General features: G+C 40.0%; 1 protein-coding gene across 6 annotated transcripts; it reads right to left on the bottom strand.

The window, feature by feature from the left end:
• Nucleotides 1–69,889: 69,889 nt before the first annotated feature.
• HECTD2 (HECT domain E3 ubiquitin protein ligase 2) lies at nucleotides 69,890–143,377 on the bottom strand. Of its 6 annotated transcripts, none has more exons than XR_014309263.1 (21): nucleotides 143,104–143,362; nucleotides 122,777–122,906; nucleotides 106,402–106,540; nucleotides 105,463–105,565; nucleotides 104,893–104,982; nucleotides 103,021–103,085; nucleotides 98,704–98,749; nucleotides 96,897–97,006; nucleotides 95,315–95,463; nucleotides 94,225–94,348; nucleotides 91,700–91,796; nucleotides 88,462–88,569; nucleotides 87,487–87,619; nucleotides 86,512–86,600; nucleotides 82,544–82,711; nucleotides 79,259–79,333; nucleotides 78,500–78,587; nucleotides 78,160–78,266; nucleotides 76,760–76,875; nucleotides 75,516–75,659; nucleotides 69,890–72,394 (listed from the first exon to the last, which is right to left on the bottom strand). XR_014309263.1 is itself a non-coding variant. In XM_082721940.1 (21 exons), exons 1-21 carry the CDS (start codon nucleotides 143,239–143,241, stop codon nucleotides 72,274–72,276), a joined length of 2,331 nt encoding a protein of 776 aa, XP_082578066.1. In that variant the 5' UTR covers nucleotides 143,242–143,377; the 3' UTR covers nucleotides 69,890–72,273. The 6 variants fall into 6 exon arrangements, 4 of the variants coding, with proteins under 4 accessions (XP_082578066.1, XP_082578067.1, XP_082578068.1 ...); XM_082721940.1 differs by having other exon boundaries at nucleotides 82,544–82,702; nucleotides 143,104–143,377; XM_082721941.1 differs by having other exon boundaries at nucleotides 82,544–82,702; nucleotides 88,483–88,569.
• Nucleotides 143,378–144,179: the final 802 nt, after the last annotated feature.

Raw genomic sequence — 144,179 nt, 5'->3', positions numbered from 1 at the left:
TGAGTACATTGAAGGCAGCCCACATCAGTATCACAGGGGTGCATGTTAACATACAAATCACTGAATCTCTTTCTAATTCAGGATGTCTAGAATGAGGCTTGGGAAGCTGTAATTTCAACAAGTACCAGACGGTTCTGATCATTAGACATGATGGATACTACCCTCAAGGGCTTGTTGATGTCAGCCTAAGAGTCTTTGAAAAGGTCCTGCAGCAAACACCACAAATGAAAACTTCTGTAGTCTAATCTCTCACCATCATATATAGATGTTGTGGTTGAATTATGCTCCTCCCAAATTCATGTTGAAGTTCTAACCCCTAGGACCTTACAGTGTGACCTCACTTGGAAATAGGATTGTTGTAGATGTAATTAGTTAAGATGAGGTCATAGCAGAGTAGGGCAGGCCCTTAATCCAATATGACTGGTGTCCTTACTAAGAGGTGAAACATTGACACAGACACATAGAGAAGGAAGATGATGTGAAGACATAAAGGGAGAAAGCCATGTTATGAGCCAAAGAACATCTGGGGCTACCAGAAGCTGGAAGAGACAGAGAAAGATCCTTTTTCTACTGGCTTAAGAGGGAGCATGGCCCTGACGCCACCTTGGTTTCAGACTTCCAGCCCCTAGAACTGTGTAATAATAGATTTCCATGGTTCTAAGCCTCGACCCCAGTTTGTGGTATATTATTATGGTAGCCCTTAGAAATTAATACATAATGCTTTTAACTTTTTGGTTTTTAATGTCAGTTACTCTCCATTCCTCTGAGTTGTTCCATCTGCTATCTCGGGTGTGAAATGAAGATTCAATAAGGCCAGGGTGTAGCCTCTGCGGCTAGGGTGGGGTGAGGTGTCTAGAGGGCAGGAAATCTTCATTCCTGTGAGGAATGTGATAGTGCCCCATGAAGTCAGAGAGAAGCATTAATGTAGTAGTGAAGGCAGGTTGTTTCTCTTTTTTCATTCCCCTGGCGAATCTGACCAGACATTTCAGCAGCCAAGCAGCTATTCACGATTGCCAATTCTGTGAATGTGGAGTTTGTGACTGTGGGTAGGAGAGGCGTGCTGACATTAGGATCCTACTGGCTGTGTGGGTTTAAGTAAGTTGTCCAGTCCAGGAGTCCTCCCATATTACAGTGCACCAGAATCACCTGCAGTTGAAATTCACTGCTGGTCTTGCACCCAGTTTCTGATTCAGCAGGTCACGCACGGATGGACCCCGAGAATGCTCATTTCTAACAAGTTCCCAGGTAATGGCAAAGCTGCTGATCCAGGGGCCACCCTGAGAACTGCTAACCTAGTTTCTCTAAGCCTTTGTTTTCCCATCAGTAAAATGGGATTCGTGATGTTCCTAAATTATAGAGTTCTTATGAAGATTGGGTGAGGTAATTGCTGTAAAGTGCTTAGCACTATTTGTTGCTGTGTGCAGAGCTCAGTACATGTTAGTGATCATCTGCTGTTACTAACACAAACTGAAGCCCTCTTCTGTGCTGCTTAGCTTGCTAAGTGACTCCAAGACGTTTCAGAGACAGGAAACACCCAAAGGCAATTCTGGATGGGATGCAGAGAAACATCACCTGTCGGAGTTTTCAGAGAAGGAAATTATCCTCTTGAAATTAAGGGACACTTACTGCTACACTGAGGTTGTATCTTCTCCTGTGCCAGCAGCTAAGCCCTAGATGAGGCCTTTGGTAGAGATAGGATTAGTAAAGGAGAGAAGAGTTGGGTCTCACCTTCAGGCTCATCAAGCACAGAGCCCTGTGCTTAGAAGGTGTTGGGAGTGTTACCCCACCCAGGCCTGTAGCTGGCAGCCTCTGCTACTCTATTGCAGGGCGCTGCCCAGCCATCCGGAAAACATTCCATGGTTTATGCCCTTTCCCACACTCCCAGCTAGGCAGCGATTGTCCTGGTGTTCAAGCATCAAGTGTTGGGACCTTTCAGAAACCACGGTATATGTTTGCCCTCTGTCTCCTCCAGTCTGGGCTGAGCACAGAGAAATGGACCGTTAATGGGCTGGCCTTCCTAACTCAATATGACATCCTGGCACTGAGTCTTCTCATTAGCTTAGTTCTTGGGATTCTAGCTTTAGAAGCAAGACAGTTTATGTAGATATAAATAATGCTTTGTCTCTGGGATTCTGGCCCCACCAGAGGCTCTTGTTGGAAGCTGCTGGCTTGTTGCTAAGGTACTTGGAGCTTATCCAAATTCACATTTCCTAGGATGGTGGAGAATAGTTAATGATTACAAAGTTCTGAAAATGTATATGCTGGTTCATTCCAACACCATTTAAAAACACTTCATTACCAAAAAGGGTTATTTCCGGTTTTGTTTGACTTTTGCAGTAGGCAAACTTTGAGGATAAAATTGGAATCTTTTTCTCATGTGTATATTGGTGAAAACTTCCCCTTTCAATATAGTAGTGACTTTTCTTGAGTACCTACAATGTGCAAAGTAGCAATGTGAGGAACATTAGGAAAAGGGAAGGCTCTTCTAGCTTGCCTGGAGAGGACATACCAGGTGAAGAGGTTACCAGGTGTAATGGCACAGAAAAAGGTGGCTGACATTGCGGTAGTATTTCTTTGAAGCTAAACTTTGAATTACTGACCACTGTCCCCCCGCAAATCCTAGTTTGGCTGCACATGCAGATTCACCAAGTATGTTAATGGAAAAACTCATTTCTTGTCAACATATATGTGGTCTTTTCCTATCCAATACTTCCACCTAAGCAGGTTTTAACTGAATATTTATTTATTGTCTCTTTCACTAGAATGTTTAACTCTAGTAGGTAGGGATCTTCTTGAACTAGTCTGTCTTGGCAGCCAAATTGAAAAGGCCAAAATGAAGTCATGAGGGCAATTCTATAGAATATTATTCACCAAATTCAAGCATACTAGGACTTACGTATACACTTTGAAGCTAAACAGTTGGTTTAGTATACATAAAAGCAGGGCCATTTTATAGTTCTATACTGTGATGTCAACTCATAACTTACCACCCCCTTCCCTGTTTTATAAGATAATGCTAGCTAGAAATAGTTTTGGAAAAGCCAGGCTTAATAAAGCTAAACATGGTCTTTACCAAGCAGTCCAACAACCGTGCTTCTAGGAACTTACCCAAATGACCTGAAAACTTATGTCCAAACAAAAAGCTGCACACAAATGTTTACAGCAGCTTTATTCATTAGATCCTCCCAAATTGGAAGCAACCATGATGTCCTTCAATAAATGAATAGATAAACTGTAGTGCATCCATACAATGGAAAAATTATTCAGGATTAAATAGAATTACACTATCAAGGCATAAAAAGACATAAAAAGAAACTTAAATACATATTACTAGTGAAAGAAGCCATGTGAAGAAGGCTACACAGTGTATAACTTCAACTATATGACATTCTAGAAAAGGCAAAACAATAGAGACAGTAAAAGATCAGTGGCTGCCAAGAGTTATCAGAGAAGGAAAGAGGGGTGAAAAGTTAGAGCACAGGAGCTTTTTAGGGTAGTGTAACTATTTTGTATAACACTGTAATAATGGATACAAAACATGCTATTTGTCAAAACCCACAGAACTATATAACATACACTCAACTATGGACTTCAATTAGTGGCTAATAATCATGCATTAATATTGTATGACCAATTGTAGCAGATGTGCCACACAGTGCAAGATGTTAGTAACAGGGGAATTGTGTATGTGGTAGGTGAGGGGAGGGAGTCTACAGGAACTCTGTATTTCTATTCAGTTTTTCTGTAAACCCAAAACTGCTCTATGAAAGTCTATTAATTAAAAAAAATCCAGCTAATCAAATTAATCAAATAATTTATTCACTTACTTTTTATTTTGACATTTATTGAGCATCTAGTATGTGTCAGTTACCTTGGTCATCACATAGCCACACGTTTGAGGTCATCTAGTGGTACTTGTCAGAGAAGGAGTTCCAATATTATTTAAAGAAACTCAGTTCTCTAAAAGGCCGAGATAGATAATGTCAAGTGTCAGTAGAGCACTGAAGGGTGTTATGAAAGAGGTCCCTACTTTTGAGGATGAAATCAAAGACCATAAGTCCTTTTTATAATCCACACACGAAAGCATAATAATATCCAGAGTTCAGGAACTTTTACATGTGAAAGTGTAAGTGGAAAAACCCTCTGCGATGTTAAGTATTATTATTTAATATATTAATAATGATATTCAGGAATAAATTATGGAGTGGAACTCAGGCTTAAACAATACATTCATTCATTTTTTAAATTAAAAATAAGACAGCTTGAGCACCCTCTCTCCCACTCCTCAGGCAGAGGAGAAATTCAACATCAGTCATTAGTGGGGCTTCACCTCTCCCCTCCATTGGGTTGTATATTATCCCTGGTTCCAGGAAAATGTGGGAGGCTCTGGGCTGTAGCTCCTGGTAGGGGCCATTGTTGTAGGGCCCCTTTTGCTTCCTTGTGCTGGAGTTTGGTTCTATGATCTTCTGCTATCTGCCCAAGACACCTCTTGAAAGGCTTCCAGCTGTCCTGGCCTTGCAAACTTTAAGTCTTCCATTGACCACAGGCTTGGCCTTAGGGACCCATTGCACAACTCAAGGCCACTGTGCTTAATGTCCAGCTTCCAAGAGTATTAGGCAGTCATCCCCCATCTGAGGTCAAGCCTCCCACTACATGGGAGCAGGGTCCATGTCCCTGCCTCGCAGATACTTCTCACCCCTCTGCCCAAAGTTGTCTCCCTCCAGGAACTCTACCTGCCTTTGCATCCTGAATGAGCCTTTTCTATACCTCAGTGGGGCTACCAAGCTTTCAAAAACAAAGACTGTTAAACTCTCTCTTGTTGCAACAGAGCCTCAGATCTCCTGGAGTACAGGGATGTGACCAGGGATGCAGGCGTGATGAGTGGGGGGAACAACAGGAAAAAAAAAAGCTTTTTTTTCCTTTCCTGAAGAGCCTCCATCATACACGTCCCAGTAGGGCTTTTCTGTCATGCTCTAATTGCTAGTGGTAATTAGCACTGAATTCTACTCCTAAAACCAATATTGTACTGTATATTAACAAACTAAAATTTAAATTAAAAAAATTAAAAACAAAACAAAGCAAAACCAAAAAAACACTTTTCATGAACCAAAAATCAGGTCACGTCAGAACTTGGGCTCTGGGCCCTGGGCCTTCAGAAGATGCATCACCACATCAGGCATCCATCAACAGTTAAGTCTCATTGACTTGGGAATAATTCCACAGTCAGCACAAAAAGTTAAAAGCTTATCCAGTCAAAATTCACCATGACTCTGCATTAGGGAAATAACCCTTTGTAGAATTTTCACTTAGTCTGTCACAGAGCTCTTATTCTCCAGTATCTGGACATATAACTCATTCTTTGAACCAACACCAGAAGAATTAGCTGAAGTAAAGCTAGAGGTCAGAATGTATAAAAAATAGTTACCTTTACACAACAATCACCTTAGTGTCATTTGATGCTCTTGGTAAGAGAGGCTTGAGGGGATCTACTCTTCTGTGGGACAGCGGATCTCCTACCACATATTCACTCAGGGATATGTGTTCACAGAGTACAATGACTGGTGTAGACTGCACTGTTTTGATTGCTCTCTTTCTAATTCCCCCTTCTCTCCTCTCTCTCTCCATCTCCACTCTCCCAAGTGCATTTAGTTGGCTTGGGATGTGAAGGGACTCCACTGTGCTATAAATACCTGCTGGCTCTGTGCCAGGCCCTGGGCAGTTAAACAATCCCCACTCTGTCAGTCTGCTTCCTGGTCTCTCTGAACTTTCCATTGGCACTCTTTGTAGCCTGCCATCTTGGATTGTTCCTTGGTGGCGCTTGCTGGTTTTTTGATCCCTAAACTTGACTATATATCTTTTACTCAATCTAGACTGGGTCTGGTGATCAGTTATGCCTTTGGGTAACCTAACTTTGGCCCAAGCCCTGTTTGGAGCCAGACTGTTTCCAGGCTGGTAACGATAGCTGGAAGGGTTCCACTCTGGAGTAATGTAACAGGAGTTCTCTCTGTTCCAGTCTCTGGGGCCCATTCTCACTGGTCCTTCTAGAGGCTGAAACTTCCCTGAAGTTCCTGCCTCAGCCCTTTGCTGGTGAGCAGTTTCTGCAGTCCTTTCTCAGTGATCTTCCTGGAGTCACAAATAGTAAACCCTATGGTGTGATCCTCACTGCCTCTTCTAAGCTGGGAGCAGTGAGAAAAACAAAACAACAACAACAACAAAACAACAAAAAAATACTCCAAAACTTCAAATCAAGACACAGAATATTGGCTCTGGCCTCTGTGTGACCTAGCACAAATACTTTAGCCTCTCTAAGCATCCCTTAAGCCCCACTGTAAGATGGAGTTGAATTCTGTACCCTGCTGCTATGGGACTGCATTACTTCGCTGAAGGTTATGGTGAGGAACAAAGTCATGCCAAAGTGCAAGGCACACACAGATGGTTAACAACTGTTAGCTCTTACTATAATCTCATTCACTGGGGGCAGTGAATGGGGCTCTGTGGAAACGTTTCTCCTACTCAAAATGCTGAAGTAATTTCTTCTCTTCCTTTGTATAGCTAATCCTGTTTTGCTTTAGACTGAGATAAAGCACACACCTGGGCTCAGGGTCCCACACTGACACTCACCTGGTATGAGACCTGGTGTCTTTGCTCTCTCCCACCCACAGTTTCCTCACTTCCAAAACGAAGGTAATAATAGCTATCCCTTAGGATTACTGGGAGAGGAAGAAGGGAAGGATATAAGGTGGGCAGTGCAGTGCCTGGCTCACATCTCTTATCTCATACCGGTGTACACCTCTTTCCTCTCAGATCATAAAGGCCTTGTAGGCAGTCCCACATCAGTCACGCCTGGCCCTGTGCTGGCATGAAGAGGGGCCTCATTACCTAGTGATAGAAAAACAAACAATTCTTCTTTCCTTAGCTCTCAGGAGACCTGGTTTGAAAGCTGTACCATTAAGGCCCCCTAGCAATCTAAAAGATAAACAACTCCAGAACAGGTTCCTATAGTACTAAACAGGGCATTTACAAATCAGTCATGATGGAAAAAACCAAAAATCTCAATCAACTGTGTTATATAAAGACAGGTTCATAGAACTTGATTCACATAGGGAAAAAGTCTGGGAAATTGTACCAGGGATTTCAAACTGAAGGCGAATACATTTGTAGTAAAAATGATTTGTTAAAAATGTTTTTTAAACAAAAGGGTTTTATTTTATTTAAAAGATTTATTTATTTTAGAGAGGGAGAGCAAGCGCAGGGAGACGGAGGGGCAGAGAGAAAAAGGAGTTTAAGCAGACTCCTCACTGAGCACGGAGCCTAAAGTGGGGCATGATCTCATGACCCCGAGATCGTGACCTGAGCCAAAAACCAAGAGTTGGATGCTTCAGCAACTGCGCCACCCAGGCGCCCCTAAACAAAAGTTTTTAAATAAAAACACAGTGATCACGGCATCCCTATAAATGTCACTCTGGGTCTCAGTTTCCCTTTTCCAGTGTCTGAGGCCTGGATTAGATTCATGGGGCCTCCCAGCTTTTTTAAAATCTTTTTTTTTCTCATGGTTGCTTGAATCTGACTTTTTTTTTTTTTTTTAAAGATTTGATTTATTTATTTGACAGGGATCAGAAGTAGGTGTAGAGGCAGGCAGAGAGAGAGGAAGGGAAGCAGGCTCCCTGCTGAGTAGAGAGCCCCATGGAGGGGCTTGATCCCAGGACCTTGAGATTGTGACCACCTGAGCCAAAGGCAGAGGCTTTAACTCACTAAGCCTCACAGGCGCCCCCAGCCTCCCACCTTTTGATAAGACATTTAGATTTTTCCCAAAATACAGGAAGAAGCTGTTGGTATTTTAAGTAGGAGTAGGCCATGATCTGACCATACCACCCTGAACGCGCCTGATCTCGTCTGGTTTACACTTTTTTAAAGCCCAGACTTTTTCTCCTTTTTCCAGTTACCCTCTGGCCATTTCCCATCTTGCCTTTAGTACTTTATCTCCCATCAACTTCTCTCTCTAAAGTATCCCTCCCTCTGCTCCACCCCACAGCAATCACTCCTTCTGAGATCATGGCCTTTGCTGGGATCACAATCATACTCTGCCCCATTACAAGGCATGCTATTATTACCTTCTGCATGTTAATTAATTAAACAAGCATGTACTGAACAGCTCCTGCATGTCAGGCACTGTGTAAGTCTTAGAGACACAGAGATGATTAGAACAGGTTCTCTGCTTCCAAGTAGCCTGGAGTCTGGGGGTGAGGAGCGGGACAGCTATATAAACAAATCACTAGAGGCCTTCTGGTAAGCCCAGTGATAAGCACGCGGGGGGGGGGGGGGGGGGGCGCGGTGAGGAGGGGGTTATGAGATCCAAGATAAGGGGTCCCTAAGCAATGGGGAGGGGAGACAGGCTGGGGTTAGGGGAGACATCCTGGATGGACAGAGTTTGGATCAGACTCTCCAAGGTGACTGAGAGTGAGGGGTGAAGGGGTGGGGTGCAGAGGGGTCAGGGTCAGTAAAGGCATGGCGACAGAAACAGAATGGTAAGAGATTGCAAGCAGTTCATTCTTAATGACATTTAGAGGGAGGCTGAGAAGAACAGGAGATGAGGCTAGAAAAAATAGGAGCAAAATACAACACAAAACAATGGAACACCCAGGATGCCTATCTTCCACTGGAAGGGATTCTCAGAGCTGAAGGAGCTGAATTAGGAAACAGTCCCAGAGTGGGACATAGGAAGCCAGAGGTGTTCTTCATTTCCTTCCTCACTAAAATACCACACTGGCGATACCACAGTGAGCAAAACTGACAAGGTCTCCGCTGTCAAAGAGCCTGTGGAAGACTGGCTGGTGGCGAGCTCAACAAGACAGGTGATAAATACTGGGTGCTGTGGGAGCCCTTAGGAAAGAGCTGTGACCTAGCCTCATGGCCCAGGGAAGGCCTCCCAGAGGCAGTGCCTCCTGGTGCGTTGGGCTTCAAGGGGTTGAAGGAGTACGGTGTGAGACAGGTATGTGCAGAAGGGATCACCGTGGCCCACCTTCCTGAATCCCCAGCCTTCTAGGCTCAAGACACCACAGCACAGGCCAAGACCCGAGCAAGGGGATGGAAAGTGAGCTGAAGAAACCTGCAGAGAAATCCTGGCTGTTCTGTGGTCTTCCGGCCGTCTCCTGGTACATAGGCCTATTTTGCAAACACAGCAAGCTAGGCCAAATATGTGGGGTTTAGCCCTGGCTCGGCCAAGCTAGCTCATTACGCAAATAGCAAGAGATTTTTTTTCTTTTCTTTCTGAACGAAATCTTTTCTGGGTGCATTATTTATACAACTCCAGTGAACTGAAGTTTGGCTTTCTTCCCAAGAAAGAAAAACATCTCCTCAGATTTTCCATACACCCTCCCCATCTTGAACACATGCCAAGACTTCCCAGCAAGGCTGGGGCAGGCTGCTGCTGCTCTGGAGAAGGGCAGGGATGCACCACCAGTGGCTGGGCCATGGGGGCAGCACTTTCAGGGGGAGCTGCAGTTGTGGGGCCAAGGGGTGTTCTGTACAGGAGTGGGATGGCGGGGATTAGGTGTGTGGTCAGGGGTGGGCAGGAAGCTGCGCAGACAGCAGCCCCACTAGGAACTACACTGGGACCAGCAGACCTAGAAATAGCTTGTCCTGTGTTTACAAAGCACCTTCTCATCTCATTTGGGTCTCCCAACATGTACACAAGGGGAGTAGGACACATGTAATTACTATTCCCATGTAACTGATGAATTGCTAAAAGAATGGAGCAGGCAGCTTAAAATTAGCCTGACCCAAGTTAGAATCCCACCTCTGCCACTGAGTGTCCTCAGGCAGGTTGCAAAACTTCTTGCAGCTTTGTCTACTAGGGATAATGTTAGCACTTTCCACAAGGGGTTGTGCGGTAGGTTAAATAAGATCCCATACGTGAGAAGCCCACTCCATGCCTGGCCCCTAGCAGATGCTCCTTCGTTTCCATATTAATGGCTAGAGAGATTTCCTGACTCATGTGGGCACTGCTGGGCCTGGACTCAGGTGCTCTGACTCTCAGCATCTGGGGTGTGTAGCCTCAGTCACTCATGTGCCCACAGGCCAGTCTGTCCCCACGTAGAGGCCAGCTGCACGCTCTGTGAGGCTGCCTACACACCCCTGGCTCTGAGATCTTGGCTGATACCTGTGTGGTCTTTTAGTCCAAATGCCTGCCATGCTCTGTGGGAGCAAGCGGCTCTAGAAACTGCATAGCTGGTGAAACTGAAGCTTCGGAACATGAACCCTAGCCCACAATCTGCCTGTTTCCTCTTACAGTCAAGGGCGACCATCCAAACTCCCTGTCATTTATCACTGTCACTGCTGCTCAGAAAGGTCAGTGTGCACTCTTCTTGGTTGCATCTAGCTCCTTGGCTTGGAACAGTGATTGCGACTTGGAGGCACTGAGCCTCGCATGCAGTAGGTACTTAAGAATGTATGCAGAGGAGTTGTCGGGTCCCCTGTGTAGACTGGTTGGAGGTCCATGCCATCACAGACTATGTGGAAAGAGCATTTCCTTGTCTGGACTAGCTCAGGGCCCCTGTGTTATACACCCAGATTGCTTCCTCAGTGAAGACCTCACAACTGTTGTAACTATTCTTCTGCTTGGCACTCTCTTCCTCCATGGCTGGTTCCTTTTCACTCAATTCTTAGCCCAACTGCGGCTTCCTCAGGGGCCTTGTTTGATGATCTCAACGCAAGTAGTCCCCTCTTCCCCACCCAAGGCACTGTCTATCTCATCATTGTTCATTATTTTTTTCATGGTGCTCTTCATTGTCTGAAGTTAATATTTATCGATTGTCTTTGTGACTAGAACAGAAGGTCCATGAGAGCAGGACTTAGTCTGTCGTGGTCTTGTGGTATCCCAACTTGGCATGTAGCTGGAGCTCAATAGTTACTTGTTTTGTTTTGTTTTGTTTTTAAAGATTTTATTTGAGAGAGAGCACACAGCCAGGGGGGCAGTGCACAGAGGGAGAGGAAGAAACAGACTCCCCATTGAGCAGGGAGCCTGATGCCACAGGGCTCAATCCCAAGACCCTGAGATCATGACTTGAGCTGAAGGTATCACTTTATCACTTTATCACTTTATCGACTGAGCCACCCAGGCTCTCCTCAAGAGTTACTTAATGGGTAAATGAAGCAAGCTTAAGATCATGGGGTCCAATGTCTTCATGTTGCAGAAGAGAAAACAGGCCCAGAAGGGTTAAGATGCCCAATGTCAGTTTGCTTGTGTCAGACACCCCTGCCACAAGCTTTTTCTCCAGTAGCTGCTTCCTCAGTTCTTAAGGGTCTTTGGAACTAACATATGTTAATGGTCTGTTTTTCTATTTAGGAAGGACTATTTCCTGTCTCTGAAGAGTTATAGCACCAAAAATATCTGATGTGCACTCTCATGAGCTAAAGGACAGTATGCTCACTTGGGCTGAAAATGGAAAACACACAGATGCACATATAAACACCCTGAAAATAAATTAAAATGGGCTAACACGTGGGTAAGGAATGATCATATAAAATGATGTCATCCCCTATTGGGTGTTAGCTATCCAGGGAAACACCATAACTGGGTCATATCTATTGATGTCAAGGGGGAAAATTTCCCCTTTAGATTCTGAAGGAAGAATATGGGGGCCCAATAAGAGTCAGTGTGAAGTTGTGGGCTGGATATCCTCCTCACAGAATAATCTGAGGGTTCAGCCTGAAGAGGCGTGTGAAGAATACTGCAGAATACCTGCTCAGTCAGGGGTAGTTCTGGCACCATGCCCAAAGATGGATCATTCTAGCTAAGGACTCACTCACTTCCGTGTTTCACTGACTCCCACTGGTTTTCTCATATTTATCCCATGGGAGATGACAGGAGATGACTCACACAAGGAGCAAAATGAACCAGTGTGCTAGCTCTGGTAAAAGGTGATGTAGAGCGATAAGAAGCTAATAATAATTGTTTTAACAGCCACTGCCTCACTTATTTTATATGTTCTATGTCCTGGGCCATGTGCTAAGGGCTGAGATGTATTACCTCACTCAATTGTATAAGGTTGGAACTATTTTTGTCCTGCTTAACACACAGGGAAGCAACTACTCGATCCTATGAGGAAGAACTATTTTTATTCCTATTTTACAAATGACAAAATGAAATTTGCAGAGGTCAAGCAGCTTGACCAAGGTTGCTGAGCTGGTAAAGGAACACAGGCAGAATTTCAGCTGTGATATGGTCTGAATGCAAATGTGATATAAAGTAAAGCGCCAAGAGTGATAGAATGATCCAGGAAGCTGGGACTGTTGGCTAAAGTAAATTAGAGTGGGGAGGTTTGTGGTGGCTGGCAGTTGCCCACATTGTCTCTAGCTCTTTGCTTTTGGTAACTGACCATAACAAATATGTGCTCATAATTAACAAGGTGTATTGGTATAAATTAAAGGTAGTGGGCTTTAAGAGAAGACACTTAGGAAAGAACAAATTACTGCCAGGGCCATGATGATCCTATGAAGTGAAGTTCTAAGCGCTGAGCCTTCTGTGCTCTCGGCACACTGCCTTGCATCTAAAAGACAGGGACTGCATATTTATTTGTCATTAAATGAAAAAGTCTATATAAAAGATCCTGGTTTAGACCCTGCCTAGGGCCTGGCACAAAGCCTTCTGTAACTTTATTTCCCAATACCTCCCATAATGCTTGGCATATGGTAGATGCTAAACGCATATTAGCTGTTTGTTATTTTTTGACTAGTAAGCACTTATTACTTAATAAAAGCCAATATTTATTGGGGCTCCATGCTAAGCATTTCCAGGCAATATCACTTCTGCCCATTATACCGACCTAGTGGAGTATAGTTAACATTTCTGTTTAACAATGGGAATTCCTTTAACTGAAGAAAAAACAGACTTCCAGAGATTAAAATACTTCCCCCAACGACACTAAGCTATCAAGCAGTTAAGTGGTAGAGCCAGGGGTTTGAGTAAATGGGTTCTCAGAATCTCTTTCCCAGGTTCCTATCCAACCAAGGAGGATGGTGTCTATCACACTCTAAGTGATATGTGGGCCATGGCATGAAGCTTGACACTTCTTAGAAAACTTACTTCTTAAAAAAAAATTCATACTATCTGCTTTCTAGCAAGTCCATGGTTAATTCAATCTAAGAGGATGTTTTAAACCACTGACCAATTTCATTACCTAACTTGCCCTCTCCCCCAGTCTTCACATTACCTGTTACTTCCAAAAGAGCATCATAATTTGTTTTGTGACTTCTCCTTCTCTTGGCAGACCACAGCCTGCCTCTGGGAGTATACATGCTCCAGGCTGAGCAGAAAGCTACAGGAATCTGGTAGGCTTCCTGGGAGGTGTTATGAACTAGAATTTAACTGACTGGCAGAGGGAAAACTGGGACCTGGGATTTACAGCTCTTCTTCCATCTGTCCCCAACCCTTTACCCCTAAATCCTTTCTCATTTTATCCCCTAGTATCTCCACAGAGTGGGGATCAAACACAGAGTTAAGAATATAGCAGATCCTCAGTGGCAAAGAAATGAATGAATGGGCGGATGGGTGAGGTCTGGTTAGTGATGGGCATCAGCATCCCCTTGGAAAGGGCGATGGCCTGAGAGAGACTCAGGAGGGCTTTTATAAGATAAAGAGGCTCCCTAGAGAAGGAGGCTACAGCAAAGGACCCCCCAGCCTTAATACTTCCATGAGTCCTTTCTAGACCTTCTTAGGCTATTACTGACCCTGCTGTGATTCCTAAATGTCAGTCATTTTGGAAGCATCTTCTACCACCAGCAATGGGCACTCATAATCAACTGGGAAGATTAACTGGGAGGCCCTTGAGATCTTCTAGTCATTCTTCCCATTTTATAGATAAGGAAACTGAGGCACAGAGAGGGTAAATGAATGACAGTCACATGGTTTGATAGAACTGGTGTTCACTGCGTATTTAACATATCCGTTTCCTGCTCCTTATTCCTTTAAAGCAGAACTCCAGTTTTGATACTGGGCAGCCATGCTGGCAGGGAAGACCTCATCTATCCCTCTCTGTTTCCAGAGAATGGGTTTTGATTAGTTTGAGCCAATCACATCAATTCTACCCTTTCTGCCAGTGTCTGCTTTGGAGATGAATTCTGATACAACATTAACCAATACAACATGAAGGAAACTTGTTGGTAGGGGCTTTTGGGAAAGTTTTCCTTCATCTTAAGGAGCCATGATAGTGAAGGCTACAGTCTTAGTCTCTATGGCTTTGGAGTTTGTTGGATGAGGACAAAATGCTTGGAGAAATTGCAGCCAAGAAGAGTCACACTGAACACAAATGCCAATTCACTGTGGATGGCAAAGTGGGTGGTGTAAGGAGCCCAAGTCCATGATGGCACTGGTGAGTCCATGGATTAGCTAGCCCTGAAACTCTCCTACCTCTGAACTTCTCATTAACTGAGGAAACAAAATGTCCTTATTGTTTAAAATAGTTGACTTGGGTTTTCTATTATCTGTCTCCCAAAGCATCCACACAGCCAGATAAGATCAGATTCCCAATGCAGTGTTTAGGTGGCTTCCTGAAATGGTTGGAATTATCCCTGTGACTAACAGGAGGTAACAGGGGATTAAAGAAGTGTTTGGGATTGTCAATGGAGTAGCAGCTGGATTGAGCTCCTATAGAAAACTGGGGGCTCCAAGGAAGATTTCACAGGAAGCCCTGAGATTTGGATGTGAACCCTGTAAGCAGTAGGATTAACGTTGGCTTCATAAAACCAAATAATAGTTTCCACCCCCAAGGTGTTATTCTCTCCATAATACTTGTAGTAATTCCCTGAAGTCATCAGGGACTCAAACTCCCTCCACATCTCTGATGCACTCTTAGGGTATAGCTCTCACCTGTATGTCAAAGATGGGTGTTAGAGATTCCCTATCATATCAAAATCGCAGGCAGACAAATAGAGCAGGAAAAAGTGTTATTCTCCTCCTTTTAAAGGATGAAGCAGAATTTTATTGTTCTTTGTACTGCTCCTCATAATCTCTTCCCCCTTCTTCTCTCTCTCTTTTCAAATACCAACACACAGGCTCAAAGTAGATTTTAGGCCTGACTATATTTCAAAGTTAGTCTTCTGATATACAAATGCTCAAAAAATATTTGTTTCTGATGATAATGGTAACATATGATCCCCCTTTGAGCTTAGCTTTTAGGGAAGGGGTCACTACCCCTAATGAACTACAGGACCAGGAAGAAAATAATGGGAATGGATAAAGTACTTTGGTATAAAGAAAATGAATGGTAACAATTGTCATAAACTGGAGAACACAACCCCCTTCAAAGGAGGCATTGTGATCCAGTTCCAGCAAATTGCTGTCAGGTAGGAATATAAGTTTCATGTTGCCAACTCTTTCATTATTCAATAGAGCTGGAAAAAATTTCTGTATTTTAATCTTAAATAAGATTTGAAAATATCAGGTCAATATTGTGTCTTTGTTGGGTTTGAGAGCTCCTTGAGGTCAAATTTTGTAGACATTAATTCAGTAGAATATGGAATATAATGGGAACTTGTTGAATGGATCAGTTCAAAATTTTCCAATACTTCCTCCTAGAAGATTGAATAGAACATCTAGTCAACTGGTTAAAGACAAAGGCATGTATATATTTGTCATGTATATGTTAATTGTTCCAGTGTTTCATTTCTCTCTCTCAAAATAGAGTCTAATCATTTCTTAGGCAGAGACTGTCTCCATCACATCAGCCTCTTCCTCTTAAAGGAGAGCTCCTCCAAATTCTACATAACACTTCCACTTATATCTCATTGGATAGAACATAATTACCTTGCTGGAAATGTAGGAAATTAAGTGTTTTAGCTAAGTGAAATTGCTTGGTTAAAAACTGGAGTTCTTTCTTTTTTAAAAATATTGTATTTATTTATTTGACAGACAAAGAGATCACAAGCAGGCAGAGAGAGATGGTAGGAAGCAGGCTCCCCACTGAGCAGAGAGCTCAATGTAGGACTTGATCCCGGGACCCTGAAATCATGACCTGAGCCAAAGGTAGAGGCTTAGTCCACTGAGCCACCCAGGTGCCCCCAAAACTGGAGTTCTTTTACTAATGAAGAAAGGGTAAGGATATTGGGAAGTTACTAGTAGTAGTTCCTTCCATGCAATCTTGAAGAGAAAACTAAGGGGGCAACACAATTAACTGAATTCCATAAATAAATGCTATTTATTATAGGATTACAGGATGTATTATATGTATTATAGGATGTCTAAGCTGGAAGTGGTCACAAAGGGTTCTTGTCCAACTCACTCATTTTATAGTTAGGATATTTGAGGACCAGACTAGGGAAGGAATATACCTGGCGTCATATGATAAAAGATGCAGTCCTGGTACTGTCCTACACCCAAGGTCTCTACCAACTCTTATTAATGTCCAAATCCCAGTATTCAGCCCCCATTGATTCCTCTGCCATACTAAAGCACCCAGGCTCCTTCACCTTACCACTACCCTTGAACTTGGTCTAACCTCACCATCTTCCCTAGTCAAGTTTCTTCTACTGTCTTTCTCAGTACCTTCAGCCCAGGATGACTTGTAGTTTTCATCATAGGGAGGAACAGTATTAGTTGGTAGAGGTTTCAGAGGTAGTCTTCTAGGGATAATTTTGAGGGCTCAGTGAGAAAGACTACTGGGATTGACTAATGAGGTCACTGCGGTTGCTGTGACCTCAAGAAATGGAGAATCTTGGGGCTCTTGACTGGCTCAGTGGGTTAAGCCATTGCCTTCGGCTCAGGTCACGATCTCAGGGTCCTGGGACCGAGCCCCACATCGGGCTCTCTGCTCAGCAGGGAGCCTGCTTCCTCCTCTCTCTCTCTCTGCCTACTTGTGATTTCTCTGTCAAATACATAAATAAAATCTTTAAAAGAAAAAAAAAAAGAAATGGAGACTCTTGGGGCAAAAGTTTGTTATGAGGCCTGGTTTCTTTTCCTTCAGGGATGAGGAAAAAAGCCTTCTTTATGAGCCTGTTAATAAAGTGTCTGGCACTCACAGGTGACAGCCATGTTCCTACAAGCTGGGTGAACCTTCTACCACATTGTAACCATCTGGGAGAAGAGTGGGCAGTGGTGTGACTTCTCACATATCAGTAGCTCAAGGCCATCCATCACACCATTCAGACTACAACAGGATACCAGTCTTGCATCAGAAAGATAACTCTTATCATCACTTCACAAAGTGAGCAGGTAAAATTAGACAGGATTAGGTTGTAACCAGTGCCCTGGAGTTACCAAGGCAGTGAGGTTCTAGCGACAGTTCTGTCACAGGTCAGACACTAAATATATCTTCCCCACAGTGACAAGGAATGTCAGGGAGCACACCAGCTGCATGATCTTTCCCAATCACAAGGGAGAAACCCCAGCCACTCTCCTCTCAGAGTCTATTCCTGAACCCGTCCCTGGCCCAGACTAAAAATAGATTCCCCGTGTCGTGGCCAACTGTCCTACTTGTGGTCTCCAGATAGGACATCACGTGTCAAGCATGTGAGCAGCCGTGGAACAAGTGGCAGGACTCCTGGGTATTCCTGTAAGAATTCTTCGGGTCAGGGAGGGAACACATCTTCTGTCTCATGGAGTGGGGATGAAGTCCAAGGCTGGAGGGGAAAAGGGTGGGAGTGCTCCCTCTAACCCCTGCAAATCCACCAACGGTGCCAATCTAATTCACTCCTAAGCAAATTCATGCCTAATGACTTTTATTTGGTCAGATGTGCCCATTCTTCCCCTAACACTTAATTTCTCTGAATAGTGTACATCTATTAGCCAGCTCAGTTAAAATTTTAATTATGCAAATATTACATTAATATACTTCTGTTGTAAAAACCTTCCAACAATACTGAAGTTGGTTGAGAAAAAAATGAAATTTTTCCTTTCCCTTATCTCTATCTCTGTCCCCAGAAGTAGCTGTGATCAACAATTTGATTGTATCTTCCATACCTTTTTTATGCACACACCACACATCACATGAAAACTCCTGCAACATGCATGCACTTGTGCACACACACACACACACACGCGCGGTATAGTATAAGAAGTATAGTATAAGAGGTTACAAGTAATCACTCTAAGATTGTCTGGGTTCCAAATAGCTGTATGTCCCTGGGCAAATTACTTTGCTTCTCTGTCCCTTGGTTTCTAACTCCATAAAATAAGGATAATATTGGTCTCTACTTCATAGGGTTATTGTGAATAATGTTGGTACTTATAAAACAATCACTAACGTAGAGTAAGAGCTTGAATGTTATTACATATGCAAATAAGGAGGTCATATTAGTCATCCATTGTTGCATAACAACTCACACCAAAATTTAGTGGCTTATAGGGCAAACATTTATTATCTGTGGGTCAGGAATTCAGGAGCAGCTTCGGTGAGTGGTTCTAACTGAGGGTCTCTCCTGTGGCTGGAGGTTGGCAGGGGCTGCAACCATCCAAAGACTTGACTGGATGTGTAGAACCTTATTCCAAGATGGCTCACTCATAAGGCTTAGCCTCTTGCCACATGGATACTGCCACAGGCTGCTTAAGTGTCCTTGAGACACAGCAACTAACTTCCAGAGTGAGCAATCTAAGAGAGAGTGAGGGAGGAGGAAATCACAGCATTTTTATGACTTTGTTCTGAAATTGCATACTACTACTTCCACTTCATTCTATTTATTAGAAGTGAATCACTACATGTAGCCCATTCCAGGGGAGAGGGATTGAAGGCAGTTGTAACAGAATTTATAGACATATTCTGCAACTACTACAAAGCTTATCCTAGACGTATATGGTGTCATGCTGTATGTGTTGTCTTTCAATTTACTTTTTATCCTTTAGCAAACACCTTAGAGATCTTTCCCTATCAGCACATGCAGAATTACATCAATCTCTCTAATTGCCAAATGGTATTTCATACTTTCTTTAGCCATTATAATTTTGGTGGGCATTTAGGTGTACTTTTCTTTCTTTGCAGAAAGCAAGAGCCTAAGCAAGAAAGGGACAATACTAAGAGATCCATAGTCCGAAGAAAAGTTTAGGGGTACCTGGGTGGCCATTCATTTAAGTGGCCAACTCAATTTCCGCTCAGGTCATGATCTCAGGGTTGTGAGATAAGACCCTGCCTTAGGCTTTGAGCTGCGCATGGAGCCTGCCTGGGATTCTCTCTCCCTCTGTGCTCACTGCCACCCCCCGCCAAAAGAAAAGTCCCTAAGTATCTAATTCTAAGAAATTAGTAGTGGTAGAGGCAGCAATGAGACCTCTAGATTCCAAGTGACCAGAAAGATTATAATCTCAGGACATATCAACAACTGTTCACATAAAACCACTAACATTCAACACTGTCATCACTGATTCCAGATGCTGGTTCTACATTCCCTCCTTAGGGAGGCATGCCTGGAATCATAAGGTATGTCTTCAGCCTGATGTATACCTGGGATGGCTGAGTTCATAGCATTAGACATTAAACTCCGATGGGGTCTCCTCATTCTGGTTTGAATCTTATTCACTGTGACAGACTATTTTAGCCAGTCATCTGCCATCCCTCCCTTCTCCCCACAATACCATGATTTTGTTTACCTCTTCTGATTACCCTGTTTTTTTAGAATGGCAACAGCCTAGTTTCAGAGGTTGAATCTGATTAGTCAAAGTCATTCACTGTAATTCCATTCACCAGGTACTTATATTTCCAGCCTCCCTCACAGTAAGGGCTGGTTCATGTAACCATTTTGGGCAATGGAATCTAAGTTAAAAAAAAAAATCAGCTGAGGAACTTCTCATAAAGACTTCTCATTTTGAATGAAATCATTGGACATGGCTAGCAATACTCTCTACTCTCTCTTTTTGCCTTAAACATAGATATAATATCTGGAGCTGTGGCTGCCCTTTTGAGACATGTGACAGACAAAATTAAAATGCTACTATGTTGAAGATCTGAGGTAGAAAATAGGAAACAGAGAATTTGATGATTTTGTTGAGCTGCTGAAACAACTATGTATTATCTACCCACAGACTTTTTGTTATGGAGAAAAATATCTCTACTTTTTAAAAAGGTACTCCTTATTGGTTTTCTGTTACTTACAGCTGAAAATATTCCTGATGCATTTCGGGCTTCTCTCTAATCTTTAAGTACAGGGCCTCTGTCTAATATGCTTCCATTGACTCACCATTGCCTTTGGGAGACACCTCTTTCCTGATACCCAGACAATCCCCACATTTCTGGCTTAGCAGAAGGCAGTGGGGGGTGTTCCCCCAGGTAAGCAGATGGGTTCATGACAGGTAGGCGACTGCAGAAATGCCCCTCTGGGGCTACCTCGGTGGCTCAGTCGTTATGCAACTGCCTTAGGCTCAGGTCATGATCCCAGGGTCCTGGCATTGAACCCTGCATCTAGCCCTACAATGGGCTCCCTGCTTGGCAGGAAGCCTGCTTCTCCCTTCCCACTCCCTGTGCTTGTGTTTCCTCTCCCCCTGTGTCTCTCTTTGTCAAATAATAAATAAAACCTTTAATTAAAAAAAAAAAAAAAAGAAATGTCCCTCTGCTATATAATGTCCTTCAATTCAGTTTCGTCACTGGCAAAAATAAGACACCAAATCACTCTGTAAAATCTGAGAGATAAAATTTTTTCTGACTTCTTGGGTAGGGTCAGAGTGCACCAGTCTTTAATTCTTTTCATCAGCAAACAGTGCTCTAGCGGGGGAGAGACTAGGGAAAGCCTCCCACTAGTGATAGCCAAATCAGGGAATGTTGCTTGGTACATTATCCAGGCAGAAGAGTACTATCTCCTGAAAGTGAAGTGGTTCTTTAGTAGAGAGGAAAGTATTTTAAGGGTCTCATAACTGCTGACATAAGAAGAGACTGAGCTTCAAAAAAAAAAAAAGGGCATTTTGAGTTTGTTGAATGTAATCTGACTCCTGCAGACAATTCTAGAACCAATTTCAGGCCATGTATGGGGAAAACAAGGGCTGAATTAGCCTATAAACATCAGCCTTTTGATAAATATAACTGGGACTCGGAGCATCTTAATTTTCTAGTGTGTTACTGTAGAAAGAAAGAGTTTCAGAGTTCACAAACCCAATTAGAATCCAGCTTCCAGCTCCTACTCTGTGACTCTGGGCCAGTTACTTTCCTGAGCTTTTGTTTTGTCCTTCATTAATACTCCGAACCTCAAAGGGTTTTTATGAAGATTTTAAATAAAATCATTCGGGGAAACAGCTGGCACATATTAGTACAACTGCTACTTCCTCTATTATTACTACCAGTATTACCACTAACTGCCACCGCAGTCACCATCACCACTACTTCCAATAGAAAAGACAAAGCAGGCTTTGCATCACTCTTAGTTCTGTTCTAGATGGAGGTATTTGTTTTATTTTTTAAAAGATCATACTTATTTGAGAGAGAGATAAAGAGAGAGAAAACACGAGTGGGAGGACCTCCCCCCCAACAGAGGGAGAGGGAGAAGCAGACTCCCCACTGAGCACAGAGCCCTACGCTGGTGGGGGAAGCCCATCCAGGGCCAGATGCAGGGCCCCACCCTGGGGCTTGACCACAAGACCTTGAAATCATGACCTGAGCCAAAGTCAGACACTGAACCGACTGAGCCACCCGGATGCCCCTAGACAGAGGTATTTAAAATGAAGAAGCCAAACCTACCTTTCAATGAATGAAGAGGGAAGATCATAGAATCAAATTCCTCTATCCTGCTGAAACAAAGCACCTTCCTTTGGTGGAGGACTCAGAAGGACTATCTGGCAGGTGATTGTCCTTGCCGCTTTTAGTTAAAGAGACAGGAGAACTGCTGTCTGTATGCCCCTAGTTTGGCTTTGAAGTAGTGTTTTGACAGCCTTTCAGGAAGCATGCCACCTACTTCTGCTGCCTTTTTGTTTGTAGGGCTGTGAGTTTCCATTTCTGTCATCCAGGAAGAATTTATGATTTCCTCCCCAGGACCACCCCTCCTTTGAGCCCCTGAATGCAAAAGATAGCTCTACTCACCCCCTGCAGACAATGCAGAGGTATTATTCAAAGTCTGCTCTCCCCCAGCCAGACAGAGCTTTCTCCACTGATGAATACAGTGATGAAAAAAATAGTGCTTCTATTTTGTTAGGAATCAAAACAAAAACTTTTCCTTGCACTTGAACTACGGAAAATGCAGGTAAGCAAAGCAAGGTACATAAAATTGCCCATAATCAGAGTGTATCAGTAGTCACAAACAACGTGCATTCTTTCAGTCTTTTTCCCATGCATATCTAAACACTTTATTTTCAAATTGGAGTCTAATCACACTCCACACTACAGTCTTCAGTATATTTTCATTAGTCAGTGAGAAATCAACAGCTTTCCACATCTTTCAATACCTGTTTTTAGTATTGTTTGTCTGCATGGAATTCGATTATGTGGGTACCCTCATTTACTATTTATTTTTATTGGTTTATTATTTAATCAATTCCCTATTGTTGGGCATTTAAGTTATCATTTTTCACTATTATTAACAATGCTACAGTTATTAACAGCCTTCTGACTCATTCATAATTTTTTCCTTGGGGTCTATGCCTAGCAGAGGATTTGCTGGGAGGGCTATGCATATTTTAAAGGTTTTAAAAATTCATATTTCCAAATGGCATTCCCAAAAGGCTCTGTCAGTCTGCAGTGGGTGTGGCAGCATGGCATACTTTTCAAGGTGCCTTCTCAGGAGATCCTCATACAGCCCTGTATGATAGGGCAGATGTGACCGCACACATTTTGGAAGCCAAGAGAGCTCAAGGGCAAAGAGGTACAAAAAAGTACCCTCAGGTAAGTGAATGAAGTGAACTGCCACAGAAAGATCTGTGTTTGATAAAACAAATCCTGAAGGACAATTAACAAAACAAAGTGACTATGGTAGCTGCTCTGAAGCGCTTCTTTTTGAAAGTAATTAGATCTTGGGGACAACTGTCTATTAAGTGTTTGGCCATAAAACCATGTCATCAGTATATAGGAGAGCACTTACCTTTCTGTTTTCTGTCCTCAGAGCAGACTTGGAGAGTCAGGAGTTCAGCTCGATCCAAGATTCCAGAATGGTTAAGTGACTTGGCAAAGGCCACTCAGTGAGTTAGTGGCCAAGTCAGGACTGGAAGTCAGGTCTCCCCACTCCTGGATGACTATGTTTTGTGACAAACAATGTCCTTCTCAGAGACAGCTGGGTTGTCACCATGAACAGTATCATTCAGTCTTTTACAGTTTTATAGACTAGAGCAAAGACCTGGGATCTTGTTGAAAAGGGAAATTCTAAATTCTGATCCAGTTGGTCTGAGATAGGGCCTCAGAGTCTGCATTTCTACCAAATTTCCAGCTGATGTCTAGCATTCAGACCACTCTGAGTCACAAGCAGCTAGGGAATGGCTCAGATAAAGACAAGGCAAATGACCTAGATAAAGACAGGGCTTATAGACAAATTATATAGCATCTAAATGTTGGTGACTGGAAAGGGAGTTTCTGGTATTTATGAGTCTTAAAATAAAGGTCTTGTCCATTTTCCATCAGAAACCCTCTGACAGGAGGCAACCTCAATAGGCTGAAGGAAGGCCTGGGGCTGTGTTGGCCAAGTGATGTTCAGACCCACCCATCAAGAGCACAGTAAGTCCCTTTGTTGTGAGGAAGCAGCAGGCGCAAGACAGCCAGAATAAAAGCCACTTTGTTTAACATTCCAAAGGCGTTCCCAGTGTCTAGCACAGTCCTCATTAACTACCTGGAGAATTACCAACTTCTCGAATTCTCCGCTGGGATGAGAGCCGCCTTCCACTGCCTTTCACCAAACCTTATGACACCTGGATGATAGAAAAGCTGCACTTGATGAGAGAAGAGGAACCAGAGCCTGGGCATCGAAACAGAAGAGCATTGGCTTGTGAGATTTCAAAATCACAGGCATGGCTTACCCTCTTGCAAGTAGAGGCAAAAGATGTTAGCGTTATTGGCAGTCCTGGGCACGGAGCTTTGGGATTGCAATAATAACGGTTTTTAAGGCACGGGGAGTAGGCGAGGGGTGCATCGAGGGGTGAGGGGCGGTGTGCAGCCTAGGCCAACCACGGGGCTAGGGAAGCAGCACTGTGAATGTTGGCTGTTTAGTTTTTTCTTCCACATAAACTGCTCCCTTAATAGCATTCGTACTACAACACAACAGTTTCCAGTAAATACGCTGAACTGCATGGATGTGGCAGAACAAGGTGAGGCTCACTCAGATGCGTGAGCAGAGGGTGCTTATTTCGTCTATTTATTCTTGTCACAGTCCCACTTGGCTGAGAATCCCTGACGTCCAACATCCTCTGGGTCGGCTTGGCCACCCTTCAGAGATGTGTGGGAAGGGGCCGTACACACAGCGCTTCTCTGAGATCAGACCCCGAGCGCCGCCCCCAGAAGAACATGGCGGCGCCCACAGCCGGCTTGCACTTGTTCGTGCTCCTGTTCCTGTCAGCAAAGTTCTTGCTGAACTTAATGAGGCACAATTCAACATCTTTAGCCATGGAGAAGCTGCTCCAGGGGTGGTCCTCCTTTCCTTTCAAGGCCATATGGCTGGTGGAGAAAATCTTGACGTAGGCCACATCAGGCAGGGGATAGTGGAGCCAGTCGACACAACTTGGCAGAGCATAGTCTCCACTCTTCACATTTCCACGTGCTCGCATGGAGCACACGGAGGAGGAAACGGCACTCTTGCCAGTGAGGCCAAAAAATCTAGTCACCAACATTCTTGCCGCTACCTTGGGAGCAGCTGCCCAAGCCGCCATCTTCGTCCCCTGTGCGCAGCCGCAATTGGAAGAGCGCTGTCTCTTTAAGACTTGGAACCAGGAAGTGCTGGCATTAAAACGGGATCACAGGGAAGCATCTTAGAGGTTACAGAATCCTAGCATTTAAAGTCATGCTCCGTGGAGTTCTAAAGATTCTATGTGAGCATGTTTCAAGGACTGCTGTTTTCTGTAACGTATTATGGGATGTGGGGCTAGTCCTTCCCCCTCATTTTAGCATCACTTTGTATCTATGTTATACACTGAGATTCTGAATATTATTTATTTTTGTAGAGGGTTGTGTATTTAAAAATTCTTTTTTAACTTCTTGACAGGAAAGGAAGGTGACTCTCTGAGACTTAAAGCGGGTTCATGTCTTCACCCACCGCTCCTCCCCCTCCCAGTGGTGCCATGTTATTGTAAACAAACGGGACTCAGAAAACCTGGCCGGGTTCTTTTCTCTCCGAGAGGTCCATTTATTTTTCTCCAGTTCTCCAGTTCCCAAAACCCAAACTAGTACCCAGATTTATATTTCATGTACACCATGGTCTGGAAATAGGACTGATTTGAGTTGTGATGGATAAGGTTGTCTGTGTGTGTCATACCTGCCCATCTAACTGGAATTCCCACCCTGGGTTGGGCCAGCAGTTTTCAAATGAACTCAGGTGTCAGTGCACCTGTGGAACACCAGAAATTATCGACTTACTTAATTCCATCAGACAAACAAGAAGCCACTGCCAGCAGAAAAGCCAGCGGGTAAAGCACACAGAATAACTTTGTAATCACAAACACTGCATTAGTCATTAGGACTAGTCACACAAATTTTTGTTCACCTGGGCACATGGTGAGCTTGCACTTCCCCCATTTGCTTTCATAGGCATTGCCATATAGCATGATTTGGCCAAAGAAATGTGAATGGAAGCTTTTATTTTTCTTAATTTTATTTATTTATTTGAGAGAGAGAGTGAGCATGAGAGGGGGAAGGTCAGAGGGAGAAGCAGACCCCTTCACTGAGCAGGGAGCCCGATGCGGGACTCCATCCCCAGACTCCAGGATCATAACCTGAGCTGAGCTGAGTCGATAATCGCTCAAACAACTGAGCCACCCAGGCACCTGAATGGAAGCTTTTAAAATCAGTGCATGATGCTCCTCATTCCCTTCCCTATATTATAGTCTTTATGAGTCTTATGTTGAGATGGAGACCTTGTTCACCAGAGTCACAGAGTTGCTACGATAAGTAGAGCTCCTTTGCCAACATAATTCAAACATGATATGAACAAGAAATACATCTTTGTCTGTTTAAGCCATTAATAGTTTTAGAGTTTTGTTACCATAGCAAAACCTAGCCAATTCTAACTGATATAATCATTAAAAATAATGAGCTGTTAAATCTGCTGATTTCCTCCTAAATTGTCTGTTAATTCACTTGTTCATCTCCAACTTTAGAGATCCACTACCTAATAGCCACATGATTGGAAAATTCATATTAAAAAGATTTAGACCTGTATGGGAAAAATTATACTAAATGGATAATAACTCTATGACTTGCTGAAAGCTTCTGAATTATCTTACATTCACTAAAATACACCACAAAGACAGCACAAATAACAAAATCATGATATATGATATTTAATGATATCAAATACCAAAATCAATGATATTTAATGCACCTTAAATTAGTATCAATGGCATCTGAACCATTAATTTCCATTTATCATCCCTTATCCAAGAGGACTTCTTCAGGATTACTCTTCTTAATATGCTAAGAGCTTTTTCTCCTGAGTCTGGATCTCTATTTCAGGCTCCATGCCTTTCTGATTTAATGACAAAAAGTAGTTGCCATTCATTTCCCCTTGTCCTGATATGGTACCAGATAACTAAAATAATTTGGGTTTCTGAGACTGAAATGATTTTGTGCAATCCACATTTAATTTTGCTCTTAAGCTTTCTTGTTGGTATATGCTCCTAAGCGCTGCTCATGCCAGTGTCACACCAGCTTTTATGTGGCTTTCAAGAAATTTGGTACCAACTTTGGTTCCAATTTCACATAACTGTATGTCTCTAAATAACTAACACAGCCTTTAAGTCCTAATTCCTAAATGCTGAAAGAGAGAGGATCTTATTGGCTCAACTTGAGCCAGGTGTTTACTCTTTTTTTTTTTTCTGCACCCCACAAATATTTTATTAAAAAGTGAAGGAGAAATAAAAACTTAGACAAATAAAAATTAAGGGGGTTTCTTGAGAAAAGACCTGCCTTACAAGAAATGTTAAATGAAATTCAACTTCTCATAGTCTTAATTCTTTCAATCCATGAACATGATGTATCTTTATCTTTATTTAGTTTTTATCTAATTTATTCTAGAACATGTAGTTTTTTTAAAATTTCAGTATAGCTAACATATAGTATTTTAGTAGTTTTAGGTGTACAATATAGTGAATTATCATTTTTTAAAAATGTATTTATTTATTTTCAGCGTATTGGTATTCATTGTTTTTGCACCACACCCAGTGCTCTATGCAATCGGTGCCCTCTCCAATACCCGCCACCTGGTTCCCCCAACCTCCCACCCCCCACCCCTTGAAGGTGTTTACTCTTGATGCGATCAGTTGTAGGCAGAAGGGGATCATATGGTACATAGTGCCGCCTTTCCCTAGCTGTAAGGAAGATGGAATCCCAGAGAGGAGAACAAAGGACATTAGGACCTCTTTAGCACAGAGAAAGATGTATACTTAGCAGAAAATGCGCGTGGTTACAACAACAAACATTTATAGAAGCAAATTGCATATTCCAGAATTCCATGTGAGGGATTGGAAAAAAGTTATTGTTTCATTTCTTGCCTGTCTATTTTGTTGACTATTAGCATTCACTAGTGGAAAGCAACAGTGGGTGCCAAAAATATAAGAACAATTTACCAGAAAACTTTAAGTAAAATTTTTATCCACCAATTTTTATTTTTTGTATAAATTAGGAAAATTAAAAAAAATTTTTTTTATTTTAGTGTTCTAACACTTTGAGCTGTCTTTTAGGATATTTTAGAAGCATTGAGTCAGACAATAAAAGCAAGAGCATTATTTTCGTAAGTCTCAAGTGGTCATGAGGGTAGGGAAAAAGCAGAAGTTCTCATTTGGGGACCTTAAAAACAATGTAAGATCCTCACACACAACCCAGAATAACAACCCAAGAAAACTGATGATACCAAGTTTGGGTGAAGATGTGGAATAACTGAAGCTCTCATACAGGTCAGATAGGAAGTATAAATTGGTACAGTCACTTGAAGTAATTGTTTCACAGTGTCTATTAGAGTTGAACACAGGTATACCCAAAGGACCCAGCAATTCCATTCCTAAGTATACACTCAAAAGAAATGCTTGCACATTTTCACTAAAAGTTATATGCTAGAAGATACACGATTTATAATATCCTTAAACTGGAAAAGACCCAAATGTCCAACAGTAGTAGAATGGATCACAAATTGTGGTGTATTCACACAATGAAATAACTGTTCTGCAATGGGAATGAACTATAGCATACCATAGCAAACAATATTGATGAATTTTAAAAGCATAATATGGAGCAAAAGAAGTGAGTCATAAAAGAGGACATTCTACGTATTTCATTTACATAAAATACAAAAACAGGCAAAAGCAACCTATGTTTTGGAAATCAGGATAGCAATTCTCTTTGGTGGAAGTTTTAGGTGCTGGACATCTTCTGATTCTTGGTCTGGGCTGATGGGTGTTAGTGAAAATTCATTAACATCTACATTTACAATTGATTCACTTTTACGAGTATATGTTGCACTTGGATGCAAAAATCTTTTTAAAAAATCAGTGATGCTTGGGATGCCTGGGTGGCTCAGTCCGTTAAGTCGCTGCCTTCAGCTCAGGTCATGATCCCAGTGTCCTGACATCCGAGTCCCACATCAGGCTCCTTGCTCGGCAGGGAGCCTGCTTCTCCCTCTGCCTCAGCCTGCCACTCTTTCTGCCTGTGCTCGCTCTCGCTCTCTCTCTCTCTCTCTCTGACAAATAAATAAATAAAATCTTTAAAAAAAAATCATAGATGCTTGGACCCCACTCTAGACTACTTCTGACTCTCTGGAGGTGGAGACTGAGTGCAGCATTTTACAAAGCCCTCTGGACAATCTTCATTTATAGTCAGGGGTGTGAGCTACTTATTGATCAGTAGATTGAACCCTGGCCTGAGAACTGGGAGACCTGGAACTTGATTCTGGCCTCAGGTAAATCAGTCTCCTGCTCTGGGCCTTGGTTACCAAGTGACTTAGCAGGTGACTATAAGGTCCGTCCCAGACCTGTTGATCCTAAGGAATTAGCATGATTCTGTTAATCCAGTAGATTAGTTGACATAATAAGTTCTGAAGAGGATATAATGGAAAATAGATTTGGTGTGGAGGCATGTGCCAGGATTGTGCTCTAGTTGTTTATTGGCCCAGCACAATAGTACGTCCAAGGAGGGGTGGTGTCCAGATGAAGTATAGAGGCAATGGAAACCTACCTTAGTCTCTTTCACAATTTTACCTGGAGATGGAACCAAGTAGAATTTTTTAAAAAAATTTTAATCCCAGTATAGTTAATATTAGTTATATTAGTGTTATATTAGTTTCAGGTACAATCCCAAGTGGAAATTGAATTAACTTTTTTTCAGTTTGATCTCATCATCACTTTGGGATAGGCTATGAATAGTCCAGGAAATAAAATTGCAAAAAATATCAATACTTGATGGAATCCTATAGGTCATTTGGTTTAGTAGTTTGCAACCATTTAAAAATAAACTGCCCTCCCAATAAATAAGCTCTCCTCCATGGTTTTTCCAATTAAATTTATGCAGAATCTCAAATTATACCCAAATAACAGAAATGAATGGGTCCCTAGGGAGTTTAAAATGTTTGTCGTGGGTTTTTTGTTTTTTTTTTTATAGTGAATAATATTTCATTTCTTGAGGAACAACTTATATGATCCAACTTTCTAATTTTATAATTAGGCGAATGAGATCCAAACAAGAGAAATGAATTGTCCGAAGTCACGCATTAATTAGTGACAGAGCCAGAGTGAATCCTGTCTCCTGATGTGGTGATTTTTTTTTTAAGATTTTATTTATTTATTTGATATCAAGAGACACAGGAAGAGAGGGCGCACAGGCAAGGGGAGTGGGAGAGGGAGAAGCAGGCTTCCTGCTGAGCAGGGAGCCCGAGGCAGGGCTGGATCCCAGGACCCTGGGATCACAACCTGAGCTGAAGGCAGATGCTTAATGACTGAGCCATTCAGGCACCCCTGATGTAGTGATTCTTCTGTACATTCAGTAAGCATCTGCTGAGCATCTACATGTGCCAAGTACTTTGCAAGGCTTGTGAGATCTGATGGTGAACAAGCCATAGTGAGCATGGAATTGCTAGTACTTCATCTGGGCCTTGTCACTGAGGTCTGAGCTGGTGTCCGTCACCTTCATCTCTGATTACTCTAGGAGTAGAGTCTGGCTCTCCACAGTCACCCTTGGGATGGCACTGATGGCACAAGACTCTGAAGAGGCTCTCCTCTCTGAGGATGCTTTGCGGGTGGTTCAAGATGGGCTTGGCTGCAGGTGTTAATGTGGGGGCGGGGTGCCACTCCAGGTTGGCCATAACTAAAGGGAGTCGCACAGACTGGGAATCAATGCCAAGAAATGGCTGTGCCTTGGAACACTGACCATGAGCTACCTGATGATGAGGAAAGCCTAGACTTGTGACTCATTACTTTAGTTGGGCCATGGATTTTGGCTGAAGACAGGACCCTTTTTGTACTAGAAACAGCTGTGGTTTGAGAACCTGTGTTATAAGTAAAGATTCATGAGAAATGAGGGAGTATGACTTAGAGTCTGTGTTGCTAGATAACATCTACCACCATAGTATTTTTTACATGGTACATTACAAAGCCCCTGGTACTCCTATAATCTTTTTTTTTTTTTTTAAGATTTTATTTATTTTTTTGACAGAGAGAGATCACAAGTAGGCAAAGAGGCAGGCAGAAAGAGAGGAGGAAGCAGGCTCCCTGCTGAACAGAAAGCTCGATGTGGGGCTCTAACCCAGGACCTGGAGATCATGACCTGAGCTGAAGGCAGAGGCTTTAACCCACTGAGCCACCCAGGTACCCCCCTGGTACCAGGCCTCCCAGGACCACTTGAGCCAGAGCAGGTGGAATGCATGGAAGGTCTTGATATCATGGCTCAGTGAATCCTTGCTACTTGTTTCCCTCCAAACTGCTCATATCTCTTTAGTTTAATATTGACAGTCTGTATAAGATAGAATTCTAATAAAGATTTGACAACCACTGCCCTACCCAAAAGCTTTCTTGATGACCAGTGAGAATCAGTCTATTATTATTATTATTTTATCTTCATGAATATAATCTCACAACATTTCTAGATTGGGAGAGTCTGCCTTACATAAAAAAATTAAGTCCTTGTGTGGCAGTTGAAGTCTGTTCTAAACATCTCTATGATCTTGGGAAGTGGGAGGTGGGGACTAGCTGATGGCCAGAGCAGCCGTAGACATAGCCATGGTGTGTCTGTCCTGCCCTCAGCCTGCCTTCCCACCCCTTACCCCTATCCTGATGTTGTTCCTTATCTTGGACTCTCAGGTTCCTTCCTCTTCCTGCAACTAACCAGTCACCTGCCTATGGCTGCAGGGTGTTGCTGGGAGGTGTCTTTGCTTATTTCTGGAAACCTATAAACACATCATTAGGTTGAGATATAAATAGGGTCACATTTCAAGCTCTTTTTTTTCTAGTTAATTGCTCTAGCTCCTTTTCTCTTAGGAGCAAAAAGACTGATACCTGCTTTTGAAGCTTATCTCCTTCAGAATTAGCCAAAATTTACAAGTGGCTATCAATAGGGTTTCCAAATCTAGACAGAGAGAGTACAGGAATGCTCTTTCGTTCCAACGGTGTCACTTTTTTCATTACAGCATTCCATCTCTCACTGTGTGCAGACATTTGTCCAATGGTGCAGAGAGCTGTGAGTGATCACGGCAGGTCTGTGACCCAGGGTCATGGTTTTCAGCTCTCTCCTGTGTTCCGTGGATGCTTCCAAATTGTGACACTGGTCAGGGTGGTTGGGGTGTAAGGGACTCTGTGTCCTGTCTTCTCACCCTGTGCCACACCCATTGCCTTAACTTTGTGTTAAACTCAGGACACCAGTCCAGGGCTTTTCCACTTGGGGAAGTCCCTTTTGGGCCATTTGTGTCCTTTCCTGCGAGCTGGGTCATAGTCAGGGCTCATGGCTTCTACCCTTCTGCTCTGGGAAAAGAAGTGTGGTTTTGGTCCCTTCCCTTCCAGAAGGGCTTCTTTGCAAATTGCTTCTCATCTTCTCCTGGCTCCCCTGCTCTGGGGCTCTACAGACAGAGGTGCAGGGAGTGCGGAGCCTTGATGAGACCATAGGAAAGAGTCCCCATTCCTCCCCTTTCCCGGACAAGGGGTCACTCAAGTAATTTCTCCCATTAAGACAAAAATTTGCTCCAAGGTGACTAACTGCCTCTACCTCTGGACACAGAAAAGGCTGGCATTGCATAATTTCCCTCAGCAGTCACCCCTTTACAAATAATGCATTAACAGCAGTGACTGTGGCCAGCGGTGACTCAATATGTCACACCCTGGGGCATTCAGATCCTAGTCAGACAATCTGCTTTTTCTTAAAGGCTCAGACCTTTCCTGTTGTTAGGCCTGTGCTCTACTTCTTTCTCTCATTTCCAGAAATGTTTTCTCTTCAATCTCTCTTTCTTTTTTTAAAAGATTGTATTTATTTATTTTACAGAGAGAGTGAGAGCACAAACCAGGGGGGCAACAGAGGGAGAAGCAGGCTTCCCACTGACCAGGGAGACCAATGCAAGGCTTGATCCCAGAACTCTGGGATCATGACCTGAGCTGAAGGCAGACACTTAATCAGCTGAGCCACCCAGGCGCCCCTCTCCTCAATCTCTACACATAAATGCTGTCCATCCTTCAGACCCACTCAGAAACCCTGTCCAGAACCACTCAGCTTTTCCTGGTACCTAAATTGAAGGCCACAAAACAACCACTTCTCCCTCTTCCTGCCCTTTGGTTCTGTCTCATTGGCTGCACTCCCGTGGCCTCCCTAGCTTTCAAGTCAGGTGGTACAGCAGGGTAGAGCTGCTTGGTCTGAATCCTGGCTCCCCATGTTTTGGCTATGTGGTTTTATGAAATGTACTCAGCCTTTCTAAACCTTATCTGTAAAATGAGGGTGCTGATAGTTCTTCCTTCATGGAGTTATTGTAATAACCATGGATAAACCATGCCTGGTACATAGAAAGTTATTCATTCAATAAGTATTCATGGTGGGACTAGTGTGTCTTTGGTGGACAGACCACATTCCTGCCTTCATGGAGCTTACATGTTAGTGGGAAGGAAACACAAGAAACAATAACAGCAAGAGCTGTCCTATATTAAGCAGTTTCTATATGCTTGTCATTGCTCTAGGTATTCTCATTAATTTTTCTCTTTTGTCCTCACAAAAACACTCTGCACTCCATGCAGTTATTATCTACCCATAGACAGGAAGCTCAAGGAGTCACTAATTTACCCAAAATCACGCAGCTAGGTAGTGGTGAAGCTAGGACTGGAATCCAGACAGTAAGACTTCAAAGCCTGTCCTTAAGTGTCCTTCCCCAGAAGGGAGGGAAGGGAGTGAAGGTGTGTGTATCGGAGGAAAGGGAGATAGGTAAGGGGTCCTTGAGAAAGTGACACTGAGCTGGGGAAGGTTGGAGAGGGAGGGGGAAGGGCAAATACAGAAATTCTGAGGCCGGAATGAGCTAGTCTTGGGCAGACTGGTCGGTCTGGTCAGACCTAGGGACTGAGGCGTAAGTGCACAAGGTGAGGTTGAGGAGCCATTAATACCGGTGATTTTCTCTGCTGTCAGTTTCTAGCCTTTACAATTATAGTTCTTGTGTCTCCTGGTAGCCTATGAGGCAGAGACCGTGAGTCTTGTTCATATTTGTATATGCCCACAGGGCCCAGCTCTGTGCCTTATTAAATAATAGGTATTTAATATTTTGTTGTTATTGAATTAGATTTTCAATCTAATTGGGAAAACAAAGGCTCTGCCAAAAATGAGAGCTGGCTTTGTGTTCTGACGCAGCCACTTCCTAGCATCCATGGGCAGCTCACTCTCTCTTTCGAATCTGTTCTCTCATTTGCCACATGCAGAGAGGTCACATTTCCTTTACGGAATTTTTTTCAGGATTAAGAAATAGAATACAGATAAAGCAGCTGGTGCATGGAGATATTCATTAATTCCTACTTCTTAACCCTTCACCTTCTCCGAATACTCTTGTTCTCTTATCCTTAGAAGCTTCTCCCAATCACCCCCTAAGTAATTTTTTTTTTTAAATTCCTTGAATGCCTCAGTAAACTGGCCTATCATATACCCCAGATGATGTCCATGGGCAAAATGGCCCCTTCCTAATGTCTGAGCTTTGTAGAAGCTTGAGGGATAACTCTGGATCGACTTGTCCTGGCCAGTCCTTGCTCCAAATGTTCCTTGTGGGGTTCACCTTGACTATGAGCTAAGATTTCAGAACTGTGCATTGCCTTGAAGCTCACCCAACCAGGGTCTAACTCTCAGCCCACTGATGCCAGCCAATTGGGGCTCACACAAGGCCACTTAGTCTCCACTAAGACAGGCTGCAGCTGGGACCCGGGCCAAGCGTGCAGTGTGATGGCCTTCTCCTTGCAAGCTAGGCCTTTTAGGAGACCTTGTGGTCCCTCCTGTAGGCGAATGATTCTTAGCTTAGCTTGTGGTCAGAGCTAAATGTGACTCCCCTGCTAGGAATTTCAGTGGGTACGTGATATGTCAGAAAGCAATTTACAGGTGTGCTCCAAAGTCTCGGAGTCCAGTGTCGCCTGGCTATATGGATTCCAGTGATCTCCTGGTCTGTTGAGTGACTTTCTCAGCCCCAGCTTTTAGTACAATCTACTCTTTGCTGGCTGGACCTCAAGTCCAGCTTTTCTTCAGCCACTGTTGCTATTGGTTCCTTCTCTTGGATTCCGCACTCACTCAGAAACCTGTCCTGTTTCCTCCACCTGGGCTCTGGAGACTGGGGAAAGTTTTATTAGCATCCATCATCTCACTCAACTTCAAATGGTTATCTTTTTTGTAGGCAGGTAGGCACTCCATCTCAGGCCTTCCTTTTCCTTTTCCTTCCCCTTCACTCAAAAGAATTTATATTTACAAAACAACTCTATGTACAATAGAATGATTGTTAGTTTCAAAAAAACAAAGAAGGTCCAAAACGTTGATTGTAACTGACTACTCCTCAGGCCGTATGGCAGTTACCATATAAACATTTGTATATTTGCTTTCAAATATATTCAATTCATTCAAATTGAATTAGTTTTTGATTAATATACCAAGTTATAGGCTTTTCAGAAACCCAACTGAATGCTTCGTGTTTATGTCTCAGCTAAGATGCTTTCTGCCTTATCACTTACAAATACTTCTCACTTACAAATACTTCTGTAGGAGGGTAGGAGATCCTTTTCCACCGTCCTTTCAAATGGAGCAGGTGCTGATGGGCTGGGGTAGAAAGAGGTAATAGTCATGATTATGGGAAGGCAGAAGCTGGCCTGCAATTTGATCGAAGCTGCAACCTTATCTATCACACACCAGATTAACTGTAACAGAACGAGTGGGCCTTCTGGCATTACAGCTGTGGGCACATGGATTTGGCAACTGTCACAATGACCAGCACAGCTCAATATAGAAACCATGTGCTTAGTAGGCGCTAGAGGCAGGGGCTGTGGTCCATTTAATTTTGCAGTGCCAGTGCCTGGGCCTGGTACATTGTTGGTACACAATAAATATTTGTTCAACAAATGAATAAATCAAGATATGGACTGTATATAAGCACTATACGAATTTTAGAAGAAAGATATTTTATCCTTTCTCAGGGCCTTGAAGGATGAGACCTGAGATAGTTGTATAATACGTTACAATCTAGAAAAACAACGGAGACTGAGAAACTATCATCATACCTCTGAGAAGATGGACATAGATGTTCATCTTGGGGCATGAAGAGTCACAAATGCTGTTTCTTTGTTAAGCAAATGTAACCAGACACCTATTGCCCTGGGAGGAAGGTGTAACCAGGACCACCTGTTTAGTGGCTTCCCCCTCTGGTTTGTGGCACTTGAAGAAGGTTGGGTCAATTTGCATACAAGCTCCTCCCTCCCCCCCCCCCCCTTTTTAAAGGCCCTTCTGAAGACAAAGGATGGGAGTGGGGTTGGAAGTGAGGGAAATCTGATGAGTGTGGACCAGGGTGGTCAGGACTTTGAACTGACTAGCAGGTCAGGAGAATATTACTCCAGGGAGGGACTTACCCTGAGGAATAGAGGAGTCTGTCTTTATGACTGGGACTTTATTTGTCTTAATGATGGCTATGGAAGTTGCTAGATTAAAGTTCTGAGGGCAGGTCTCAGCAGAGAGCTGCGATTGTAAGAGCTGTAGCTAACAACCTGAATTAGGAGTTGGACCAGGCCCTAACCATGGGGCTGACAGCAAGCAAGAGTCTGTGTGAGGCAGTGAGCAGGTTTCATTTTCTTGTTTTTCTTTTCTCTTTTGCTTTCCCTTTCCCCTTTTCTTTTTCCTTTCTCCATTCCCTCTCCCCTCCCCTCCTCTTAGCTCCTGTCCCTTCCCATCTCTTCCTCTCCCCACCTTTTCTTTTCTTTTTAAAAAGACTTATTTATTTGAGAGGTGGGGAGAGAGCAGAAGCAGAAGGAGGGAGAGAGAGACTCTTAAGCAGACTCTATGCTGAGCCCAGAGCCCAATGCAGGGCACAATCTCACAACCCTGAGATCATCACCTGAACCGAAACCAAAACCAAAAGTTGGAGGGCTAACCAACTATGCACTCCCCAAAGCCCCCAGATTAGATTTTCTAGCTGGTGTTTTATTTGTACTTAAAAAGCCACTAGTATGCTTGTACAAATTTTAGGAGAACATAAAGAGGGAAATGCAATTCTAATAGGAGGTCTAATAAGACCTTCAGGGGATTAACTGGGGAAAAAAAATGACTAGGTTTGTGTTCCAAGCTAATAAACTAGGTCACACCAGTTAAAGGTTGAGAAGCAGAGGATGTGTGTTAGGTGGGAGGCATCAAATGAGCACAAGTGTGGAAATGGAAACAAGGCCCTGAATGTGCACATTATTCCTAGGAGGCCATGGCATGTCGACCCAGGAAGTCATTGTGATGATGCCAGGGGGGATAGGTGGGAGGGGCGGAAGGCTGGATGGAGGGAAGCCTTAGTTGGAGCCTTCCTCCTAGCTGGAGGCTTGCTTCTAGGAGAAGGCTATCTGATGCCTGTGGACAGACTGTGGCTTCTTCATCATGGATCCCTCGCAGAGTGTTTGGCCCATAATAGATGTTCAGTAACGGTTTATTGAACTGAAGCACAGGAATGTTGTCACATGGTGGGAAGAAGCAATCTCTAGGTGTCATGCAAAGTTCCTGACTTCAGAAGTTGGGAGACGCAGATTCCAAGTTCTGGTACTTCTGGGCCAATCACTTCATCTTGTTGGAATTTTAGTTTCCTTAGGTATGAAAATCATTCATTGAGAACCAGCCAAGCACTACATATCATGCTGAGTCTCAGGAGCTCCTGTCCTTGAGGAGTTCATGATTTAATTGGGAAGACAGATGTGGAGGCAAATAACTTATTACTGTGTGGAGTGGGCTTTCATTGAGGCATGAACAAAGTGTGGTTCCAGAATGATCATTAGGGATTCCAGAATGAACCCTAACATTTAAAGAGCACTTACTGCGTGCCAGGCACTGTTCAGAATGCTTTCAGGCATTGGCTTATCTTATTCTAAAAACAACCCTGTGAGATAGATACTTACATGATCCCTATTTTCTGGAAAGGGAATTGAGGCACAGAGTTTAAGCAACTTGCCCAAGTTTCCAATAGTTAGAAAGAAGCAGAGCCAGGACTCTGTCTGATTGCTCTTAAACCAGACTGAGGGGTGGATTGTGAAGATGGAAATTGAGATTCATTTTAGGATGTGATGTTTGGACCGTGGTTGAGAACTAAGTGGGCACTTGATGGATGGGAAAGGGGAAACTAGCAGTGGGACTAGAACCTGCAAATGCTCAAGTGTCCAAAAGAGCACCTTGCTTGCTGGAAGAGGAGAATACTGGGCTCAAATGCTATATGAGAGAATTTGAACTCTCTCCAGGAAAGCTTTCTAGCATTTCCCAAAGCATGGAGGAGCCAAGTTCTGAGGACATTACAGGTGTATATTAATAGGGGCACCTGGGTGGCTCAGTCAGTTAAGCGTCTGCCTTTGGCTCAGGTTATGATCCTGGGTCTATGGGATTCAGCCCTGCATCTAGCCCCACATCCAGCTGTGTCAAGCCCTGTATGGAGCTCCCTGCTCAGTGGGGTGCCTGCTTTTCCCTCTCCCTCTGCACCCTGCTTCTGCTCTCTCTCTCTCTCTTGCTCTCTCAAATAAATAATTAAATAAATACTATTTTTTAAAAAGACAGTGCTTATTAGTTAAGATTCTCCAGAGAAAGAGAACCAATAGGAGATGCATATGTGTATGTATCTATAAAAAGATATTCATTATAAGTAATTGGAGGAGTCCCAAGATGTGTGGTCAGCAAGCTGAAGAACCAGGAGAGTCAGTGGTGTAACTTCCAGGCTGAAAGCCAGCAGGCTGAAGGCTGGAGAAGAGTTGGTATTTTAGTCAGGGTCCAAAGGCTAGGAAAGACCAGTGTCACAGCTCAGGCCCTCTGTCAGGTGTCAGTTCACTTTTACCCAGCTTCTCATGCTACTCAGGTCTTCGATGAATTGGATGAGTTTACCCATGTCAGGTGGGGCAATCTGCCTTACTCAGTCTACCAATTCAGATGTTAATCTCATCTAGAAACACCTTCACAGAAACACCCAGAATAATGCTTAACCATTGGGGGTTGTTTAACCACTGGGGGCCGTGTGGACCAGTTAAGTTGACACATCTAATTAACCATCACTGAGGGTTAGGTGCAAAAGGGTCTGTGGTTGTAGGGAACACTGTCAGATGCCTACCCATTCTCCTCTGCCTTCCCGCTACAGCTCCAGTTTTGTTCAGGAATAGATTTCTGCTCCACACAGCCACGTACTTTAGGGAAGCTGACCCACCTCCAGTTCGAGAAGGATTGCTCAGAAGGAAATGCTATGTCTTCTGTCAGTGATTGATTCAGGAGTTGCTGTGTGACCTGATTCCAGCCAGGGTTCTTGCAGGAAGTTCTTCTCATGAAGAAATGATCTTTCCCCTTCCTCTCCCATGTCCCAGGCCTGAGCATGACACCTAGAACCGCCATCTCAGATGGGTCTGACAAGGAAGCTGTAACTGGAGTGCCAGAATAGAACGACGTGAAGAAAAATCTCCAAAGCCCATTTACCTTGCTGAATGTCTGTTTTGTGAAGTATCAACTTTCTTCTTGTTCATCCTAGTTTTGAGTCAGAATTTCTGTCACTTGCAGCTATATCCTACCTGTTAGAGTCACGAGATGAGACTGGGGGCTTGATTTAAAGTATATGAGGTTTTCTTTATTCTGGAACTTCTCAATGCAACAGCTTTTATTATGTGGGCAGGTATCACAAATATCCAAGAGTAGCCTGAGATGGGCAGCATTTCCCAAACAAGCATGTCTGTGCAAACCTGAGTAGAGAAGGAATCTGCGAGCCTGATCTTCTACAGAAACACTAGCATAGGCCCTGGGGAGACTTGTGGGACTTCATGCAGGCAAATGATAGCATTGTGTGCTCAGTAAACCCCACCTTTCACTCTCCAACCAAGCCAATGATTATGTCTCTTATGCTCACAAAATTTAAGGAAACTCAGAAGTAGCTCTTCAAGAAAAGGTTACAAGCCCTGACTGACTCTGCTAACTCATCTCTTAGTCTCCTCAAATTCTGTGGGGCTTGTAGGATTTGGTATATTCATCTCTGAGCTTTGAACAAAATTTCCCTTATTTTAGTCACTTGCCAACATCTGTGAATGAAATTGAAGTTGGCGAGATATACACATACACACACACACGTCTTTGACCCATCTTTTTCTGGAGTTAGTTATTTTAAAAAGCCAGTTGAATGAATCCTTGCTCAGTGGGTCTCTAACATTCAAGTTTTACTCAGATTCTGACTATAGATGCTATTTCTCTGGTTTTTGTTGTTGTTGTTTTGGTCCATGGGCCTTAGGGAAATGTTAGAATGTTATCCATTAGTGATAGGGTAGACACAAGGGCATCAAATAGAAGAATCTACAGCATCGCAGATGGAAAAAATTGCTTCTGTGGCTTTTCTTGATCTGTGTTAAATTAAACACAGTTTTCAAACTGAAACCACTTTGACCCTAAAAAGCAAAAAGAGCAGAAAGAGGAAGAGGAAAAACTATGTGGCAGAGCTCTACATGAAGTGACTGGACGCCGTACGGTATTGAAGAACCATGTAACTTTTGGCCAGTCAGTTGTCCTCAGTTTCCTTCTCTGTGCCGTGGAGCACTGTCAGTGTGAACTATGGGATGTGGCCAACAGCAGAGTCCCCATGAGGGTAAGGTGAAAGTCCCCCTTACGGGCAGAAAACACAGGGGTAGGTGGTAGGTGGAAAACACGTGGTAGGTGGTGACTTATGAGCTGGGGGCCATGGGAAGAGATATTCCTTCTGTCACATTCTCTCCTTTGTTAGAAGAAAGGCCCATCCCTACCCCAAGCTCAAACCTCAAAGACCTCCACTAGGAATTCCTTTTTCATTCTTGTTCGACCATGCTGCTCAGCCTGGGCCTCTCATTGATCCTGGGTTGCCCAACTCAAAAGTCCCTTACTTCTCTGTTGACTGAGACCGAATCAATATGGGAATTGCTTTAAAAAGCCCAGCGAGGGTCAGGAAGATAGACAAGTGGACTTTCATTGCAGGGTAAGGATCGCGTGTTTCTTCTGACGGGGTCATTCTTGGTTACTGGACCAAGAGGAAGCCTGATTGTCAATCAACCGAGTGAAATTAAAAATTAACATGCTCCCGTTTGCTCAACTATAATCTTTGAATCAGTCAACAGCCAGAGGCTGATTTGAGGGTGGCCACAGATTCTGCTCGGAGCCCAGCCCAGATACATAGTTAAGGCTGAAGCCAGTTGGGCAGAGATGGACACTTCCTGCCAAGGGAGGAGGTGGTGGGGCTTTGCCCAGGCCTAGGAAATTCCGTCTCTTCTGGCCTCCAGGGCAGCTTTTCTCAGCAGGTGCAACCTCTGCCCTGGCCTCCTCAGCAACATCCCCAGGGACTCCCAGTCCTGAAGGTGTAGGAAGCAGAGTCCTAGGGGACGACCATGAAAGAGGCAGCTCCTAGAACAGAAGGAGAAGCTCGACTCACTGGCCAAATCCAATTATTTGTGCTGGAAGGGCCTTAGAAACATCAGTGCTAATACCTCATTGTATGGAAGAGGAAACAGAGGCCCAGAGAGGGTCAAGGCTTGCCTGAGGTCACACAGTGGGGTTAATGGCAGGGCAGGGGTGAGAACACAGTTTCTGATCCATAGGGCTGGGGGTCTGTTGCTGCTTAAGGACACGCTTAGCTTCTTACTGGGCCTGCCAGTTTCTTCTCTCTCTGCCCATCACCATAGCAGCCCCTGGATGTGTTTGCCTGGCCCTGAGCATGGCTCATGTTCCCAGGATAAAGTACTTTTTTTTTTTTTTTTTTTTTTTTTTTTAAATTTTAACCTCTGTAAGTCCTTGTGGGGGTTAGGGGTATGCAAGAGAAACCTGCTTTCTGATGCTCAGACTGGGCCCCCTGGAACTAGAGTCAAGCCAGTGAAGTCTGGAAGGCAGTTGTGAGGGGAAACCACACAGCAGTGACCTCATGTTTGGTTCAGTACCAGCATGAAGGGCCTTGGGGATGGATGTGCATGTGTGTGGGTAATTATACACTTGTGTGCAAACATAAGTAGATGTGGATTAAGTGCGTGTGTGTGCAACTATTACAAAGAGTTAGATCCAGATTGAGTTGAAGGAATGTCCAAAACACAATGTTAAAGATATAAGTTGCTGAAAAACAGGTTTAGTAATGATCCTGTTTTTAGATCTAGAAGTCCCTGATGAGTGCTTATGTGTGTTTGCAACACGTCAGAGAAAGATACAGGAGCACATAGCCCACACTGCTAAACACTGCTAATACCAAAGGGTTGAGATTATTAAAGTATTATCTCTGCAATATCTGGCCTATTGGAATTATAAAATCCTTGTAATTAGGGGCACCTGGGTGGCTCAGTCAGTTAAGCATGTGTTCAGCTCAGGTCATGATCCTGGGGTCCTGGGATCCAGCCCCATGTGGGGCTCCTTGCTCAGTGGAGAGCCTGCTTCTCCCTCTCCCTCTGCCACTCTTCCTCTTTGGGCTCTCTCTCTCTCTTAAATGAATAAAATATTTTTAAAAAATAAATAAAAGCTTTGTAATTATAAAATCTTTTTAGAAAAGATTTTATTTATTTGAGAGAGGGAGAGTGCATGAGGGAGAGGGGGAGAGTGAGAGGGCTAAGCTAAGCTCCTGCTGAGCAGGGAGCCCGAGGTGGGGGCTCGATCCCAGGACCCCCTTGAGATCATGACCTGGGTAGGTAGATGCTTAACCAGCTGAACCATCCAGGTGCCCCATAACCCCTTGAATAAAATAAAAAGAGAGGCATCTGGGTGGCACAGTTGGTTAAGTGTCTAACTCTTGGTTTTGGCTCAGGTGGTGATCTCAGGATGTGAGATAGAGCCCCCAGAGGGACTCCACACTAAGCCCCTCCTCTCTGCTTTCTCTCTCCCTAAAATAATAAATAAATCTTTTAAAAAATTAAAAAGTGTGTAATTATGCATGCATATGAATATATTAATGCGTGTAAATGTGTCCATATATGTCTACGTGTCTACATGAATGTGGGTCTACCCGCATCTATATGGGAGAAGTCTCAGGGGACAGTGACTGCTTTCAGTACAAATCCCAGACACAGGTCACATCCTTCAACCCTTGCACTTTGGAAAGAACCTAAGGGTATGCACCTTACTTGAAACTTTTAATATAAACCTTACCTGCATTGCAGGCATGGGCTGTTCCAGAGGTCCTGCTTACCTGAAGGGCCCAGGATAAATCACAAATGGGAGAGGCTGGAGGAGAGACTCCAGCCTTGCAGCCAAGACCACTGGGGTTTCAAGCCTTCCCGGGAAAATCCACATCCTCTTGCACAGTGTTTGTGGGACGCCTCGAGGGCGCAGAGTGCTTCAAGTCATAGGAAATGGTTTCCTTGGGAGGATGGCTGCCCAAAGGAGAGGGAGCGTTTATAAGGCTCAGTCAAGGGAGGTCAGCAGGACTTCCCAGGCACCAGGATTTAGTAGTTGAGTTGACTAGGCTCAATGAAGCAGTTAAAGCCGATTGCCTGCTGACCTTGGCTTTCAAATTCCCGTCTGGACCAGCAAGAGTCCACTTTTACTGACTAGGGGCCAGAACGCCTTTTTCCTAATGTTGGGAGCGATACTGTGCCTGCGTGGAGGTGCGCGCGCATTCGCGTGTGCTTGTGCGCATGCTCACACTTAAGAAGAGGCAGCCCTGCCCCCTGGAGGACACTTGGTAAGACTGGGGTGTGTGGCTGAACCTGGCCACAGCCCTCGGAGCACACGCAGTCCCTTTGCAATAGAAGCCAGCCTTTGTAGGGAGCTGAGGTCCTTCCTGCTCCAATGTCACTACATCCCCTTTCCCTACAAGCTGATTAGCAGCAGCTTGGGCAGTTTTGAGGGAAGAAGGGGCTTCCTGTGCCATTGGACCTTCTCCTTTGGACAGGTTTCTGGGGATGAGGCAGGTGGAGCCCCGGGGTGGGAGCAATGTGCAGAGGCGTTGTGGCATCTTCCTGATCTTCTGGGTCCAGCAAATGAGGCGTCTTTGTTCCAAAAAATGGGGGCATAGCTGGGGGCAACGTTCCCCACAGAAGCCAGAAAGTTGGAAGAGCAGAGAGAGAAAGAGGAGGGGGTTAGGGAGGAAGGAAAGAGGAAGAGAGAAGGAAAAAGGGAAGGAAGGCGGGGGGAAGAGTCCCTCAGAGGGATTTCCAAAAACCTGGGAGGGACCTTGCCAAGACATTTCCTAACCAACATGGGGTGTCAGTGAGGCTTAAAGCAGATGGGCAGCAGCTGACTGTGTCCTCAAGCTTGTGCAAAGGGAAATTTTGGTCTCCAGTCTCTGCGTCTCTTCTCTGTGCTTACTCCTGCCATTTCGGCCTTCGTTTGTGCTTCTCCAATCTGCCCATCTCCTGAGTTCTGGCTGCCTGTGCCCTCTTGAGATTCCAAGACTTGGGCCTCTGTTTCTGGGAAACTGGGGGAGGGGGGTCTCCTAGTGATCCTCCTTGTCTCCAGTTCCCCCTGCATATCTCTGCTGGATTGCTGCCACACCACTCCCTAAGAGCACATGCCATATAATGAGGTGGTAATGAGGCATTAATGAAGGTAGGACATCTGGTGACTACAAGTTGATGGACACAGGAAAAGAGAATGGAGGCCCCCATGGGAAGGTCCCAGGGAAGGAGGAGAGGCAGAGAGAAGAGAAAGACCATATCCCTGGACTATGGAGAGACCAGGTTCTTTTCTGTGTCACTCGGTCTCAGATCATAGCAAGTTATGGGCTTTCTCCAGAGAAGGGGGCGCTTAGAAGTGAAAGGAGTTACAGCTTGGTGACCTCTCACTTATTACTAGGGAAGGTGGTCAGTTTCATGTGGGATGCCTGGGATATGTCTTTCTGGTCAGACATCATTTGGCCCTCCTCCTCTGAGGTTCTTTGAGGATACCGCATAGCCCAAGATTATAGGCTGAGCTGTGAATGAGTCAAAGTAGCCACAACCCCACTCAGATTAATTTAAGTAAAAAAGAGGAATTTATTGGCTCATGCAATTGGAAGGTTCAGAGCTGCAAGTAATGTTAGGTTCACTGGATTAAGGGGCTAATCAGGGTTGGTTTATCTTTCTCTATCTCTCTGTTCATCTCATCTCTATAAGGCTTCATTCCTCTGACTGGCTCTCCCTACATCACTGTTAAGAAAGTCACTGGTACTCCTGCCAAAAGTGAATTCACTCATGAGAAAACAGTCAGACAAACCCAAATTCAGGAATATTCTACAAAACAATTGGCCTATATATTTTTAAAAATGCCAATGTCATGAAAAACAAAGAGAGGCTAAGGAGTTCTTCAAACTAAATGAGTCTGTAGAGTCTCATTTTCATTCATGAAAACTAAATGCCATGTGCCATCCTGGATCCTTGATTAGGTCTTGGGTGGGAAAAAAGTTGTTATTAAGGAATTTGCTGTGTATTAGATAATAGTATTGATTCAATGTTAAATTTCCCGAGTTTGATCATTGTATTATGGTTATATAGAAGAATATTCTTGTTCTTAAGAGATAAATGTAAAGTACTCAGGGATAGAGGATCATGATGTCTGTCACTTTCTCTCAGATAGTTCAGTAACAATTATAACAACAACCAAAAAACCCTATAATATCACAGAATAAAGTAGAATAGAACAAAAGAAAAGAACAGAAAACAACATGTACAGAAGGGAAAAGAGGAAAAGAAAGATAAAGCAAATATAGCAAAGTATTAATCTTGGTGAAGGGCATACTAAGTTCATTATACTATTCTTGCTATTTTTCTGTAAATTTTTTTTAAATATAAACTAAAGAAAAATTTTAAATGGTGTTGATGGCAGACTTCTATCTCCCAAAGTCCCTGTGTCAATCTCATGGAGGGGTCTAACCGATTAGCCTGGATCACATGCTCATTTCATTGAGATGAGGGTCAGACATTCTGATAGCCTCACTGGGGACCTTATGAAATGGGGAGAGATTCCTCAAAGGAAAGGAAAAAATATGGAAGACTGTGCTGAACACACAGAAATAAAACCTATACCTCCATCCCAACCCTCTCTCCGGGTTCTGGGCTCCCAGATCCTCTGTTGTTCTCCCAATGTCCACATACTCCCTGACCCATCTTCCCAGCCCATCCTTCCCTCCAAAATGGCACCAGAGGCAGATACATCTCAACAAATGGCTCCATGCTTGGGACTTTTGGGGATTTCTCTCTCCTCTTGTGATACCCCTTTGGATCTCTACTTTCTCTTTGTCTGTGGATGAAGGAACCTGTGTTTATGTGAATATGTGACCAAGGGTTATCTGTGTGCTCTTTCCCTCTGCTTATAGGTTCACCTTTTGATGGGCCTTAATCCAGGCAAGAGATGCCAGGGACAGGAACTTCAAGCACAGAAGTCAGTCTAAGGGGAGAAGTACTTTTGGGCGAGTGGGCCTCTGGTTTCTTTTGCACTCCACTGTGTTGGTGGCTTTATCCTTCATCTCAGGCCAGGGTTTCTGACAGGGGGCTGACTGCTATTCCTGTCAGTTCATGGAAGCCAGGGCAGCCAAAAGGAGCCAGGTCAATATCACTTCATTTCTCAAAGGCAATTTTGACAATTGATTTCTTCCCAAGCAGTAAAGCACAGTTAGCAAGGACGTTGCTGGAATCCAACCAGTTAGTCTTGGCATGGATACCTCTGCATTTAGCCTTCATGAGAACAAAGAAAGATTTAGGCGACCCATCTACTGAGGGTGAAACTAGTAAGAAACAAAGAGAACTCATTCATTCATCATGTATTTATTCTCTCATTTACTCATTTATGAAAGGCTGAATAACATAGTGATAGAAGTAGGCATTTCTAAAAAAAAAAAAAAAAAAAAAAAAAAGTCAACATTCTAAAGGTTCTGCTATTGTCTGCTCAACTCCGGGGGGGCTCTTCCTAGGGACCATATATGGTGGCAGCCCTAGGTAGGGGCACTCACACTGGGATTGTGCAGCCTTGTCTCAGATCTGTCTCCACCACCTCCTGGATTCTTCACATGTCTGATGTAGTGACTGTATATGTAAAGATGAGGTGAGGATGCTTTCTTTCTCTCAGGGTCATTAAATGAGAGAACGGGGATTAAACAAGTGAATTTATCTTCAGTCCCCAGAACAGGTGAAATAGCATGGCAATAATGTGTTTCTAAAGGGTTGGTAGAATATTCTTGGGAAATTGTCTGGATGTGGGGCCTGTATGTGTGTGTGTGTGTTCCTGGATATTTAGAAGGCAAATCCCAGAGAGCATATTACTTCACCCATAAATATTGGATGTGCCTGGAACAGAAAAGGACTCAGACAAAAGCGAGGCAAGAACAACCCACCATATATGGTGCCATTCTCTTACCATATTAATAATTCCCAATATCAGTTCACATGAACATTGCTCTGTCTCAATGACTTTTTCCTTCTTGTATCCAAAAGGCATTCATTAGGATGGGTCCCCGCTCATCCTGATGTGGGGTGCTTTTAGTGCTGCTTCTGTTCCAGGGAACCCCTTTCTCGCTCTTCCTCCCGCAGCCTGGTGGAGAGGGAAGCTCTCCTGTTTGTCACTCCATCTCCAGCTCCTGAAGGCGTCTGGCCCAATTACTCAATGAATAATGACAAATTCAGTTGAACATTTAAGAGGATGTTTCTGGTGAAATGGGCATTGGTGATAATGGAAAATTCCCAGAAACTCCGAAGTGGAAACATCATTCTCTTAAGAAAATCAACAATGCTGCATTGCACTCCTATGCAGATGCCAGGTTTTGCCATTTCAAAGGGAAAAAGGAAAAATAAAAGTGCATCCGGAGCTGCCCAGCTGGTGCTTACAGAAACACTGCTCCACGATGTTTCTTTCTTCACCCAGGAGAGAATATTTTTAAAAGCTACGATTCCAGAATTATACGGTTGCATGCAAAATGCCTCAGCTCCTGCTGATGAAGTGATTTCTACAGAGGACTGGCTGCCTTCCAAGAGGAAGGAAGAGCTCCTGAGATGCTTCTGAAAAAGATGAAAGAATTTCCAAAATAGCAGCTTAATGTTGTACCACATATGGGATTTTCAAATTCACAGCTGGGTGGAAAACCATTTCCGGCTTCAAGCCATTTGACTTACTGTCTCCGTGGCTCCAAGCACCCAGAGCTTTATTTATCTCGGTTACCAAGGAGTTTCTCTTTCCTTTTTCCTCCCCCAGTCCCTCCTTCCTGTTGAGGATTTCCAGTTATGTGACGCTAGCATTTGACTAAATGTCCACATAAAATATAAGCTCCATGGAGATGGTATCTCAGCTAGGCTTTGTCCCTTTAATCCTGCAAATAGCTGTATCTTAATATGTATTGTTGAATAAATAAGCCTCCAATCTAAAGTTTGAATGCCAATTAAAAAGACAAACAGTCGAGAATCACTAATCAATATAAAAGAGGTTATTGATGCCAAGCTAAGTTCTCAATTAAATGTGTTTACCCGTGCCGATATTACACATGCTCCCTGCACAACACACTACCCCCAAACTTAGTGGCTTTCAAACAATGACCATTTTTTTTTTAATCCTCACAGATTCTTTGGGTCAAGAATTTAGACAGGGCACAAAGGGGATGGTTTATCTCTGTTCTGTGACATCTGGGACCTTAGCTGAGAAGACTAGAAGGCTAGGGGTGACCCCAAAGGTGGGGGGCACGGTTGCCTGGAGTTTTTTTTCCTGCCATTTCTGGTGCCTTGGCTGCTCCGACTTGAAGACCAGGACTGCTGACCAGAGCACCTACATGTGGCCTCTCCATGTGACTTGGGCTCCATCACAACATGGCAGCCTCGGAGCAGCTGGAAATCTTGCATGGCTGGGTGTATTCCAGTGGGCAAAAGTAGGAGCTGCATCACTTTATATGACTCAGCCCCAGAAGTCAAGCAGTGTGTTATTTCCTACCCTGTTCCAATGGCCAAAGCAGTCACAAGGCTTTGTGATTGAGATTTCAGGGGACATTTGCTCTGCCTCTTAATGGCAGCATGGCAAGGTTGCATTGTAGAAAAGAAAGCAGAACTGGAACGTTTTTGCAGCCATCTTTGAAAAATACAATCTGGCATACTCCTTCCAGCTTCACTGGCTGGTAGGCAGGTAACAAACTTCTAGACACTGGTTGTTGCAGGAAGGACTGGCAGTCAGGATAATCCGGGGCGTCTGCATGGCTCAATGGGTTAAGCCTCTGCCTTCAGCTCAGCTCATGATCTCAGGGTCCTGGGATCCAGCCCCGTATCTGACTCTCTGCTCAGCGGGGAGCCTGCTTCCCCCTCTCTCTCTACCTGCCTCTGCCTACTTGTGATCTCTCTCTCTGTCAAATAAATAAAGTCTTTAAAAAGGAAGATAATCCCATGCTCATACTGAATCTTTGTTGGGCTTTATTTTTTTCATTTCAAGAATAGGCCCTTCTCTGTATCTTCTGAATCATGATTGATTTTTGGCTTAGGAAATGATTTTTTTTTTTTTTAAGATGGAAATAGATAGACAAGATAAGACCAACATTTCCCACCTATGTTAGTTATGAAGATATTAATAAGTGTTTGTTGGGGAAAAAGGACTTCAGTTTTGGAGAAAGTTTCATAAATGATTTTTCTCTTAGAAATTAATCCTCATTGTGGAGAAAGGGGAAATCTATTACACTGTTGGTGGGAATGCAAACTGGGGCAGCCAGTCTGGAAAACAGTATGCAGGTTCCTCAAAAAGTTAAAAGTAGAGCTACCCTCTGACCCAGCAGTTGCACTACTGGGTATTTATCCAAAGGATACGAACGGTGATCTGAAGGGGTACATGAACCCCAATGTTTATAGCAGCAATGTCCACAGTAGACAAAATATGGAAAGAGCTCAGAGGTCCATCGACAGATGAATGGATAAAGAAGAGGTAGTAGATATATATACACCTATATGCGTATATGTACATATATGGAAATAGATAGACAAGATATATGTACATATACGCATATAGGTGTATATATATACATATATATGTACATATATACATGTATGTATACATTATATGTGTATATATGTGTACATATATATGTACTACCTCTTCTTTATCCATTTATACATACATATATATCCATACATATATCTATATACACACAATGGAATATTAACCAGCCATCAGAAAGAATAAAGTCTTGTCATTTGCAATGATGTGAATGGAACTAGAGGGTATTATGCTAAATGCAATAAGTCAGTCAGAGAGATAAATACCATATGATTTCACTCATATGTGGAATTTAAGAAACAGAACAGATGAATATAGGGGAAGGGAAGGAAAAATTAAAATAAGATGAAAATTGAGAGGGAGGGGGCGCCTGGGTGTCTCAGTAGGTTAAAGCCTCTGCCTTTGGCTCAGGTCATGATCCCAGGGTCCTGGGATTGAGCCCTGCATTGGGCTTCCTGCTCGGCAGGGAGCCTGCCTCCTCCTCCCTCTCTGCCTGCCTCTCTGCCTACTTGTGATCTCTGTCTGTCAAATAAATAAAGTCTCAAAGGAAAAAAAAAAGAAAATTGAAAGGGAGGCAAACCAAAAAAGACACTGAACACTAGGAAACAAACCAAGGGTTGCTGGAGAAAAGGTGGGTGAGGGGATGAAGTAACTGGGTCATGAACATTAAGGAGGGCACGTGATATAATGAGCACTGGGTATTGCATGCAACTGATGAATCACTAAATTCTACCTCTGAAACTACTAAAAAAATAAATCAATCCACATTGTTATAATAAAGATTGAGAAGTTTTGTGACAACAACAAACACCTTTTAAATTTTATTTAATTTGGGCACCTACTAGGTGGTTAGCAAAATGTTAATTTCTATCTCGTGTGATCATTGATGAACTGAAGCTTTGCAGGCCTTGATTTCTTCATGTATAAGGTGGTAATTTGCATATCCCTTTTACAATAATGCCAGCATGTAAAAGATGTCCAATAATTGCAACTATTATTTAATATTATTATTAAGCTTCTCTAGCCTCCTTTTCCAGCAAATCACTTGTCCCCTTATTCTTTTCTATATCTGTGAAGACATGAACAGAAAATGGCCATTTCCACCTCAGTATCTTCCCCTCCCCCTGCCTCCCTGCTAGCTCTCCTCCTGTGCCCTTTGACCCAGACATAGGAAACCTAGCCCATCCCTTCTATGGAACCATTTGCCAGGACTGAGGCAAGATCCGCCAAATACCACTCTTCTTAGAAAAAAATGACCTTTGGGAAGTCCTACCAAGAAACTGGTCATTGTGTAGAAGGCATATTAGTGATAAGAAATTGTGGAGTGGAAGATAACTGATTCCATGTGCTTCACCATCTCCACCCCTCATCCTCTAGCCAGTGAAATATTTTCCTTTTCCCTTGCTTTTCAGGGAAACCCTAATGTTCTATCACATTCCATCATATTCAGCCCCATCTGGGAATATTGGCTTTCCCAGGAAACAAAAATATGTCCATTCCCCAAACCATATAGACTTCAGTTTTGTGCTTCAACAATCAGGAACAGAGGCAAATGTGCCAGAAGCTAGCGGGTGAGAAGAATGTCAGTCAGGCACTAGAGGAGCTGAGCTTGGAGCCTCAGAGGGGGACATGCACATCTATGTTTGAGGGGTGGAACCAGTGGGGCAGGGGAAAGAGCAAGAAAACCCGTTCAACTCTGCCACTTCCTGGCTTTGTAACCTGGGGCAAGTCACTTGTCCTTTTGGGGCCCGTTTTCCTCAGCTTAAAACAGTGGTGGGGTAGAATTCTGATACACAGATGGTGTCTTTATTCAATGTGAATTGAAGACTTGAACATAAGACCTGAAACCATAAAACTCCTAGAAGAAAACATAGGCAGTAATCTCCTTGACATAGACTTTGGTGAGGATTTTTTAAAATTTGGCAACAAAAAGCAAAAGGAACAAAAGAAAAAAATAAACAAGCGGGACTACATCGAACTAAAAAGCTTCTGCACAACAAAGGAAACCAATGATAAAATGAAAGGCAACCTACTGAATGGGAGAAAAAATTTGCAAATCCTATATCTGATAAGGGTTAATATCCAAAATATATAAAGAACTCACACAACTAAAAAACAAAAAATACATAATACAACTCATAATACAACTCACTAGCAAAAAACCAATCCACTTTAAAAATAAGCAGAAGATTTAAACAGACATTTTCCCAAAGAAGATATACAAATGGCCAACAGATATATAAAAAGAGTCTCAACATCATTAATCATCAGGGAAATATAAATCAAAACTACAATGAGATACCACCTCACACCTGTTAGAATGGCAAGTATCAAAAAGACAAGAGATAGTAAGAGTTGGTGAGGATGTAGAGAAAATAGAACCCTCTAGCACTACTGGTGGGAATGTAAGTTGCTGCAGCCACTGTAGAAAACAGCATGGAGATTCCTCAAAAAATTAAAAATCTGATGTATAATCTAGCAACTCACTTCTGGGTATTTATCTGAGGAAAACAAAAACACTAATTTGAAAAGGTGTCTGTGCCATGTTTGTTTTGACATTATTTACAATAGCCAAGATAGGGAAACAATCTAAGTGCCCATTTCTGGATGACAGAACAAAGAAACTGTGGTGTATACACCCATAATGGAATATTATTCAGCTATGAATAAGAAGGAAATCTTGTCACTTATGGAAACAATCTAAGTGCCCATTTCTGGATGACAGAACAAAGAAACTGGTATATTCCATAATGGAATATTATTCAGCTATGAATAAGAAGGAAATCTTGTCACTTGTGACAACATGGATGGACCTTGAGGGCATTATGCTAGGTGAAATAAGTCCGACAGAGAAAAGACATGCCATATGATTTTATTTATACTTGGAATCAAATTAAAAGGCAAAAATAAGTTCATAGATATAAAAAACAGATTGGTGGCTGTAATAGGTGGGGGCAGGGGCAGTAAACAAAAAGGGTAAACTTTTTTTTTTTAGTTTAAATAAGTTGAGTAAAAAAATTAAAAAGCTTATTTTCCCACTCTACTCTTTCAAAAGTAAAAGTGATTTTTTTCTAACCAAAAAATCTACCAAACAAAAATGTGGTGGTTTACTAGAAAAATCACGAAAGTGGGAATTGGGAGATGGGAATCCTATTCCCATCTCATGACCTTGGGTAAGTTGCTTTCCTTGTTTGGGCCTCATCTTTCTCCATTTGTAAAATAAGAAAGTTGAATTGGATTGCATTGAAGGTCTGGTGGTCCCCACAGGTAGCTGTCAATCCCCCAAGCCACCAACATATCAACCCACAGCAGGGTGCTTCCATGCACCTCAAATTTGAAGAGAATCCCCCCCAAATCACTGACAGTTTAGAAAGCCTGGAACAGTCACTGGAGGTCCATTTCCTCCTAACCTGCTGAGACACCCTTGCCCCATCAGACTCACAGGTGGTCATGAGGAGTGAGTGTGTGTGTGTAGCAGAGATGTTGCATGATCCAGATTGACATTATTTACTATTGTGTCAGCAAAACAGTTCAGAGGAAAGATCAAAGTCCAACCTGCCTCATGTTCAGAGTAACTAAACTGAGGGGTGGGTGGACTATTGACAATACCATCGACTACTTCAAATTGAACATCTGTCAGGAAGAAAGTTTCAGACAAACAGGTTAGATTTCATGGATGGAGGAAGGACCGACAGGCAGGGTGTTGAAACCAACTGAGCAAGCAGGTGTTTCCACAAAGCCTTGGTGACCCTGCAGTCTTTCGGCGAAAGGACTCCTCATCAGAAGCTTGTGGTTGTGGCTGCTCTCTCTGTAGCCTCTGAGAGACCCTCACCCATGTCCCCACTATAGACCACTGATGATCTGTGCCAATGATTGATGTGTACCAGTCAGCCCAGGCTGCATGAGTCTGGAAGCTGTGAAAGCAGCCAGCATTTATTAAGTGCACTAATTGTCTTACAAGCTTGTTCTATTCGATCCCCCAAAGATCCTCTGAGTTGGGTCCTATTATTGTTCCCATTTTATAGATGAGGAAACTGAAATTCAGATAGACCACATACTTTTGAAGGTTTTCAACCCAGGTCTTCTGATTGAGCAGTCCATGATCTACACTGCTATAGCCTTTGGCCTCAGAGAATTTCCTCCTCCTTGGAAATAATGTGTTCTGAGCATGCACAAGGGGGCAAGCACCAAGTCCACAATCTTCAGTAGCCTTCAAAAGCCTGGTGAGATGAGTATTATTATCCCCACTTTATGGGTGACACTGGTCTCAGAGAGGTTAGCATCCACAAAGTCCCACAGCAGGAAGTGGAGGAATTACATCTGGTCTGCGCAGCCCGAGTCCTTGTTCTTCATCCTACTCTCCTGACCCTCCCCCAAGCCATCCCAGATCTACACTTAGAATTGATGGCTCCCTTCCTGGGATTTCATGGCTCTTTGAGGATTCTCTCCTACAGCACACACCATCTCACGGTGACCTTTATGGGACTAGGGCACATAGGTCCCAACTCTCGACCAGGTGGAGCGCTTAGCAAGGGTGGGGCTGGGGTCTTAGTTTGTCTCTGTGTTTTCTGTGTCCCCAAAACAGAGAAGGCAGTCCAGAGCTGGATTATAGAGAACCTTAGCTGTAGAGGACATGGGTAGAATTTGGGGGGCTAAGACTTGCTGGAAGGATCCTGGGATCTTAGTGGGCAAAGGCTAGTAAATTGAGACAAAGGTCTTTTTGTGGGGGATAGGGGATGGGGATCCTAACGCTTTGGGGGTTAAACGTCTGGACAAAGCTTCTGGGAGGAATTCAGAGACACTCATCATTCCCATGTTGCTGTTTGGACTGCTCTTTCAGAGATGCCAGAAAGACCATCCCAGGACCCCCCCTGTCCACACAGTGTTTCATCAGTGCCCTGCCGTGGCTTGGTGACAGGCAACAGGCAAGGTGACTGGGAGACAGTGAAGGGCAGCCTCCAACCCCACCTCGTGCCTCAGTGCTGGGCCACACCGCGAGGAGGAGCTTTAATGTAAACTGTCTAGAGTCAGCAATGATGCAACCACAGGCTTTGTTGCAAGTTGACAGGGCTGTCAGAGCTCCAAGAAACCCTGAAAAGAGAGCCAGGGGAGCCAAGGTGGAGCCTGGAGGGCTCAGTCAGGAATGTGTTTGGTGTGGGGCAGGTTGTCCTTCCCTCCCCCTGGACTCTTCCCACAGCCATGCCCCGAGGAGGCCAGATTGGATGGATGACTTTTCCTCCCCAGGGTTTTGGAAGGCCTGAGGGGTTCTTGCAGAAGCCTGGGGAGGGATTGCATGACAGAAGCCTGGTGGCCTGAACCCTGAGGCCCTTGGGGCCACTGTCAAACAAAGTAGCTCCTCTCTTAGCTGATTTCTGTGCTTGATTCTCTGGGCTCCCTTTTCTCTTCTCCTCACCATGTTTCTCTGCTCCTACCCTGAGCCCTGACCTGTTTCAAATCCTTTCACAGCCTGCCCCTAGACAGGAAATCATCAGGCCTTGGGAAGGGAAAGAGGGTGTTGTGATGAGTCACCTCACTCCTCAGAGTAGAAGAAGGAGGGAAGACTGCTAATGTGGTCGGGGCCCCACGGGACCATCTGCCTTGTCTTGCTATCCAGCACATGCTGGATAGTAAAGCTGAAATCTGATGTGCAAAAGTGGTCCCTCTCCTGACCGGCCCCCAGAGCTCTGACCCTTCATTTCCTTTGCAGTCTTGCATTCAAAGCTCCTGATGGGATGGCTGTGTTCCTCCCTAGGTGGCCTCTGAGTTCTGACCCAGCTTAGAAGGTTTCTGGTCCTGTGGCCTTGTCTTCCTTTGTTGTCAGGCTATGATACTGTCCACAGTGAGGCAGCAAGATAGAAGCAGGCCTTCAACAAATCATTCTTTAGTGTACACAGTGATTTCCTCCTAGTCCCCAGGCATTTGGACGTAGGAACTCAGAAGGAACAGAATACCTCCATCGGAAGATAGAGCTTCCTGATGTCTGAGATCTGGTCTCCCATCCGCCCTACACTCCCAAACCTGCCATCCTGGATAGAATTCTAGGTGGAAGACCAGGCTTATTAGCAGCAGAGGGGAGGTAAAAGGGGGCTCCTTGCCCAAGGCCCTCTTGGTTGGATAGAAGGGCCACCCTGCTGGCACAGAGAACAGCTGGTGGTCTTTCCCCATTGGTGAATCCTTGATGATTGGGACTGATGAGAATGACTTTAGAAGGCTCCAGAGGAGATGCTTCAGAATTCTGAGTTGGAGTATATGCTCCTGTCCTTATTCATCTCACACCCTGAGAACAAAGCTCATGTTTCCAGCTTTCAAGGGACGGTAACTAGGTAGTAGCTGGATCTATGGGGTGCGGTGCCAGGATCCCATTTCCTTAGAAGCTTAGTGACTTTCTGGGGTCAGGCTTTGCTCACGGTTGGTGACACACTGGAGGATCAAACAGAAGCAGCTCTGCCCTGTTCACCAGTGCAATGTGTCCCCAGCATCTTCTACTGTATGCCTTGTCTTGATTGGGGGAGAATATGGTGGCCACACAAACACCAGCAAAGAGGGGCGCCTGGGTGGCTCAGTGGGTTAAAGCCTCTGCCTTCAGCTCAGGTCATGATCCCAGGGTACTGGGATCGAGCCCCACGTTGGGCTCTCTGCTCAGCAGGGAGCCTGCTTCCACCTCTCCTCTCTGCCTACTTGTGATCTCTGCCTGTTAAATAAATAAATACATAAATCCTTAAAAAACAAAACAAAACCCCAAAACCAAAAACCAAAAAAAAAAAAACATCAGCAAAGAGTCTGGTAAGAAAATACCACCAGCATTTCCAGGCTGGCTACCAGCAGTGCCTCCTTTCTTCATAGACTCCTGCCTACTGCTGAGCCTTGGGACAAAGGCTGCTGTATCCTGGGACCTCCTGGCCCGACCCTCTGGGTGGATCTCAGGCTTTTCTGCATGTGAATCTTCCAGCTCACCTGACACTTGGTGGGTGATGTGAACATCTCTGTGATTTTTAAAAGCTGTTCCCATTTGTCTGCACTGATATTCTCACTGGCCAGAGCCATATCTGGGGTCCATGAGTCATAACATATTCAGTTCACTCAAGAAAATGGCCTTAAAAAACTCTACATTTAAGGAGACAAAGGCTACCTAGGAAAGTGTCAAGCAAGGCTGCTGCGTTACCACAGATGGTGCTGGTAGGAGCAGCCCAGCCCCTCCTGGCCCCCAACCAACATTGACCCATTTGCGACATGTGCATTTCTGTGCCATTTGGGTAACCAGTGGTCCCGGTCATTCCCCAGGGTCCCAGCCCAGCCCAAGGTGAAGGCAGGCAAGAGAGAAACCATTACTGCACATTTGGGCCCTGCCAGCTCTCTGGAGCACAAGTTGGAATCCCAGGAAGGCCCATGTTTGGTAGTTGACCAGGGGGCAGTCAAGTGGCAAGAGCAAGGCTTCCAGAAACCCACAGATCCAGCTTGAACCCTAGCACGACTGCTTACTAGCTGGTGACCTAGTTCAGGGCCTCAGGGTATGAGGGGCTGGCCTTCAGTGACTTTAGGGTCTCTCTTCTCTCAAAAGCCCTAAGAGTCTCTTCTGAGGAATGGGAAATGGCCTATTTTGTCTGAGTGTACTGAGTGTTTTCCAAAGTAAACCAACCCCAGTTACTAATTACCTGACCTACATTCCTGGTGATTGCAATGGTGGGGGACAGAGCTCTAATTTCTAAGGAGGAATTAGGAAGGAGATAAAATAGGAGGCACCCCGAGGTAGGGTCTAAGTTTCTCATTGACTAGGCAGAATCCTGAAGTTCTGGTTCATGCTGTCGGGTTCACAGAGCAGGTGAGGGCCTGGACAGGGCTGAGATGGTCTCCTCTCTGTTCTCAGACCATGTCTCTTCTCTTTACCAGGCTTAGGGTACCACTGAGGGGGGGGGGTGGGAGGAGGAAGGATGGGCCCAGATTTTCCCATCCCACCAGGCCCTCTTTTTCAACCTTACCACTCTGGCTGGAAGTCTGCCAGAGTCTCTGCCCAGGGAGGTGGGGATCTGATGCTGCTTTCCTGATGTAATTCCAGATGACTAGGAGTTAACCCAGGCAGCCTCCCTGGCTAGCCAGAACTTGTGTTTAGCTTGAATTTCCCAATGTTCTCATGTGATGGATCAAAGAGGAGAGCTTGGCAGCTGTGTCCTCAGCTGCGACCAGCACAGACAACTTCCCAACTTTTCCTTTGACCACTGGAACCTCAGAAATACCAGCAAAAGAGAAAAGTAGGTCATTTGGTATAAAGTGGGGGGATTTATTTCTAGGTTTCCAGATTTCTCTCTTGGACCTAGAAAGTGATTATAGGCCCTCAGCAGCTTGGAGGTCAAGGCTGATCAGCCCACACATAAACTAGGGCAATTGTGTAATTCAGAAGCCATTTTCATCTCCCCTCTTTTACTTAATAAATCACCCCTAACACTGGATAAGCTGGGCTCCTGATGGGGTTGTTCATATTCTCAAAATCCAATTCAGCATGAAAAGCTGGAGACGGAGGCCACACTGATTAGGTACTTCCTGTTCAGGTCCTTTCTAGCCATTGTCATCCGGGTTAGGTTTCTGCGCCCACCACCCAGCTCCTCTGAGTTGTAGCAGGGGGAGTAAGCACACGTGGCTAAATGGAGATCAGACTCTTTGTCTGTTGTGCCATCAGCTCCCAAGTTCAGGCCTCTCTTGGGTGTGGAGAACACATAGCGATCATGCCGACCTGCTAGATGTCACCACACCCTGCTTTCCCCTCTTCCTGGGTCTAGAGCTGGCTCATAGTTTTCAGACTCTGTTGCAGTTAGGTGTGGCCCACATATGGTCGACATGGAGGTGTGCCTCCAGACACTCCTTCCAGGAAGGACAGGAAATGTAGTCACTGGGTAGTCTTCAGCTGTCTGCTCCTTCAGGGTCCACTTAAGCTACGGAGAGCCACCTCAGCCAGTGTCACATCCTTCCCAGGGCCCACTTGACTGCCTGAGGCATGAGAGAGACACCTGGCCATTTTGACCCAGAGAGGATAATCCTGACAGACAATATTCGCTCCAGAGCTCCCCACTAGCTTGGCCATTGTGTTGTCTGATTGCGTTGTTATAGTCTGGCTTCTCCCTCTGCCCAGTTCTGCTTCTTTCCTTTTCCTTTCACAGGCACTGTTTTCGAAATGACTTCAGCATGCCCCTAAACTTCAGTGATTCTTGAGAATCCAGCCTGTGACTCTGTGTCCCTGAGTTCTCTCCAAAGCAGCGTAGCAGACGCAGTGTGTGGCCTGGCCCACGAACGTCTTCTGGGTGGATCTGCCATGCTCTCTCCTTCAGCCCACTGGGTACAGTCATCAGTGATGCCCTAGGGGATGGAAATGGCCTGGGCATGATGACAGGAGCAGTTGCCCTGCTGAACTGAATGTCCTCCCAGAACTGTTAAGTGAGTTAGAAAATAACTTCTAGTCTACAAAGCCATGAGTCTGGGGCATCGGTTTGTTACCCTAGCTGATCTTTGCTGACTTCTCTCTCCACTGCTCTTACTTCCCCAGATACTAATGGAGGAGCTAGAGAATGGAGGGAGGGTGTCTCATTGGCGTGGCCATTGACTGAGGAGACTGGAAGCTCAGGTGTCCACTGCGGCTAGGCCAGAGATTCCCAGAGCACTGGAGAGAAGAACAAGGCCCAGGGCAGCTTTTCTGTGTATAGGGCCACACTGCATGGAGACATGGCCCAGTGAGACTAGGCTCTCATCAATCAAAAAGCAGCTGCCCTCCCCTGGGGGAAGCAGTCAGGGAATGGAGAGAAAGCAAGTTCTCATTATAATAGTCCCTGAGCTGACAAGAGAATCAAAGGCCTTTGGTGTGTGTGGCAGGGTTGGTATATAGAAAAAGAAGCAGGATTTCCCTAACAATGGAATAATTTAACTGTTTCTGTTAGTCATAGATAGCTAGGGGATAGGTGACAGATAGAGTCTAGGTGACAGAGGATAGGTGGAGAGGTAGGTGATGGTACAGAGATAGATAATGAATAGATACAGTAGATAGATGGTGATAGACAGGTAAGTAGGTAGATAGGTAGGAAATCGAGGCCTAGAGACGTTGAGGCATGTCCCCATAGTCCTGTAACTAGTATGGAATTGAGGAGGATTCAAATCCAGGTCTAGTCCGAACTCAGAGGAAGGACTTAAAACCTGGTTCCTTACCCTTTCTCTGCTGAGAATGGCAAATAACATGTCTCATTTGCCCCATACACAGGGTTTCACTTGCCCATAAAATGTTTGCTTTTTTTCCTTGTTTTTAGGATTTATCTACTTGTAGCTTCTGTTTTGTCATTTTGTAGTTTTTTGTTTGGTTGGTTGTTTAAGATGGGTATTTCCCTAAATTCTTGCATGCTCAAAAATGTTTATTGTGGGGCACCTGGGTGGCTCTGTCAGTTAAGCATCCGACAATTGGTCTCAGCTCAGGTCTTGATCTCAGAGCGGTGAGTTCAAGCTCTGCGTTGGGCTCCACGCTGGGCATGGAGCTTCGTTAAAAAAAAAAAAAAAATGTTTCTTGCTTTTTTGTTCAAAGAACAACTTGGATATCTACACAGTTTCTTAGTAGCATTCTCTCTGAACTTCTAATAGTCTTTAAGGAACATTTTATTTGAGAGAGACAGGGAGGGCACAAGCAGGGGGAGGGGCAATGGGAGAGGGAGAACCGGACTCCCCCACTGAGTGGGGAGCCTGATGTGGGGCTTGATCCCAGGATCCTGGGATCGTGACCTGAGCAGAAGTCAGACACTTAGCTGACTGAGGCATCCAGGCGCCCCTCAGAACTCTTGTTAAGGCTTTCTGTTTGGGAGGATTATGGCATGTCTGAAGGAGAGGCATAGGTGCTAAGAATGATTAGATTGGGTTGAACCATGAAAAGCCTCCAATCCACTGCCATGTTTTGACCTCGTGTTGTGGGCAACAGAGAGCCATTGAGGGTTTCTGAGTGATGTGGTGGTGATGGCTTGGGTGTAGATGGATTTGGGAAGAAAGAGGCCACAGAGAGTTCAGATTGGAACGCACAACATTGAGTAGGTAGTCAAGGCCTGGACCAGTAAGCACACACTGTGGAGACAGAATTGACAGGGCTTGGCAACCACTCGCACAAGGGAGACCTGGGGTGACCAGGTAGGTGGTGTCATTTTTAGAACCAGAGAAAAAAGGTGGAGGAGGAAGGGAGATGAAGGACAATGGGAGGATGAGAAGAGAAGGAGAGGATCTGAGATCTGATCTAAGTGGCCATGTTTTGGGGGAGATGTCAGGATCTTGAGGGGAGCAGTTAGGCTGCTGCTGAGATCTGGGAGCAGAGTTCAGAGAAGAGGGTAGGGTGAGGGACAGAGCAGAACAGAAAGGAGTCCCCAGCTGTGATGAATATGTCCAGTACAGTTTCTTTCTCCTCAGCCATGTTTCTGGAGGGCACGGTGAGAACAGCCTCTGACATCTGTCCCATCAACACTGGTTTCTTCCAGACGGTGATGGTGACAGTAACAGACTTGCAGCCTCTGCTGAGCAGGATAAACCTGGGCTCCGTGGCACCCCCTGCTGCTTGTGACTGCTTCTCCTTTCTAATCTGGTGTGGTTTCCACCCTTTCCTGATTAATATTTGCTGGAAGTTTATTGATTTTATCAGCCTCTTTAAGGGAACTGCTTTTGGGTTAATGTCTCAATTAGGTTGCTTTTATGTTTTTTAATTTAGTTATTTATTAAGGTTTTTTATCTTTTTCTCTGTTCCCTGCCCCATCACAGAAATTTTATTTGTTGAATTAATGATTTTATCTTTTGACAATAAAAATATGTAGAATTGTAAGTTTCCCCACAAATACTCTTTGCCTATATTTCAGGCGATCAGATGTATAGGTTTCACTATCGTGGTTTCCCGAGGCATTATTATAGACAAAATATCTTTCTTGACCCAGAGGAAATTATTATTCTCTACTATATTTTAAAGTTCCAAGAATATTTGTCTTTTTTTTTTTTTTTTTTTTGAAGACAAAAGGGAGGCAAATAAAGAAATCATCTAAGGTTACACAACCATTAAGTGTCAAGTTTAGGATGAGAATACAGATTAACTGACTCCTGGGGCAATCAATAAGAAAACATTTTGTCCATCTCTAGCAGCATAGTTTAAGCTTGGGCATTTCTGGAAAGCCTCCCTAGTTTGGGAAAGCATTTGAAATGAGAAATTATGACGTTTAGAGTCAGACAGATAGGAGTTCAAATTCTGCCTCGGTTCCTACGTGGGCCTTGGGCAAAAGTCTAGACTTTTCTGAGCTTCAGTTTTGTTACCAATTTTATACTGTTGTAAAGACTAAGTGAAATGTGAGATGTTGTACATAAAAATGTCTCATACACCATAGATGATCAATAAATATGCATCTTTTTCTGGAAGTGCTTAGAGTGTGAGATAGCAGGTTTAAAAAATAAAGAATTTTTCCTTATTACAAAGTGCTCATTGAAAAGAGATTAAAAACATACAAGCAGAAAGACCAATGTGAAATCATGCATGATCCCAGTGATAAATACTATTAGCAAAGGGCAATAAATCTTTCAAAACATACACACACATATATAGACATTTATGTACACACTCACAAATATACATACACGCATAACCAAAATTTGGATTGTACCCCAGAAATATCCTGCAACCCTTAATGTACGGTGACCATCACTGCTCATTGATTTTGTTTCGTTTGGTGAATGAGCTACTTGGTCATTGGAGGCAGGCAAGCTCAGGCTCCATGGAGCTGGGAGTGGAAAGGCAGGCTCAGGCTGATGCGAATATGGCGGTAGGTGGGGTTCAGAAGGCTGACACACTGGAGTCCTGACAGCCAGGGTGGGAACTGGTTTGTGTGAGTCAGGACAATAGGCTATGACTAACAATGTTACCCAAGCAGGGCTAAGTTCTCTAGGTTCACTCCACTGACCGGATGCCTGTTCACCTGCCCAGTAAAGTCAACAAGTCAGATAGGATTTTATCTGAGTTTACTGACCCAGCACTGTGCTAGGTGCTAGGTGGGGACACGGGAATTAACCTCCGTTCTCAAGCTGCTGATACGTGTATATCGAATCCCATACCAGTTTGAAAACACTGAGCACCACCTGAGAAATGAAGATAGGTAGGATGATGTGAAAAACAGTGTGATTTGCCTTCCAGCTACTTTTGTTTATTTGCTTGTTTGTTTGAGGGGTAGGAATGGTTCAGAGCAAAGTTTGGCAGGAGAGAGAAAATTCTGGTCTGGAAGGCAATGGAGGGCAGGAGACGTGGGCTGATTTGGGGCAGAGCTGAGGGAGGAGTTGGTTGGCGGGGGAGGAGCCGGAAGTGCGAAGCTGAGCAAGGATGGGGCATTCAGTAAAGGAGCTATCCTCTCGGAATTTGGTGTTGGGGAAAATGCAAAATAGAGCGGAACCCATGTGAGGCTTTGGAGTTGGCAGGTGGTTAGGTCAACATCAGCTGTATCTTAGATACTTGATAGCAAGACACATGAGAAGAATACAAGTTTATAAAGATTAATCAAGGAGCCTTAGGATAAACAGGGGAAGCGTGAGTCGACAGTCAGGGAGTTGGTTAACTATCAAGGGTTGAGTGTCTAAACCAAGGAGGAGGCTGTAGGAATGAAGTAGAAAGAAGGGTCACATCAGACAAACATCATAAAGGTGAAGCTTGCTGATAGGAGCTTGAAGAGAAGTTGAAATGAGGTCACTATTTATACACCAAGTCCATCAGGAGAGTGAGTTTGCCTGTGACAGAGACCAGGAAGGAAGGCAGATTGAGAGGTGGCCTATATTATATACAAGTGGAAACACAGCACAAGATTGCATTCCTTGAGAAATCCTACTAAATAATCCTAGATTTGTCCTATTGTGATTTGTATGTTTGTGTGGGTATATTGTGGGTATGTGTGCACATGGAAAAAGCCAAGTTGTGTTGCTGGAAAACCCAGCAGCTAAACTCAATGGGGATTCATGCTCCTATTGTCTGTCTACTCATGGGTTCAGTTATAATACCTAAATGGTGTGAAAACATTGAGTTGTATAATTGCTATGAAAATCCTGGAGGAGTTTTCCTGCTATAATACACATTTTAATGCTTCATAAGTATTCAGAATCACATTTGCTTCTTATGTTTGTAAAGAATAAACAAACGGTGTATAGAGCTAAACATTGGCCTCTAGCTGATATAACAGTCACTCAATAAAAGTGTTAAATTAACAGGACACCTGAGTGGCTCAGTTGGTTAAGTGTCCGACTCTTGATCTCAGCTCAGGTCTTGATCTTGGGGTAGTGAGATTAAGTCCTGTGTTGGGCTCCACACTGAGCACGGAGCCTACTTAAAAAAAAAAGAAAGAAAGTAATAAGTTAAAAATTAATAAGCCTTGGTGCAAATAATCTATAGGAAACAGTATATTTTAAAGTTTCACAAATAGAATGGGGTAAAAAGGACCAAGGGGCATGCTTGTATAAGCTGAGCTGAAACAGAAAAGGGTCATAGAATATAATACAATTTTATGAATTTTTGGAACATACCTACAAAAATCTTAAAATATAAATGTCCAAGATTGAGAGCAAGGGAAATGATCACTTATAGGAAATGAGGTAGAAATGAAAAGTTGAAAGCAGTAAGCAGGATTAGGTGACTCATGGGGGTGATGAGTTCTGTAAGTGCCCGTGAATTCAGCAGACATGCCTTAGGCCTATTCAAGGTGAGTAGCAAAACTGATCCCACTTCATAAAGCCTAGAGTTGAAAGGGTTGCTGTGGGGATGCCTGAATGGCTCAGTCAGTTAAGTATCTGCCTTCTGCTCAGTTCATGATCCCAGGGTACTGGGATCAAGTCCTGCATCTGACTCCCGGCTGAGCAGTCTGCTTCTCCCTCTGCCTGCCACTACCCCAGCTTATGCTCTCTCTCTGGGTCAAAATAAACAAAAATCTCAAAAATAAATAAATAAATAAAGGGGTTGCTGTGTCTATGAAAAGGGGATAGAAAAATTCTACTCATAAACCCACTACAGGTGGGTTTATTTACACAAGTTTATTTATACATTTACACAAGTGGGAAAGGAAGTCTAGTCCAAGAAGTTAATATAAAAGTTGGTGTGGGAAACCTGGAGGGCTTGGGCTGAGAACAACATGGAACTATGCTACTAGGACACTTGCCCAACTCAGGACCCTAAGGTAAACTGAAAATGCAAAAATACAAAATCACAAATCATACAAGGAAACAAATCACTGTGAGATCCAGCAGATGAAGAAATACAAGAATTAGGGGACCTGCCTGGCTTGGTTGACAGAGCATACAACTCTTGGTCTTGGGATTGTGGGGTTTGAGGCCCACATCAGGTATAGAGATTACTTAAAAATTAAATCTTTATAAAAATAATTAAATCTTTATAGAGCTCCTGGGTGGTTCAGTCAGTTAAAAGTCTGCCTTCAGCTCAGGTCATGATCCTGGGGTTCTGAGATTAAGTCCCTCATGGGGCTCCCTGCTAGGCAGGAAGCCCGTTTCTTCCTCCCCCTCTGCCTCTCGCTCTCTTCTTCTGTTTCTCATGAATAAATAATAAACTTTTTTTTTTAAAAAAATCAACTCTTTATAAAAAAGATATACAAGAATTAGTACTTCAAGAACTGAAGAGTAGAGGGTGCCTGGGTGGCTCAGTGGGTTAAGCCGCTGCCTTCGGCTCAGGTCACGATCTCAGGGTCCTGGGATCGAGTCCCAGATCGGGCTCTTTGCTCAGCAGGGAGCCTGCTTCCTCCTCTCTCTTTCTCTGCCTGCCTCTCTGTCTACTTGTGATCTCTCTCTGTCAAATAAATAAATAAATAAAATCTTTAAAAAAAAAAAAACTGAAGAGTAGAACCATCTAAAAGAGAGTACCAAACAAATATGCTGAAAAAAATTTTTTTAAAGATTTAATTTATTCATTTGACACACAGAGAGAGAGAGGTCACAAGTAGGCAGAGAGGCAGGCAGAGAGAGAGGAGGAAGCGAGCTCCCTGCTGAGCAGAGAGACTGATACAGGGCTTGATCCCAGGACCCTGAGATCATGACCTGAGCTGAAGGCAGAAGCTTAACCCACTCAGCCACCCAGGTGCCCCAAGTATGCTGAAAATTATTAAAGAAATAAAACCATATGAAGGAAAGAACAGTGTAAAAAAAGGACAGGTGGGCTTGAAAAGGAAACAAAAGAATTTCTAGAAATAAAAAAAAAATAGAGCCATTGAAAATTTAAAAAAAATTAGTGGGTTGGTTAAACAACAGATTAGGCATACAGAGAGATGGAATGTTTGAATGAGATGTTCCAATATATGTTTAACAGAAGAGATTAGAGAGAACAGGGAGCATTATTCAAAGAGGAAATGGCTGATGCATTTTCTAAAATTGAAAGATACAAATCCATAGAATCAAGAACCATAATGAATTCTAAGTGGGATAAAAAATACACAACATATATCATCTTTGATGTTCAGTAGCATCATGAGAAAATATTAAAAGTAGAGAAAAAGAGATTATCTACCAAATGGTGTTTATACTGATAGCTAACTTCATATCAATAATGAAACTTGAAGATAGTGGATTAATGTATTAAAAGTCCTAAGAAAAAAATAACCATCAACATAAAAATGCATGCTTAATAAAGCTTTCTCTTTTTAAAAAAAAGATTTTATTGATTTGAGAGAGAAAGAGACTGCACAAGCAGAATGAGAAACAGAGGCAGAGGGAGAAGCAGACTCCCCGCTGAGGAGGGAGCCCCATGCGGGGCTTGATCTCAGGACCCCGGGGACCATGACCTGAGCCCGAAGCAGACACTTAACAAACAGCCATGCAGGCACCCCAATAAAGCTATCTTTCATGAATAAAAGTGAAAGAAAGTCATTCTCAGATGAGTGACAAAAGAGTTTACTACCAACAAACATTCAAGGAGCTTCTAATAATTTTAATTTGGGAGATAGAAAACTAATCCAAGAGGTAAGTGTGAGCAACAACAGATGAGGGAATGGTGTGCAGGGCAATTGTAAATACGTGGTTAAATCTAAACAAACACTATATAATGTTTTATTGTATGGACTACATTAAACTTTAAAAATTCATTTTATGAAAGTCAAGTCTTATCCTAGAAGATCTCTGCAATGCATAACTTATAATGATAATACCAAATATGATTATGGCTCAGGCATAAATATAAGAACTTATTTATTTACACACATATATATGTTAAATAGGTTTATATATAAGTACATGTTTTGTGTATATATTAACTAGATATATGTGTCTAGTTAATATATATATAATATATATACATATACTTATAAGCATATTTAACTTCATATTACATATATTTAAGATATATACATATATACACAAGTATATACAGACACACACACACTTATACATGCTTATACACAGGCTTATCTAACAGTTCTATCAGCTATTATTTTCTTTATTTTACAGAGGTGAACTGAGAGTAAACTGAGGTGAAGAGATGGTATTCGTCCAAAGTCACGTGGTCACTGAAAGATTAACAAAGGATCAGAATCAAGAGTAAAGAAGTAACTCCTAAAACCAATGAGGGAAAAAAAATAGGCCAGCATATTGAACTAGCCATGCTGAGAAGAAATAGGAATGGTCTATCAACATACAAAAATGTGCTCAACATCATTAGTAATTGTGGAAATGTAAAAAACACAATGGTAAGGTAAAATCAAGTGTTAAGGAGAATGTGGAGAAATGACAACTCTTAGAATGTGGTGGAAATTAATACTGATTAATACTGAGACTAACTGGACAGTAATCTCTGCATTTCAGCCTGTGATTCTGGCCATTCCACATCTGGGTTTACAATCTAGGGAGACTATACAAGTTCACTCAGTCTGGGCGAGGGCGCCCATCATGGCCTGGTTCACACTGGTGAAAACATCTAAATGTTAATCTGTGGAGGATGGGTCAGCAAACTGTGGTGTTTATACGGTTAATAGGATTCCATTCTGCAACTAAACTGGGGGAATTATATCTAAATGTAGAGTCAGGGCTAAGCCTGGAAAGACAATATTGGGTGTACACACTCCTGTATCCATAGTAGAGTCTATTAGGGTATAGAGTCTATTAGGGTATGTGACCGTGGCAGTGCTGTCTGGTGTCTACAGACGGGTGCGTGGGTGAGAGGGATGTAAGACTGTGCTGGAAGGGTTCATGACCACCGCGGGTTAATGGAGAAAGGACGGAGTACTTTGGGATTGCAGAAGGACACAAAAAGGGACTTCAACTCCATCTGTAATTTTTTATTTTTAAATAAAGTCAGGCAAAATGTTAACATATTAGATCTGAGTGTGGGGAAATGCTTTTACTGTATTAATCTCTGAAAATTTTCTCCATATTTGAAATGTTTCATTAAAAATAAACTCTTCACTTAGGAGTTTTTAAATTATGCCGTTTACACATCTGTAAAATAGTATTAGAAACCCTTGTCCAGAGGATGTGGAGAAAGGGGAACCCTCTTACACTGTTGGTGGAAATGCAAGCTGGTGTGGTCACTCTGGAAAACAGCATGGAGGTTCCTCAAAAAGTTGAAAATAGAGCTACCCTATGACCCAGCAATTGCACTATTGCATATTTACCCTAAAGATACAAATGCAGTAACCTGAAGGGGCAACTGCACCCCAGTATTTATAGCAGCAATGTCCACTAAAACTATGGAAAGAGCCCAGATGTCCATTGACAGATGAATGATAAAGAATATGTAGTGTGTGTGTGTGTGTGTGTGTGTGTGTGTGTATACACAATGGAATATTACACAGCCATCAGAAAGGACGAAATCTTATCATTGGATAGAACTAGAGGGTATTATGCTAAATAAAATAAGTCGCAGGAAGACAATTATCATATGATCTCACTCATGTGGAATTTAAGAAACAAAATAGAGGACCATAGGGGAAGAGAGGGAAAAATAAAACAAGACAAAATTGAGAGGGAAACAAGCCATAAGAGACTCTTAATCATAGGAAACAAACCGAGGGTTGCTGGAGAGGGCTAGGGTTGGGGGATGGGATAACTGGGTGATGGACATTAAAGACGGCAGGGGATGTAATGAGCACTGGGTGTTACATAAGACTGATGAGTCACTGACTTCAACCTCTGAAACTAATGATACACTATATGTTTATTAATTGAATTTAAATAAAAAATAAAATACAGAGAAATGTATGCCCCCCCCAAAAAAAACAGAAAGAAAGAAAAAAGAAACCCTTGCCTAGTGAAACACCTACAAGGATAAATTCCAACGCACTGTTTCTAGAATAAGAAATACTCTCCTAGCGCAATTTTAATGCCTCAGAAGCACTTTGTGGTCTTTTATCTGTGGTTGACCCCAGTGTCTGATAGTCAAAGACCTTCAGAAGGCTGCAGAAGCTGTGGTTTTACAAGTCGTCACCTTAGCACCAGGCTCCCTCTTGCATCCCATCATATTGTTTACCATTTGCCACGTGCTGTGACTGCTTTACACACGTTGACTCACTTAATCCTCCTACAAGCCTACCTGCAAGATAGGGAGGGTTTTTATTTCCATTTACAAATTATTTTCACGTGGTAATTGAGGCGGGGGAGTGGGGGAGAGTAAGTTACTGGCCCAAGGAAACACAGCTAGTGAATAGCAAACCCAAACCCAGGCAGTCTGGCGCCAAGTCATGGTTCATAACCACCACACTGGACCAGAGGCTGTGTGGCCATCGGGGTGAATTGGTTGTGTATTTACCACTGAGAATTGATTGTGTATTTGCCACCCTGGTCTTCCTTCCTCCCACCCAGCTGCCTATCATCCATGAATCAGTCAGCTCTCTTCCATTCTCCCCTACATTCTCATAAGCTCTTCACTCTTTTCCTTAAGCATGGGAGATGTGGGCTAGGGGAAGAAGACTCAACTAATGGTTTTGGGGGGGAATACTTAAGATCTGAAGTTGGCCAAGGAAATGTCATACTTGGTTCCTTTCTGGGTGGCCTCCATGGTGTTATAATGTTCATTTGACAGAATGGTCTGTAATCATCCAGACACTGGATAGACATTATTTCACACTAAAAATAATGTGAAAGAAATTGGTTTTATTTGGTGTCAATATCAACACATATCTTTTGAAGCTCTATATTTTCCTAAGCACTAGTGTAAGAGACAGTGTAATGAGAACAGTGTGCTTTTATAAAATATTTTAAACTTATGGTTTTAATTAATTGCCTCAGGTTAAAAAATTGAGCTGAAGCCTGACTGATTGTATAACTTTAATATTTGAAAAATTTTATCCAGAAATGAACTTAATACAATACAGATTTGTACAAAAAAGACAGACTGTTAAAAACTTTTGATCATACAGACAAAAATATGATTAAGCAAAGATTTAAAAGGGACAGGACATTTTGTAAATACTGATAAATACAGCACAATGCTTTAATTTACTGTTGCAGATATAAAAATCAAGAATTCCTTAAAGATTATATTAAAAAAAGCAACTACATGAATTTTCTAGCTATTTAAATTAAGGAAATAGAACAGTAGTGGTTTTTTTTTTAAGAAAATGAGGTATTATTACACTGTAAACCAAAAACAACATAAATAAATAAAGGCAATTTGTAATTAAGTGATAAATGGTTACAAATTTCAACTTAATAACAACAGACAACAATAATTTTCTAGTTACTTATGGACTTTGTCATTTAAAAATTTGGCTTGCTTGTGTACTTATTTAAAAGTGACAGAGCTACCGATATACAAGCACATCATTAAACATGCAGACCAAGCCAACACAATTTTTCCGTCTCTACCAAATAAAAACTCTGTTTACATTTTATTTAAAACACTTAAATCTGATTTCTTATACATGATTCATTTGTGCTTATTAGTAAGTAGTAACCTACATTAAACATCTTACGCTCTAGTTCTAGCAGTGTAACAGAGAAGCAGTTTTACTTGCATATGGATTAAAAACAGAGCAAACAAAACCAACAGGTCTTTAACTCTCTTAGGCTTTTCCAAGATTTTTAAGAAGAAAAATCCTTTCCGTGGTATACCTAGTGGAAAACCAGAGTCACTGTCATCACAAAGAGAACAGTAAGCTCAGTAATTCCTGTTCCTCGAGGATTCGGAATTGGCTCAAGCATTACAGGAGTACCAGCTGATCCATTCCTCCACCCTAAAGAATTCTGCTGGTTGGGTGTAGGAAGCATAGCAATAAGAAAACAGCGTAACTAAGAAAAAACTGGGGGACAGTATTATTTGCCTGTGAACCATATGCTGGTACTAAATGCTGGCTTCGTTATTATTGCAAATGTACCTCCAGAGTTTCTTGAAGGAAAGCTATCAGAATATAATAGAGAAGTCTTGATTTGGAAATATTTGTACCATGCCAATAAAACTGCTTCATTTGCTGTAAATAAAAAGAAAACCATTTACAGTCTGACTTAAAATGTGGTTTCTTTTTACGTGCTACTTGTTGAGAAACTCCAAAAAGAATACTTTTGAATTTACTACATTCAGAATCCAGTGAAATACAAACATTTTGGCCAAAATGCTGAACTTTATTTTGATACCAGGCTACATCATTTTGACACAGATGTTATTATTGTATTCACTTTTGTCAAATATCTTATCCTAGCCTTTCCCCAAAATTTGTGTTTCAGTACAACTGGTGTTCAAAAAATATTAGAAGTAAGCCTTGTACATCAATCAAAGTATATATAAAAACAGTTCTTTTCTTTTGTGCTTGTAATTGACTTAATTTATCAACAGTTAGTTAGATCTGATATCCCCTCTAATGTCCTGACCCTTAAGAAGAAATGATCATTATACAAATATTACAGAATACTCAAAGTAACTAGTTTACTGCCAATGTGCATGCAGACTAACATTACTTAAAAGAACAGAACCTCGAATCCAATTAGTCTGAAAATAGTTAACACTCTTGTACATTCATCTTTATTGATTTGTAAAAGCTGTATACACATCTAAAACCCTGAATTTATTTTGTAAAAATAAATCTTTTAGCAATAAATGGCACTATCAAAATCCCATTATTCTCAGGCTATTATGTAGTTATTTACATGCTTTTCAGCAACAGTTGAAAAGAATCTTATAGGACTAAAGCCAGTATATCAAAACAAAAACAAAAACAAAAACAAAAACCCTGTAAACTGCATTTATACTGTTGTCGTTTACCTCTATATGAAAATATGGCTACATGCCTCACGTGAACGAGAACAGAGCTGTGTGCTTTGCCACTGTGAGCCAGCAGCACAGTCTGCCATGGGGCCCCGCTGGGCTCCACTACATGGTAGGGCATTCCTTACTGGGCTTTGCTTTCCCAGTGGAACACCTGTGCAGAACGACCTATGGAGAATCATAAAGTGCTATAAAAAAGAGGGCCTAGACCCACATCTGTCTCTGCCATCTGGTCTTTTCTTCACTCAAGCAATTTCTGTGTTTTTAGAAAATCATGCCTCCCCCACTAAACATATTTTATATTTGATTTTTAAAAAATCAGTATCTTTAAGTTGGTGAGCTTTGTCAAGGTGTTGTGAGACAGAGACATGAAAAGGTTAAAGGCACAATAAGAGGGAAGTGAATGCTACATATAAAATATATTTCAAGTCTTCTAGGTTACTCAAGTCCAAAACCTTCTGAATTTGAAATTCCAATGATCAATTTCTGTTTTAGGTCCTTTTTGCTCTTGTAGGGGGGAAGGCAAAGTTGATTGAAGCAGGTGTGGGCCACAGGCAACCTAGGGAAAAAATTTTTTTTTTAGAGATACTAAGTCTCAAAATGCATACAGTTTAAGCGCTAAGCTACTGTCAAACACGGCCAAGTCAAACCTAGCTTGCTATTGCCAAGAGGTGGCTCATGAATTCATGAATTCTCACTGAACAGATACTTACAGAGTTCTTGCTATGTTTCGGCACCGTTGTTCTAGACACAGGGGTGGGTTTACCCTGTGCTCATGCGAACCTTGCATCCTAGAGGCGTTACTGTTGGAGGCAGATCTGAATTTGAATGCTGTTCCTGACTTACTGGCCATGGGATCTTGTCTGAGTGGCTTCATGACTCCGTATCTCAGTCCTTGTTACCACGGCAGGGTCAACTATCCAAGTGGGTTGTTCAGTAGAAGATTTAAAGAGCTATGTGCATAAAATGGCCAGCAGAACGGTGGATAATACAACTGCTATAATTATTTCAGTCCCGACTGTCCAAAAATAATAAAAAAGGACATTACTGGATACCTGACACCCATGCTTTCAGGGCCGCCACCCTCAGGCTAATGCGGCCTTCGTCCTCCAGATCTTCTGGACCAGCCCTGGTCTTGGCCCTGATGACACTGTTTATCTTCACTCTAGACCACTACCCTTTCCCTAGGCCCCTCCTTCAGACTTTATGAACTTCACAGCATCAGAAGGGCCATCAGAGAAGTTAGTGAAAAAGAAAACAGGAAATGTGCCAGGGAAAAGGAGAACATTTTTAAAAGAAAAAAGAAGTTTGTAGGATTAAAAGACTTAAAACTGTCATAATCAGTTTGCATTTATTGTTTGGTCTACAACAAGTGTTTTTATATGCAGTGTTTCATTTAAGCCTCAAAGCAACCTAAAAAGTACTTTTTGTTATCCTCATTTTACTGATAAGGGAAACTAAACATGGGAACATACAGGTTAAGTAATCTGTTCGACACTACGGCGCTGGTAAAGTTGTAGACCTTTGATAATCAAACCCAGATCAGTCAGACCTCACATCAATACTGTTACCATGTAAAAATTTAACATTCTTATTTAACAAAAATCTAGTGGATCTACAATGGTGATGTACATATCTTTGATGGACAACTATATTTCATCTATGTGAATGTCCTACTGCAAATCCTAGAGTTGTGGAAGATTCATGACTAAACCATGGATGCTTACAAAAATACTCTCTGAAATAACAATAGGAAAAGTTTAGATGTGATATCACTTTTATATTAAATTACATTACTCACATTACTCTATTTATTTACTTATTTTTAAGGTAGGCTCCTTGTTGGGTGAGGTAAGCTCCACAGCCCAATGTGGGGGTTGAAATCATGACACTGAGATTAAGACCTGAGCCAAAATCAAGGAGCATTTAACTGACTGAGGCACTCAGGCATTCCCCCAGGTTACTCTTCTTAAATTGACAAAATTTTTGTTACTCAATATCCTGAAAAAGTAATTTCTGTTATATAAATAAGTCTATAACCCTTAAAAAACTTCTTTTTAAAAAATATTTTATCTATCTATTTGAGAGAGAGAGTGTAAGTGAGAGAACACAAGCAGAAGGAGCAGCAGAGGCGGAGGAAGAAGCAGACTCCCCGCTGAGCAGGGAGCCTGATGCGGGGCTCGATTCCAGGACCCTGGGATCATTACCTGAGCTGAAGGCAGCCGCTTAACTGACTGAGCCACCCAGGCACCCCCCAAAAAAGCTTCTTTTGAATTTTTTTCATTTTTGGTCTTTAATTATAAATCTTATTTAGACATTTCTTAATGTATGTGTGTGTGTGTGAATATATATATATAATATATATGTATGTATATAAATATTTGTTTTGTATTTTAATATAATGTTGATGTTGACTGAAATATTCATTCAAGAAACAGTAATTGAACACATAATATGTGTGTGGCTATTTGAAAAATATTAAGATGTATTAGGCATGACCTCTGCCTTGAGGGGCTAAATGACTAAGATGAAGGTGCAAGATACTAAGTGACATATGATTTCTATAAAATATTTGAGGAGTACATCAAAGGAACAATGATTTTTTTACTTTATCGAGGAAGTTGATGTGAAAATGGATCTTTAAGGAGGGGTATAACTTTCTTGGGTAGAGAGACCCCAACTGAATATCATATATTAAGAGAACCACTTTAAAGTATGAAAAAAGGAAAGGACAAAATGTGTTGAAGGAGTAGAAAAATAGCCTGCTAACTAAAGCCTGGGACAAGAAAGGGAAACTGCTATGTAATCTTCGGGAGAAGACTGTAAAGCTTTATCAGACAGGCTCTAGATTCTAGAGCCTCTACTGAAGGAGAACAGTAAAGCTATTATGGCCCAAGGAAATACCATGAACAAAGCAGTGTTAAGGAAAATGAATCTAATAGATAAAATAATTTAAAAAGGAAGAATCTGAGCAAGTAGACCAGGAAGAAGGCTATTTCAATAAGCAAGGAAGGAGACAAAAAACAATTCCAGCAGGGTGGTGGCCATGGAAAAGGAAAGGGTCGAGTCCAGGTCTAAAATGAAAGGAAGAGCTGATAAAGCTCAGGGAGTAAATTGGGTGGGAGAAAAAACTGATTCGAATAAAAGCAGCGTCTACTCAAATCAGCTTTAAAAATTATAAGATGTTTGGGAAAACAAGTAGATCAGTGTTAACCCATATTAGAAAGCAAAGCCATCATTATTACTTTCATATGCAAAGTGTACTAGATTTAAAAAAGAAGGATTACTATTAGAGGACTTCTTGTACTAATCGTAATTCAAGCCAAAAAACTCACCTTAATATTTTTAATAAAAAACACCTTTAAATAAAAATGACATTATACAATGTACTACTAAAAGCCAGCTAGATTCTAAAAGAGACTACAAAGCAGTCGACTTAGCAAAGTAAAAAGTTGATAGAATTATTACTATTGGTAAGTCTCAAAAATGAACAGAGAACTTTAATACATATACTTTCTACTCTCTCATTTCAAGGTTGTTTTTACTCCCAAGATTTTTTTGCTACAAAAATGACTTCTGATCTAAAGAATCCTCTAATCCCAAACAAACATGTTGTTGTTGTTGTTATTATTAGCAAAGCTTGCAGATTAAAAAAATAAAATTACAATCTGGAAATTTACCAGTTAGTGGAAGTTTCATTCTTTGAGATTTTAAAGTTCAAGTCAGCCATTCCTCCTACAGGTACTCTGTCACTTCCTGTAGTAAAATGTAGCAACTTCTTTTGAAGATCAAGAGGAAATCCAAGCACAACATCCCAGAAATATCTAGAGAACACCAAAGGAAATTTATATAAAATGTCTTGTCAAAAATTCTGCAGATCATAATAAAGTAACATAAAGTAAGCTCTAAGGAATAAAACTCCCTTAAACATACGCAATAGCCCTTAATGTGAAGTTAAGGAATGGCAAGCTTCTATATATGAATCAGATTCTTGACTAACATTATTATGAAAGTAACCTATTTTTTTTAACATCTTAATTTTATTTTTTTTAGTATTCCAAGATTCATTGTTTATGCACCATACCCAGTGCTCCATGCAATCCATGCCCTCCTTAATACCCACCACCAGGCTCACCCACCACCCCACAACCCTCCCTTCCCAAACCCTCAGTTTGTTTCTCAGAGTCCATAGTCAGTGACCTATTTTTTTTAAAGTAGGCTCAGTGCCCAGTGTGGAGCCCAGTGCCATGCTTGAGCTCACCACCCTGAGATCAGGACCTGAGCTGAGAGGAAGAGTCAGATGCTTAACCAACTGAGCCACCTAGGCACTCCAAAGGTAACATCTTTATAGAATTATAAAAGTAGTTAAACAGTAGATGATACAAAAGCCATTTTTCTCCTATATAATTTACAAGTTTTATTTTTATTTTTTTCAGCACAGTGCCAGTAAAATGCTATTTGTAAGTAGAGCATCCCCAAATTCTAGAGCCGAAGTCATTTTTTAAAAAAGCAAAATCTTGGGGCACCTGGGTAGCTCAGTAGGGTAAGTCTAACTCTTAAATTCAGTTCAGGTCATGATCTCAGGGTTATGAGATCAAGCCTCATGTTGGGCTCTGCACTGGGTGTGGCGCCTGCTTAAGATTCTCTCTCTCCCTCTCTCCGTCCCTGCCCCACCCCAGCTCCCGCCATCTCTTTCTAAAAATAGATTTAAAAAAAATCTTTATACTTTTGTAGAGACTTATTTATATCACTTTCTCCCAAGGGGATTGCCAAGTCCTTTCTCATATTTAATATTCTCATGTTACTTTCTAAAGATAAAATAAGACAGGGTGGGACTACGATATTTCAGCTAACTTATACAAACAGGCCCCACTCTCTCATTCCCCCTCCGGCAATCTCGGTCTCAGCAGCGGGATGTGCTGACCTTATCGTTAGGTCTGTTTTTGCGTAGCCATCGTACTGAGTACTTCTCTGCAGAGCGTGCATGTCCAGTTCTGGACTTCCACAGACCAGAATTTCAACTTCTTCTGGGCGAAGCAGCTGCCAAGAATTATTTTCCAAAAATAATAATATAAAGTGATTAAATAAATGAAAGTGAACTGTCTTCACTGAATCGAATGATAAGACACATGACTTCTTTATAGTAAATCGTCATTTTTATTAAGGAAAAAAAAATCTCCATTTTAGTTTTCTACTGAGGTTAAGATATTTTTGCTTCTGAAAGTTTATAAATCTTGTCAAACTATTAGGCTCTCCCTTTTGCAAACAGTAATTAGCAGTTTGCCAGAAAAATAAGCAGATGACTAAGCATGAATTCAAATGAGAACTCTTCCCTGCCCCTGCCCCCCGCCCGCGCCCTCGCCCCCCCAAGCCTGCTTGAAACTCTCAGCTATTCCAGCCTCCTTCCAGTATCCCACACGCCTCCCAGGTGCACTGCAAAGTCTGGGTACTTGGTTATAGTCCTCCTGGTGTAGTTCACTGGGTTTTTCACCTACGTAAGTTGTCTCTCACCTAAAGAGATTAAAACTTAAGAGCAGAGACCACGCTGTGCCATTTAATTTTATTTTCCCTCCTCCACCTCCACAACTAAAAAACCTAATTAGAGCTCAATAAAGTGCTCCTTTTTCAGCAATGCTTTTAACAACAAATAAGGGACAAAGGTTACCTTAAAACCAGCTCTCTCCTGTAATAGTATCTCAAATGGAAGACCTTACTGCAAACGCTCATACTAAAACTGAGGGGGAGATACATGTGGCCTGACAGAGCGCCCCCTGAATGACTGCTGCAGAGAGCAGGGCTTCATTAGAAGACTTTGCCTGAGTTTTCTCTGACACAGTGTTCTGAATGGCAGATGACCCACCTTCACATGGCTAAGGCATGTCCAACCAACCAGAGTGCATCATGATTCTGAGGACAAACTACTTCCTACGGGCAAAAGGTAACTCAGAGTTGCAGCAGGAAGCAGTTATAGATATGTTCCTTAGTCAGAAGTTGTGGCTTCGGCCAGGCAGTTTACGTATAACTCTGTTTTTGTGCTTTGTTCCTTGAGCCTATGGGGATCTCGTCATCTAACCTTAAGGAAAATTCTTAAAACCCCAAAAGACATAGTATAAGACAGAGCCCAAAGCAGGGAAAAGGGAGTTGACTGGTCTTTTCTCCCATTAGAGAATTAAGGGCGAAGGAGAAAACTATTTTTTATTTCTAGCTCTACCTTCAAAAAGTAAAAAAACTTCTAATTTAGAAGCTTATCTATTTCAGGACTTATTTGTCAATATTACAGTATTACAAAATCTAACCAAAAGCACAATTTAGTTTTAAACTCACCATCAGGGCATTTGAAGCACACACACTATGAAATCCATAATAAAAGGCAGCAAACTGCTTATAGATGGATTTGTTGAGAAGAAAGTCAATATAAAGCTGCACATATTCTGGAAGGCAATTTTACATCCATTAGATAGTAAAAGTAAATGGTAAACATTCAGGCATTTCAACTAAGAAATGCTGTCTCCTCATTGAGGAGGGTATGTGCTTTGGTGAGTGCTGTGAAGTGTGTAAACCTGGCGATTCACAGACCTGTACCCCTGGGGATAAAAATATATGTTTATAAAAAATAAAAAATTTAAATAAATAAATAAATAAATAAGAAATGCTGTCTCCTTACCTTTCCTATTTTGATTGGTAACTGGAATTTTATCACCACCTGGCTTTAAGTTGTAGGATTTAATGATTCCAAATTCTTCTTGAAAAACCTGTTGGGATATTCCAACACAACATATTTATTGGTATGATTAATATAATAATAGGCTTCAACGAACAGGTTTGTATAAATTTAAGAACAGGTCCCCCCCACCAATCTACAAACTACGGGGACTTAACCCTCTCTGTTGAGCACAGTTGAATACCTTACTTCGGTTCGTCAACTTGTATGGCCATTTAGGTAATACTCAGGACTTAGGAGCTGTGTGGATTACTCTGACTTCCATTTCCCAATTACTGTTAGGGGAGAGGAAATGAGATCATTTTGGTCTGATCCACTAGTTTCTGCTCCTAACTTCTTGCTGAAGTTAGGAGAGGCTTATTAGGAGCTTATTAGGAGAAGCTACAAGAGAGGCTTATTTTTAGAAGCTGAAAAGCTCTGAGGAAGTAGCTGAGCCAAGGGCATATGACAGGTGCCTAGCAGAGTACCTGCACCCTGGGGAGCTTCTTTAGGCACTTTCCTTCACTGGTCATCTCAATGGGTCTGCTATACTCTCTGTGCTTTATCAGGTTAAGAGCCCTTATGATAAGGGATGGTGTGTGTTAATCACAAACCACAGATTAATCCTTGTTCATCTGTTCTAATGATAGGTGTTGAATAACAAATGGCATTTTCACATATGAAATACACGGTTAACAGAAAGTTATTTGCCCTGAACAGTACCTGGAACGTTGAGAAGAAATCTTCTTCAACATTGCCTTCATAGGATAGGAGTTCACTTAACCCATGGGCCAACTCCTGTAAAAAGATATATATTACCTGTGTTTTTAATCCAATATCACTACCTAAAATAGTTGAGCAGATCTACCATAGTGAACTCACATGTGAAATAGAGTAGATACGCTCTTTCAGATTTTGAACTAAAGATAATATTTGGGATATATTTTTCCAGGGCACAAAATGTCTGTTAATGATTTCTACCATGTGAAAGGCTTGAAAAACTCACTGGGAAAAGTCATGTAAGAGGAAAACATCCAGTTCAAATGAGAGAGGCATAACTCTGGGATCTGTTCTGATGCAGCAAGAGAAGAGCACAGTCTCCATCATAATTCACTGCCATCAGCAACATTATTTATGAATTCGTAGTATTTATCAATGTAAATTCTTCAAAAATCTGTTGTCTTAGGATTCATCTTTTAAGTATAAAAACACACAGTTCATACACGTAAAGTGGTTTCTACATTTAAGTTACAGTGCCCGTCTCTCTCCCCCAAAAGTTGGGAACAGTGGAAGAAGTATTTTCCTATAACTCATGTTATCCATGAACAAAGATTTACAAACAGAAAAATTGACCCAATATTTAAAAATATTTTTCAGGTTTTAAGAAAAAAATTAAAGTTTTTAGTTATTTTAAATTAGTAGAGGAAAAGGTAAACAGCATAAAATGTTATATACTTATATACTTAAAAACATAATACATTTTTCATTCTGTTAAAACCAGAAATCTTTATATAAATCTAGGCTGGCACAGTTGGCATAATGCTTCAATTATTAATAAAAATCATGAGTGCTGAAAATTATAATTGGGAGTTTGCAGTTTTTAAGAATGCCACAGACTAGCAGGTGAACCCAGGGGAACAGATTTACCATCATCTTTCACAGATGAAATTTTTAAAGACAAAATACAAAGTCAATAGGTTATGAAGTTATATATTTAGATCTGTTTTTATTTGGGACTATAGGCCCTTTATTTCCAGACTTTGTATTTTCAAGCCCCTATTTTTGGTGAGATTTTTTTTTTTTGTTTACCTCTACTGTCAATCTTAGACTCTTAACTATAATATGTTAGTTCTAAAATACTATTAATCATCCGTATAAACTTTTTATGATTTTGTAAACCTGTAACTGAATAAATAGTGTGTGAATATATGAATACAGTTTTTGCACAGCATTTGAGTTCTCTGCCTGGTCTTATTTAATACAATATCTCTGGGAGTGATAGTCGCTGCTTCAAGGATATGCTCGAGGCTCCTCTGTTCTCATCTAAAACCCTGAAGTGTAATTTTCACAAAGCTGTGGTTGGGAAGATTTCTTATTTTTGCCACAGAACAATCCCAGTGGTTTGTCTAAGGAAACAGTGGAATATTACTACATTTATTAGCATCACAATATAGGAATCTTGATTTATTACTAAAGGGCCAACATAAGAAAATGAAATTAACACAGTGAAATCTTCAGCTCCATAATATAAAACAATATTTCAGTGTAGTCATTCATAAAATATCCATTATTAACTAAAAAAAAAAAAAAAGCTGGCTCTAAATGAGCCAAATTTGAATAGTTTTAATCATAAAATTGGGCATTTTATTGGCAAAAACCGGTAATAAAATTAGAAAATTGGTAAAAAATTTGACAGAAATTTAATATATGCAATTAAAAAATTACAAAAATCTAAAATGAGATGGTAACTCAGAGACTAGTGTATTCCTTACATTTTACATGTAAGAAAAGTAAGTGAATAATCCAGAGTCATAGCTGGGATGTTGCCGACATAAGACTACAGAAAAGAGAACTTTGTTTTTTTGTGGTTTTTAAAAAGATTTTATTTATTTATTTATTTATTCATTTGAGATAGAGAGTGAGAGCATGAGCTGGGGGCAGTGAGAAAGGGAGAAGCAGTTTCCCCACTGAGAAGGGAGCCTGACTGCAGGGTGATTCCAGGATCCTGGGATTATGACCTGATCGATGCTTAACAGACTGAGCCACCCCGGCACCCTGAACTTTCAGTTTCTTAATCAGAGCCTGCTCTGTTAACTTGTGCACTCTCATATCATACTATTTTTTTTAAACTATTAAGTCATTTTTGTTTTGTTTTGTTGAGAGTGTGCATGCTCCAGCAGCAGGGGGTCGGGGTAGGGGAGTGGGGTAGGGGTGGTGGTGCAGGCAGAGGGAGAGAGAGAATCTTAAGCTGGTTCCACACCCAGCACAGAGCCACTTGGGGCTCAATCTCATCACCCTGAGATCACCTGAGCCAAAATTAAGGGCCAGATGCCCAACTGACTGAGCCACCCAGGCACCCCACTATTAAGTCTTAAAAAATGTAGATTTATACCCTTAATTGAAGATATCCTAAACCAACTTCCAGAATGTGTCTGATATCAAACCTTTGGGGAGTATGAAGAAGAATTTCCTAACCAAATATTTTCTGAAGAGATTTCTCAACTCAACAGGAAGTCACCAACCCTATACCAAACTCACTGGATCATTAAAACACAGGGATATTTAGGTAGGAAAACTTAGCAAAAGAGATTCTCCCCATCTAGGCTATTTGCTAAAGATATCACTGAGAATTTCTGCTGACCAACAGTACCAAACTGAGCTGTAAAAAACATTATTTTAGGGGACTGTCAGAAGAATATGTATAGAATCCACTCCTCTACTAAATTTTAATCTTTTGATTATATTTGATGATGAGAAATCTAATTTCTGAGGGGAAGAATGTTATAAGAGACAGTACCACGAAATTCATTTGTTGCATTTATTTTAGAGATTTTTTTGCAGATACTGTTACTGATACTGCATAGTATCATCTTAATAAGAATCCACAGATGTAATCAATTACTAAGGGCTTTATTATCTCATTTAATTGCCCCATATATAAGTTTTGCTATCCCATTGATCACATAAGGAAACTAGAGTTCAAAAAGATTAAATAACTTAGCCAAGTTCACAGAGCTAGTAAGTGGCAGCCTGGATTCTAATCTGTTTCTCTCTCCTTCAAAGTCTGTTCTGCTGTGCTGTAAGAGTTTAGGAGGGCAGCAAAGTGGGTGATATCTCTCTGTGAGGAAGAAGAAAACTAGATGAAAAAGGTGATGGGTTACATAGATAGAGAGAAACTATACTTAAAAATAAGAACAGCATTAGATGGAGAAAGACTTCAGGTGGAAGAGAGATGATTTATCATTAAGGAGTAAGCATTAAGGAATAAGCTAATAACGTTATACTTACAGGCATAATTTGACACAAGTCGTCAGTGGTCACACTGCAGATGCCTACTGGTATATTTTGATCACTAGGAATGATGGGAGGGCTCAATAATTTCTTGTAACAGCAGGGGGGGAAACGAATATCCAAGGTAATGCTGTTATAAACAGCTAGTCCCATAAGCTATGCATACTGAATGTTAAGCATTAACATAAAATCCATGACAACAAATGAGTTTTGAATTATGCATCAGTCTATTTCTTGCATACTTCTTTCAGATCTAACACAGACTTGAATTAATCCCACATACTTCCTTTTATCTTCCCTTTATTTTACACAATGTAATTCCTTGATTACCAAGAGTCATGTGAAAAGGGGAGGGGTGGTTGATAGTATTTGATGATTTCTCCAGAAAAATTTATCTAAGATCACAGCAGACAGCAATTTCAAACATTTCATAAATTATGTGACATACAAGAAAACATCTTCTAAATTTATTCTAAGTTTAAATGATGATGGTGATTTTGTAAGTAGTAGAAGCAATTTATTCAGAACTCAATGCAGAATACACTTCTAATTTCGGTGATCATTTTAACTATTTTAAAACTAAATACAGACTATATAAAGAGAGCTGAATTGAATAAACATACGGACACGGACACATACACACACACACACACACATGCTATTGATAGGCTAACATGACAATTGCTCTCTTACGGAAATACTTGGAAGGCCTTTATTACTTGGAGTGTACACAAAGTGTTCAGGTTAAAAGCTACAGATGTTGTCTATATAAACTCTGCCCAGTTATATTTTATTTATTAGTTTTATGGTAGAATGTAAGTCATCCATTTGCTGAAAGAGGGGTTTTAAATGTTTTATTTCAGCTGTGAAATAAAGATTATTATATCAAATTACTAAGAAAGTCATTAAGTTTATAGGCTCAAAAGGAAATCTAAACATATGGGCTGGATAAATTACTGAAAATTATTTAAAAAAATTGGAAGATAATGAGTATTTCAATTTGCCAAGGCAGAATGAAAGTTAATAGTAACTTAAGGAATAAATAGATATATTATTTTATAGGTAACTATATCAATAGAAACTGAGTAGTGTATTCAAGGGAAAGATACTGAAAAGGAGATCTAATATGCTTCCATACTTGTGATAATAGCTACAATGACAGTGACCATAATACTATGATGGTTACCATTTATGATTATCTACCACAGTGACAAGTTCTAAGCATTTTTCATTAAAAATTTTTAAAAAATTATAACTCTAAAGGCAGGTCTTTTGCGGATGAGGAAGCAGGCCCATAAGATTTGCCACAGGGTAGCTTTATATGCAGACTACAAGGTTTCATTTCACACTAAGTCAGTCCGTGCTGGCTGAAGCAAGGACGAGATGGAGGATGGGGCAATCCTGCTGGACCACTGAGGCATCGGGTGGTACAAACAGGGTAGATTTTGAAAACCTTCTTTCAATCCCCCTTTTGGTAAAAGCTATTCTAGTTAAAAAAAAAAAAAAGTTATATTATGGCTCTTCATGCAATCTTTAAAACATTTTATAATTATTATTACAGGTTTCACCATAACATTTCCTGTAAACTCCAAAGTCTTACTATATTTAAAACTGAAGTATTAGGAATGCAATGTTGGCAGAACTACTAGACCAACAAATCTTTGGTCCTGAAACTGAAAGTGAATATATATACAGAACTAACTATATTTTCTCAATAGAGAATGCACATTCTCAATTTTTATTTCTCACTTTTGACAGGATCTATCACCTACTTACATGATCATAATCCATTACCAAATCCTATTTTTCCTGTGAATTATCATGATTTTTCAGTATCAATCTCACTTTCTATAGTTTTTTTTGTGAGTGTGCATGTGAGATAAATACACATAATAATGAGATAGTAGTTATAATCAGTTAATTTTAAATTTAATTAATTAACTTGAAATATGCAGCATGTGTAAATATGTTGAATGTGCTCGCTTTTTTGGGTAATCCTTGAATAGGAACTAATGACTACCACAAAGGAGGCTAATTAGTAAACTTATGATTTTATGGATAACAATATTCTAAAAATGCGATTTAAGCTAAGTAAGATTTAATACTGCATTATAAATATTAAAAAGTCAAAATAATCATCCAAATCTAAGCTGTGATAAGAATGTAAAGTATGACAAACATGTATCAGGGAATTCAAAAAGCTTAAAGGGTAGTGAGAAGTATTGGTGACTCAGGCCTTCAATGAAACTGAAACATTCAACAAATGATTCCTGTAGATAACACTGTAAAAACAGACGTTTAAGAATTGATGAACACTCCATATTATGGAACTTGGTGCTTTGGACCTTTGGACATGACGACATATGTATAATTTCAAATTAGGTTTACCATCTTAAAGTGCTGTTTTCTCCCTGCTAGCCTTTCTTCTATCCACTTTCTCAATTTTACTATATCTTCCTCAGGATTTATTCCAACAAATGCAGCTGAACATTCCAAGCCCTCTCTAAGATCACTCCTGATTCCTCTGCTGAAGATGTCCTCTGTAACTCCCAGGATGCTCTCTGTTTCAATCAAGGGGCCTGCACACTCCTTTGCACCACGTCCAGGACAATGCAGCCTGGTTTCTTTCTTTCTTTCTTTTTTTTTTTTTTTTAAGATTTTATTTATTTACTTGAGAGAGAGATAGTGAGAGAGAGCATGAATGAGGAGAAGGTCAGAGAGAGAAGCAGACTCCACATGGAGCTGGGAGTCCGATGCGGGACTCGATCCCGGGACTCCAGGATCATGACCTGAGCCGAAGGCAGTCGTCTAACCAACTGAGCCACCCAGGCGTCCCTGCAGCCTGGTTTCTAACCATTCTCCCAGTCTGTGTCCTACTCTCTCTAGCCTTGTGCTAATCAGATAGAATGGTTCCATTTTTAAACCTCTACCTTTTCTGGGAAGAATACACTGACTGTTTTCTTTCTCAGAACTCCTTAGCATTTAATGTCAGAGTTATGAGTCTTTGGGAACTGGGGACCTTGAATTGGTGGTCATCTGCCCAGCTAGATGGTAAATTTTTTTTTCAAAGATTTATTTATTTGACAGAGAGAGAGAGAAATTACAAGTAGGCAGAGAGTAGAGAGAGGGAAGCAGGCTCCCCACCGAGCAGAGAGCTCTGATGCGGGGCTCAATCCCAGGACTCTGGGATCATGATCTGAGCTGAAGGCAGAGGCTTATTAACCCACTGAGCCACCCAGGTGCCCCCTAGATGGTAAACTTCTTAAAGCTGGATATTTTCCCCTCCTTTAAGTTAGGTATCTCCAGTGCATGCTCACTTATTTACTATTCTCTCCTTTCTTCCACAATTGTATTTTTTAGAATTAAAAAAGTTAATGTGGCAGTTATCTTTTCCAATCTCCTACCCAACGCAGGAATGTACTCTCTACTACAACCTGATAGGAATCAGAGGATGGCACAAGGATTTGTATAATTTAAAAAATACTATACAATAATGCCATAAACTTTAAATATCCCCATTCCATTTAGTTTTAAGTTTTATGGAAGTTTCCGGATTCAAGGGCATTTTAAAGGCCTAGATTTAATTTCCACAATTTCAATTTATTAAACTAAGCAAAACAAGCACAAAGTAAAAGAACAGAAAAATAGTTCATTACAAATGGAAAAGATACTTTTAATTTTAAAAATGTCCTAATTTTCTGAGAATTCAGATAACATGTGAAATAAGAAATAACTTTATATTTAGATATTTTCAGAGAAAAATATAAAAAATTTATATTTCCTTTTAATTGAGTCTGGTGATATCATATAGCTGTGATACTGCAAATAACTGAAAATCTATTAGTAAATTTGACAAAAGTGTTAAATCCAAATAAAAGGCTTAATGTGAAAAGCTTTCCAAAATTCAGATAAAATTCAAAATCTCTAGTGTACTAGCACCTCCTAGTGGAACGGTTAAAGGATACAATTCCAACCAATCGGAATTCAGAATAGTTATCACATTTAAAACTGCTAAACCAATGGCAGTGTGAATCCTTGTGATATGTAAACATGCCTAAAAAAAAAGAAACATAATTTTATTAACATGACTGATTAAAAAAATCAAAGTACTAAAAATGTAGATACCACCTCCTCTATTAGAAATAAGACATTTTAGCAATAGTTCCATTACAAACCATCTTTCATGTTAAAATATATAAAATATATGCACAATGATGTGTAAGAGCATTTTACTATTTATTGGCATTCTGAACCAATGGTATAAATGGGTTAAAAACAGAAAACTAAATCAGTTGATTTTCTTTTATAAAAACGATAGTTTTATAAATTATGATGAAAATTAATTTTAGTTTATCCATGTCATCTCTATTTTCCATTGCCAGAAAGAGGTTATATATACACATATACAAAATAAAGAGTAAGAAAAATACTTAAAACTCACTTTGAAGAAAAATCTTTTATAGACACTAAGGATTAGATACTAAGGATTATATAGGTATTTTCTCTAATAAGATAAAATTTCAAAGCTTACTTTTGTCTTAAAAATTAATTAATGAATTCTTATTTATCAAAATGGCTCAAAATCTAATGAAAGAGGCTCCAATATTCGTGGGGAGCAAGATAAAATCTTGTTTTTAAATTCTACATGTTCTTTATTTCAATGACAAATTTTCATGCGTTTGGTTTATTCAGGAAAGACAGGGATGCAGTCTTGCAAATAAATACTTTCAGTCTTTATTGTGTAGGATTCCCAGTAAGATAATGAACATTTCAATCATCAGTTTGCTCACTTTTAAAAATGTAAATAACCATCCTTAAATTATTCAACATTTATGGTTGACAAAAAAAATCTATAAACTCATACGGCTGGTTAAAAATAACAGTGCCTACTTAATCTAACAATTATGAAGAAACACTGTTCATAAAAATTGAATACTCACCATAATCTGGATGAAAAATTTGGCGAATTAGAAGAAGGAACCATTCTTTAGTCAAGCCACCCATGTCCAAACCAGCTTCTCCTACAAATGTAACTTTCAGCTTCTTTTTTAAGTCTGCTCTTTTCCGGGTTAACTATTTGAAAAATTTATATGGTAGAGATGAACAAAGGGCAGTAAAAAGGAAATTAACTTTTTCAATTCTGGGAAATGCATTAGGCAATCTTTATTTTTATTTACAATGTCACAAAACTCACTTCCATCTGTTCATCCAATAATTTGCCAGTTACTATGTGAATTAAACATTATTATGTTTGTTGTAGAGATCAAGAGAAAGAATTAGAGGGTCAAAAACCTTGCCCAAAGTTACTGTCTCCTGGTATCATGTTGCCTCCAAGATTTTAATTTAGCAGTTTATATCATAAAATACTTAATTTCCTTTTCTTTAATTTTCATTCCTGATTTAAAAAATCACATAATGAAATTAGCCATTATCTTATAATAGCCACAAGAAGATCTGGCTGAAGCACTACACCTACATGAAGCTCCGTACAACCAAAGTATGTTTGGGCCTAAGTACACTCAACATCCCCTGGAGGTCAGACCTCTAAGTTTAAGGAGGAGTAATCTCCGGCCTGGAGAAGTTAAAATGACTCATTACACACTCAACAAGTGACAAAGGTGGGTCCAGAATCTAAGTTACACATTCAAAAACACAAAAATGCTCACTTAAGTGTTCTATATAAAATCTTTTTCTGCGGAGTTAACAACAAACCATTAATAAACGTAAATAATGAACATAAGGCTTAATTGTGAATACACAACTGATTTTAACAATGGCACCAGAGTATAAGGAAGTACACTTACTGACATACAAAAATGAAAAACAGATTACCAAGACTTTAGTAATATACCACATTGTAGAATTTATTTAAAACTTTAATCAATTAGTCCCATTTTAGAATAAATGATCTATACCTCATCAAGCGAATCACTAACCAGATGTGTCCGTCTTACTTTCATATTTAGAAATAACATGTTCATATCAGGTCTCTGTCTTCGAGATACTTTATCCACCAGACTTTGCTATTTAAAAAAGAAAGCAAACATTTTTACTTTTACTTGTATTTATACTCACTTTTGCTTTTATTTTAATTTCAATTAAAACATTTAAGCACTATAATAAAAATCATTTATATCCTTCTCTATACCATCTCTCATATAAATATTTTCATATACTCAATTATACAAATTACTATTATATACGTATTATATGTATCTTTTCATTTTGAAGCAATGGTAACGAAAGGGGGTCCAAAATGGAGGACCAAAAATAATTCACCTTCTATAGTAAAGAAAGTTGCATTACAAGTTTCCAGATGACTCATTGCTCAAATAGCAAGGCTTTTTTGTTTAATAAGTATAAACATAAAGTGGGAACACTTGAAATGAGGTATATACTACTTATGATAAACCTGGCTTAAGCTTTTTAGATATTGCATTTACTGGAAAAGCACAGTCAGTCTACTTTTAGAAAGTAATTTGTCAACATTTAGAAATATTAACAATGTTCATACCCTTTGTTTCAATAATTCCACTTCTGGGAATTCTAAACACAAAAAATATACAGTGAGATGTTCATCACAGCACTAGCTATAAAAGCAACACTTTAGAAATATATAATATACGTATCTAATGGAATATAATACAACTATTAAAATGGATGGTTGTAATTATGTAAATAATATGGAAAGTATTTAAGAAAGGTACAAGTGAAAAAAGCAGGGAACAAAAGTATATATATAAAACTGTTTCATTCTGTTGCCTTTTAAAGATATTATAGAGAAGAAATATCAAAAGAAAATTTACTAAAATATTAACAGTTTGGATATGTTATGTTTGGGTAATGGAAATGTCCGGGTAATGGAAATGTGGGTAATTTAAAAAATCTATGGTTTTTCAAAATATAAGTAATGAGTATGTAAAAAACACATTAAAAACACCTATTAGAAATATATAAGTATCATAGGAAGTCTACATGCTTATATAATTTATTCCAACTTATATAATTTAATTAAATAATTTCTATCACACTACTTCATCTTCTTTGGTAGCAAAGAAAAATTACTGTAGACTAAAGATGACATTTCAAGATATTTTAAATAATGCAGCAAAAGACTTAACTAAATAAATTAATACTACAAATCTGTATAAGGCTATGTCCATGATTTTGTAGATTACTACAATAAAACACTAATTCAGAGCACTTCATTTCTCTAATTTCCAGTTCTAAAGGCTTTTAATAGTTTTGTATTTTTTCCCCTTCTCTGGGTCCTCCCTCTGATGCTCGGACTGCTCCATATTCCTATTGCATGGACCTACTGTCCTAACCTTATTTCCTATGTTGTACTCATATTCTAACTCCTGGAAAGCCACCACACTGGAATTTATACTAAGATGCTAATGGTATCCAAGGCTTAGTGGCTACTCCTTCCATCAGCAATATTTAATAGAAAATGTTTGGAATGAATGAAATAATCGCTAAAAGGTAGAATTTAGATACAGTCTGATGAGGAGGTTATTTTTAGGTTGGGGAATCTCTTTGGCAGCTTCAGATACCATATAAACTCTTGCTTACATTAACTACCTATAAGGATGTCTGTCCCTTTGTCAAAATAATCACCAGCCATTAATTCCAAGTGATGTGGCAGTTTACAACTTAAAATGTTGGGCAACAAGCAGAAGAACAGATAATGGCACTTAACTCTTCAGTCTCTACTCATTTGTGTCCATGCTCTGTGGAAGACAGCCTGTGACAGAGTCTACAGCTGCCACTCTCCTTTTAATTAGAAGAAAATTTTATTAAAGAAGATATTTGCTGTAAGTGACATGGCAGAAAACTGCTCAGGGGAACTGAGATAAAATTCTAGCTTTTCAGACTTTTTTTTTTTCTTTTTTTTACAAATATAAAAAAGTTATAGCCCAAAGTAAAAAAGTTCTAAAAAGGCACATGAAATTATACAAATGCAGCTAACAGAAATTGCCAAAATGCCAATATAGACTAATCTTTGAGCCAATATCTACCTGAGATTAAGTAGTAATTCTGATGCCAAATATACCTGTTAAAATTTACTTTTCAGGGAGGTAGAGTGGCTTTGGGACTCCCTTGGTACACACAGGCAATAATGTTTCTTCTAATATTCTCATAGTCAGTGTAAGCTGACTCTGGGATGTCACCAGTCACTCAAATCTTTTGTCCTGCTCTGTGATAGAAAAAAATACTCATCTTCTGGGAACTGAGTTACTGAAGAATAAACTTTTCTTATTTTTTAAAGCATTTTAAAGTATTATAATTTATACTTTAGGAATGTTTTTATATTCTTGGACAAGACATGAAAATCATTTCTTTTTACTCTGAGGATCTCTTTAAGATTACTAACAACCTTCCCTATTTAAAATAGTGAGTGTCCTGAAAGCAGGTACTCAAAACATATGAGCATTGAAATGTATAGTCTAGCCCTCTAATAAAAGAAAAACTGCTGACTCAGTCTGTATCTCTTAGAAAACAAACCTAACTTCCTGAGTTGTGCTGAGACACAGGGCTGGTGGGCAGAGAAGGGGGATAAAGACAGGTACAGAGATAAACTTCCTCCTGCTGCATGGTCTGCCTACAGCCAGTCAGACTCCTACCCCAGTTTCTGTAGGTCTCCATGCCTTTTGGTTTCCTAAGAATCCATAAAACATCTTTTACTTTTTTGGGACATATTTCTGTTTCCCAAGGTTGTACATATCCTCTATTTTTTTTTTTTTTTTCTATTTGATTTTCTTAAAACCTAGAACACGCTGCTGTGGTTTGAGTGGTATACTCTAAGGACACCACTTGCCCTCACTGCAGTCTTCTCCAGTGCTCTGCTGGCTACCATCGAGTTCGAATATGGGATCCAGAGAATGATGTCCAACAGGTTCCCAGTACTTTGGTCTGTGAGAGGGATTTCATCTTCCTGCTCTATTTATAATATAATGAGAACCTGATGAGGGGTTATCTCTTTCCTAAATCGTGAACAGGTTTAAGCACTTTTGGAGGGAGTTATAAAATGAATTTTACTTTTAACATTTCCTGATTATGCTAGAACAATTCACAAGACATTTGATTTATTTATTAAATTATTTACTGTATTGATTATAGTCAGCATAAATGTTTTTGTAGCTGGCTTACCCTTGCGATGCTTATCATCTGTTGTTCTGAGTCTCTTTGAATAATGATTTTTTTTGCAGCTATAGAAATAACGAATGGGTACTGACAGAAGGAAAACCTGCTCAACAAGTGAAAACAGAAAAAGCAAAATGGTGTATTTTTAGCAAAATTATACTAAGGGAATATCTAAGGTACCCCTCCTAACAATATAAAACATCACTTTTGTATTGTGTTTTACCATTTACAAAATGATTTTATGTGCATCATTTCTTTTAATCCCCACAGCCTTGTGAAGTCCATATCATTACTAGACGTGCTGTGTGTTCACTCTCTAGAGGAATCTACATCTAACATTTGGAAATGCACTAACCACTAATATGGTTCACACAAATCATTTCAGTTTATGTACAGTCACCTATAGATCATTACCTGAGAGAATATGGCCGACACCAGAACCCAGAGGCAGAAGTGCTCATGAAGGAGGATTAGGACAGAAAGTTCATGCACAGAAATTACTATAAAAATCCATTATTACCTGGTATTTCTCATGTGCAAGCTTCAGAAATAGGAAATCTAGCAATAACTATGGTAGTAAAAAGCAAAGTAATACATTTAAGATCAATAAAATAAAAGTATGTTGCTGCTGGCATTGTATTTAATGGTTAGTAGTATGAAATGGTATGTATTTGTAAAGACAGGACATTATGATCAAAGGTCAAGAAAATAACTAACTTTCTCCCTTCAGAGCTGATCCTGTGGTATATAAAAAAGCCACAAACTACCCAGAGAGAAATGCATTTAGGGGGAACTAGTAGGTTGCAGTGACACTTCAGGAGACAGACTCCATCAGAAGTGGCTGCAGTGAATCCATGAGTTACAGCTGGAATCCATCCAAGTATAGTCAAGTATTGGGTGCAAAGAAGGCGTGATGAGGAAAAAGGAGATTGCCCTAGTGTGAACCACAAATAAAACCACTTTCTCCTGAATGCAACTGTTAATAAAGTTGTTCAGTACTAATGTGTAACAGTTTTGATATCACTAAGTGCTAACTAAAAGCTTGGAAATGAGATCTATCTATCTATCATCTATCTATACATCTATCTATATCTATATATATCTTGGTCCTATTACATATTTTGAAAAAATTTTGAAAATATTCCATATTTTCAAACGGTGTGGCTTAACCCTTCCCTTGACATGCACATAATACTATGTGTGTGACACACTGAAATAAACAGTTGTGGCTGCTCATTGCCAGAGGAGACTTGCCCTTGGGCTCCAGGGCCCCCTCTAAGTCCAGGCTGGCTTCCCCTAAACTGAAAGGATCATAGGATCAACAGTCCTCTGAAAGCCCTTCTTGGTACCCAGTCCTGTGGCACAGTGGTTAGAAGAGCTCTGTATTAAAAGGTGTCTCTAAAATATGCACAGTAACTCTTAAGAGTTGTTTTGTGGTTTTGCCTACAACGTTACAACTATATTAAAGTTGGAGAAAAAAGTCTGCTTGTAAAATAAATACTTTCTCAAGAAAATATCCATTGGACAGAACAAAGTCCGAGAAACAATTCTTGTTTAGTTCTGAGTATTCAGTTATGGATGGAGATATGTCTAGAAGGCCAGTCTATGGTTTTGGCCAATTCTGATAAAAAGGGTCCCTGGCAGATTGAACCAATTTATAAACTAATTTGGGGTTTTGAGATTACTTATATCCCATTATGATCAAAGGTCAAGAAAATAACTAACTTTCTCCCTTCAGAGCTGATCCTTTAGAACAGACACACTCTCCAAGGTATCACATGGTCTGGGAATAAATTTTGTTTGGGTTAGTCATGCTGGTTTAATCCAAACTGTGAGTGTGGATATGGGTGCAGTATATTAAAGAATTTGGTCAAGCTTTTTGAAAACCTATTACACTACTATAATAAATAATTTGAGGCAAAGCCCTTTTGCTATAACTCCCATTCTTTTTATATTGTGTATAAGGGACAGAATGAAGCAGAAAAGGAGAGAACTGTACGAGTGTATATACGCATGTGTATAATTACTGTTTCAGAACAGGCATTGGCGAACTATGGCCCATGGGATAAATATGATCTACCACCTGTGTACAGAAGGTTTTCTGAGACAGACATACTTGTTTATTTACATATTGTCTAACGTTGTTTCTGTGTTACAGTGGTATACCAGAGTTCGTATAGTCCAAAGAGCCAAAAATATTTACCATCTAGTACTTTACAGAGAAAGTTTGTGATCCCTGTACTGGATGGTAGCATATAGAAGAAGAATATATAAGAAATTTGCACACTAAGATAGAACTTTTCCCTTCTAAAGATGTTAAACTAAAACCAAATTAACATGTACACAAATTCAAAATGTAAGAAAAAGAAAATGCTTTAAGAAATATAATGATGTTTCAAGGCTGGCTATCTAAACTATAAGTTTATATACAAAGTTATGTGCATACTTAAATTTATTTATACAAACATCCACTCATTATTTTGAATAGTATTTCATTTAGGTAAGTAATCAAAATGAGCTTCTGATTGTACCTGTGAGAGTTTCCAAAGCTCTGCCAGGTGTGGTATTCTTCCATGAGATCAATGTGATCCAATGTTGAATTATAGAAATCAGTATAAGGAATAAGGGGAGGATGAACCAAACTGTTTGCAGTATCTGTAAAGATAAATTCTAACAATGATCTTTTCTAAAATGTGCATGATTCATTCTAACAAGAACATTTTAATGCTCACCAGATAGCCTTTATCTAGAAATTCCCATTTTAAGTGACTATAGCTCCAAAACAATTTTTTTAAAGATTTTATTTATTTATTTGACAGACAGAGATCACAAGTAGGCAGAGAGGCAGGCAGAGAGAGAGGGAGAAGCAGGCTCCCCACCGAGCAGAGAGCCCGATGCGGGGCTCAATCCCAGGACCCCAGGATCACAACCTGAGCCGAAGGCAGAAGATTTAACCCACTGAGCCACCCAGGCAACCCAATAGCTCCAAATTTAAGAAGTAGTTTTAAATTGTGGTTCAGGGGAATGCCTGGGTGGCTCAGTAGGTTAAGTGCCTGCCTTCAGCTCAGGTTATGATAGCAGAGTCCTGGGATCTAGCCTGCAACCTGGACTCTCTGCATAGCGGGGAGCCTACTTCTCCCTCTGCCCCTTTCCCCGCTCATGTTCTTTCTCTCTCTCTCAAATAAATAAAATGTTAAAAAAAAAATGGTGGTTCAGATACAGCCAATCATTTCTTACTTTTATTAAAAAAACTTGTGGTAGGGATTAGAAGAGTATAGTAAAGGGAGTACACAGGTGAGCACTGCCTCACATACTTGCCCATCAGTGTGTTCTCTCCTAGAAGTTCTTGGGAATCAACACAAGTTCCTGCTTTCTTAGGGGTCTCTACTTAGTATGTCACATGCAGAAAACCGCCAGAATACAGAATACTGCCCAATAAAATGCATAAAGCTTTTTCATGCTTATACAGTAAATGTGAAATTCATTATCAAAACAGGAAATTACAACTCTTCACTTCAAAGCAAGGTTTTAAAATTTAAGAAAGCCTCTACAGTACTCTGAGATCCTTATAGAAATGTCCCTAATATCTAACAAAAGAGAAGATAGAGTAATAAAACCTACTAAGTAAAGCCAACACTTTGGATGCTGATGGGATCCACCAGGAACACTTTGTTATAGGTGGAAATTCTTCAGGCTTTGCAGGAAACAGGCGCAAAGAAATAAATTGCAGCAATCTCTCTACCAATTGTTTGAACCTCTTCTGGGATAATCTGGTAAAGATTTTGAAACAATTCCAATCAAATCACATTTTCTATTTTGGCAATATGTTAGACATCAAAGTGTATCCTGTACATATAAAATTTTAGAATATCCCCCCCAAACTCTACTTCTTAAGTTGCCAAATATTTGAAAAGATGCAAAATCTTACCTGGAGTATTGTTTCTTAAATAAGAAATAAACACCAAAATTACTGTAAGATTAGCATTAAGCATTTCATTCTTAAGGCTTTCAATATTCAGTCAACCCTTGTTATATTTAGACTCAGTATTTGCAAATTTGCCTACTTGCCAAAATTTCATTGCAACCCCAAAATCAGTATTAGTGGAGCTTTCAGTCATGGTCATTTGCAGATGGGCATAATTCCCAGCTGAGGTCAAACAAAGAAACACTCTGCCTTCTTATTTTAGCTCCCATACCATAAATGAGTATTTTTTACACAGTTTACTTAGTGTCATGTTTTCCACATTTTTGTGCTTTTCTGTTAGTAAATCTGGTGTTTTAAAATGGCTCCCAAAATGTAGTGCTAAAGTTCTGTCTATTGTTCTCAAATACAAGAGGAATGTGAGGTGCCTTATGGAGAATAAACTTGTGGCAGATAAAATTGGTTCAAACATTAGTCATAGTGCTGTTGGCCGCAAGTTCAAGGCTCATGAATCCACAACTTCTATCAAATAAGATGTCTTTACATACAATGCTTTAAAAATAAGATCATGTATTCATCAGTTGATGGGAATACTATGACCAGCAGCTCATAGGAGCCTAACCCTGTTATGTCCTAAAGGATCAATGATTCAGTATGTGTTAATTCAGTGTTAGCAGTAACTTTATAGAACATAAATATCATGAATAATGAGAACTGACTGTATTTAAAATTAATTCTGAAAATATTTTGCCTCTAACATTTTCTCAGTTATGGAGAAAAGTCATTGTTTATGTGAGTACAGCTCTATGAAAAAACCAGACTGTATTGTTTTATAAATTGATACTGATGGCTAAGCTATAGTTTATGATGACATTATTAGGTAAGGAAAAGGCACTATGTAAGTAATGGTGAGACTGACTGACAAAAATGGGATATAAAAAGACACAAATTGAAACAGTATCTGAGAAAATCCAGTTACCACTTTCACATATAAGAAAATCACTGACAGGCAGGTGCTGTGTAATAAGAGAAAGCAGTGGATAGAAACCTCAACAACAGTTTGCACCAGCAAAATGGTTACTTGCTTTAAACATAGATTTTTAATTATTCTCTCAGTGGTACTAAAGGATATATTTATAATTGGCTTTGAAGTACTGTTAATTAGAAGATCATTTCTAGAGACCTGAAAACATTTAAATATAGTTTATTATAAAATCACTAATATCAAACTTGAAACTGTACGATTATACGAGTTCTTATTAATATGATAGAATGATTTACTTTTTAAACCAGTGAACTAGGAAATGATGATCAGCTTCCACTAAGGTAGCTATCTGTCGTAGCAAGTGAGCATAGATGACATACGTAGATGTATTATTAAATTGAGGATTCTGAAAAAGATATTAAAGATAATTGTGTTAAAATTTTGTTAACATGAAAGGAAAGACACTAAGCTTAATGAGCTAAGTGGTAAATTAGGAAACTAAATTTGAGATTATTAAATACTGGGTGAAAACCTGTAAAACAATAGTCTATTTGTTTAATTGTTTAATTAACAGAAACTTTGATTTTTGGCTGTGGTATAGCAGAAAAAGCATGGGCTTTTAGACAGATCTGGGCCTGAGGGCTGATTCTACCACTTAGGCATGTTCCTTAAACTTTGAGTCTCAATTTCCCCATCTCTAAAATAAGAATGATAGTATCTATCTTACTGAAGTAGTAAAAAAGAAAATGTATGTAAGGCTCCTAGCTCCATGGTAATCACTATTATCCAATTAAACAAAAAAACCTATTCTTCCTTGATTAAAGAAAAAAAGAATGCTAGAAAAAGTAATTAAGAAGTGGTTGTGAAACCTCTGCCACTGTGAAATGAATTAGTGGCACATCTCACAAAGAACAAGGAGAGAGCCACAACACTGCGCCTGACAACTTTCAAATGTCAAAGGGATACTGAAGGAGTGCTTAAAGCCTCTAGTTACATCTCTACAACCTAAACTCTTATCACTATGTGCATTTCAGAGCTTCACAGAAAAAATGAGTATTACTGAAAAATAAACTGAAATTGTGGCAGCTAAGAGAGCACCATGTATTCTTTGAAACTGACTTACTGGCAAGGGCAAATTCAAACCCAGAGAGTGCCTCTCGCAGACAGCCTCACCTGATGGTGCTCCTGAGACAGTGTCAAGGGCAGAGCTTTTGGCAGACACACAGACTCACTCAAAAAATCTGAACTTCACTTGTCATTTCTCTAGCTTTTACTATCTACATACACTTCCTCCCTTTCTTCTCGTTTTGCTTTTGTCTTTCCTACTTCTCTACTTTCCGTTCTTGTATCTTTCCACTACCTCGTGTGTCTACTTGCGTTTTTCCCACTTTTACTTTTTTCCTGTCTTCCCTTTTTATTCCTAATGTGCGTATTTCCTTTTATTGGACATAATATTTAACTAAACACTTCATCTTACTTAACATAATGTTTTACCTTTAAATGAGATAATAATATACACAAACAGCTTTTGTAAATTGTAAAGACTAATACAAAAGCAGTATGCTGGCTATGTAATAACATACTTCTTTCTCAGGAAATAATACAAACTAAAAATTGGTTATTATTTGTCTAGACCTTATTTTTTTGTATCTACGAATCTATATCTCTCAAGAGGAAAAAGTTCATCACGTTTGCCTTAGCAAACATAAGCAACCACCTTTATTTCTCCATTAGAATTCTAATGGAAGCATTTATTTCAAATACCTAGAGAAGTTAGAAACCTACTAGTTGGGAAATAAAAGAAAGTTCTGAAGCCCATTTAAGCTAGTTATAAGAGGACGACTGGATGAAGCAGAGATGCTTCCATTCTGCTTGATCCTGAATACTGCAGCAGAAAGGCAAGAACTACATTAAAATTTTAATCCAAAAGATAATTTAGCTTCCCATTGTTTATTTGTTATAACCTTAATGCTCTGGTTACACTATAATCTAAAAACTATCAATAACGTTGCACAAAACAATACTTAGTACTTGATATCATTTCCCTTAACACATGCATAGACGGAGATCTGAATTAGACAACTGCAATTCTTGCTTTCTTACCTGTAAAAGTATAAAATATGCTCTAAGATCATCTTTCGTTCGTGGACTGTAAAAGAAATATGCATAATTGATTACAGATTAGTATTTAATCTTATAGCAGCTAACAAAAAATGATACATGTTTTTGTGAGAACTGAGCTGGTAAAAGCCAAAAATGAGACTTCATATGTATGATTACTTAGACAGTAACATATTCATAGTATGCTGGGAATATAGGTTCTTCTGTGCTTACTCTTGGCTGGTTCTGAAGACACCTAAAAGATGAGTTAAGCAGGGGCGCATGGGGGGCTCACTCGGTTAAGCAGGACTCTTGATTTCAGTGCGGGTCACAGTCTCAGGTTGTGAGATGGAGCCCTGTGTCAGGCTCCGAAATCAGCATGGGGTCTGCTTGAGATTCTCTCTCTGCCCCTCCCCCCAACTCATGCTCTCACATGATTTCTCTCTCTCAAATAAATAAAATCTTAAAAAAGAAAGGTAAATTAAATAGGCTATAATGTTTTATGAGGTAAATATCATGACTAACTCAGGAAGGAGTTAAGAGCCTGATAAGTAATCAACAATTTTGGAGTGCCTGGATGGCTTAGTGGGTTAAAGCCTCTGCCTTCGGCTCAGCTCATGATCTCAGGGTCCTGGGATCTAGCCCCACATTGGGCTCTCTCTGCTCAGTGGGGAACCTGCTTCATCCTCTCTCTTTGCCTGCCTGTTTACTTATAATCTCTGTTAATCAAATAAATAAATAAAATCTTTAAAAAAAAACAACAATTTTAGAGTACTTACATTTTTGTTTTAATAAAGGATAGCTGTTTCTCACTTAAAAATACTGATGCACTAAAGAAAGAAAATATGCTTGTATGTATCTATTTCTGAAATGATACAGAAATGTTTGCAAATCAAATCACAAGGTAAATGCATCTAGTATGTGTCTAAATTTGAAATTAGATTCGTATTTGAATACCTTTGAGAAATAACTGATTTGTAATTTTTTCCCCATATAAATCTGGATCTTTACATTGTCAGATTTGACCAAGAGTTTTTGTTATTTCCGAAGCCAATGAGTATTTCTTGCCCTCTCAGGATCTATTGAATGGACTCTCACAAATACCCTGAAGTAACTTCTTGAATTAATAGTGGTTCACCTATATGACTACCAGATTCAATTCATGATCCTTGATGTGTCCAAAACCCAGATATTAAAGAACACTTTTTTATTTTAAAGATTTTATTTATTTGACAGACATAGAGAGATCACAAGTAGGCAGAGAGGCAGGCAGAGAGAGAGGGGAGGAGGCTCCCTGTGGAGCAGAGAGCCCACGCGGGGCTCGATCCCAGGACCCTGGGATCATGATCTGAGCCAAAGGCAGAGGCTTTAACCCACTGAGCCACCCAGGCGCCCCCCAAAGAACACGTTTGAGACAACTGGGGTAATTTAAATGTGGACTGCATTTTAGAGAGTACTATAAGAAAAAACATTAAATTTGTCTGGTGTGATACCGTGTTATGGTTATGTAGGAATAGATTATTGAGAAATACATGCTGAAGCAATTCGAGGTTAAGTGTCATGATGTCTTCCATTTACTAAAAGAAATAATTATGCACACACCCACACCCACAGGGAGAAAAAGCAAAAAGCAAATGTGGCATAAAATTAACAACTGGTGAATCTTGGTGAAAGGTATAGGAGTTCTCATTAACTTTTCTATGGCTTGAAATTTTTCAAAATTAAATGCTGGGGGAAAAAGGGCTCACCTCCCAGTATCTCCTTACTTCCTTTAAGAAAATAAAATGACCAAATGATTACTTATTTTTCTGTTATAGTTACAAAATAAATCTGAAAACATAAACCACTGCCCCAAATGTACAAAATGACCTTTACAAAATGCAAAGTTACATAGTCTGAAATATAAATAGATAACATGTGTTAAAATTTGACATTTGTATACACACACATATATAAAAATATTTAGTAACATTTCTTTGTGGAAGAATTATCTTGATCAAATAATGATTTAAACTGTTCAGGTTTAAATCAAATCTAAATTATTTCTGTCTATAATTTCTACATAATTGTCAGACCATTTTCTAAATGGGACTACCGTTACGTTTTAGAAATTATATTTGAAAATACTTTTATTTATTTATTTTCAAGATTTTATTTATGAGAGAGAGAGATAGGGACATAGAGAGAGAGAACAAGCAGAGGGAGAGGGAGAAGAAGGCTCCCTACTGAGCAGAGAACCTAACATGAGGCTCTGTCCCAGGACCCAGAGATTATGATCTGAGCCAAAGGCAGATACTAACCATCTGAGCCATCCAGGTGCCCCAATTTGAAAATACTGTAAAACTCAAGGCAATTCATAAATATGAAAATTCCTGGTGATAGACGAGCCCTATTTTTTCCATTTTATAGCAATTCCATAACAATTTCCAAGTTCCTGTCCCATGCACTACTGTTTTAATGTAACACATAGCTCTGGGTATTGAAGTTGTGGTTGAGATCACAGGCTGTTCGACAGACTGCTTAGGTTCTAATCCTGACTCAGGCACTTACTGTGTTAATTGGGGCAATTTCTTTAACTATTCTGTAAATTGTTTCCTTCATTGTGAAATGAAAATAATCATATTACATATTTCATAAAATTGCAGTGAAGATTCAATGAGAAATACACAGAAGATTGTTAGAAAGGAGCCTAGCCCTTAATAATAAACAGTAAACTTTAGATCTTGTTGTTGTTATAAAAAAATCGAAAATAAAACAAGATTTTTGGGTAAAGACCACATGCTCCTTTGATAGATAAATCACACTGAACTATCATTTAATCTGTCTCAGGCACACTTCTAAGGAGCACGGTTGAAAAGCGGTGAGAGTGTGCTTATGGGAGTGGACTCAGACCCAGGTGGGGTTAGGCCATTGGGCTTCGTCCTCTCAGGAGCTCTCCCACACTCTAAATCTCTCTTCATTTTCAGGGAAGCACTACGGGTTCAACCAAAATCACACAATTTAAGGAAAATGCGAATTTATTACTGTAATGACAAATTAGGAAAAATACTGTTAAAAATCATATCAGGGGCGCCTGGGTGGCTCAGTGGGTTAAGCCTCTACCTTCGGCTCAGGTCATGATCCCAGGGGCCTGGGATGGAGTCCCGCATGGGGCTCTCTGCTCAGCAGGGAGCCTGCTTCTCCTCATCTCTCTCTCTGTCTGTATCTCTGCCTATTTGTGATCTCTCTCTCTGTCAAATAAATAAATAAAATCTAAAAAAAAAAATCATATCAAACTATACAGTATGATTTCAGTTGTTTCAAAAAGATGATCAGAAAAATAAAGATGACAAAACGTTAACATGTTTACTTTTTTTATAATACTAGTGGTGACTTTTCTAGGTTTTCTGTAATAACCATGAATTTCTTTAAAAATCAGAGCAATGTTATTTAAAAATATGGGGTATGTTTAACATTTAATAATTTTTCAAAAGATTTATTTATTTATTTGAGAGAGTGTACGCATGAATGGGAGGTGGGCAGAGGGAGAGAATCTCAAGCAGATCCTCACTGGTATGGAGCCCAATGTGGGGCTGGATCCCATGACCTGTGCCGAAACCAGAGTCAGATGCTCAACTGCCAGAGCCACCCAGGTATCCCCTAACACTTAATAATTTTGATATTATTTTTAAATGGGGCTTAATATAAACACTTGAATTATAATTTAATGTTATTCCTTTGTCTTTAGTAGAAGCTATTATTTAAGTTATATGCTACTTAAATAATACCAATTTAGATAATATGGACTTTTCAAAGTATATTGTTGTGTATTCTGCATATCCAGGGATATTCTAATATTATCAGTTACATTGCCATCATTCCTTATATAATGATTCAAGATTTAGTTCCAGGAAAAAAATATTTCAATAGCCAAACTTACATTTCCTTATATTAGAAAGAAGAAAGATTTTGCTCTAGCTACCAAGAAATCCAAAGCTAAATTTAATGTCCATAGCTTTAATTCTAGGTTACTAATGTAACTACCCATCCCATTTTTATAACATACATATATCTGTACATAACAACTTATATATAATTTTAAAGGATTCACAGATCCTGTGAGGCCTACATATAGACCCTCCTGAGAAGTCAGAAATCTCATTAAAAAGCTTTGTCATAAGTGCTTTTTTTTTTTGCCATGAATATTTTATAATTTCAGATCTCTGTTTTTAAAACAACTAAGATCTTTTCTGAGAGTAAAATGCACGCATATATATTAAAGATGTATGGGATGTGGAAATTAATATCTATATTGATTAGCTAAATATTAGTTAAAATTACCCTTTCCATTCTTGTAGTAGGCTGTTAATGATTCCCTTCAATACTGTCTTCTGAATGTCTTGAGGCTATAGGGAAAAGAAAACCATAAAATAATTAGGATTAGGTGCTTAGGTCACTTTTATATGTTAATTATATTTATAGATGTGTTTCAATAGAGAAATCAGACTTGCTGACTGAGGACTGCCACTTATGGTGGTATCATTTTCACATCTGAGAGGGCTAGAGCACCAATGACAAAGATTACAATTAGAATGCCCCCGGAATGTGCCGTGCATACAAACCACACAAACGTATATGGTGGCCCTTTGATGACCACCATCAGTTTTATATAACTGAAAAAAATTTCCTTTCCCTGGATTGGCAGGATAAAATCATGAACACGAGTCAGAGAGTAGCATGTTTAACAATATAAAATGACTGCATATATTAAATATACTTATTACTACTTTAATAAGTTATAATTCGCAGGTAGATCCCTAATTCATTATTAAGTACAATGAAATTAAGTACATTAAGTACAATGAAATTCATTACTGGATTTGGAAAGGATATAAAGTAACATTCCTATACAGTTTAACAATTCAATTACTTAAAAAAAATCTTATTTCCATTTTAGGGAGTTTTCCCCTTATGTTGTAGATTTAATTTTTTAGTGTCTATAAAACACTGACATCATTCCAAGTCAAAAGAGGTCAGACAAATGTCCTAGGAGTGGAACATTTTGGGTCACAGTGTATGTATATGCTTAGTATTAGTAAATAATGCCAGCAATTTTCCAAAGCAGTTGTACTAGTTTATACTTACCTCATTAGGGTATGAAAGTTCCAGTTGCTCCACAATATTGCCAATTCAGTACTTAAAAACTTTTTACTCCTTTTGAACAGATGTGTAATGTTATTTACATTTCTCTCATGAAAATTATTAGGTACCTTTTCATGTATTTAAGAGTAAAGTACCGAGATTAGGAAAAAGACAAAGATATTTGCTATTTCTCCTTTTATTTAGAATTTTACAAGAGGTCCTAGCCTGAGCAATAAGGCAAATACTTACATCTATCCATCCATATATGCAAGATAAAAGGACTGAAGAGGTGAAAAGTCTCATTTTTCACAAACGACAGGACTGTCTATATAGAAAATCCAAATAAATCTATTGATGCACTATTAGAATTAATGGGTGAATTTGGCAGGGTAAATAAAGATAAATATATGAGAGTATTTCTATATACTAGTAATTAGAAAATGAAAACCACAATAGCATCAAAAAATCAAGTACTAGTACGAAATGTAACAAGATATGTATAAGACATTTATCCAGAAAACTACTAAGTATCACCAAGAAAAACTAAAGAAGATCTAAGTAATTGGAGGGATATACCATGCTTATGAATTAAAAAAAAAAAAAGTCAACTCCTCACAAATTCATCTATAGCACTAGTGGTTCTCAAAATGTGGTCCCTGGACACTTCTTAGAAACACAAATGCTTGGGCTCTACCCCAGACCTACTGAATCTGAAACTCTGTATTCTAAGAAGCCCTTCCTATGATTCTGATACATAGTAAAAATTTGAGAACCACTATAGATTCAGCACAATGCCAAAACAATCAAATAATTTCTCTCCCTTTGCTGCCTAAGTGAAGCATGATTTTATTTCAGTGAGCCATTCTAAAGGACTGGACAAAAAAGTATTTTATGCTTAATTCTCATTTAATTAAAAAAATAAAAATATCTAACTTTCTGAGAATTCCAATTAAATTTACTATACAATTATGTAATTATAAGCTGATTATTACAATATTTGTGTGGCTGCTTTTGAAATACAAAAGAAACAAAGAATTACACTGTTTCCATCTGTTCATTATTAATACTTACAGTATTAAGTAAGGCATCATATACAGCATTCACAAATTTAGCATTAATCCCAGAATCTTCAATGGTATTAAAGGAGGCGGTGGCATCTTTCTGCAAATTCAGTTAATGATTTAAGTGTATATAACATTAAAAGACTGTTCTTAGTAATTCTGAACCATAACTATTCTTTCATAATTTCTAATATTTTTAGTAGGGTAATGAAAAAGAACTTTTGGGCAAAGTTGGTAGAAATAAAAATGAATGTATAAGAATTATTTTAATCACTTTGTTTTTTGTATTTATTTATTTTTATTATCATGTTCAACTAGCCAGAATAATCACTTTATTTTTAAAACTGAAAGAAAGGAGTCAAATATCATCATTAGTACAAATGCAAACAATCTTCAAATGCAAACACTTTAAGTGTTACTTAAGTAACACTTATTTGTGATATGTATACTTTCTGAAATTAATATATACATGTTTAAACAGCTGCTTAAGTCAATAACATGTAGAAAAAAAGCTAAGTTATTGTATTCTTTTAGGAAAATTTAAAACTAATAGTGAAAAATGTGTTTTATGTGTTATTACCTTAAATGCAGCATTTAGTTCTGGGAAAGAATCAAATGTTGCTAGATAAAAATCATGTACTGCTTTCCAATCTCCCGATGACTTAGCTTTTTCTATATCTTCCCTAAAATGAAAACAAATGTTAATTGTAGCAAGTAGAAATATTATTCAGATAAAATAGCATTACTTCTTTAAAAATAAATGTCACCAAACATGTAATTTGAAATACTGAAGCTGAATACAATATGTTCCAGTTAATATAAATATAGTTTATGAACCTATAATTCTTAAATGGATCACGATACTAATTCAGCTTTCCATTTGCCTGCTTTTTAAAAAAGTCATTCTTTTTTTTTTTTTAAGATTTTATTTATTTGTCAGAGAGAGAGCGAGCTAGAGCGAGCACAGGCAGACAGAGTGGAAGGCAGAGTCAGAGGGAGAAGCAGGCTCCCTGCGGAGCAAGGAGCCGGATGTGGGACTTGATCCCTAAAAAAGTCATTCTTGACATGCTCCTTACAATTAACACTTTCTTTCCCCTTACTAGCCAAATTTGAGAGATTTTTACATTCCCTGTCTCTACTTTCTCATTAACACTTAGTCCTTCAAGTATTCATTTTCAGTAGTAACATATCTTTAATGATTTATGTGTCACATAGTAGAGGAAATCATATTTTTAAAAAAGGAAACATTTTATTATTTTATCACCATCTTTATCTCCTTTTGTCTGTTTTAATTCATATTCTCTTATTTAGTGTTTCTTTTGCTGCAACATTATCCACCCCTTACCTGTTATTTATACATTTGTTTTCACCTTGAACTTGAGACATCTAGTCTTAGGTCTTCACTCTTGACCAATGCCTTATAAAGAGCCACAAGTTCAATCAATTTCTCACACAAAAATATTATAGAGTACTGGCATGCAGATAACTGTATGTCTTCCCATAACGAGCTGAAACTTACTGGAAGTCTTTCATAGTTTTGGGCTGGTTAGGAAGGACAGATTCTGGAAGAACTGGGGCCTTCATTTCAGATGGTAATGAATCTATAGAAACACGCTGTTTTTGTCTAACATCAAGGCAAATCGGTGGTAGGTCTCTCACTGTGAAGTATAAAAAAGCATTCAATATAATTAATAGTAAAAATTTTAAAATGTCAGCCTTACTCAACATGAAGAGAAAACAAGGGAGTTATTTTGCATTACATTCACCTTGAGATCATACAACAGAAAACCTACCACAGTAAATGGTACGTACTGAAGGCTCTATTGCCACCAGCCCCTTCTAACCCCAACTTCACCCACAACATATATTGGGCTGTATCTTAAATTATGTTATCCACAGATGTAATATAAAGTTTCTTTCTTTTCTTTCTTTCCTGACAGTTGTCTTCCAGGAAGTATTTCAGAGAGACTCAAAGTTTTTAGTGTTTATTACCTTTCTGAATATATGCAAACCGTTTATTTACATCCTCTGTAATTTATTATAGTTTTAGTTTTTAAAAATCAATTTTCATGAAATTTTTCTATTTTTTCCTTTTTTGCAAATATTTGCCAGTTCACTGTTTGCCTTTTTGTTGCATTTCATAATCTTTTAACTACAAAACAAAACAAATACAGAAAAATCTTATAAAAGGAATATATGGCTTAATGAGTTATTATAAGATAAAGAACTCTGAAACCATTAACCAGTTGAGGAATAGACTCTTACCAAGTCCTTCCTTGCTCCAGTTACCCAGATGTTAGACCCTGCCTATTTCAATTTCAATTTCTCTCAATTTTTTAGCTCTTTTTTCATTTCTTTTAAAATGTTAAACATCTCCTTCTTTTCATCTTCTAGTTCTTTTGAGTCATTATTCAGTATGTACGTTTGCTTTTGTGCTCCTTCCGTTTTATTTCTAAAATTTAAAAAGATATTTCTAATCATTCCCTTGCAACTCCAATTTTTTCACTATATAATGTCCCTGTTTCTCTCTCCAGTAATTTCTTTAAGTCTACTTTATCTGATATTAATAATAGCCACTACTATATATCTTTTCCCATTGTTTTACTTTCAATCTACCTATACTGTTACATTTGAGTTTCTTGTAGATAGTATATAGTTAGGTCATATTTTTAATCTACCCTGCCAATCTTTTTTAATTGATATATTTCAGACCATTTACATTTAATGTAATTATTGATCGATCCATTAGGGCTTAAGATTGTCATTTTATTTTTTGTTTTCTATTTTTTAATTTTTCCTATCTTCTTGTGAGTTACTTGAACATTTTTAGAATTCCATTTTGATTCATCTGTGGTGCTTCTGAAAAGTTGCTCAAAATATATTATATACACATAACTTATCATAGTCTACTGGTGTTATCATTTTATCAGTTGGAGTGAAGTATAGAAGTTGTACCTTTTGTATCTCTTCACTGTTCTCGGTTTATGATTATCTTATTCTATAAGGTAAGGTATTGTATTTCTCTGGCTGGTTTTCAGAGGTTTAATTATCATATGTCTTGACATATTTCTCTGGGTTTATCCTGTATGTGGTTTGCTCAGTTTCTTGAACCTGTAGGTTTATGTCTCTTGCTAAATACAGGAAGCTTTCAGTCATTTTTGAGTATTTTTTCAGCCTACCCTCTTTCTCCTGTCTTTCCAAGACACAATGACAAGGTAACCTCTTTTGTTACCGTCCCACGGGTCTCTGAGATAATTCAAGTTTTCTTTTGAGTCTATTTTCTGTCTATTGCTCAAACTGTGTAATTTCTATTGTACTACATTCCAGCTCATTAAAAAAAAAAATTCGAAGATTTTATTAATTTATTTGACAGAGAGAGACACATCGAGAGAGGGAACACAAGCAGGGGGAGTGCGAGAGGGAGTAGCAGGCTTCCTGCTGAGCAGGGAACCCAATGTGGGGCTCCCTCCCAGGACCCTGGGATCATGAACAGAGCCGAAGGCAGCCGCGTAACAACTGAGCCACCCAGGTGCTCCATATTTCAGCTCATTTATTTCTGTCTCCTCATTCTGCTGTTGAGCCTATCCACTAGGCATTTTATTTGGCCATTGTATTTTCTCAATTATTAATACTTCCAAACCAATAGAATAGGTGAATATTTTATATATTCTAAATTCTACAATGTCAAATGTACATACATAGAATTTAATTCTACTCTTATGTAATCAGGATACATTTTCAACTAAGCAAACATAACTATATCAATCATCAAAGTAGGAACATAGCTATAAGGTCTTTCCTTCCTTATCCACTCTCCCCATCAAGTATCTATCCTTGGATCTATCACTAACTTCAATAAACTAAGATAAATTTCATTAGTGTTAGGGTATATTTTACAGTAAATTATCTTTCATATTAGAAGATCCTACAGAGATGCCAATTTCTTATAATTAACAGCAATGATTTTTGAACTTTACTGTATATCAGAAGCACCTGTAGAGCTTGTTAAAACACAGATTACTAGGCCTATCCCCAAAGTTTGTGATTCAGTAGGTCTGTGGTGGGGCCCAAAAATCTGTATATCTAACATGTTACCAGATGATGTTGATGTTGCCAGTCTGAGGGTCACACTGAGAAACACTGTTTAGTATTAGGAGAGAACAATGGTGCTGAAAGTATAAAACATTAAATTTCTTTAATTCACTGCTATAACGGATTTTTACACCCTTTAATTAAAGATGGGAATATCCCCTTTCTAGTCATTTTTACTTTAGTTACCTATTGGACAGAGGTTCCATTCATTAGCAAGTAAAATTAGATGTCTCTACATATGGTTTCTTATTATGTTTGGAAATCTTTAAAGAAATGGGCATCTCAGCAGCAAAGAAACAGAAGATAGTCTCCTCTCTCCAACAGTAGTCCTGTTACTATTGTCTTGAGGCTCCTCTACAGTCTCTCTTCCTCTTCACCAGGCTTACCCTTTCCTATCCCTTCCCACACACCTTTCCCAACCTGGCTATAAACACCCACTATTAGATACACACAGACTCATTCAAATATAAATTAACTTATTCACTCACAGAGCATATATACACATTTTTATACCCACTCATTTTTATTAATACCATGCTGAGGTGGAAGAAGAGTGAATTTTAGTTAGTAGGAGAACTGGATTTTGGCAAAGCCTGAGAGTGGGAAGATCTTATGTAAGAGAAATAGTAATGCTAAGGCCAAGAGGATTATAGGGTGAGATTAGAACCAGAGGCCCAGAAAGGATTTATTTTTAGATCACAAGGTAACTTGGGACTGAAAAGTAACACAGAATGTTAACATACTATGTAAATGGAACTTGAGTCAGAAAGAAAGGCAGATCCTTTGCTTACATTAGTGAATGAAAGCCAAACTACAGGATGTGACATTCAGCTATTAAGAAAGGAAGAACAACAGCTCACAGCTGCTCTCATGTCCCTAAATATCAAGGCATTGTTTCCAGAGACAGACTTTCAGTCTGTTCTCACAGATGGTTATTAAAATCTAATTCAAAAGAGAAAATCAATAAATGTGGTGATGAGAGATTAATTAAATCTCAAATGGATATTATAAATAGTCAATTCTTTGTTCTATCACATGCAGGTTTTTCTGCAATATAGAATACCGTAAATATACTGAAAAAAGCCAAAATATATTTATCAGTGAAAACCTGTCATTTTGGTTTCATTCAGCCAATACTTGGGAACACTGTGCTAAACTGATGAGCAGTAATCATTTTCCATTGCTTTTAATACAGTGTTGCCAATTTTAGTTGGTTGCTTAGAAACATTAAGTAAAACTTGCACTTGAAACTAGTGCAAGAAGAATAAGGGTTCTGGTGGGGGCTGGAAGTACATTGAAAAAAAAAACTGTGAAGATCATAATACAACTATGTAGAATGGTGTGAGATTATCAGCCAAATTTGCCAGCTTACTCATTGTTTTCAAGAAGCTATCATAAGCTGACTCTGGTTGGAAACTAGTAATATGTGGTTTTCCACAACTGTAGCCACCAAAATTAAGACTGACATTTTAAATAGGCCACATGATTAGGACACTGAAGGTTGTTCCTGGCCATCTAGCACAGATGGCAGTGACAGCATCAAAGGTAAACAGGAGTCTCTGTGGAGGTTGGATGTTCAGTGGGAGGACCCTGGGCCTATTCCTTGTCCCTCTACTGCTGGAAAGGAATTACTGTTTTAAAAGGTTTGCTGCTGGCGATACACTGTTGCCAAATGCTCTACTCTCAGCTTCATCATGAGTAATTTGTAATTAAATAACAGATAGGTAACAACAACAACAACAAAAAGCACCAGCCTTGGAAATAGGGGGCTTGGTCTTATTGTTGGTTCCTGTTGTTGGCTCAGTTACTAACATTCATAACTTTAGACATATCACTGAAACTCCTTAAACCTCAATTTTGACATTATAAAATAAAAGAGGTAACCTTAGTCAGTTGTTCCCAAAGTTCCAAAGAATTTCAAGGGCCGCCTCGTGGGACTGGTGCTGGTGGACGGGTTTACTCAGAGCAGCTCAGTTTTCTCTGCTTAATATAATGACACTCTAAGAAAAAATTTACTATTCAAAAAAGTATTTTGCTATGAAAATAAAAAATAAAAATAGGCTTGAAAATCACTAGTTTAATAATTTCTAACTTCCATCTCTACAACTATTTAAGAACAAAATGGATAGGATTTAAAAACCAAACAAAAAGTTAAAAAAAAAAAATTCCAAGAGTGAACTATATGGGGAGGTCTAATCAAGAAATTGAAGCAGCATGGAAGCTCACCATGCATATGTCATCGAAACACCTGATTTTAGTTATGACTTCCTGTCCTACGACAGGATAGAAGAGAAAGTTCTAAAATAAGAGTGAAAAGATCTGGATTCTCTTTCAGAATTTTACATTCACATGATGCGGTTGTTTTAAAATAAGTCCATAAATTCTTTTATATTCCTCCATGAAAAGATGGAGTCTAATTATTTTCCTTTGGAATATGGGCCAGCCCTAGTGGATCCCCACTAATGAAAAATTGTGACAGAGTGATGTTATAGGACTAGGTCACAAAAGTCAATACAACTTTTGCTTGGGTGTCTCTTTTTGGGGTGCTCGGCCTTGGAATCCAGTCTTCATGCTCTGAGGAAGCCAAGCAGTCCATGAAAAGGCCAGGAGCAGGTGTTCCAGCTAGAACCTATTTAAAGTCCAAGCCTCAAGCCAGCATTAATCACCAGCGTATGAATGAACAAGACTTCAAGGGATTCCAATTTTGTAGAAACCAAAGCAAATAAACAAGAGCAGCCTGGAAGAGTCAGAAATCATGCAGGGAAGGGGGAAAAAATGTAAAAACCTATCACTAGCATTTCACTGAAAATACCATCTTCCAGTAATTTGCCAAAATCATCAACTCATAGGGGAAGGGGAAAGGCACCCACTGTATGTTCTCTAGGCCTTTTAGAAAACAGGCAGGTGTTCCTTTGGCCACATAAATGCCAATCTACAAAAAAGATGGTATTGTTACCATCAAGGAAACGGGCACTGTTCAAAAAGGAATGCCCCACAGATGTTATGATGGCAAAACTGGGAGAGTCTACAGTGTTACCCAGCTTGCTGTTGGCATTGTTGTAAAGAACCAAGTTAAAGGCAAGATTCTTGCCAAGAGAATTAATGTATATATTGAGCATATTAAGCACTCAAAGAGCTGAGATAGCTTCTTGAAGCTCATGAAGGAAAATGATCAGAGAGAGAAGGACGCCAAAAGAAAGGTACTTGGGTCCAACTGAAGTGCCAGCCTGTCCCACTCAGCAAAGCACATTTTGTAAGAACCAGTGGAAAGGAGCCTGGGCTGCTGGAACCCATTTCCTATGAATTTACGACATGATAAGCATAAAACAACAACAACAATACTCCCAAAACCCTCAAGACTAAAATACATGCATACATAAATAAAAATAAAGCCCATCACAAATTTAGTTAGAGGGATAAAAGATAGTACAGCCAGGAAATAAGAAGGTTCTATCAATAAAGAGATATTCAGAGAGGGGAAAAAAGAATTCTTGTTCATTAAAACCATACTAGCAGAAACAAAATACTTAGTAGAAGGGTTTTGAGGAAATGCCCAAAAATATATAGCAAAAGAACAAAGAAAGGGAAAGCAAAAGTGAAAAAAAAAATAAGAAAACCAGACATTCAGGGGTGCTTGGGTGGCTCAGTGGGTTAAAGCCTCTGCCTTCAGCTCAGGTCATGATCTCAGGGTCCTGGGATCGAGCCCCGCATCAGGCTCTTTGCTCAGCGGGGAGCCTCCTTCCCCCTTCCCTCTCTGCCTGCCTGTCTGCCTACTTGTGATCTCTGTCAAATAAATTAATTAATTAAAAAAAGAAGAAAACTAGACATTCAGAAGGTCTGGCTTTTGAATAATAGGAGATTCAGAAAGAAAGGATAAAAGAAACAGATGGGAGGAAACCATCAATAAAAAGTTTCTAGGAAATTCCTTGAAATTCAAGGACATGAATTCCTAGATGAAAAGGGCCTATGAAACATGTAGCAAAAGGGCTGAAACTAGACCCACACCAAGCACCGCTCTGTACAATTTCAGAAGGTCTGAGTCAAAGAGATGGTTCTACAAACTTCCAGAGAGACAGATACCTTATACAAAGGACGGGAAGGTGAGGGCATTACTCTGCACACACTAGAACAGAATGGCCTAAGAGTGAGTAATTTTGATGCCTGCCATCACCAAGATCCTGACTACCTTTCTACTATTCTTTTTTAACTGAAGTTAGAAGGAACAGGTGAGCCCAGCCCAGACTGTTCTCCATACTTCAGCTTGTCTAGCCGGTGGGGTGATGAATGCTCTCCATTTCTTGCTGTGCTATCTGAATCAGCTGAGGGTGCTTAGTTCACCTCACTGCTTTAACCTGGGCTACTCCTGACAGCTGCAGAGTCATATTTCTGCCAGACATCTAAAGCATACATAGTCCAACAAATCACAGCTCTGTCAGATATGCCAATAGTTGTCCTTTGTTTCCCAGGACTCACTCATGACCTTGGCTCACTGACTTCCCCAGAAAGAACTCACATTCCTGCGAAAGCTGAAGGCAGATCTGATTCAGAGACTCTGTTCAGACCATCTTTTCACCTAATTGTGGCACTGACCCTTACACATCCAAGGTTTGTGCTTGCCATTCTGTTTTTCAAAACCAGGCAGTATGTGTGTGTATATAATTACACATATAATTTAAGCGGTATATTGTTTATAGGAATGTATAAAGATAACAAAATTATTATTTTTTAAAAATCAAAGGAATAGGAGTTACCTCTGGACAGAAAGGGCAATGCAACTGGGTGGGTTCATAGGAGCTTATAATGTTCTTTTTCTTAATTTTAGCACCAACTTCTTCTGCTTTCCATTTATTATTACTAAAACCATATATTACTGTTGATTACATTCCATATATGTGGTGTCAAATTTTTAAAAATTTGTGCAGTTACCCATGAAATAAGAGTAATAGAAACTCCTGCTCATCACAATCCCTTCCCTACAACTTAGCTGCCTATAATATTATCACTCACATTTACTGAATTTCATAAGGCATGGAACTGAATTTTTTAAATGCTTTTTTTTCATTTATCCTTACAACCCCATGAGGCAGCTTCTTTATTATGCTATTTTACAGATGGAAAAAACGAGCACAGAGAGGTTAAATAAATATTCCAGGATCGTAAGTTATGGAGCCAGGATTCAAACCCATCCGGATAAGTTACAACACCCATGTTTTTTCCACTATCGAATAATGCCAAACCTTCTACCATGTATAAAAACAAGTAGCAAAACTGAATCCTAAATTAACATGGAAGTAGGACCTGGGAAATTATGAAATGTCAAAAAAAAAACCTCAACAAGGATCAAACAAAATAAACACTTTAAATCATAAAACTTTGGTGTAGAGGATATTTTACAACACATAATGCCCCAATTCCTCATTCTATAAATGAGCAAATGAAGGCTCATGAGGGCTAAGTGTAATGTCTAAGGTCACAATGACACTTGCTGGTGGTAATTAACTCAAATGTTCAGTTCTTATTTAATATCATAATTTAGAGTGTGTGGGTGCCAGGCAGGAAATAAATGAGCTACAAACTGAAGGATGCCTCACTACGTCGGTAGTGGCAGCAACTGAAACAAGAAGACCAGAGTGGATTAGTCATAACAGGTGGTGTTTACATCATTGTCTATAGGGCGACTTTTCTGAACATTTGGCAAAAAATAAAATAGAAGGTGGGAGAGAGAAAGGAAGAAAGAGGGGGAAAAAATCTGACTCACAGGACTTTAGCCACCAGAGCTAAATATATTGTAATAGATTCATTAGTTTTGGGAGATGTACTTTTTACTAAGTTCAGTCATGTTTATGTTTGTAAAACTACAACAAAAACATAGGTGAAATGTTCTTTTATGGGTCTAGTTATAAAAATATTCAAAAGTCCTTTTTCCAGAAGGTTACCTCTAGTGGAACAGATGCCTTATACTGGAGAATTTATTACAGAGACAGGTCTGACATTCCAGGAGAGAAAACTGACCAGAAATCTAGAAAAACTGTCTCCCATACATTTCCTCATTCAGCAAACTATTTTCTGAGTAAAGACTCTATGTACCTACCATAGGCTGGATCCTGGAGATACACAAATGAATTAAAAATTCAAGGAGAATGTAGATGCATTTACTCTCAGACCCAACAATCCTACTTCCAGGAATATCTCAGAAAACACAAAAAGACGTATGTACAGATTCATTCACTGTGGCATTGTTTAGTAAAAGAATGGACACAATTCATTTCTTTTAATAGGATCTTTATTAAATAATTTATAATATATCCTATGAGTGATGTATAATTATAAAAAAGAATAAGGGAGCTCTTTATGTACTGATATAGAAAAATATCCAGGGTACACTAAAAACAAGGTGCAGGGCAATGTATATGCAGTTACTTTTTCTTTAAGAAGAGACAGGAAATGAGAATGTATGTACATTTATTTTTGCTTTCCTCTGGATAAAGAAACACAAGAAAGAATATAGTAAGACAGCAGGGAAGAAATAAAAATGAGACATCTGAAACATACTATTTATAGTTTTGATTCTTTGAGACACACAAATGTTACCTATTCAAAAAATTAACTTCAATATAAAAAAATAAAAAGAAGAGCGCTTGCCCTCTTTAAAACAGAAGCTTAAGAATTTACTCCAGACTAGTAAAGAGACAGATAAGTGAACAGATAAATGCAGCAGGGTACTCTAAGTTCTCAGTAGATATTCTTCTCCTGCTGGCACAGTTAGGAAAGTCAAGTCTAAGGTACTCACTCTGACTCAGAGAAGGATTTTGGAGATTTAGTCTAAAATCAGTTCATTCTCCACAGAAACCTGGAGATGGGGTCATTTGAGGCTTTGGAGATAATTCTTCTAGGGTAAGATTCTTTTTTTTTTTTTTTTTTTTTTAGGGTAAGATTCTTAAAGCAGCTATTTCAAGTCTTTTTCTCTCTCCAGATGGCAAGTCCTGCGCTGGGTTTCTTCTAACAGCTTGTTTCTCTGTCTGCCTCTAAAATTGCTCTTGGAGGAACTGTGAAAACTCTGTGGTACTTTACCTATGTAGAAATCATAGGACACCACCACACACCCAACCAATCACCCATTTGAGCTAAAGACCACTTTGTTTTTCCATGAGCTATTTCAGAGTGGCAAAGATCATGGGATGTATTTCTCCAGAATTAGGCAGAAAACTGCAGGGCTCACGATGTCCTATCAGGGCTCTTTTAGAGTAAACTCATGAAAGGCACTGAGCTGGAAGAGAAACAGTGCCCTCGAGATAAACCTCAGAGTTCCTGTCTACGCTTTTCTGAATTACCAAGAGTGCAAAGACATTATACAAGAGATGGGGAGAAACTGTTTCATCTCTTTTAAAGCTGTTCTGGGCTGTTTAAAGATGTTTTAAAGAAGTCTGACAGGGGCATAACCACTTTAGAAAGAAGATACAAAAGAGTAAGAGAGAACATAGTGCTAATCCCCCCTCCATCATTACTTACCATTTATATTGTTTCTCTGAAGATGTATCATCCCTAACAGCTGTTGTAGTAGGTAAAACTCCTACACTTCTCTGATCTCCAAAAGGACAGCCAACTCGACAGGCAGACCTAGTCATGTGATCTACAGGGAGGAAAGGCATCCCTCAGCTGTTAGGTAAACCCACGCTGGGCTTTTGCAGCTTCTCTAATACCACTTGAAGATCAGATGGGAAGACAAGCTGTTAGAGAATACCCAGCATAGGTCCTGCTACCAGAGAAGAGGGAGGAAACTGTAATAACTGCCAAGAATGATGCATCTTTGAGGAAACAATCTTACTGGCAAGTAAAAGAGGCTTCCCGAAAGATCAAAGAATTATAAACATGCTTACATTGGAAAGACTTAGTCTAACTTCCCATTCAGTAAAGGAATTCTTTATGCAGCAGCCCTGAGATAGGAACTCCAAGTCGTACCTGAATCCAGGGGACATCCAGACAGAACAGCTAGGAGAAGTCAGCACTAGGAGTTCCAATAAAGGAAAAGAAGTCTGTTCAATAAATTCTTAATGGATTAATAAAAATCAAAAAAAAAAAAAAAAAAAAAAAGAAGTCTGCGAAGAGGGCTATTCCTCTAGAGTGGTATATACAAATACTCCAAGTTCAGGTTGGGGCTGAGTCTAGATTCCATAAGACCGGCACAGATGAGAGGGAAACAGACAAGTGGTGGGGACTCATTCAGAGTCACACATCTACCTAATAGGAGGCAGGTAAGTTGTGAGCAAACAAGTTGGTTCAGACATCAGGATTTCAGTACAGACAAAATGGAATAAAGGAATCAGTGTGGAAGCAAAAACTATTGAATCTGAACAAAGAGTCCAAACAAAAAAAGTTAGAGATAGTCATGACTTTCTTTTTGACTATCATTCTCCATAGGAGTCATTTCAATGTTCTTAAGATTCTTAAAACTGTTGTGGGCTGAACTGTGTCTGTGAAATAGATATGTTTGAAGATATTTTGAAGTCCTAACTCCTATGACCTGTGAATGTGACCTTATTTGGCAATTTGTAGATGCAAACAAATTAAGACGAAGACATACTGGATTAGGGTAGGTCCTAATTCAATGACTGGTATCCTTACAAAAAAAGGGAAACACAGAAAGAATACAGGAGAAAATGCCACGTGAAGGGAGAGGCAAAGATTGGAGAGACGCATCTACAAGGCAAGAGACAGCAAGGATTGCTGGTAATTACCAGAGGCTAGGACAGAGGCATGGAACAGATTCTGAGAACCTTCAAAAGGAACCAATTCTACCAATGCCTGGATTTCAGATCTCTAGCCTCCAGAACCATAAGAGAAAAAATTCTGTTGTTTTAAGCTATCAAGTTTGTGTTCTATGTTACAGCAGCAGGAAGAAACTGATACACACTCCAAGGAGATTAGTGAATTGAAGGCAAGAAGAACTGAGTTTTCTACTTCCATTTCCTCTTCCTACTTCTTCTCTTCCCTCAATTCTGTAGTGTGAGTCATGAGAGCTCTTGTAACCTTGCTGGTGCTGACATCCCAACCCCTACGCTTTGCATTTTTCTTTGGTTCTATCCTCATACCACTTCTCTATTCTACTAGTTCATTTTATTATTCTATTTTCCTACTGCAGTTTTAGTCTCTCTCTTTTTGAGATCCTTTCCTTGACCACACTGCTCTGCAAGACCCTGCTTTTCTTTCAGTACAGCTAAGCTTCAGTTGAATCTGGGCAGTCTACATTGCCCCCATAGCCTTGCTATTAATCTGCCTCTTAACCTTCTACAGTTTAAATTCTCCTCATACCATCCTACTGAAACCATTCTCTTAAAAGTCATCAATAAACACATTAACAACAAATCCTTTGCTTTGTTGTCTCAGTGCTTACTTACTCTTCTTGTTCTCACTTAGCAATGACACTATATCATCTTCTTTAAATTTTCTTTTCCCTTGATTTGTCTCTCTCTCTCCCCACCCTTTTTTTTTTTAAAGATTTATTTATTTTAGAGAAAAAGAGAGAATGCATGCGTGCACGTTGGGGGATAGACAGAGGGAGAGAAGCTCAAGTAGACCTTCCACTGAACCTGGAGCCTGACACAGGGCTCCACGTGGGGCTTGATCTCACAACCCATGAGATCATGACCTGAGCGGAAACCAAGAGTTGGATGCTTAACTGACTGAGACACCCAGGTGCCCTGCTTTTTCCTGGATTTCTAAGTTACAGCCCAACGTTGTTCATTTCCCTCCTTCAGGACTCACTTTCTTTTCTTTCACCAACTCTTCTTTTAATGAAGGTATTATCCAAAACTATCCTTGGCTCTCTTCCTTTTTCTATGTCTGCCATTTCAGTAGCAAGGTAAGTTCACTCTGGGCAAGCCACTTAAAACTCTCTGTGGCTTAAGTTTCCTTACCTTTGAAATAGGAGAAGGATTCCATCCTTCAGTGGCTGTAAGGACTAAATGAATTCCCTTCCTATATGTACCACATTCAGAACCATGAGTGGCAGAGTAAGCATTGAATGAAGCTGCTGTTGTGGCTGCTGTCACTGCTTTGGCACATTCACTCTGAGAGCTATTTCCTCTGTCCTGGGTTGTCTCTTGTTTGACTCTATGCAATAGAGTTGACCCTTTAACAATGTGGGGGGTCAGGGGCACCAACCCCTCATGCAGTTGAAAATCCATATATAACTTTTGACTCCCCCAAAACTTAATTACTAATAGCCTACTATGAACTAGAAGCCTTCCTGATGACATAAACTATTGGTTAACACATATTTTGTATGTTGTATGTAACAAAGTCTTAAAATAATAAGCTAGAGAAAATAAAATGTTAAGAAAATCACAAGGAAAATACATTCACTGTACTGTACAGTATTTACTGAAAAAAATCTGCATATAAGTGGACCTATGCAGTTCAAACCTATGTCATTCAAGAGTCAGCTAACTGGTCAACTATACTTCTAAGAATCACTGCTGGACAAGGGAACTGCCTAGAGCCTGAGGGGATTACAAAGGTTTTATTCCTTCACGGAACAAACTGAGATTATAGTATTCAAATGGTAATACATAAGACTGGGTGACTTGATAAAAGGTAATAACAAAAGAAAACCTAATTGGAAAGTCAAAGAAGGGAAGAACTATGTCTGGTTGGAGAGAATCAGCAAAGGTTTAATAAAGTAGCTTTGAAGGATAGATAAGGATGTGTCAGGTAGAAAAGAGGGAAGAGTGCATTCCAGGCAGTGGGAACAAGCTGGCAAAATCTCTGAGGTAAGGTATGAGGCATCCAAAAGAATAGCAAAAATGTAGTTATATGTAGGAGAAAAGTGGGAGCTAACATTGAAAAGCTGTCATATTTTGAACGTCCTTGAGTGTCAAGGTAAAAATTTTTTATTTAATTTTGGAAGCATTAGGGAGTATGAAGATGATGTAATTAGAGTTGTATGATTAATGTGATATGATTAATCAGGAAAGAGAAACAAGTCAATCAGGAATTTCCTCTATCTGTCAGATAGAGGAACAAGAGTTTTGTTGTCACAAAATGTGGACTGGATTTTGGTTCTAACACTTAACAGTGACCCCAGCCAACTAATTTACCCTCTCTCAGCCTGTTTCCATACTTATAACATGGTGTGATAAATAGAAACTAAGATGGCCCCCATGAGTCTCAGCTTTCTGGTGTTCTGTCAGGATTACATTATATTGCATGACAAAAGAGACTGTGTAGATATAAATAACTGGTTGAGGTTAAAATAGGGAGATTATCAAGGTAGGCAAAACCTAATGAGACCTTTAGAAGCACAGAATTTTCTCCCACTGGCTGCAAAAGACAAAGTCAGAGAGACTGGAAACATGAAAGGGATTCAACAGGAGGGCTCCTGCTGCTGGCCTTCCAACAGGAAGCTACAGCACTCAGCAAGGTCTGTGGGAGGAGGTGGCAGACTGTGTAAATGGTCTGTTTAGGAGCTGAGAGCAGCCCCGGCTGCAGCCGGCAGGGATTGCCTGCAACCTGAAGAGGCTTGGAGGAGGATTCTTCCCACAGAGTCCAGCGCAGCCAACACCCTGTGAAACCCTGAGCAGAAAACCCAGTCACACTCACCAGGACCTCTGACTTAAAGAGCCATCAGCTAATAAATGGGTGTTGCTTTTAAACCATTAGGTTTGTGGTAATTTGTTATATATAAATAGAAAAAGATTGTAACAGGAATTCTAGTATCTATTCTATTTAATGTGATTGTTGCAAGGCTCAAATAAGGTAACGTATACACAAATAATACACAAATATAACTTATAGTTGTTATCCAGTTAACAAGTCTAAAATATGTATCATTTCTCTTAACTCCTCTCCCCATCAAATAGGCTTACTTTCTTTCTTTCTTTAATGGTACCGTAATTACAGCTTTGCTTTGTTTTGTTGTGGGCTGGGGGACTGACTAGTGGCTCCTTGGAGTGAGCCTGAGGTGAAAGAATATGTGTGTGTGTGTGTGTGTGTGTGTGTGTGTGCGCGCGCACGCGCGCACGAGCATGCGTGCACCGTGAGTGCATAAATAAGAGAAGAAAGAAGTCATCAAAGGCAAAGGTTGATAAATGAAATAAGGTAAATACTGACCTGCAAAAGTGCAGAATATGGGTCTAGCACGAGCATCGACTGTCAAATGAAAATCTGTGAGAATAATTTATGCCACACACAGCTACGGACACAAGGAATTTACCAAAAACTATGTCCTTAAACATTTCTAGGTTTATTTTGTGTTGTTAGGGTACAGGGACATTTAAACCTTCACAGATTTTTTTGTTACAGGTCAGGAGAACTTAAAATTAGGCAAGTAATGGAAATTTCCTGTGACAAAACAATACAGAGTTGTATAAAGAAATAAAGCATATTTATAATATACAGCCAGTTCTACTTTCCTGAGGAAACCATTAAACTGACTGGTGGGCATCCTTCCATACCTCTTTATATGCTTGAAGAAGTATAAATGTTTCCCTACTCTTAAAAACCTGGAGTCATCGTCGACCTATTATATGTAACTTGTGTTTTTCATTTTACAGTGTATTGTGGGCACTTCTAGACACTTTATACACCTACCACATTTTTCTTAATAGAGGTGTAGTACTCCAAGCCACCCATTCATAAAAGTGCCAATTTTCACATTCCTTAGACAACATCACAGATATAAATCCTTTCATTCTCTGCAACTGCAGAGGAAAATGTTAACTTCTTATTGTAGCTTGTACTTCTTTATAAATACAAGTGAGATCGAGCAACCTTTCACATGTGTAGTTATTGCTCACATTTCCTCTTGATTAGTCTGCTCAGATCCCTTGCCTTTTCTTCATTGGGATGTTCCTTTTATTGTTTTATTAATAGTCTTTATGATCAAGGATATGTTTTTCACAGACTATGACATTTGTAGATGTTTATACTTTAGGATTTTAAAAAGTTCCCATGGAAGTTTTAAATTTTCTTATATACTCAAACTTGTCAATTTTTTGTTTTATGGCTTTTGGCATTATCATGCCAAGAGATTTTTTTTTATATATATAAACAACCTCTTGTGTTTTCTTCTAGTACTTCTGTTATTATTTTTAATAGGTTAACTAGTCATCCTAATTTCATTTTTGAATAATTGAATACCACTTATATACTACATTTTTTACTGATCTATTTGGCTGTCTTTGTGGCAGCACTGCAAATATAATAGCTTTATAATGTATGTACTACAGAGGAATGGGCTTCCTCATTACATTGCTTGCATCTTCTTGGACACTGATTCTTATAGATCACATAGGCCATCATTGTCTTAAGATCCTACCTGCCCCCCACACAAAACTGCTGAAAAATGTATTAAATGTAGAGAGTAAACTGGGTATACCTGACACCTTCATGTTTTTCCATCCCATGACCTTTTAGTCTTTTGATAAAGTTTTTCATACAGGTTTAGCTCACTTTCTTTTAGGTTTATTTCTAAGTATTTCATTATTTTCCATCAAGTCTTCTAATTGATTATTCTTCAAATAAAGGAAATCTACTGAATTTTCATATATTTGTAAGGTGTCTGGCTGCCTAATCAAATTCTATTATTCACAAGCTTTGTATGTCATTCATACCTTACCCTAGGTAACAGTCACCTAAAAATAACAATTTTGCTCCTTTGTGTAAATATTTATACAGCTTATTTCTTTTTCATATTGTATTAATTAATTTAATCTACCAAAAAACTACTTTTTAATAGTTTGATAATACTTTTTCAGCCAAAATATAAAGACTATGTGTACTTTCAATAGTCATTATTATTTTACCATTCTTGATGTTAGGGAAAACAAGATGTGTAGGTGAACTTCTGTTTTCAGCGGCTTCTTTCTTCTGGTTAACAGTTGAAATAAAACTGCTAAAAGTGGAAATTTGGCCTTTGGATCCTCTGTCCAAACCCTAAAAACAGAGAAGTTAACATTGCAGTATAATTCCCACTAGCTATATTTAAACTATTTTATTGCAGAAATCATAAACACTTAAACAGAGATTTTAATTTGATGATAGATACATGATATACAGATAAAATATATAACACTGACTTACCTTTTTTAGGACCAAATTGTTTTAAATATAAAATGAAAATAGTTGTATCATGCCTATAAATTGATAAAGTTTGGAAGCAGGGATATAAATAGTATCTTCCTTATGGGGTTACTATGAGGTCTCTCTGAGATAATGGGTATCAAGTAACTGGCATGGCCCCTCGTACACTGTACATGCTCCACTCATGTTAATGGCTCTTTTACATTTGTGTTTAGGTAACACTATTTTTATGAGCTCCACAAATATTATTTTCAATAGTTAACATGCATGTGAAATTTCATATGTTGATTCATTGAAGGTTTTCTTTTCTTTTGATGCAACTTTAGCAGTTCAGGTAAAAAGATAAAACCTTTAGAGCTCATTTCTTTCTATGCACCGTGACTACACTTTGGGTGTACCAGGATTAAAACAGATAATGCTAATATAATAAAAGGTGATAGGTGAAAAACCCACAGCTAATATCATCCTAAATGGGGAGAAATGGAGAGTTTTTCCTCTATGGTCAGGAAGAAGACAGGAATGTCCACTCTCACCACTGTTAATTTAACATAGTAATGGAAGCCCTAGCCACAGCAGTCAGACAACACAAAGAAATAAAAGGCATCCAAATCAGCAAAGAAGTAACACTTTCACTCTTTGGACATGACATGATAGTAAACATAAAAAACCTGAAAGACTCCACCAAAAAACTGCTAGAACTGAAAAACGATTCAGTAAAGTCACAGGACACAAAATCGATGTACAGCAATCTGTTGCATTTCCATATACCACTAACGAAGCAGCAGAAAGAGAAATTCAGGGATCAATTCCATATAGAATTGCACCAAAAATAATGAGCTATCTAGGCATAAACCTAACCAAAGAGGTGAAAGTCTGTACTCTGGAAATTATAAAACACCAATGAAAGAAATTGAAGGTGACACAAAGAAATAGAAAGATATTCTATGCACATGGACTGGAACAACAAATGCTGTTAAAATATCTATATAACCCAAAGCAACCTACCTACATATTTAATGCAATCCCTACCAAAATATTAACAGCATTTTTTTCCCTAAAGAGCTAGAACAATCCTAAAATTTGTATGGAAATACCAAAGACCTTGAATACCTAAAGCAATCTTGAAAAAAGCAAAGCAAACCTGGAGGCATCAAAATTACAGACTTCAAGTTATATTACAAACCTGTAGTGATCAAGACAGTATGGGGCTGGCATGAAAACAGACACATAATGTGATCAATGGAACAGAATCAAGAACCGAGAAATAAACCCACAACTGTATGGTTAACTAACTTGCGACAAAGCAAGAAAGAATATCCAATGGAAAAAAGACAGTCTCTTCAACAAATGGTGTTGGGAAATTTGGACAGCCACATGCAGAAGAATGAAACTGGACCACTTTCTTACACCACACACAAAAATAAACTCAAAATGGATGAAAGATCCTTGAAAACACAGGCAGGAACCTCTGGCCTCGGCAGCAACTTCTTAATAAACACATCTCAGGAGGCAAGGGAAACAGAAGCAAAAGTAAACTACTGGGACTTCAATAACATTAAAAGCTTCTGCACAGCAAAGGAAACAATCAACAAAACTAAAAGGTAACCTATGGAATAAGAGAAGATATCTGCAAATGACATATCTGATAAAGGGTGAGTACCCCAATCTATAAAGAACTTAAAAAACTCAACACCCAAAAATGAACAATCCAATTAAAAATGGGCAGAAGACATGAACAGACATTTTTCCAAAGAAGACATACAGATGGCCAGCGGACATATGAAAAGATACTCAACATCACTTATGAACGAAATGCAAAGCAAAACTACAATGAGGTATCCCCTTGTACCTGTCAGAATGGCTAATAACAACACAAGAAACAATAGGTGTTGGAGAGGATGTGGAGAAAGGGGAACTCTCTTATACTGTTGGTGGGTATGGAAATTGCTAAAGCCACTCTGGAAAACAGTATGGAGGCTCCTCAGAAAGTTCAGACTAGAGCTACTCCACCCATCAATCACATTACTAGGTATTTACCCAAAGAAGACAAAAATACTAATTCAAAGGGATACATACACCCTTATGTTTACAGCAGCATTATCTACTACATTCAAATTATGGAAAGAGCTCAAATGCCCACTGACTGGTGAATGGATAAATAAGATGTGGCATAAATACACATTGGAATATTACTCAGCCACAAAAAGTGTGAAATCTTGCCATTTTCAACCATGTGGATAGAGCTCAAGAGCATTATCCTAAGTGAAATAAGTCAGAGAAAGACAAACATCATTTGATTTCACTCATATGTGGAATTTTAGAAGCAAAACAAATGAGCAAAGGGAAAAAGGAGAGAGAAGCAAACCAAGAAATACTCTTTTAACTATAGAGAACAAACTGATGGTTAGCAGAAGGGAGATGGGTGAGGTGATGAGTTTGAGTTAAAAAGGTGATGGGGGAGAAAAAGATAACACTAAGTCCTTAGGAATCCACAGGTGCATCTAACAGTGCAATCTTCCTATAGCACAGAATCTATCCATTAACACACTTTTCACAAAATAATAACCATAAGGTCCATAATATGTAATTTATCTATATTTTATAATTATAAATAAAATATTACCAGGCCAATATTCAGTTATAGAGCTACCTCAGGGTTTATTCTCAGCTCTCTTACCAGCTTACTGATGCTTAATAAAATACAACTTCTTGGGGCGCTTGGGTGGCTCAGTGGATTAAGCCGCTGCCTTCAGCTCAGGTCATGAGGGCTCTCTGCTCAGCAGGGAGTCTGCTTCCCCTTCTCTCTCTGCCTGACTCTCTGTCTACTTGTGATCTCTCTCTCTGTCAAATAAATAAATAAAAATTTTTAAAAAAATACAACTTTCTTCCTTAATATTCACTCCTTTACTCTAAATGTAATTTCTTTGCTTTCACAATAGTTTCCTTTTCCTCTCCTTCTTCTTAATCCACTGAAGTGATTTCCATTTGCCTTTTCAGAATCAGCTCATACACTATGTAGCAAAAACATTCATGATTACCAAGAACTGACTCTCCCACATTTCCTCCTCTCCCAGAGATAAATGGGGCCAACCGATTCATTCTCATAGGGCCACAAGTAGAAATTTTGCTTGTGTACTGACTAGATTCACTGAAGACTGGTTAATATTTCTGCTAGGATTAGTCTACGTGATCCAGCCTATTATATATATTGCTTAACTAAAATCATCTTATATGTGTAGGATATGAATCCGGTTTTAGAATCAAACCATATCATCTAGGGTCTTGTACGAAACCTACAATGTGATGAGTGGCTCAACAAATGGCTATTCCTATGACAGCAGCATAGTAAAACAAGTCACTTACTGCGTACTTGCTACAGGTCTGGTGCTATATTAAGTACCTTCATATACCATTCCTATGAGATATGTATTTACACCCCACTTTATGAATAAGGAAACTGAAGTACCAAGCCCAAGTTCACAGAGATGGTAAGTAGGAATTCAAACTCTGAATGACCCTGAAGTCTGTATCCTTAAACCACCATATATCAACGTCTCTAAGATAGTAGCTATCACTTATTAAGAATTTATCCTGTGACAGTAGGTGTGTTACACATATCAGCTTGTTTCCACAACAACCCTTTGTGACTATTACCTTCTCATCTTTTACAAATATATGCTGAATGAAATTTGATAGCTTTAGGAACAACTCATGTAAGTAGAGGAAGTCAACATAAGGAGAAAAACTAAGTGTATACTAAGGAAATGGTGTCCTAGCAATCTAGGAAAGACTCAATAGTTTATTTTCCTACTTCTTCCTCTACTCCTTCTCAATAAAAGAGGGTCCCAAAGAACATTGTTTAGCTCACTTGTGGAATCGCTGAATAATAAAAAATAATGAGTAACTGATTCGATCAACAAGTCCAGGGGCGCCTGGGTGGCTCAGTGGGTTAAGCCGCTGCCTTCGGCTCAGGTCATGATCTCAGGGTCCTGGGATCGAGTCCCGCATTGGGCTCTCTGCTCAGCAGGGAGCCTGCTTCTCTCTCTCTTTCTCTCTGTCTGCCTCTCCGACTACTTGTGATTTCTCTCTGTCAAATAAATAAATAAAATCTTAAAAAAAAAAAAACAAGTCCATTTTGCAGCTATCAATTCAAATCTCTAATAGTTACAAAATCTTGGTAAATTGTAGCAATACACTCAAATTCACAGAACTAGTATGTTGATTTAGGAAAATAAAATCAAAATAAACTATATATTTGTAAAAGTAAATCATTCCTTACTATAAATATTAGGATAGTTAAATAAGAATTTTATTAAATACTCGGGCCAAGTTTGCTGCTTGGCTGTTTTGTGCTATAGAACATCTTAAATACTAGTGGGAACGAATGTCAAATTTGATCACTATATATTTTGTTTATATATATATTTCGTGTATATATATATATATTTCATATATACACAGTAATTAGTAAAAATAACAAATTTATAATATGAGATCAATGAATGGCCTCCCAGGAATGAAGTTATGTTGACTTAGCTTTAAATATCTTCAATAATTTAACCTACCAAGGGCAGGTTTTTTTTTCCACTGGTAACTGTCAAAGACAGCTAACTGTTACCTCAGGCTGAGCAATATAGGATTTAGGAAGCAGTGTGGCTGAACCAAAATCAGAAATGGAGAATGGCCCAGTTTAGATGAGACTGGAAAGAGAGGCAGGAGCCATATCACGAAGCCCTCAAGCTATGGAGCAGAGCTGATGTGCTGGGTGGAAGGAAAAGGGAAAAATCACTGAGGACTTCTAAGCAGGGAGCGACATGATCACATCTGGATGTTTAGAAGATTACTCTGTCAGCAGTATAGAGAAGAGGCTAGAGGGAGGAAAACTAGAAGTGAAACCAGGCCTTGGAGGACCTTTATATCAGAGGAAACAAAGTCTGAACCAAGACAACAACAGGAATAGGGAACGAAGATTCATGGAAGTCTGGGCCAAAACAATGGCAAAATCTAACAGCTACTTCTGCTCTAAATGTGAAGCATAATGGGAATCAAGGAACCCTCCCATAGACTACAAAATAAACAACGTAAAATGTTTTATTTCCAAGTTCAGGAGAACAGGCAAACTTTGACATTTCACCATAAACAGAGGTTATATGACTTAAGAATATGTAAAAACTTGAAAATTCTAGACTGGGTTTTATAAGAATATGATCTGTGAGTGACCAGAAAAGGAATCAACACTCACTAGGCAAAAGCATGTTTCTAATGCCAAAATAAAGGATCTCCCCCTAACTTACAGGGTTATCATTATGTCACAGTTATGAAGTAACTGTTGTGCAAAACTAATAGAAGGACAGATCTGTGGGAAAAAGAGGCATACCTCCTTTTATCACTCTTTATCACATTTTGCAGATACTGCATTTTTACAAATTGAAGGTTTGGGAAAACCTGGATCAAAAAGTCTATCAACACTACTTTTCCAAAGCATTTGCTTACTATGTGTCTCTGTGTCACATTTTGATAATTCATGCAATATTTCAAACTTTTTCATCATTATTACTATGGTGATCTATAATTGATGATCTTTGAAGTTACAACTATAATTGTTTTGGGACACCATGAACCACACCCATAAATAATGGCAAACTTAATTGATAAATGTGTGTGTTCTGACTGCTTCACCGACCTACTGTTCTCCCATCTCACTCCTTCTCCATGGGAGTCTCTATTCCCTGAGACACAACAATATTGAAATTAGGCCATCTAAAAACCCTATAATGGCTTCTAAGTATTCAAGTGAAAGCAAGACTTACACCTCTCACTTTATATCAAAAATTAGAAGTGATTCAGCTTAGGGAAGGAGATATACTGATATATGAAATAAGCTGAAAACTAGGCCTCTTGCACCAGAGAGCCAAGTTGTGAATACAAAGGAAAAGTTCTCGAAGGAAATTAAAAGTGCTATTCCAGTGAACACACAAATGATAAGAAAACAAAACAGCCTTACTGCTGATATTAGAGAAAGTTTTAGAGATCTGGATAGAGGATCAAACCAGCCACAACATTTCCTTAAGCCAAAACCTAATCCAGAGCGAGACCCTACCTCTCTGCAATTCTATAAAGGCTGGGAGAAGTGAGGAAGCTACAGAAATGTAGGAAGCCAGTAGAGGTTGCATCATGAGGTTTAAAGAAAGAAGCCATCTCCATAACCTAAAAGTTCAAGGGAAGCAGCGAATGTTAATGTAGAAGCTGTAGCAAGTTATCCAGAAGATTTAATTCAAGATTTAATTCAAGAAGGTGGCTGCACTAAGCAACAGGTTTTTCAGTGTTATTTCAGATGAAATAGCCTTTTACTGGAGGAATAGTCATCTAAAACTTTCGTAGAAAGGAGAAGTAAATATCTGGTTTCAAAAGATAGGCTGATTCCCTTTCTAGGGTGATTTTAAGTTGAGGCCAATGCTTGTTGACCATTCTGAAAATTCTAGGGCCCTTAAAAATTATGCTAGATCTACTCTGCCTGTCTTCTATAAATGGAATAATAAAGCCTGGGTGACAGCACATCAGTTTACAACATGGTTTACTGAGTATTTTAAGCCCAATGTGGAGAGCTACTGCTCAGAAAAAAGATATCTTTCAAAATATTACTGCTCATTGACAATGCACCTGGTCACTCGGGAACTCTGACAGAGAATGAATTGAGCGCTATCTTCATGCCCACAGCTCATGGATCAAGGAGTCATTTTGAATTCTCAGTCATATTTTAAAGATTTTATTTATTTATTTGACAGAGAGAAATCACAAGTAGATGGAGAGGCAGGCAGAGAGAGAGAGAGGGAAGCAGGCTCCCTGCTGAGCAGAGAGCCCGATGCGGGACTCGATCCCAGGACTCCGAGACCATGACCTGAGCCGAAGGCAGCGGCTTAACCACTGAGCCACCCAGGTGCCCCTCTCAGTCATATTTTAAAAATATGTTTCATGAGGCTGTAGCTGCCCTAGATAGGAATTCTTCTCATGGATCTGGGCAGAGTCAAATGAAAACTTCTGGAAAGGATTCACCATTCTACATGCCATTCAGAACATCTGTGACTCATGGAAAGAGGTCAAAATAGCAATATTCACAGGAGTTTGGAAGAAGTGGATTCCAACCCTCATGGATGTCTTTAAGGTTTCATGACTGTGGAGGAAGTAACTGCTAATGTGGTAGAAATAGCAAGAGAACTAGAATTAGAAGTGGAGCCTAAGATGTGCCTGAACTGCAATCACATGATAAAACTTTAACAGATGAGGTGTTACTTCTTATGGATGAGCAAAGAAAGTGGTTTCTTTCTTTCTTTCTTTCTTTCTTTTTATTTCACAGACGGAGATCACAAGCAGGCAGAGAGTGAGGAGGAAGCATGCTCCCTGCTGAGCAGAGAGCCAGATGCGGGGCTTGATCCCAGGGTCCTGGGATCATGACCTGAGTCAAAGGCAGAGGCTTTAACCCACTGAGCCACCCAGGCGCCCTAAGAAAGTGGTTTCTTGAGATGGAATCTAGTCCTGGTGAAGACTGTTGAAATGTCAAGAGAGGATGTAGATTAGTACATAAACATAGTTGAGAAAACAAAGGCAGGGTTTTAGACAATTGACTTCAATTTGGAAAGAAGTTCCATTGTGGGTTAAATGCTATCAAACAACATCACATGGTGCAGAGAAATCATCTGTGAAAGGGAGAGTCAACTGATGAAGAACACTGTATTGTCTTATTTGAAGAAACTGACATAGCCACCCCAACCTTCATCAGCCACCAACCTCGTTCACCAGTCAGTAGTTACCAACATCAAGGCCAGATCCTCCACCAGCAAAAATTTATGACTCACTAAATGCTCTGATGGTGGTCAGCATTTCTTAGCAATGAAGTATTTTTAAGTTAAGGCATGTACATTGTTTTTTAGATATTATGCTTTTATAAGCTACTGTATAGTGTCAGCATAATTTTATATGCAGTGGGATATAAAAAATTTGATTTGACTTGCTTTATTGTAATCTTTGCTTTATTGCAGGGGTCTGAACTAAATCTGCAGTATCTCTGAGGCCTGCATGATATGAGCTGACAAAGAAGATAAAGGATCAATAGCCAAGGAGATATGAAATCCAAGAAAAGGTGATGTGTTAAAAATGAAGGGAGGATCAAGTTTCAAGAAAAATTGTGGTCAATGATGTTAAACAATGGAAAATGGTTAGATCAAAAGTATGCCTACTAGAATGAATAACTGTGAAATCTTGGGGACACTGCAGACAACAGATTCAGGGGAATGGTGGTGGCAGAAACTGTATGAACCGGACTAGTGAATGAGTGGGAAGTTAGGAAATGGAGGCAATGAGCAGGGATTGCTCTGTCGAGAAGCTTTACCGAAGGGAAGAAAGGCAAGTGGCTGGAAGGGTGTAAAGGTTTGAGGGAAGATACACTGAGCCTGTTTCATGGTTGCTGTATCCAGTGTTTGCTTCTGTAGTCCCTAGAGCATTGTTCCTATTTTTTGGGCAGGAATGGCCATGGGTGGAAGCAGAGATAGGAACTCAACAAAAGGGCAGCCATCTGTAGCCTGAGTGGCTACCCATTAGGGTGGTCTTGCATAAAGGGCATTGATGCTTCCTAGTATGTAATCAGAAGGAGGTCTTTCCAGATTTTAGATGAAGGAATACGGAAAGGAGTGCCAGCCAAGAGTGAAGAATAGCAGGGGCACAGAGAGCAGCCAATCTCTGTTCCAGTTTGCTTTTTGGTTCTGATCTATGTATATGTATCATTCCAATAAATCCCCCTTTTTCCTAAGGGAAGCATACATGGCCCAGCTTTCTGTTGCTTGTAATTAAAAAAAAATTTTTTTTTAATGACATGGAAAAAAATCCTTGGTCTACCAAGTCTCTTGTTTTAAGATGGCTATGTTCTTGATAATTAATACTTGAAATGACCTGATACAAATCATCGGCAATTTCAGAGGCTGACAGTACACCACAGATCAATAAAAGGAAACTCACAAAATAGCCATTGCCCTACACTAGCTTGTACAATAGAAATCTTCCACAAAACCTAATACTTTCACAAGAAAAAATAGGGCAGCATGTTGTGCCATGGTAAACTAAAAATTAGAGAATCAACTCAAGAAGCTATTGGGTATTGACATCAGACATCAGACTAAATTAAAGGTTAGAGAACATTTCTTTATAAGTCTTCTAAGAATTGGATCTACCACAATTATTACATCTGGTTTCCTGAGGAGTTTTGGAAATGCAATCTAGGAGTCCTACAGAAGGAGAACACTAAGGATGAAGCCCTGGAATGTGGCCAGCCCACAAGCAGTGGGCTGGATGTGTTGAAGAATAGAGAGTAACAGGATACCCAACCAGCTGTTACAGATTGAAGATCAGCACAAATAGGGAACACAGGGAAAAAAACACCAGGAATTCATTGAGGAAAAAAACTCAAAATATTTAAAGCTGGCATAATAAATAGTAGACTTAACTCTAGGCAGAGGCTACCATAGATTCAGTAAATAGCAAAAAATTTAATGTAGTAATTACATAACTAATCAAAAATCATATTTCACAAATACCTACCATGGACCTCAATGGTCTCTTTGACTATATATAATCACAAATAATTTTTAAAAATGTAAATAAATACTTAGGTTATCTGCTCTGCTATTGGTAACATATGATATTGTTGATCTTATTTTAAATTTTTAAATTCCTGAGGAACAAACTACACCTGAGTTAAATTTCTGATTTCTTTATCATATTTTTCATCAGGTGCTAATAAGAAGGATATCTATGATATCCTTTGTACTTAATACCAAGTTCTATCATATTCAAAATTCTGATAAAATTACCTTGCTAATCCTCTATTCCCCAAAAGTTGCTGTATAAGATAAAGCATTTTTGTTCACATTCTAAACTAATCACTGATAAAAGAATAATATGCTGGCTCTGTTCCATCATGAAACACCTTTTAAAGCCTTAATATCTCACTACCTTAGGGTCTTTAAATAAAAATATTTTAAATTGAATTCTTATATCTATAAAATTCATTATTCATAATATATTTTAAACATATTTAACTAGTTTTGTGAACAGGTTGGGAAATGCTTGCATTTTAAACTATATCAAGTGAAAATTAATATTACAGTCTAGCTATTTAGGCCAACAGGCAGAAGTTTTACTTACTGAAGAGACAAACACTAGAAATTGACTCTGCATAGAGCTCTGTGGTGAGGTCAGTTCTAAATGCAAAGGTGTCACAGGGATCCATTCAACAGGACATGCTAAAATGTGTTCAGAATCTTCTTTTTGAGGGGTATGTAATGTATTTTAGAAAATGCTCCATACAATAAATAATGATTCAGCATTCTAAGATGTTCAATAATACTTGGTTACTTAGAAAATACACACGTGTAGAATACTTGTCATCAATAATGTCAAAAATAAAGCAAACAAACAAAATTCAACATATAGTAGTGGTTCTCAAACTTTCTGGACTCAGGATCCCTTTACACTCTTAAAAATTATTGCATGTATCAATTTCTTTTAAGATAACAATAAACCCATAATGGAAAATATATTTTCTCAAACAACAACAAAAATCTTAGTGAGAAGAAGGGCATTACATTTTGCAAATCTATTTTAACATCTGGTTTCCCAGAAGACAGCTGGATTCTTCTGCTTCTGCATTCAATTTGTTGGACTAGCAAGTCATGTATGCTTTAGAAAACTATACTCTATACTCAGGAGAATGAGTGGAAATAAGACAAGACAAATAACATCTTAGTACCCTAAAAGTAGTTTCAACCTCATGGACTTTTATAAGGATGTGGAAGATAACACTTTGAGGACTGCTACAATAGGAATAAATAATAATTAAAACTAAGAATGGATTTAAGAAATTTGGGGAGGACAAGAAAATACCATCCAGATCTGCACTAATATGGCCATTTGCTAAGGGGGCCATGGAGCACTTGAAATGTGCTAATCCAAACAGATACCTAGTAAATGTAAAATACACAATTTTCAAAGACATACTATGAAAAAGAGGTAGAGTAGTTCAGCCAGTGTCTACACTGATTAAATACTGAAATGGTAAATTTCTGGATATATTGGGCTAAATAAAATATATTATTCAAAGTAACTTTACCTCTTTATTTTTATTCTTTTTGATGTAGCTATTAGAAAATTTTAAATTACATATTATTTACATTATGTTTCTCCTGGCAGAGCTGATCTAGACAGATGAAAACATATTTTCCTAACTTAGATCCAATACAGCATACAATCTTAGGAAAAATAACAGAATTATTACTCAGATTGAGAGTATCCTTACATCATTTTTGGAAGAAGGGATTTGCTGGAAAGGTAGTGAATTTAATTTTGGTATAAAATACTCTATAGACAAAGAATAAAAGCTACCTGAATGAATAAAGACTGAGGGTCTTGATTTGGTAATTTCTGATAAACATATAGGTCTATATAGATACAGATCAATATCTCACAGCAATCTATACTTTGGGCCATACCTCACTGAAATGCATTTTTCAAATCCAAAGATAAATATTTCAGCAATAGGTTAAGTGCTCCTAATATAATGCATAATGTATGTATCATTCAGTATCAATGAGTCAAGAAACTACTTATAATGCACAGAAAACTACAAAGATTGAGTGGCTTCCTCTGGTATCAAGCAAAGGCTACTGTGTCAAAAGACAGATGAACAAATGTACATTTATGTGTTTTAAGTTAAAATAAAAAACATCTAAGATAGCCTCCTATACCAACTTTTTATAGAAACTGACCTAAATTACCAGGGAGGGCCATATCAGCGGAGAGGCTTCAACTGAGTTTAGTCTACAAAGGAGACTATTTTTAGGCCCTGTTACTGGGTAAAGATACTTTGTTTTTCTTTTATGTATGCTTTTTTCACTGTTCCTATTAGGATGCTGGGTTACAAAATCAGAAGTGCTAACTCTGCTGGACAGACATCTAGGAAGATGTGAAAAGTTAGCTACTTGCAAGGTGTGAACTTCCCTCCCAAACAAAGTAGCACCAGTCCAAGTGGAATTGCTTTCTTTAAGTGATATAAACCACCTCTTTCAAAGGAGAATAGGAAATAAGGATTGGGATTCTGAAACAAAATTCTAACACCAAAAAAGTCACAATGCAATTGATCTTATAAATTACTGAAACTAACCCTACTTAACATAAAAAAAAATGTTAGTCCTGAAACAGAAAATTCGGTGTTCACTCAACAGGAAGGCAAGGTGGCATAGGAAATTTTATTCACTTATCTTACAACATAGAAAAAGAAGAAAAAAATGGCATCAATAAATTACTGTTATACCGTAAAATACCACATTTAAATTGTATGATTAATGCAATCACAATTCCTCAACCAATTTACTCTTCTTTAATAAGAACATGTGGATAAAAAACAAGTTAATTTGGAATAGAGCTTTCTTTAATAACTAGGCTCAGACTTCAGATAGACTTCAATTCAGTTGAATTAATAAAATTTCAATAATTTCTATTTTTCAAAGGCATATTTGTCTACTACAATCATTCCCCAAAACATGTTTTTTGTCTGCTTACCAAAATGTCACTAAGTTACAAATATCAACTTAGGAACAACTAATCCTTCATGTAAGGCTTAGCAGCCTAACATTTTTGCAATGCAAAAAGGAATCCTTCACCCACAGAGTAAACTCATACCAGAAAAACAAAACAAAACAACAACAGGAGAAAAAAGTAGGGAAACCAAAGCTTCCCAGAGCTTTCTCAGCTCCACCCACTTCCTCACTTGTCCTCTGTTAATCTTTCTCTCTTCCTCAACTCACACTAAAAATAAGCAAGTTAAGTTCCAAACACTATGCTTAAATCACCGCCACTCTGGTAACACTGGCTGTACCTCCTTTACTTTGATTTCTTTTCCTCTTAAAAATTTTTTTGGGGCTCCTGGGTGGCTCAGTAGGTTAAAGCCTCTGCCTTCGGCTTGGGTCATGATCCCAAGGTCCTGGGATGGAGCCCCCACATCAGGCTCTCTGCTCGGTGGGGAGCCTGCTCCGCCCCCCCATCTCTACCTGCCTCTCTGCCTACTTGTGATCTCTCTCTCTCTGCCAAATAAATAAATAAATAAATCTTAAAAAAAATTTTTTTATATGAACCTTGGCATACACCAGCCCTAAAAAGTTCAGAGAATGCATAATGTCCTTGAATTCAGTGTGCATGTGTGTGTGCGCGCGCATAAATGCGCCAGTGTGCATGCACACTGAAGGAAAGGAGAAGGAAGTTGGGGTGGTCCAGGTTGGGAGGCTTGATATAAAACGTTATGAAGGAAAGTACCAAAGCCATAGAACAGACTTAGAAAGGGTGAGCTGGCTTAAAAACAGCTCCCCAGCTGCAGTAGTTGGTTTGTAAATAACAATAACAACATAATAAAAATATCATCATCCAACATTTATTGAGTGCTCACTTTGTCAAGGCTCCTTCCTAAATGCTCTATGTGTATTAATTTAGTCTTCTCACTTATCCTATAAGGAGGGTTCAGTTTCATACAGGGCACTTTTGGAGGTGTCCTGCTCACAACTTACAATGACCGCTTTTCTCCAATTGTTACATTTAGTCAAAGCACTTGTGTCCTAACATTCTGAATTAGTTATGAATGAGAGAATAAGCAGGCAATGACATAATGGCTATGCAGTTAAAAAAAAAATTGACAAACAGACTTTACAACCCACTCAAAATTAGAGACACCCTGGATATGTATTTATTTAGCTATCACCCTGCTTTTTATGTCTCAAGACTTTCAGATTGTTTTTCTTTAATGAAATTGCTTTATTTTATATAGAAAAATCATTCATTCATGCCATCATTAAAACTGACACTATCAGCTTTCCTAGAACACATTTTCTCCTCCATAACAATTCTATCTCTGGTTAACAAAATTTTGAACTTGTCACTAGACCACATCTCTTTTTAAAAAGAACAAATATTGCTACAGGTGCAGGTTCTTTGAAACATACTGTCCAGACCATAGATACAGTATATGGAAAGTGCATGGGTTTCTGAGCCAGAAATGTCTCAATTTTAAACAAAGCTCTGCTTGTTGCTATTTTACTCTTTGGCAAGAACAGCAAACCTCTCTGACTTTCAGATTCCTGTTCTATGAAATGAGACTACCTTCCTCACCATCATAGTGGTTGTTGTGATTGGTTTTGGTTGCAATCTGACTAAATAAGAAATACAGGGAAGATGCTTAGCATAGAGTAGGTACTCAAATACTAGCTATTACTTATATTACATATATATATATATATATATAAAACATATACATATATATTTTTTTATAATATCTATGGTTTATTAAATTGCTTAAAACCTCTGGCACCATAGCCTTCACTCTTTCCTTCTCACCTCTTGTTTAGGACACAATGGACAAAGGGCATAAGAGTCTCCATGTACAAGATTGTTCCAAATACCTAGATGGGCAGAGTTTATGTGAGTTCACACACACACATATGTTTATTTGGAATGTTACTGGCTGGACTGCCTTTCGATATAAACATTTTTCTCTGAGATAACTTATCTGGAAACTGCAGAATCCTTTTTTTATATCAATCTTCCCTCTTTTCCATTCTGTTGCCTAATAAGGTTCCACATCATGTGGGTTCTTCCATCCCTTCCTGCTATCACATGGCCACCATCTGAGCGGATGCACCTGTTTACCTTGGGTACCAACTTCAAAGCTCCTTCTTTGTACTCTTCCTTATCCCCCTCCAGGCTAACCACTAATCACTACCATGGATTTCATTATGTCATTCTGATGTGGAAAACAGAGGCAGAAGAAAAGTTATTAAATTTCCTTACTATCCAGAGCCCACTCACAAATCCTTGAAACAGGCAGAGTGACATTCCTCTAGGGACTCAACTACTTCCACCTTAATACTGTGCTAAGGGAAAAAGGCAATCTCAGTCAGACAGCAGCCCCCATCCCAACCAGGATCCTGTAAGTCTATATTAACATATAGAAATTCCTTTATCTCTAAACCCTCCAAGAAACATGCTGGCAATCATCCCCAAACATAGGGCCCACCAATATATATGTGAAGGGTCTCATGATTAAGGTTTTATTAGACGATAATAAGTGACCTTTTCCCAACAACAGCTAGCCCCTCAGGGTCTTAGAAACCTTGCCACCAAAATCCCTTAGAGACTTAAGCCATCCCTGACCCCTTCTAACTTACAAGTATATAATGGACCATTCCTCACAGCTCCAGGGCAGCAGCAGCTCTTTCTCCCCACGGGTCCTGTCCCTGTGCTTTAATAAACCACCATTTGTACCAAAGACATCTCAAGAATCCTTTCTTGGTTGTTGGCTCTGGACTCCACCCCACTGAACCTCACTTATATTCTAAAACTTCATCGGTTCCTCTATTTAAGCAACTCCAGTGGCTTCCCACTAACCACAGCGGGGGAGAAAGTCCATACTTTTGTGCCTGGTGATCTGGCTCCAGCCCCCAAGCAATCTTACTTACCTCCCACAAGTTCCCAGCACGCTTCCATTGGGCTCACTGTATTACTCCCTAATGCTTTTCCTTAAGTCTTGCTCATGTTGTTTTCCCCACTGGATTACTTACCCACTTTCTTTTGCCCATCCAAATCCCATCATCCTTCAATGGCCAGCCGGTTTAAATAATTACCTTTACTTCAAGGCCTTTTTTCACAGTTCTGCACACATTGATTTCCTTTCTCTGGTCTCCTATAGCGCAAATTGTTTCTATGGTTCATTGTGACTTATACACATTGCTTTGCTTTGTTATGTTTCCATGTGTAAGCCTTGCCTCCTCTGAGGCAGGCATTTTTTTTTTTTTAAACCATGTTTTTGTGTTTTCTGTAGCATCTAGTCCAAAGCTAAACATAATAGATGTTCCATAATTGGTAGTTACATTTTAGCTAGTGGCTTCACCAAGCCCATTTATACACACCTGACACAATGTATATGAACTTATTCTTGATACTGACTTCCTATCAAATCCTCTCTATAACTTTGAAATTTCCCTCAAAACCTTCCCCTCACCTTCCATCTACTTGACAAGTCTTCTGGCCTTCATTGTGGGCAAACTTCCCTTTGAAATCCTAAACTGGTTTCCTCCATTTCCCTTCTCCTCTCTGACTTAATTAAATCTAGCTCTTGCTTGAAGACATTTCATTCTTTGCTAGAAGCCATTTCATTCCTTGCTATCCTACCCTGTGGAGAACTTCCTCTCTTTTCCCGCTCACCGAATTTAAATGTTGAAGTAGACAGTCAAACTCAGCCTCACTTGCCACTATTATTTTTTTTTAAGATTTCATTTATTTATTTTGAGAGAGAGACAGCATGAGTGCTTGCGTGAGCTGGGGGAGAGAGAGGGAGACAGAGACTCTCAAGTAGACTCCACGCTGAACATAGAGCCCCATGCAGGGCTTGATCTCACAATCTTGAGATCATGACCTGAGCCGAAACCAAGAGTCACTTAACCAACTGAGCCACCCATATGCTCTGCCACTATTATTTCTGCTCTAACTTTGGCCATTTTCTTCTTCCCTATTCACCATTTTTTTCTAACTTCTGTATTGTATCAACAACTAATTTACAATATTCTCCTCCACTCCAATTTGTCAAACTCAGTAAATTCAATGTTGATACCACCACCCCTTTGCATCTATGTCCTGCTTCCATTAGTCTCCTCAACTCTGTGGACTTGCATCACCTCTCCACAACAGCAAGGCCAAACTATGCACCCTGATGGTTTCCTGAGGTCTCTATCTTGAGCCTCTTGAGCATCTCCAACTAGAACCACTTTAACCAACATTGCTCTCAGTTACCCCGCCACCCTTGATTTCTGCTGTGCCCCACTTGTCAAGTTATAGGAAACAGTGGATAGAAAAACAACCAATCACCATACCGCACACTATAACATCCAATCAGTAAGGGTAAATAAGGTCCAATCAGAAACGATACAGGTGACTTGAATCCATATCATGCGGGGGGCTCGTGCCCACTGACGTGAGCCCCCGAAACTTATTGTTCACTCTGTTTGTGTGCCTTTTCCGTGACACCTGATTAATCATGTACCTCTATTAAGACTCCCAGTATAGAATGTACGTCACCCATGAACGCACCCAAATACCTTGGGTTGATCATTCACAGCCTTGCCTCCTCAGACACATCCGTCTACATGACTTCTAGCAGCTGTTACATGGCTCTCCACACCACTGACTCAATCCATACCTTTCACCAGTCCATTTCAAATGCTGCTCCATAAACTAAGTAGACTTGAAGAAAGGTAGTTAAAACACAGATTTCACAGAGCTCTTAATTTAGCACATAAAGCATGCATTTTCAATCTTAGCTACATCTGAGAGTTTAAAAGAAGTCTGAGAGCCATCCACAGAAATGGATTTAACTGGTATGCAATTGAAACTAGACAATGATGGCTCTAAAAGTTCCCAGGTGATTTTACTTTGCTTCAGAGTTTGAAAACCGGAGCTCTGAGGTGAGATCTGGGAATCAGGATTTTAACATGCTACCAGGGAAACTCTGGTTAGTCAGGTTTGACACCACTGTGCTAGGGACTTTGTGGCTAGAAGGGCCTTCCTTCACACTTAGGTGGTCTTAGGATCAATCACTTCAGGGCTGCTTTTTCCAGCACCCTCAATCCCATCCCTGTATATATTTTTTACACTTTCAGGATATAGTCCCAACCCTTCAAGCTTTCTTAGGGCATCATAAACTGGCTTTCTATTTATTCTAGGGAGCTGTCACTCTAAATTACTTCCAAACTCCTGTAAAAATGAAATAGAATGGTTTTCAGAAAAAGCCAGTAATATAGGGTTACATTAATTGAGTCATAAACTCAGTGCACATAGAACTGTTCACCTAGGGCAAAAAGAATCACTAAAGAAAGTCCCAAAGAAAAAATTGTTTTTTTTTTTCAGCAATCAGGTTCCTAAGCAAGCCTCCAGAAACTTCATCTAGTCCACAGTGGAGGCTGAAAAACAACCAACAGGCCACAAACCATTTTTCTGTGTCCCTCCACACCAAGGCTTTCCCCACCTGCTGGTGATCTCAGACATCATTCCAGCTCTCCTGCCCTCTGGAGGACCAAACACATATTTTATTCAATTTTCTTTAATTCAAGGTTTTAAAAAACTTATTGAACTCTATTCTTGTTTGACTAGTAGTAAAAGTCCATAATCTTTTATTCACACTTTTGAAATCCTATAAGCTTTTAAAACTGAAAGGTTTTTGTACCTCATATCGTGACAAACCATGTACCTGACCTGAACTCTGACAATCCAACCTGATCTGAAAGGATATGAAGCTATTTATACTTAAGACTGACTTTACCTCTCATAGTGTGAATACACATACATTTGACTGCAGAACTACTGAAATGCTTAATTATGAAGAACTGGCCAGGACCTCACTAAACATATTATATATGTCATATGTACTGAATTGACTTTCTAAAATCTGAAAAACTCTAAATTTCCAAACTCCAAACTCCAAGTTTTTCAGGAAACAGTCTGCAGACCTGGGTCCACAGTATATCAGTTTCTCCAAGTTTTTATTCCAAACCTTCAATTTTTCAGTTAAACTGAGATAAATATGTTTTGGGGAGGGTGCTCAGTAGAGGACCAAAACTCATTCACATAACTGTTTCTTATAAGCATATTAATTAATTGTTTTAAACTGATTTAAAGAACTTTTAAAACACTGTCTTTTTGCAAGTTAAGGATGTCTTGGATAAACTCTGAAAGCCTAGGTTACCAACATAAGAACTGGGTCTGTGACAAATTCCTTTAAAGAATCTCCCAAAGTGTTTTCTAACCACATACAACTTTAATTTACCACTCACTTCTAGCTATATTTTAGTATGTGTGTCATTTTATTACTGTCCACACTTTGCTGCAGTGATTTAATGATCAGAGCTTGTTCTAACAATTTCCAGTTATCACAGTCCCTAGATATTTTTTTAAAAACCTACAGAATCAAAACATTATTCCTAACACTTTAAAGAGTGAGCTATTTTAGTAACTTCTTAGTCATTTAAGAGGGAGGTTTTAAGAAATGAGTTTGCAAGTAGGAATAAAGCAAATGTATCATGTTCTCTAAACTTTTACTATTTTGTCAAGCACAGATGCATGACAAGTCATGGCCTTTAAATGTACCCAAGCAAACTTTCAAAAAGTATTTAAATGTTATACCAAATAAAAATCTCAAAAATCAGATTAATTTGTGTGTGTGTGCGTGTGTGTGTGTGTGTGTGTGCGCGCGCGCGCGCGCCAAAGTAACCAGAATCATAACCACCAGTAAAAACAGGGAAGGGGGGCTGTCCCATTACATCATCTGGCAATATGTAGTTTGAAGCCTTAGAGCGCTCTCCAATTAATCCTTAAGAAAATCCAGCTGGGAAATCATCCCTGTCAAGCTCAGATAACTTGAGTTTAAATAAAAGGTTAAAAAATCCTCCCCACCTTACGTCACATGTCTGTACCATATGAAAAATAAAACCATCACTGAGGCATCTACCTCCCACTATCCTGACAGCAACGGAAAGGTCACAATTAAGTGGAACTCGCCGCACAGTCTGTTCAATCCGAGGGGGGAAGGGAAAGAAAATCGAAGACAAGGGGGGAATCTCTGCGCCCCCAAAGCAGGCAGGCACCTCGGTGGAAAACCCACTCCCCCCTGCCTGCTACCTTGCCCTGACCCAACAGATGATAACGTGGACTCCAAAAAGCCGGTCATTTCCTTAGAGAAAGTGGGCCCCCTCCAAGCCAGACAATAACCGAGAACAGGCAGCGGACGCGGCCACCCCAACATTTTCCGATTCTCGAGAAGTGTTCGCGGCTGTCCACACACTCCACTGCGGCTCGGGGAAGGATGGACCGGCGCATCGCGGCCGGCGGCCTCGGGGGTCGCCGGGCGCCCCCTGCCTTCCCTCCCGACGCCCGCCGTCGGGGCGCCCCGCTGCCCCCGCCCGGCACCTACCCCAGCAGCTCCGGCGCCCGCCGATACGATGGGCGGCAGCTTGTCGCGCTCAGGCTCCTTCCCTTTCCTCTCGTCCGGAGCTGCCGCGGCCACCTCCGGCGGCGCGGCGGGCGAGGGCACCCGACCCGCTTCACTCATGTCGGGCCGGGCGGCGGGAGCGCGAGGCGGCGGCGGCGGCGGCGGCGGCGGCCGGGAGGCTGCTGGGGCTGGCGCTGCTGCCGCCGCGGCCGCGAGAGGGCTCTGGGCCGCCGCTTCCAACCGCCGCCGCCGCACCGCCCCCGCCCGCGCCCGCGCCCGCGCCCGCGCTCGGCCCCGCGCGCGAGCCCGAAAGCCCCGCCCTGCCGTCGCCCCCGCGCGCGCCAGGCCCGCGACCGCCGCTCCCCGTGGCCCCCGCCCTCCTCTCGCCTCGGCCGCCCCCGCCCCGCCGCGCGCTCTCGGGCGGCGGGTCGGGCTACACTCCGCTGCCAGCGTCGGCCCCCGAGGTCTGGAAGAGGAGGCGCCGCGGCAGACGTCTAGCGGCCATGTTTGCCGACGGTCGCCAGACCCGGCGAGGAGGGGTCTGCACTAGAGGATCTGGACTGAGGGGACAAGGCGAGGCCCGCAGAGGGTCGGGCCGGGAGTGAGAGGGCCCGAGTGGCGCTGGTTGGCACGGGGTGGGCGCGGCAACGTCGCCTGCGCGGACGGCCCTGGCCTGGGGCTTTCCGACCCGTGGGACTGGGCTGGTGGCCTTTTCCCCCCAGCGCCCACAAAACCGTCTGCCTTAGGGTCACTGATTGTCCCTGCTATCCCTGCCCGCCCGCCTGCTCCAAGAGAGGCGGTCTCGAGCCTGCGCATCCTCAGGCGACAGCCTTTCCTTTCTTAGACCAATTCTTTCCAGATGCCGGGAGCCCCCACCTACAAAGGAAAAAACTGGGGGTGGGGGGAAGTGAGACGTCGTGGGCTCCACCTTCTCCACCACAGGGCTGCACGGCCAGGCCACACTTTCCATTCCTGTTCCTTTCGTCCCCCCTTTGACTGCCAAATCCGCCTCTCCCTTCCCGTCCCCGCGCGCCTACAGCTCGCGCTCTCCCTGCATC

This window comes from Mustela nivalis (assembly GCF_964662115.1).
Source record: "Mustela nivalis genome assembly, chromosome: 2".
NCBI classification, from domain to species: domain Eukaryota; kingdom Metazoa; phylum Chordata; class Mammalia; order Carnivora; family Mustelidae; genus Mustela; species Mustela nivalis.
Note: the sequence above shows the minus strand (reverse complement) of the source record. Positions and strands in the feature narration are given on the sequence as shown.

Coding starts and splice junctions, on each gene's coding strand:
- HECTD2 (XM_082721940.1), bottom strand. CDS start 143,241: ATGAGTGAAGCGGGTCGGGTGCCCTCGCCCGCCGCGCCGCCGGAGGTG. Junction 94,349..95,314: donor CAAAGTGTTGGCTTTACTTA/GTAGGTTTTATT, acceptor TTATCTTTACAG/ATACTGCAAACAGTTTGGTT. Junction 86,601..87,486: donor AATTTTTCATCCAGATTATG/GTGAGTATTCAA, acceptor CTTTTTTTTTAG/GCATGTTTACATATCACAAG.